The sequence below is a fragment of the Mustela nivalis genome (genome assembly GCF_964662115.1).
Source record: "Mustela nivalis genome assembly, chromosome: X".
Lineage (NCBI taxonomy): Eukaryota > Metazoa > Chordata > Mammalia > Carnivora > Mustelidae > Mustela > Mustela nivalis.
In genome coordinates, this window is record NC_139040.1 from 88,807,600 (window position 1) to 88,951,778 (window position 144,179).

A 144,179-nucleotide genomic window follows, 5' to 3' on the forward strand; every position below is an offset into this window, starting at 1 on the left:
CTCTGGGATCATGACCTTAGCAGTAAGGCAGAGGCTTAACCACTGAGCCACTCAGGCCCTTCTGTATGTAAATTTAAAGTACATTTTCTCACACTCAGTCTTGTGGCTTGAAGATTTGTACGGACTACACACATAACAGCGAATATTAGAGATAGCACTAACAATACTAACATGATCTCTACTGAGGCAGAAAGCCCAAAATGGCCACCCCACTGAGATGAGGAACCACTCAGGACTACTTGGCAATTCCCCCACCAATTTACTTCTGCATAGCTTTCAGAACTGCCTCATGACCCTGCTTCTCCCTCTCCCTCTGCCCCTCCCACTGCTTGAACGTGCGCTCTCTCACTCTCACTCTGACAAATAAATAAAATCTTAAAAAAAAAAAACCCACGAAAACGTCATGCTTAGTGAAATAAGCCACTCACAAAAGGATAAATGTAGTATGGTCCTACTCCCACAAGATACCTAGAGTAGTCCAGCTGATAGAGACAGAAAGTAGAACTGTGGGTGTGAGGACCTGGGGGGAGGGCGGAATGGGGTTTCCCCTTTGCAAGATAAAAAGAGTTCTGGGGGTTCCTGGCTGGCATAGATAAACATGGAAACAAACCAAGTGTCCATGGGTGGATGAATGGACACAAACAAAAGACCAAATAAAAAAAATTATATAGAAAACTGTTCCTGAAAGCCAAGGCTAGGAAAATACTGATTTTATATACATAAAGAAAAATAAATATTCTGTAGTTTCACAGTACTGAGCACACATGAAGTGGAAGGAGCAATTATCAAATATGTACTACAAAATTTAAAAAAGAGATTGAAATCGTGATGGAGAAATGAAGCTTACTATATCTAAAATGCACCTTTTTAATGAAAAACCCTCAGGGATTTTTCATAAATATTATTAATCGTCAGAGTGGCGTAATGGAAATGAAGAACGTATAATTTGTTTTTTGTTAGTTTTTTAAAAATATTTTATTTATTTATTTGACAGAGAGACACACAGAAAGAGAGGGCATAAGTAGGGGGAGCGGGAAAGGGAGAAGCAGGCTTCCCGCCAAGCAGCGAGCCCTATGCGGGGCTCCATGTCACGACTCTGGGCTCATGACCTGGGCTGCGGACACACGCTAAACGACTGAGCCACCCAGGTGCCCACGAATATATTATTTTCTTATATTTTATCTCTAATCCAACATTTCTCAAAGTGATGCACTGACTAGCATGATTGAAGAATATATTAATAAATGCTCATAAAAATCCTGTAGCATGTGCAGACTACCAGGAAAAAGACAAACTCAGGAAACAGAGAACAGTTGCTAGGCAACCCAAAAAGGCCAGCAGAAAAGGAGGCATCTAAAATAGCAAAACGATTCCTCCCCGGAAGGGGTGTCTTCAAAGGCTTCACTAAAAAGAACGCACCCAGCCTTAGACACCTACCCCGCACTCTCTAAGCAACCCAGATATTTCATTGCAACAACTACAAAAAATAAAGGACGGATTTTTTTCAAAGCAAAAGGGAGGGGGGGAGGAGAGTTAAAAGCAAGATGGAGCAACACTGACACCTAGCGTACAGAGAAACATAACACGACAAAACCCTCCAAAAATATAAAATTTCAGACACATATTTCGCAAAAAACCATAAAAATAAAGTATATTTACAAGAAAAGCATCTGAAAGAAATACCTGTTCAATTATTCAACAAATATATATTGAGAAAGCACTGCTAAGCATCGTTTTGTTGGTGTGCTGAAAATACAGTGGTTAGCAAAACAAAGCAAAATGAGCATAGCTCCTAACTTAGGAAGGTTCCATTATGATAATGGCCTTTGAGATAGGAATCACAAGTTATTTCTGCTTTCTATCTCAGATACTAAAAATTGTATATTGTTTTTTTCACTCTTTTAAAAATTGTGTATTGTTTTAGGAAGACAAATGAGTAAGAAATTAGAGTGTCTTTTTCAAATGACTTTTACAATGAGGGTAACTGGGTAAAAAATCTTTAAAAAGTGGGATGTTCAGGTCATGATGCAATACAAAAATGGATAAATGCACGAATGAATGAAAAACCTCTAGGGAAATTTATCACGTAGTATTATTAATGGTCATCGTTTGAGTGGTGGGACTGTGGATACGATTAGCTTCGTTACATTTTATCAGTCCTCCAAATAATCTCTACTGACTCTGGGTGACTTGAGAGAATGTAGTCGGTCGTATATAAAACCCGAGTCCAAAACTTCAGGCTACGGTGGGGTAACACCACGAAAAGAAACCTAGAAACCAAACTCCAAGTTGCCAGAAACCTTACAGGTCCTTAAAAAAAAGTCAGCATTAGGGGCGCCCAGGTGACTCAAGGGTTGGATCCTCTGCCTTAGGTCAGGTCAGGATCCCGGGCTTCTGGGCTGCAGCCCGGCTTCCGGCTCTCTGCTCCGCGGGGAGCCTGCCCCCGCCGCCTCTCTCTTCTTGCCTCTCAGCCTACTTGTGATCTCTGTCCGTCAAATAAATAAACAAATCTAAAAAAAAAAAAAAAAAAAGTCAACATTAATGGGGAAAATGTTTTTTTCTTCACCTTTTGCTTCATGAAAGTTCTCCCTGAAGGAAGCGGATCCAGTTCGACCCAGCATTTCCCGCCCTTGGAAAACAAAAGACCATCTTTTTACTTGCTAAAAATAACGGTAGATTTTTTTGAAGCACGAAGGGCGGAGAAGAGTGAGTTAGAAAGAATACACGGAACACCTCTGCCACCTAGTGGCCAGAGAAACGTATCGCCATTCATTGCGAATGAAAATCCATCTATTTCGCTATTAGACTATGAAGAGCCGTAGAGATCGTGAGAAACGGACGAAAGGCGAATGCCTCTCTGCGGAAAAGGATGCGGAAGAACGGCCGAAAAGGCCTGCACACAACTCTTCAACAAAAGCCTTCAGCCGTCACGCCCCGAAACTATACTAACAGAAAATACAGCAGCGGAGGACGCCGGAAAGAGGAGGGAGAAGTGTAGGAGCTGTACTGCGATTGGCGGATTTTGAGCCTGCGCACAAGGGTTAAGTGAGGTCGGTGCCAAATTCTTCGAACTGGGCTCTTGCTGGTTTCAGATCCCGTCGTGTGTTGAGAATACAGATTTACTGGTATGTTTTCCCAAGCTCCTGTATCCGTAAGGCCGTAAGGGCGGCAATTATACGCAAAACTGGTTCAAGTCCTCCTGTCCACCCCAGCCAGAGAACATGCCAGTCGAAGCACATTCGCTCTCCTCATCAGTTCTTACTCCTCTGATGCCTTCAGTCCCCCTCAAGGCTCACGAAGATCACCGGCCTCTCCGGGGCCTCCTGGTCCTCAGGGATGTTCCCCCTCTCCCCAAGCTGATCGTCGCCTGCCCACGGACTTGCCCTGAGCATTGGGAACCCCTCACCGGTGTCCTTTGTAGCTTTCACTCTTCACTCCCAACACCAAGCCCCGGTTCTCCAGCTCCACCCCCCTAGTGCCTCTGCATCCACAGCATTCAGCTTCTTGGGGGTCTCCAGTGCAGGGACCCCAGGGACACATCAGGGTCCACCATGCCGCTCCTTCCTCCAGCTTACCCAAGGCTATGAATTTTCGCTCAAACACAGGCCGTTTGCTCCTTACTCCCACCTACCTACTTTCCGGGCACACCCCCAGTAAAGGACAAAGGGCGTCTTCCACACGTGTATCTTCTCTCTCTCCTCTGCCTGCAGGAGCCTTGCAGAGCTCCACCCCATGCTCATCAAGATGTTCCACGGTAATACATCCAGAGAGAGACAGAGAGAGACAGAAAACAAAACAGAACAGAACAGAAGAGAGAAGCTATCAGACAGACCCGCTCACCACTTGCCAGCAATGCTGGATCTGCACCCATATTCTCGACCTGATCCCACTTGAGGCCAGACCCTTTACCTGGATCCCATACCTGTCTCCTTCGGGGTAGAAGGCCTTTGCAGTGCTCCTGAATGGTCACCCGTCCATCTATTTCTCCGTCATTCTGTTCACTCGGACATGCTCGGAACATGCTCGTACTTCCCTCCCCTCACGCGAGATGAAGGAAAACATAAAGCCATCCCTTACCCCCTCTATTTCTGAGATACTACCACATTTCCCTGATGCTCCCAACAGCAAGTCTCCCCTTGTTCTGTCGCCCTTTTCCTTGCTACCCACTTCAATCGTGCTTCTATCAGCCTGCCCCCACCCCCAAAAGAAGACCGATTTTGTCAAGAGCAGCAGGGGCCTTCACGTTATCACCAGCCCGTGGGATGATGTCCTCTCCTCGACTCACCGTTACCTCTCAGATGCCTTTGGTACACTTCCCAATTGCCTTTTTTGGTTTTGACACTGTCCCTCCCCCACCCTTTCTTGGAATTTTTATTCTTGGATATTTAACAACTAACTGACTCTCCGGGTGTTGTTCCTCCAGCCCCGGTGGCCACTCTGCTTCTTGTATTTGGTGCTTCCTCCTTCCTTTCCACTGGGTTTTAGTTTTTAACAGGGCCCTTCTCATGCTACACTCTCTCCGTGGGCTGTTTCATCCTTTTGGCCATTAGAAAATAGAGCATGTACAGGATAGGACCTCCCACAGGCCTACCTCACGCATCAACCTGTGTCCTGAGATCCAGATGTGTCTGTATGTTTGTTGGACGACCGGGAGGAAGCATACACCTCGCATGCCCCAAGCACGCCTCTTCATGTCTTGCATCTAGTCGGTCTCCCCCACAGTCCAGCAACAAGTCCTCTAGATCCGATCGCTGGACTGTATCGCCTCTCCATCCCCTTCTGTGCTTACCTACTGCCACTGTTTCAATAGCCACACAATCCCACCAGCTCTTGCCTCCACGACAGCCACTCTGGCGGACTTCTGTTCCTGGAACATGCCAAGCTTATTCCCTCGTCAGGACATGGGTCATCATGGCGCTCTTTGCCTGGGTGAGTCCAGCCCCAGATCATTAAGTGGTTGGTTCCTTCTCAACGGTAAGGTTTCTGCTCCATCACTGCCTTCTCAGACAAGCTCCGCCTGACCGCTCTGTGTAAGCTGATTGGTCCTGACCTGGGACCTGAGCTATTTTCTTCTTAACACTTCCCACACTAACTTCTTCATGCACTGGTTGGCTGGTGGGTATTGTCTCGCTCCCCAGGTGAGTGCTAAATGAGCAGCTTTTATAAGAGTACAAAACACCTTTTGAGAGAGGCTCTCCTTCAATGTTGTTGGATACTGAATAGAAGGCTACCTGCGACCTGTTTTTTGTTTTTTTTCTTTTTTTTTTTGTCGGGTATGTAAGGGGTGGTGGGGAGTGGAGGAAGGTTACTGGAGACTCTCCCTTTACATCCACAGGAACACCTGTGTACCGCCCAATAGGTCCCGCAAGTTTTGATGGGTCTGCGTTAAAGGCACAAGGAATACCTTGCCCTGCCTCGATTTCTCCTAAGGGATTAAATCAGTTCACTGCTACCTAAAATGACCTACCCACAGTGAGTGAGAGGAGAAAGGAGATGTTAGCATGTGACCCTAAGGTCACCCAGGGTGGGCAGCAGCGCTGTTAGGACTTCATGTGGTAAGCTCTCTGGCCGCATGGCGGCAGCAGGCAAGACCCTTGGTCTCCCTGGGCCCTGGTTTCTCCATCTGCACACGGGGCAGGCAGGCAGGACGTGAGCCCATAGGGTGGCTGAGACTGTCCATTCTCACAACAGGGCAGGCACCGGGAGGTCTCAAAATGAGTTTGAGAGATCCTGCTCTCCCCCTAAGTCCCTGCCCCCTGGAGAGGTCAGGAGCTTGAGAAAAGCTGCTGAGGGCCAGAGCGCCCCGCGTGTCTGGGTCTCCGTGGGACCCGCGCCCATAAGCACCCAGGGAAAGCATGCTTTGTTGGGGCCTGAGCCAGGAACCCGTATTTAAACTTCAGGCAGAAGGCCACTGAAGATCCTTTTCTGAAAATGGGAAGTTGTCCAGCAAAGGTTTTCATTTAAGGGATTTTTAGAACGAGGACAGTTGTGGTTTCATTGTATTCTCCAGTAATGTCCACAAGGGCTCCTCCTGGTAATCGGAGTATTTCTTTTTTCTTTTTTTTTTTTTTTAAGATTTTACTTATTTATTTGACAGAGAGGACAAGTAGGCAGAGAGGCAGGCAGAGAGAGAGGGGAAGCAGGCTCCCCGCTGAGCAGAGAGCCAGATCCCAGGACCCTGAGATCATGACCTGAGCCTAACACAGAGGCTCAACCCACTGAGCCACCCAGGCGCCCCAAAGTATTTCTTTTTAAAGGTGAAACTAGTGAGCCGGTGTCAGATGCTGCTCTTGTATTTATTACACGGTAACCAGGAGACCGGAAAAAAGTTTGGCGACTCTCCAGGACATTTCTGGACTAGAGAGAGAACACGCTCCCCAGCTTGCCCTGTAACTCCTGGCAGACCATCACAAGCTCTGGGTAAGTTCATCTCTGCTGCCCAGCTCTCCTGCATGGTTACCAGGCGCTGGTGGGAACAGAGGACTGAGGAGCAAGGCTCTCTGGGCACCGCCATGAAAAATGCTGACACAGCATCTCCTAGGACCCTGTTAAAACATGGTGTCTGTCTTTGAACTCTTAGTTTACTTTTATACATCTTGTCCCGCTGATGAGGGCACAGGCATTCATGTTTGGTAATCCCTTCTATTTCGTGTTTCTTTATCTGTTAGCCAATCCCCTTTCTCAGGGGAAAAAAAAAAAAAAAAAGGGCAGCAAATCCTAAAGTTTCCCTTTGGGATCTGGACATACTCTGGGGAGGCTTGTGAACATGAAGGTCAGGCAAGCTCTAGCTTTATACCCTTTCATTCAACACTTCCCAGTACAGGTTCCCCTGGGCGTCTTTTAACAGCTGGGGCTTAGGGAGAGCCACTGGGCAGGCAACTGGGACAGGAAGAAAAAGCAGCTGCTGAGGCACCCAGGCAGCAAGCAAAGAGAGGCCAAGTGGTGCCGCAGAACGGTTTTGTCAGGGACAGCGTGTCTTCACGAGAGCCCTCAGGGGGGAACTGGAGAAATCCAGTTCCAGGCGGCCAGGCAATTCCCAGAGTTCCTCTTTGGGGTCTGGATATACTATGGGGGAGCCCTGTGAGCATGAAGGTCAAGCAAAAGAAGAATGTTCTGTCTAGCCTCAGAGAAGTACAAGACACACGGAGGAAGTGACAAATGGAGGGAAGGCTCTCGAGGCTCAGTCTCCCCTCTATGGGAGGGGACAAGAGAGCTACAGCAGAGAAGTGGGGGACAGGATTTTGCCCCCACTCACGTTTGGGACTCAGAGGAATTCACTTTGCAGGATGACCCTCCTTGGGCAGAGGGATGGCTGACCTTGAGGGACTCAGCTTTCTGGAGCTGATCTTGGGTCCTGCTGTGCTACAGGCCAGCCCCCAGAGGCTGTATTCCCTGAGGGGGGAATGTGGAAAGTGACAAAATCCACAGCCAGGGGCTGGGGAAGTAAACTTAAGTAGAGAAGGGACTAGGGGACCCCGCTGCTGAGATGTGGGCTGACAGCCCTGCCCAGAGTGGGGATGGAGGCTGAGACCAAGATTCAGAGGGGTCTAGAGATGTCAGCAAAGGTGAGATGAGGCTGGGTCGGCCAGGAAGCACCTGGTCCCGACCCAGAGGAGAGAGAGGAAAATGCAAGTTTCACCAGCCACATGCATGGCTGATGCAGGTGTCTCACCAGCTGGACCCGGGAGACAAGAGTCCTCCCCTCAGAGGCCAGGAGTGTTCGGTGAGCACGGTAAGAATGTCCTAGGTGCCGCCCCTTCCAGCATCACTCAGGAGATCAGTAAACCACCACACTCGCTCCTTCCTCAGCTTGGGAAGAAGTAGGGAGGTGGGGAGGAAATCTGAGAGACTGAGCATTTCTTGAACTAGACCATTCGATTATGAGATTGACACGCTGCCTACTGCGCTAAGGAGGCACCTGAACTAGACCATTCGCATGATTGCATCAACCCCCCCCCCCACCCTGGCCCGGGGCCGGACCCGGACCAGATAAGAAATGATTTCACTGGGTGTTTGTTTTCCTCCTTCTCTAGCCGGTTCAGACAGTGAACAATCCCGAAGATCTCACCAGCCAGAGGAGAAGAAATTAAGCAATATGTCCTTGTGGTCTGAGGAGCCCTAGTGGATGTGTGAGGTCACCTCAGCACCCCTGGCAGCTCCCCCGTCTGTCCACCCTCCAATCAGTCCATCTTAGAGGAGACCGGGGCATCTCTGCCTTGTCCTCTCCTTGAACTAGGACCATGGTTCCCATCCCGTAAGTGGACCCCAACACGGAGCACAGAAGGAAGAGCAGACCAGACACACAAGTGCCGTTGTCACTCAGGAGAACTGTCACCCAGGCGACCCGGTCCTTCTCCAGTCTGTCATTGCCCCCGCAAGCCATGCCAGGCTCCATCCTCCTTTCACAACACAGGCCCTGATTTCCAGAGTCTGGGCCTCGGAGCCTGGCTTCAGAAACCGGTGCAGCACTGTGGACTGCTGGAGAAAATCCCAGAACCACATTTAGAGCCACTATGGGTTCATAGTCTCCATGCTCTCCTGGGGCCTCAGTGTTGTACAGAACGCGTTCTCTGGGACTCTGGTCCCTTCAGGAGACAGCCCAGGATTACCCCTCTCCCCTGCACCCTGGACCACACAGGGAACCCCTCGGTGCTGGCCAAAGCACACTCCCATTCTCAGTGGAGAGCCCAGCAGGCAGGCAGAGGGAGGGAGAGGGGCCCTTGTCCTGGAAGGAAGTGTGGGAGTCTGTTGTCATGGCAACGTCCTTCCGTTCCCCCTCCCTGGGTCGCTCAGCTCAGGCATCAGCCCAGCTGAAGGTCCAGGACTGAGAAGGCCCTTGTCTCCACCTGGCTCTCTTTTGGGAATAGATGTTAAGAGAAGGGGGGGTGGGCGCGGGGGAATAACCCGGTTACTAGGCAACTAAAGCTTCATCCATCAGACTGGAGAGGAAAAAACCCGCCAAGAAGACAAAAGGGTTTAAACTAAAACACAGGATGAATGGTGTGGGCGTCCACCCACAGCCAGGGCGGGGCGCTGTGACTGTCAACACATGTGCCTGTCACAAGGGTCCTGGGCACGCACACACAGGTGCACACGTGTGTACCCAGAGGTGCTCCTTCCAGCGTGGGACAGTACAGCACCTGGGGCCTGAGCGACCCCGGGAGGTGGGGGGTGGGGGGTGGGGGGTGGGGGGCGGGGCCTTGGTCTGGGACCCAGAGGAGGGGATGGAGGCAGAAACCAGATCAAGGGGCAGAGGGACCACATACCTTTTTACATGGGTTACCTACCTGCTCTTTCTGACACCTGAAAGGGCAGGCTTATCTGACACCTGCCTTTCTTTTCGCCCCATTTGTGCGACTACTTCTTTCCAACGACTTCTAGGCTATGTCACCTTCAACAGAGAGAGGTTTTCTCTCACTCTTCGGGGTGCTAACGTATCTAGAACACAAAATTTACCATTTTAATTTAAAATTAAACCATTTAAGTGAACAGACAGGAGCGTCAGCAAGTTGACACCGTTGTGCCACCATCCCTGGCATCCCCCATCTCCAGAACTTTCCCTGACCCCGAACTCTAGCTTTACACCTTTTCATTAAACACTTCCCAGTACAGGTTCCCCTCGGCGTCTGGTATCGGTCTGGGGCTTAGGGAGAGCCACTGAGCAGGGGACTCGCACACGGAGAAAGAAAGGCTGCTGAACTACCCCAGGAACAATCAAAGAGACGCCCAGCCAGGGCCGCACGTATTCACAAAGGCCCTAGGACCGGGAACCGGAGAGATCCAGTTTTAGGCGGCGTGCTCGCGCAAGCGCAGAGAGCAGTAACTGCCCCCCCCCCCTTTTTTTAAGAAAACAACCGGCGGCCGCTTTTTTCAAGCACAGCGGGCGGGGGAAGAGGCTGTGAGGAAAGCCGCGCGGCGCAACAGTGCCACCAAGCGGCCAGAGAAACTGAGCACCTAACTGTGCAAAAGAAAAAGTTGCCTTTGACTACCATTCCCTGGGAGGCGAGGTGCAGAGCGATTCTGTGGGAGCCCCGTGTATTGCAGCCGAGGGGCAGAGGAAGGCAGAGACCGACTCCAGTGGCTAGACGGCAGCGTCCTCCGCACAAAAACCTTTCCATCGCCCCGTCCCGGAAGTTTTCCAACAGCCGCGGGAAGTGCGCAGCCGGAAGTCCCGGCACCAGGGAGGGAGACTCGTCGGCGTTGCGCCCCGATTGGTGCGTTCTGGGGATGCGCGACGGTGTGGAATGACGTTGACGCCGGGTTCTGCCCCTAGTTCCTTCGGGGAGCCCCGGGACGGTGATATTCGGGTATCGGTCGCCAGAGTCTCTAGAGCTCCGGTGCCCTCGTGCGGCAGTTGTACGGGTCCCCTGTTTATTGTCCTCCTCCCAACCCCTGCCTGTGAACACGCCAGTCCCGTGACACATTCACTGTCCCCCCCCCACCCCCCAACCCTCACTCCTTTGATGCCTCCAGAGCGCCCTGAAGGCTCAGGTAGAGGACGCGGCCGTCCCGGGCCTCTCCGCCCCAGGGATGTTCTCCTTCTCCACTGGGGGCGTATCGCCCCGCCCACGGACGCGTCCTGGGGCTCAGGAAACGCCGCGCCCCTCGCTGGTGTTCCCTGCAGCTTTCCTCTCATCACCCGGAACCGAAAGCCCTGGTTCTCCAGCTCCCTCCGTCGAATGCTTCTACAGCCCCAGCATTCAGCCTTAGGTGGGTGGGGTCGGCGGAGGCGGGGTACAGCCCTGATCACAGGGCCACCTCAAGGTTCACCCTGGGTAACAAACACTCCCTGTTTGTATGTGAGCAGCAGAGCATTGATGAAGCGATTTAAAACTCTTACTGAATTCCTTTATGTTAATCCCATGGCCAGAAGAGAACTGCCTTTCATTTCCACTCATCCTTCCCACTCTACTACCTCATTCCTTCGCAGCTCTGTTCCAGTCTGTTGCAACTGCCTACGAATTCATGGAGGACAGTAGCAATCAGAGGGTATTTCCCAAGCTTTCCCAAACCCCGTCCTGGCATTCTCTGCTGCCCCTTTAGCATGCATACATACGTGCTCTGCACTGCAACCAGCCCCTCACCTCTGCTCAGGATCCCTTGCCTTACACCTTCTCAGCGAATTTGCTCTTGCGATGATGTCTCTTCTCTCCGGCTCTCTCTACATTGGAGCATTCCACAATAAAGGGGGGGTAAACCCTCACTGCCTTCCCTCAAGTCATCCTGCAGCTACTGGCACCGGATCTGTACCTTTCGAAGCAAAACTGCTTCAACTTCTCCTGCACAACCCCCCCCCCTTCAGTAGAGCTTTTGTCCCTATCTCTCCACTGCGACCATGCTCCTCAAGGCCTCCATTAATATCCACATTGCCTCACACCACTCACACCCTGTGCACACCCTAGGGAACCTGAGGCGCCTTTGGCGGTGTGACCATTCATTTCGCCACCTGCTTTTTAAAATAGATAGATAGATAGATAGATAGATAGATAGATATAGATAGATAGATTTGAGTTGGGAGGTGTATAGAAACTCAGTTTCTATTGTATCTGACAACATGCCAATTTCACGTTATGCTCCTTTTGACCTGGATCTATGGGAATTCAGGTCAATGGGAAAGAGGAACCAAAGAATGAGTATCCTTTTCAGTCACAGAGGAGGTAAAGGCCCCCAGGCAAAGTGGGGGCAGAGGCAAAACAGCTCGGACAAGGGATAGGGTGGTCAAGAAGGGAGGAGGAGCTCCAGGTACAGGAGAGTTTCACCTCATTCACCCGTGGGACTCACAGAATACACTCTGCACCTCAAGACCGAAGCGCTCTCCTCTCTGTGAGTAGAGGGATAGCTGGAGCTGAGATATGTAGCTTTCTGGAGCTGCTCTTAGCTCCTGCTGTGCTGTAGATGAGACGGGGTGGGGGCTTGGAATCCCCCATGGGGGATGTAGAATGTGGCTGGGTCCGTAAGCAGAGGTTCATGAAGGATGCTTTAACCTGGTGGAGGCTTCGAGGACTCTGCACTTGCACCCGTGGAGTGGACAGTCCTGGAGCGTGGCCTGGAGGATGAGACCCAGAGGCAGAGGTATTTGCAGATGCCAGCTGAGTAAGGTAAGGCTGAGGCAGCCAGGGAGCACCAGGTCCAGTCCTCGAGGAGGGAGACAGAAGTACAAATTACACCCGCCTCCGTGACCGGCATTGGCAGCTGGACCTGGGGGACAAGAGTCACCCCTCCCTCAGAGACCACCAAAGGCACTGTGAGCCACATAGGTGAGTCACAGGACCCCCTTTCCACATCATCAAACAGACCTGTAAGCCACAAAGACCCCTTCCTCATACTGGGGAGGAGGGAGGGGTCAGGGGTGGTGGAAACGTGGGACTGAGCATTTGTAGACGTGGCCCCTCAGGGACTGTATAGGACCACACTTACTTACCATATTCGATGTAAATGGATGGCTTCCTTTCCCCCCTTGCCTTCCAGTCGGGGGGGGGGGGGTGGGGTGGGGTGGGGGCGGGGGGCACTCAGGCAGTCAGGTCAGGAGACTAATGGAACCAAAGCGACCGGGTGGTCTGAGGAGCACCAGGGAGTCTGGGATCTGAGCTCACCACCCCCACTGGCTTTTCTTCTGCCCACAGTCTGTCCAGGCAGTCATGTTAAAGGAGATTGGGGTCCCTGTCTCTTCCTCTCCTTGAACTCAGGAAGCTTTTCCCTCCACAGACGGATCCCCAGAACAGATGACAGAGAGAAGGGAGGCCCACGCAGACACACACACAGTGGAGTAGTTGACACAGGTTGTCAGAGAGGTGAGCTGGGCCTCCTTGTGGCCACCCTGCCTCCACAGGCCATCTCTCCTTGAACAACACAGACACTCACTTCAGGGCCTGAGTTCTGGAGCTGAGCTTCAGAAAATGTGTCCAGAGCCAGAGCAGGATGCCTGGAGGAGCGTGCCTAAAGCCGGTGGTTTTCATTAGAAGAAGGAGAGGTTTTCCCTTCTTAATTCTTTTGAAGGTAAATCATGTGAGTGTCCTCCAGAGAGTTGAGAGGCCTTGGTGAGGATCTCAGTAGTTGGCTGGCAGAGCCAGAACTAACCCCAAAGATCTCTTCCCCCACCCCGCCACCTCTGCTGGGTGCTCTGAATATCCATTCTTTTTTTTTTTTATGATTTGATTTATTTATTTGTCAGAGAGAGAACACAAGGACAGGGAATGGCAGAGGGAGAGGGAGAAGCAGGTTCCCCGCTGAGTAGGGAGCCCGGTGTGGGGCTGGATCCTAGGGCCCTGGGATCATGCCCTGAGCCAAAGGCAGTTGTTTAACCAACTGAGCCACTCAAACATCCCCAGGATATCCATTCTTTTTTTTTTTTTTGCTTTGGGATGTGTATATTATTGTCATGCATGTCTCATTTACATCATTGGAAGTTCAGGTTTATTGAGGATAAGTGTGCCATTATAGTCATCTTCTTATCTTTCACTACCCTATGGCCTCTGCTTACCCATTGGTGCAGCATTACCTTGTAGAGTTCTCACTCAATGAATCCATTCTTTGAAGGAGATCCACCCCAGGTTGCCTCAACGTGGCATGGCCGGAAGCAGGGATGTGGGCTTTTGTCTGCGGAGACCAGCAATCAGGCTCCCAGTCAAGGCCACATTTCAGGTCTTCAGCTGCTGTCATTGGTCCCTTAGTGTGTTCTCCGTGGTGAGAGCCCATCAGGTTCTGGCCGCAACACGGTCAGGCAGCAGGAACAGTGTTGGGCAGGCTTTCTTTATAGGAAGCTAGAGGACTTAGAGGGGACTAGCTTATGAACTTTGCCCCCCATGGTTCCTGTAGCTCGAAGGTCATGCTTTCTAACCCCCTCCATCTTTTTTTTTTTTAAATATTTTATTTATTTGACACAGAGAGACAGACAGCAAGAGAGGGACTACAAACAGAGGGAGTAGGAGAGGGAGAAGCAGGTCTCCCGCAGAACAGGGGGCCCGATGCAGGGCTCGACCCCAGGACCCTGAGATCATGACCTGCGCCAAAGGCAGAGGCCTAACAACTGAGCCCCCCAGGTGCCCCTACCCCCCCCCCCCATCTTAATGAGACAGTGGTGCCCTGAGGCCCTGGAGCCTCTCAGATGGAAACCAGGGTCTAGTCCTGAAGAAGCCACCGTGCTCTTGTGTCACTCTGGGGAAGGAAGGGGTCAGCCAGGAGCAAGGGTTTGGGGTCTTTAGAGTCGGGTTTTGCCGGGCCTCCCTTCCTCATCTGGCCTCCTCTCAGATCATGACCGATCCCTCACTCCTCCCTCATCCAGCACGGAGAAGGAGCTTTAGAAAGATGGGGTTTCCTTCACAAAACCCTGAACTCCATGGCCACAAAGCAATGGCCCAAGTGGCTTTCGGTTTGGAGCTTGTCCTTTGCCTGAGAGCATTCGCCTGAGTTCCTGCACGGTGGCCTGGCCAAGGGCCCTCATTTAAGATCTTGGAACACCCCGGACCTGGGCCACCCCCTGTACTTGCAACAACCTGTGGGAAACCTGGGCCCTGCATCCCCTTCAAGGTGATCTGAGGGCTGCACTCTTGGGCCCAGCTTTGCAGGGGACAATCACATGGCGCTTCTGTTCTGGGGCTTGACGGACCTGCCTCTCTGTTCCTCACTGGGAGGACCCGAAAGCCCAGCCTCCTCACCACCAGACAGGACACGCCGAGGCCAACCTCGTGATCAGGCCTTAGTTTTACAGAGCATTCTGGTCTAGCCAGGCCCCGGCCACCGCCGAGGTTGCCCCGAGCCGAGAAACATCTTTGGCACACACCCTCGGTCCGAGTGTCCTGGCCAAATGCCTATGCCCTAGACCTCCCATTGCCTCAACCCCAAGCCCCTGCCATCCAGTGCCTCAATGGCAGCACTGCTCTGAGCGTCCCTCCTGTCCTCGGATGTCACCTGTGCCACAACTCCCCAGTCCGTCCCCCTCCGTTTCCCTCTAGTCTGACAGCTCAGTGTGGGACTCTCCCCAGACACCATCCATTGTGGCATTTACCTGGACAACGATGAATCTTGAAGCTGCTTCTCCGTGGGTCACAGAGGCAGGAATGGGGCAGGAGAGATGTGACAGAGGAGGGCTCAACCCCACTGCTGCGATGATCCCACCGCTCTGCCCTCAACTTAAAGAAACACTCAAGAGGGGCGCCTGGGTGGCTCAGTGGGTTAAAGCCTCTGCCTTCGGCTTGGGTCATGACCTCAGGTTCCTGGGATCGAGCCCCGCATTGGGCTCTCTGCTCGGTGGGGAGCCTGCTTCCTCCTCTCTCTCTGCCTGCCTCTCTGCTTACTTGTGATCTCTCTCTGTCAAATAAACAAATAAAATCTTAAAAAAAAAAAAAAAAAGAAGAAGAAGAAACACTCACGAGGCTCGTCCCAGCTCTCTGCTCCTGTCATCGAGTCAAGAGTCCCCACCATCCACAGGGGCTTCTCGAACCTGCATCCAGCTGTGTTTCTGACTTGCTTTGGGACAGAAAATAACAGCCTCTGAAAGCACACAGCCACCCGCTTCTACTACCCTGTGTCTTTGATTCCTGTCAAGACAGGTTTCTTGATAGCATAGACCAAAGACTAGACTTACTTGGCTCCTTCTGGATTCTTCCACAATGTCCCCCACCTGTGGGTCATCCCTTTGCTAAATTCTCCAAAGAGCTCCATGTTGCCAAACCACGGTACCCAATGCCGTCTTGGCCGCAGCAACATTCCTTGTTCGCAAAGTGCTGTGGTTCCTCGGCTGCCAGGACAGCAGCCCATCCTGCCTTTCCTCCTGCCTCGCAGATCATTACTTCCAAGTCTCTGTTGGCCCATTCCACTTGATCCCCTCCAAAATCTCATTTTGTTTTTTCTTCCAGGGTTCCGACCTCTGCCCTGTGCTCATCTCATTCCTTACATGATCCGTGGGTGACGACACCGCCACCTGACTTGTTCCCATCTGGATCCCCTTGTATGGCCTATGGCTTTTCCCGTCAACAAGTCTACCTGAGAAATGTCTGCTGGATCCCAGAATCCCCGTGGGTTGAACCTATAGGGCATCTCCACTCAGAGGTCCCACAAACCTTACCAATCTGCAGACGACACCAGAACCCTAGTCCCGTCTCATGGGTGGGCATTGCCATCCACCCACTACCTTAAGGGAAAATCCTGGGAAGGCTGCTAGGTGTGCTCTCCATTGCCTCATGACTCTCTGGGACCTGCTCAGGAAAAAGGCTACACCATGATCCTCATGCTGCCACAGGGGTCCCCAAAGTCTCTTGTGAGGACTGCTTCTCCACAGATACACTCTTAAGCATGTCCTCAGAATGCTCCTGGTTTGGGTGGGTTCCCCACAGGAATTCCCAAGGAGAAGACCCGGGCCCTGTAACACACCCGGGAGATAGAAATCCTCATCTTCTGTAAGAACCCACCGTGTCAACTCGATGAAGGAGGCATAGCAGGAAGCCCGGGATTTGCAATGTGGAGTTGAGTATCCGGAAGCAATCTCTCAAAGAGAATGTCTGGGGAGACTCGTGTCCTTGGGTGAGCAAGAAACAAGGGATTGCTCAAATTTACTTTTCATCCTAAATACCTCAACCTGTTAGGGCTCTTATCTGAGCATGGGAATGAGTTTGAGAACATAAAGTGTAAAAGGAAGTTAAAAATGCAACTCAGGAAACTTGGCAGCTAAGCCTGACAGCTGAGCCATCTCCATCAACAGATACAAATCTCAGCCAACGCTTTTTCAAAGAATTACTGAGATCTGTCTGATGGAGTTATCTATACAATGTCTTCTCCCATTTTAAAGTAGCTAAGCACAAGGGATTCTGACAAGAAGTGAAAAGTCTTGTATGTTTCATGAGCAAATCCAGGGTTTTAACTTCAAACTTTGGTTTTCCGGAACTTGGAGAGCAGCAAATACAAGACAGTTTTAAAGACCACCTTTACTTTGACGTGTTTTGCCTCTCCTCACAGCCTGTGAGATCTGCCAACCCCAGCCGGTGAAGACGAAAACCTGCTTGCCTTGTAAGGGGAGTCTCCAATTTCTGACTTGAGGTTTTCACCTTAAGGATGGTTCTGTTCCCACAGCTGCAAACTAGGTTTTCATAGGACTTTCCAAATCATGCTCTCGCTGAGGCCACATTCCAGACTCCCTATTTCAGACTCCCTGGGGATGGAGCGCCAGCGTCTGTCCCTCTTTTTTTGTGGTTTTTGGGTTTTTTAAATTTTCAGTAATTTTTACAATTTTACTTCCAGCATCGCTAACATAGTGCTGTATCAGTTTCAGGTGCAGAGTACAGTGATTCAGCAATTCCGCACGTCACCCGGTCCCCATCAGGGCAAGTGTACTCCTTAATCCCTGTCAGTTAGTTCACTGCTCCCCTCACCCACCTCCTCTGCAGTTACCATCAGTTTGTTCTCTATAGCTATGAGTTTGTCTCTCTCTTTTTTGCTTGTTTTTTTGTTGTTGTTGTTGTTAAATTCCACGAGTGAAATCATATGGAACTTGTCTTTCTTCTGACATACTTGTCTTAGCATCATACTCTCTAGCTCTGTGTTTTTGTGAGTGGGAAGATTTCATCTGTTCTATGGCTGAATAATACTCCATTGTATATATGCACACATCTTCTTTATCCATTCCCCTATCCATGGACGCTTGGGCTGCTTCCATGCTTTGGTCATCGTAAACAATGTTGCTATAAACACAGGTGGTACACATGTACCCCTCGGACTTGTGTTTTTCTATTTTTGGTCAAATGCCTGTAGTACGACTGCTGGATTGGAGGGCAGTTCTATTTTTAACTTTGGGAGGAAACCCCATACTGTTCTCCAGATTTCGCTGCACCTGCTAAATAAAGGCTAAGATTTACATACCACAAAGTTCCCCCAGTTAAAGGTTCCCATGCAGGGACTGGTAGTAGATTTGCGGAGTTGTGCAGCCTTCACCACGATTCAGTTGTACAACATCTCTGTCCCTCCAGAAGGACCCTGTGTCCCCTCAGGGGACAGCACTCAGGTCCCACTCCTGCCTCCAGGCCGAGGCAACATCTAAGGTAATTTCTATCTCTTGTAGGTTTGCCCTTTCTGGGCACTTCTTGTAAACGGACTCAAGCTTCAAGAGTGGGCTTGTGTGTCCGTGTTCTTTCACTTGGACAGACACTACGGAGGCTCATCCGCGTTGCTGCAAACATCGGGTCATCTGTCCCCACAGACCAGTGGCATCTACTGCCAGGGTAGGCCACAGTCTGATTATCCTTTTACCATCGACAGACTTTTAGACTGTCTCCCCTTGGTTGCCGGGAATGTCTGAGTACAAGCCCGTGCTTGGACATACGTTCCGTTTCCAGTTTCTCCACGTCCTCATTCTTTGTCTCGCATGACTGCGCCGGCCGGAAACTTCAGTCAGTGTTGGAAGGAAACGACGGGACCCAGCCTCCTCGTCCTGGTCCGGATCTCAGAAGGAATGCATTCGTTCTTTCACTCCTCAGGATGGTATGTGACAGGAGACTCATTTTTCTTCTACATACCCTTTACCAGAGGGAGGACGCGCCTTTCTAGCCCTAGTCGGCTGAGCGTTTTTATCACGAATGGATCTTGAATTTTGTCAGATGTCTCTTCTTTGTCTATCGAGATGATCAACTACATGGCTTCTATCTTCATTATACCATGATGGTGTTGACCTCAATCGTATTTTGAATGCTAAAGCAATGTTGCTACCCTGGGATAAGTCTCACTTGGGTAGCTGCACGCTCCCTTGTAAATGCTGGTGGATCTGGTGTGCCCTTTTGGTGAGGAATGACATGTGGATAGTCATGACAGATACCGGTCTATACATTTCTTGTGTTGTCCTGCGCGGCTTCAGTAGGAGGGTAGTATTGTCCTCATAGGCTGAGTTAGGAAGACTTCCGTCCTCCTGTCTGTTCTGGGAGAGTCTATGAAGGATGGCTATGATCTCTTCCTACAGTGGAACAGAATTCACCAAGGAGGCGATTGACAAACAGCTGGTCCAGGGCTTTTGTCTGTAGGAAGGCTTTTTTTTCTTTTTCTTTCTTTAAAGATTTTATTTATTTATTTGACAGAGAGACAGAGAGAGAGATTGAGATCTCAAGTAGGCAGAGAGGCAGGCAGAGACAGAGGGGGAAGCAGGCTCCCCGCCGAGCACAGAATCCGATGCGGGGTCCGATCCCAGGACCCTGAGACCACGACCCGGACCGAAGGCAGAGGCTCGACCCACTGAGCTACCCAGGCGGCCTGGGAAGGCTTTTAATTCCCAAATTCCATTTCTTTACTTGCAGTAGGTCCATTCAGATTTTGTCTTTGAGCCTTCTGTTTCACCCCCATTCTCTCCCTGTATTTTCTTGCCTCCCCATGGCTCTGCCTCTGTCTCTGGTCTGGAACCTGGCACGTTGAACATTTCTAGACGTTGCTGGATCCTGGCTCCCAGTCAGGATCTTGGGGACCGTATGCCATGTCAGATGGGACCCTCAGATGATGCTCGTACACGCAGGCAAGGGGACCATGGCTTTGAGGTGGAGATGGGGTGGCACCAGTGAGTCCCTCAGGTACACCCACCGACCCATTCTCCAGGTGCCCCCAGGTCTGTGGTTAGGAGCACCCTCAGCAAGCCCCAGGTCCACAGGGCCCCAGCCCGATCCTCCCCGCTCCTCTCGTCTTGCGGCAAGACAGCGGCACAGGGGATCCAGGACGGCTCGCGCCACACGTCTGGGTGTCACAGCTCTCCCTGATTAAAGGCTCAAGTTCCCGAGGGCTGGGACCATCTCGCTATGACTCCCGACTCCCCCGCCCAGCAGGCAGCCTAGCACAGAGTCGGGGAGGCAAGGGAGGTAAGGAAACCTTCACGGGTGGCTCTGCATCTGATGGTGGCTGGCACAGCTGCTGAGGTGAGGCCACCCCGTTCCTGTCTCTGAGAACTCTGCCGGGTGGGGGAAGACCGGCCCTGCCCCCAAGCATCCTGCAGAGGACTCAAAGATGCACCTTGTAAGACTTGGTGCTTGCAGCTGGGAAACGTCCAGCCAAGTCACCGGTTCTCCGCACTTCACCCGCAGCCTTTATGGAGGTTACAAGTGGTGAGCGGGTGGAGAGTGCCCACTCTGAATGCAGTTCGCCTTGGTTTGTGTGCACTACCCCTCTCGGTGCCTGCATGACACTGAGCGAGTCACCTCACCTGTCTGTGCTCTGCTTCCCCGCCCACCCACCGAGACTGAGGTCTTGCTCCACCAAGGGTCTTTGGCAGCGGATTACATAAGCTGAGGTACGGAAATATGTAGCATATTGTCTGATAGCGAGGACACCATCAGTAAAGGGAAATGCCACTTTACTCCTGCTCACCACACCCCAAATGACCAGTCTGCACTGAGGCCTCAGAGATTCAGGAAAGAAAAGTCCTGCTTGAGGGCACCTGGGTGGCTCAGTCGGGTAAGCGTCTGCCTTTGCCTCAGGTCACGATCTCAGGGCCCTGTGGTAGGTTCCCTGTTCAGCAGGGAGTGGACTTCTCTCTCTCCTCAGCCCCTACTCCCTCCCCACTCATGTTCTTTCTCTCTCAAATAAATAAATCAATAATCATCCAAGAAAAAAAAAAAAAGAAAAAAGAAAAGTCTTGCTTTATTTACCTTCTCCCTGCAAGTGGGAGACAACCCTGGTGGGGTCAGATGAGCTCCCAAGCTCTGGGACAAGATCCCCAGGTTCAGAACAAAAGAAACGTACCTGTGCTCAAGTCACCTGCCTCTGCAGGAGACTCACAGCAACAGCCCAGCTCCGGGCACTACCTAAACACAGAGCCTGAAAGAAAGCAATTTACCATCCATTCAGAGGAACTGCACGGGCACTTCTTGGGTACACAGCACTGGAGAGAGAGAGAGAGAGAGAGAGAGAGAGAGAGAGAGTGTGTGTGTGTGTGTGTGTGTGTGTGTGTGTGTGTTGGGGAATGAAGGTAGATGGATTCCTTCATACCTCCTGAACTGCAAAGGCACATTGTCTAAATCCCAAAATGACTCTTCAGTAACTGAGCGATGCTCTGGTTGTCCTGCAGCAGGCCTGGAACTGGTATTCCCACGCACCAACCCAGCGACACCAGGCAGCGGAGGAGGAGTGGCACCTGAAGATCCTAAGGCCAGGGGAACCGGCACCATCCTGTGGGACCTCCTACCGTGGGCAGCGGACGCTGCCTCCTGCTCTCTGTGGGCAGGAAGGCTCTCTTCCCCTTGCTCCTGGTTGATGTGAAGGCTGGTCCCACCGCAGGGCCGCAAACGGTGACGTGATGCTGTCCCCGGGTGCCCTCCCCAGCCCCTGCTGGGAAGCCACACAGTTCAGAGTTCTCCTCCTGAGAAAGCGTGATCTGCTGCCCTAGGATTTAGATGTCGTGATCTCAGATCCTACAAAGCAGAAAGCAACAGGGATCGAGAAACCAGAACTCCAGAGCTATTTTCCTTTCATACGTGTATTTATTTGGTGTGCGTGATGAGGGAACCCGTCAGAAATTCCGCCCAGGGGAATACTATCAATGTCACGAAGCAAGGAAATGTGGACCTGCAGTTAGCTCAGCACATTCACAACGGCTTACACAGAGAACACAATGGTGAACCACCACGTTCCAGTTCTACGACCCTTTCCGCGCCTGGCTTAGCATCAGATTCTTGGAAGTGGAGCCCAGCTGAGCGCCCGGGCATCCCAGCAGACCTAGTGCTGCTTCTGGGAGGCAGTCAGTGACACGGCACAAAAGCACACGGCCGTCACCAGGGCATTCATGCTACAGAGAAAGCCTACATCTTACTGACAACGAGGCAGGGAGGAGAGACAGAGATCTGGGGTGGGAAAGGGACAACATGCATCATGGGAGCTGTGATACAGAAGTTAAGGACCCCTGGTATGCAGCATCCCCTAGAAAGCCCCACGGTGATCCAGAAATTCCAGGCAGGAAAGAGCAGGACCTTCCCAGGATCGGATCCATGCTCACACGGACAGAGTGTCCAGTCCTCACGCTGCTCTTGTTCCTTCTCTGACTTCTCTGAGTGCTTCTTACTCTTTGGTCCCCAAAAGGATTCCACGCTCAGGATCTGGCCACGCCAGCCTCCACCTCTGAATCCGTTGCGATCTCTGTCACGCGAGGACGAGAGCCTCAGTTTTCTTTCAACCACTGCTTTAGGAGCCTCTGGAACATTCTTTTGCTTTCCTGCTGCATCTCCCGTTGGAGTTTCTCCTCTCTTTCCTGTTGTTGGAGCACCCCATCGGGCAGAAGGCCGGGCCGGCTGGTCCCCAGGCTGAGGGTCAAGCCACTGAGGCCCTGCACCAGTGTGTCCCAGGAGGAAGGATGCGGGGCCCCTTTCCTCTCTGCAGGCATCCCAGAGACACTGGGCCTGTGGCTCTGGCAGTATCGACATTCACATCTGAATCTGTTCTGATCTCTGTCCCCCAAGGAAGAGATCCTGGCCTTCCTCTCGACCCGGTAAGGTGCCACGTGATCGAGGTGTCGCCGTCTCATGTGCCCCAGAAGGGTTCTCTTCCTCTGAGGGGACGCTGACCTTTCCCACCGCCTCTCTTGGAGGGTTTTCTCATCCCTGTACCGCTGCTGGAGCAGCCCCTCTGGCAGAGGGGCAGGGTGTTTTGTGCCCACACCGGTTTTGAGGTCACCGAGGCCCATCATCAGCAGTTCTGAGAAGGAAGGAGGGGAGGCTGCTGTGACTTCTCGGGAAGTCTCTTCAGAGATCATTGGGGAAGATTCAGGGGTCAACGTGGAGTTACATTTCTGGACTGGATCCATGGAGAGGTGTAGTCGGTGATCACACAGCGCCACCTGGTCCTTGGGTCTAGACAGGAAGGAAGGAAGGAAGAAGATGAAGGTAGCGAGGGATGTGCACGGCCAGAAGAACCCAGACTGCAGCACATGGTGATAAAAGAAGAGAGAAAACCCGTTATAATTCCCCTGACTTCACCTTTGTGTGCCTCTGTCTCCTATCTGTGAAATGGGGACAGTAATGAGCCCTGGTCGCGAGGACTGTTCTGCGCTTTCAGTGTGATAATGCGGTTCCGAGAGCTCAGAATACTGACGGCACAGGATCAGAGTCTCAGAAGTGAGATCCGCTATCGCGTCCACGTGACCTGTCATGGCAAATGATGTCCTGCAGTCAACCATGCTAATTCCCTGCTGACGTTTTATGACCGTTCTCAAGCATCATTTTAACAACAATCCATGGGTGACTGGCATGTGCTCTCCTTCTAGGTGTTCGTGTACCTTCGAAAAGCAGACTTTTACTAAAATCAAAGCGTTTCCACCACAGGGAAGGACACATTCTTTTCCATTTTCACTGGCATTCATCTACCTAAAAAGGACACTCAAGCCTGTGGAAACCATTTCAAAATCCCCTGTAAGAATAAATAAGAATTTACCAAAGCCTAAGAACAGAAATCAATGAAATTTCTGACAAGGCACATTAGAGGGACTCCCATCAAAAGTTGCCTCTTTGAAATAATCAATAAAACTGATACACTTCTCACAGGACTGATGAAGGAAAAGAAGAAAAGCAGAGAGGAGAACAAAGCAAGATACATCCCACTTCCTGCTTTCTAGCCATATGGCAAAGCCAGAGAAATCAGAACAGTGTGGTCCTGGCATAAAAAGTGACACACAGACCAACAGAACAGAACTGAGAGCCCAGAAATGACCCCAGGCGTATATGGTCAACCAACATTTGACACAGGAGTCCAGAATACTCAATGGAGAAAAGACAGTCTCTTCAATAAATGGTGCTGTGAGAATGGGATATTCACATGTCAAAGAAGAAAGCGGGATTCCTGACTTAGACACACAACAATTTACCTGAAGTAGATTAAAGACTTCAACGGAAGACCGGAAACTACAAAAATCCTAGGAGGATACAGAACAAAAAAACTCCTTGACACGGGTCTTGGCCATGAATTCTTGGCTCTGACCCCCAAAGCACAGAAAATAAAATAAAAAAGAAAGCAGCAGGGTTCCATGTAACTAAAAAGCTGCACACCAAAGAAACCACCAACGAGGTGAAAAGACAACTTATGGAACAGGAAAAGGTATTTGCAAACCATGTATCTGTCAAAGGGGTCAGATGCAAAATATACAAAGAACGCATACAACTCCATGGCAAAAAGGCTAGTAATCCGATTTAAAAATGTGTAAAGGATGTGAACGGACATTTTTCTAAAGCAGACGTACGGATGGCCAATAGGGACATGAAGAGCTGCTCCAAACCACTAATCGTCAGGGAAATGCGATTCAAAACCACAATGAGCTGTCACCTCACACCTGTTAGAATGGCTAGCATCAAAAAGACAAGAGATGAAAATGCTGGCTCGGATGTGGAGAATAAAGAAATCATGGGGCGCCTGGATGGTGCAGCTGGTTGAGCATCTGACTCTTGGTTTTGGCTCAGGCTGCGATCTCGGGGTTGTGCAATCAAGCCCCGCATCGGGCTCCACGCTCAGCGGGGAGTCTGCTTAAGTCTCCCTCCCCCTCTGTGCCCCCACCCCAGTGCACTCTCCTCAAATAAGTAAGTCTTAAAAGAAATCTTTTGCATTGTTGGTAGGACTGTAAACTGGCACAGTCGGTATGGAAAACAGTATAGAGATTCCTCTAAAAATTAAAAACAGAACTACCATATGATGCAGACATTCCATTCCTGAGAATGTACCTGAAAGAAATGAAACTACTATGTCAAAGACATATGGGCATCCCATGTTCACAGCAGCATTATTTACAATAAGCAAGACTTGGGACACAATCTAGGTGTTCTTGACGGATAAACGGATCAAGAAAACACACACACACACACAAACACACACACAATTCAGCCATAAAAGAGGAGGAAATCCTGTCATTTGTGACAACAGAGATGGACCTTGAGGGCATTATGCTAAGTGAGTACGTCAGAGAAAGACAAATACGGTATGACCTCACTCATACAGAGGACTGGAAAAACCCTCCCACATTTATAGGAACAGGTATCAGATTTGTGGTTATCACAGGTGGCGATCTAGGGAGGGAGGAAAAATTGGAGGATGGCGGCCAAAACGAACAAACTTCCAGTTGTAAGATAAATAAGTACTGGGGACATAATGTACAACATGATGACTCTAGTTAACACCACCATGTGGTATAGATGAAAGTTGTTAGACAGTAAATCCCAAGAGTTCTCTGCACAAGGAAAACCCTGTTTTCTTTTTCTTCTTCTATCTATAGAAGATGGTGGATGTCAACTAGGCTTACTGAGGTAATCCTTTCATGGTATGTGTAAGTCACAGTATTATGTTGTATCCCTTCTGCGTTGCTGTGTCAATTCTGTCTCAAGGAAACTGGAGAAAAAGAGAGAAAAGAGGGAGAGAAGAAATAGGTTACCAATAGCAGGAATGAAAGAGGACATTTCGCTAGAGACCCAGCAAATATGAAAGAAGTAAGAAGGCAGTATTACATTCAAATCTATGTATGTAAATGCAACAACTAGCAAACCGATAAACTATTAAACTTATCTAAGGCAAAATAACACGCACGATTCCGTATCGTTCACAGAAATTGAATCGGTTGTTTAAAACCTCTGACGACAATCCCAGACGGTATCGGCAGTGAACTCTACCAAGTATCGACAGGAAAAACAGACACACGCAGAAATTCTACACAATTTCCTCCAGAAAACTAAGCGAAGGAGGCATGTGCAAGTGATTTCTGTGGCCACAATTTCACTGATGCCAAGAAAAGAAAAACTACCGACCAATATTTTTTCTGAGCACAAGCACAAAATTCCTCAACGAAATGCCAGCAGTGGTATCCAGCAATCTGTTCAGAGAAAATACACCATGCTCAAGTGGGTTAGCTCGGGAAAGCAAGGGTGGTTCAGTAAGTGAAAACCAACTAAGGCAATCCTCAGATCTGGCATATAACTCATTAATCCATGTCATCTACAGTTTAAGATGAAAGATTAGAAAGAAAAATGACAGACTCCATGCTATGCCTGTCAAAACCCCAGTGGCATTTCTCAGTAATAGAAAAACAATCCCAAACTGCATCTGGAACAACACAAGACCCAGGACGGCCAAGGCCACCTTGAGGAAGAACACAGCTGGAGGTACCAAAGTTCTTCATTTCCAAACACAGTCCCAGGTAACAGCAAGTAAATCAGTACGGTACTGGCGGAAAGACAGACACAGACCAATGGAACAGAACAGAACCCAGAAATAAACCCGAGGCACGGTCAGTCAACGGACCTGGTCGAGGACGCCGGTAACACGCAACAGGGGAAAGGACACTCTGACAAATGGCGCTGGGAAAACTGGAGGCCCACATGCAAAAGGATGACAGTGGATCCTCTGTTACGCCACACATGAAAATCAACCCAAAGGGGACTGAAGATTAAATATAAGACCCCACACTGTAAATTCCTGAAAGAAAACACAGAGGAAAAAGCTGCAGGACACGGGTCTTGGTGATGATCTTGTGGAATCAACACCCACGGCACAGGCAAGAAAAGCAAAAACAGACAAGTGGGACTACATGCAACTTCAAAGCTTCAGCACAGCGAAGGAAACCACCAACAAGGCGAAAAGGCAATCTGCGAAATGGGCACAACATTTCCAACAAGGAGCTGATTTTCCCCACGTATAACGAACTTTTCTAACTCAATAGCAAGAAAACAAGCAAACCAATGTAAAAACAGGCGAAATATCTGAATAGACACTTCCCCAAAGAAGACACACAAGTGGCCAAAAGGCATGTGGAACGTGGCTCCACATCCCCAACCATCAGCGAAAGGCACATGAACACCACAATGAGACGTCGGGCTGCACACGTGACGACAGGTCTCGTCAAACCAACTACCAAACACAGCAGATCACAAGTGTCACTAGGCAAGCAAGAACACAGGAACCCTTGTGCCCCGTCGGTGGGATGCAAACTGGCACAGCCACAACAGAATAGTGGTATGGAGGTTCCTCAAAAAGTTAAAAGTGAAACCGTCACAGGTTCTTGTTCACAGCAGGGTGCCCCCCTCCAAAGCACCAAGAACTACAAAACCAAAAAACCTACCATGTGATGCAGCAATCCCACCCCTGGGTATACATCCAGAAGAACGGAGATCGGCATCTCCAAGAGATGCCCGCACTCCCCTGTGCACTGCGGCTTTCTCCCCAGGAGCCAGCAGACTGGAAAGCACCCAGCTGTCAGTCAGCAGAGCAGCGGATACAGGAGGGGTGGCACACATACACGATGGGACGGGAGCAGCCGCCCCAGAGAGGAGGAGATCGGACCATGTGCAGGCTAGCTGCTAGGGATTACAGAAGCGGGACAGGTGATGCCGCCACTTACTGAGTGCCTTCCACGAGCCAGGTAATGTCAGCTACGTGGTTCCCATCTATTGTCTCCCGCGGGTCTCCCAACAAACCTCAAGGAGGCAGAGTGACGCCCTTCTACCCGGAGCAATTTGAGGCTGAAGGAGAGAGACTGATGTGGCGGGGTCTGCCCCGGAATCGGGTGAGAGGGTCAACCGAATGCTGGGGTGCAGGGAGGGGAGTTTGGAGATCAAGGCAGGCACCGGGACACAAAGCACTGCCGATACCACTTGGCACTCCCAGAGCGTCCCGTGCTCTGTTACCTGCCCTGCCCTCCCCTGCCCCTTACCCACCCCCCACGGCACCAGAAGCAGCCCCTAGCTATCTGAGGACCGGACGGGAGTGACCTGAATTCATGTGCACGATGGAACACGATGTATATTTGTGTTCCCCCAAATGGGAGACCCACAGTGGGAAAGCCAGCTTTCTGGTGAGGGGTCATCTGTGCGTGACGCCAAGCATGAGAAGACAGCGGCACAGAAAGAGAGTCTCTGGGGCTGAAGAGACACGTCTGATGCCGTCTCCATGTTCTTGGCCGTGGCTCATTCAGTGTGAAGCGTGACCTGCAACCTATCCCGTGGCAGCCTCAGAGGTTGTGATGACAGGGAACGTGCCAAGCCCAATTCTGTGAACCACCTCTGCATGACCTCATTACGTACTCAGAAATGCACCCTTCTCTGTCTGGTGTTGTTATTACAAAGAATAACAAACCCATTTCACAGGTGAGGAGAGTAAGGCACAGAGGGCCAAGTAAATTTCTCCAGAGGACGTGACTGCAAGTGGCAGAACTGGGTTGGAAGGAAGGGTGTCTAGGGTCAGAGCTTGTGTCCTTACCCATTATATGGTGTGGGTTCCACAAAACAACAGAGCACCAGACCCCATGATGCTCACCATATCAGGAAGTCAGCTTCGTGCTGTGAGTAAGGAGGAGACCCCTCTGCAAACAGGCCTGAGCACAAAGGCAAGTCACAGTCACACTAACGAAATCAGAAGGAAGGGTGGGTGCGGGTGGGCACACTCCGGGTTCCAGTGATGCCATCAAGGACGTAGGTTCTTTCCAGCTCTGATGTGGCCGTTTCTGGAACAGATGTTCCAAGACCAACATCCAGATACAACAAGGTCCAGTGCCAAAAAGAGACTTTCCAGTCCTGTATCTTTTGTATGAACAAGGGAGTTTCCCAGCAAAAAGTCTCTTCCTTTCCCACTGGCCAGCACCGGCTCACACCCTCCCTCATTCCTCTCATTCGGCCAGGAGGACTGGAGGGTGATGCCACACCTGTCCTGAACGAAACGTTTGGGAAGGTAATGGCAGTGAGGAAGCCCTTCGCCTCTTACCCCGTCTGGGGATTCAGGCAGCGTTTCTATCAGCAAGCCTTCTTCTCCTTCCCCTGAACTTCCCCCGCCACCCCACCCCACCCCCGCGAACGTCCACAACACCCTGCGTTTCCCCTTTCCCGGCCCCTAACCCCACCCAGCCATCAGAGGCAAATTGTTTGGCTCGCTCACTAGCCCAGGCCCTGGCAGAGTCCAGGGACTTTGTCCTGTTCACCCATCAGAGCCTCAACCTCAGGGGGCATTCACGAATACCTACCAAATGGAATAAAGGAGAATGTGAGGCCCTTTCTGAACATCTCATTTGATTTATCAACCCCGCAGAATCCGTGTATCTTCCATGGTCCCAAAGGAGAAAAGGCCTGTGTGGGGAGGGTAAGTGACATCTCAGGAGCTCACCTGCAGCCAAGAGACGGAACTGCAGCCCAGGGGCATCCTGACTCCAGATGTAAGCACCCCTGGTGGCACTGCCTCTCTGGGTGATCTGTAAGCTCCAACGCCTAACCTAGAAAGTAACCCCAGGGGAGTGAGACCAGTCAGGCTTCTCGAGGAGGCGACCTTCCGCCAACAGTGTGAACAGGGAGAGGAGTCCGAGAGGCAGGTATCTGGGTCAGGACTTTCCAGACAAGAGGGAACACTGAGGAAGAAGTGTCTGGAGCAGAGGCTGCCGGGCCACAGCACAGATACTGTCGGGGGGCTGGACAGGGAATGAGAGCCTCACAGAAAGCGGGGACAGCAGAGGGTGACAGGCTCCAGATCCTGCTGGGTGAGGAAGCTTCAACTCAGTCGGCTGGACCACAAAGAACACCGAGAGATCACAGATGCTGAGTGACAGCCTGTATCAGGCTGGAAGGTAGGCAGAGGAGGAGAAGACCATTCAGAGAAGAGGCATGTTTGGCAAAGAGCTAGAAGGATAGTGAGGAAGAGCACGTCCCCGAGAGGCTGACAGCACTCCCCCAGACCGACACACCCTTCACCTGGGAGCCCGTGTCCCTGTCCCCAAGGGCATTTGTGCTCTAGCCATAGCATCACACCCTTAATTAGCAGCCTGAATTCACTCAACAGTCCACCTGTTGGACACATCACTGTGAGCACCTGCTGTCTGCACCGGTCCCTTGGAAGACACTCCCTGAGCTCACTGGTGTTCCGAGGATCACGATCTAAGTTCCACTGTGAGATCAGAACTGTGGCTGATGGGGCGACAGAGTGTCCCACACAATTAAAAGATCTTTATAGCCTTGCAGTTTTTCTTTTAAGCATCTGCAGTTAGAGGTGGTACAAAAGATGCAACCTTCCTCCTCCTCCCAAAGAGAATCTGAGTACAGAGATGTCCTGTTTCCTCCATTTGTAATCCAGAAACAGCTGGTATGATAGCTACCCTTTATGGTGAAGTCATAAGGTCACCTTGGGTCAGGGTCTCTCATTCGCTGACAAAACGTGCTCTAAGCGCCAGCTGAATACCACGCGTGGGCTTCCTGGACACGGTTTGGGGATGAAGGGACGAGGTAGGCTGAATCTGCCAGCAGATGACCACCACTCGTTCTGTGGGAACACTGATGGTGGAATTTAAGTCGCAGTACCTTAGGAACACAAAGGAGGGCGTCTTCCCCCTCTCTAAGTGTATGTGTGTGTTTGGTCAGGACCCACTTCTCACGGGTGGAGGCTGATGAGGCAAGCACTCGGATCACCCACATTTTCCAGACCTGCCAGCTGAAAAACCCAGAGATCCCCACACGCAGAGCCAGATTTTCGGCCTCAGTCTACCGAGCTCCAACCACCACTGCCCTTTGGCCAGCTCCGCGACGGTGACGCAGCCGCCAAAAGCAGTTCCTCTGGCTCTGCTTGCCTCTCCATTCATAGTCTCTGGGGAACAGAGTGGGACTGGTGGAGACCGAGTTTGGGGAGTAGGGTGGATCACAGAAGTCGCTCTAACGTGGCAAAAGGCCTCTCCACAGGGGAAGGCTGGAAGCTGAAGCCCTGCTCAGCTGCGGGCTCTGAGGCAAGCCTCCCACGCCAAGGGACTCCAGGGCTGTTGCTTCGGGGCCGCTCCTCAGAGGGCAGACAGAGTCTTAGAACCTTTCGGGGTTGCTCTACGCTGCCAGGGACCCGCGTTTCAAGGTGGACATGGTGTTGGGACCACGATGACTATGCAATCGTGGAACAGTATCTGCATTTCAGCAACTGAAACACAATCCAGGTGTGTCGTCGCGTGAGCGCCAAGACTGGCTTTCGAGTCAGGCAAAACGGAGGTGGGATTTCCAGATCCACCCTCTCCTGCATCAGCTACTGGCTCCTTTCGGCTTGCTTCCCCGTCTAAGGACGCTGGGCTTTCAGACTTACCCGAGTCCCTGGGTAATCACACTGTATCTACCACGCACACCTTGGCTCCTCAAGACCTAGGCTGCGGGAAGAGGCAATCACACCATCCCTGTGTTAGAGACACGTCAGCAATGGAGGAAAGTAGGCCAGGCCCCTGGGAGTCTAGTCCCAACCTCTGGCCGGGGCTGAGAGTTGGGGCAGTACTGGTTGCACTGGTGGTTCCACCTTTTGTCTTGTCCAAGGCACACACTTCTTTTCATGCTCAGGTGTGCTGTGCTTACAGGGGTTGTAGTGAATGCGGCTAATCCTTGTAGCTGAGTTGAGCCTATGGCAGGGAGAAACCAGTGGTGGGTTCACACTCTCCACTGGATGCTCGAGGGACCGACATAGTTTCCTCTAGGGCTTGCGGGCACCTGGTGGGGGCCCCTAGGGACTCATACAAAGGCACTGTCAGACTCCCTTGGAGAGTTCCCATAGGAGCAGGCAGCTAATCCTTGCTTCCTCCACCGCCACAGGAACAAATTAATCAAACCCCTTGTAAAGGAAAGACCAGTTCATATACTTTCTCTTGTTCCAACAGAAAACTCAGACTGCAACTTCCACTGAAAAACTAGCACATCAAAACAAAGTCCACGGGAGGTGGCTGCAGGCCTGCTTAATGTCCTGGGTCACAGGTGCCCTAATGACATATTCTTCCCATGTTTCTGCTTATCCCTCCTCACCGGAAGGAAGGACCCCTTCACACTGGAAAATGTGGGCCACATTCCAAAGTCCGAGTCACGTGGATCCAAGGCTCCATGTAACATGAGGTGAGATCTTTGCCGAGTGTAATCCTCCTCTAAGCAAGGAGGCCTTTTCCAGAAAGGCCAAATTGCCGTCAGACTGCATTTCCAAATAGCTCACTGTGGTCCAGAGTAAAACCTCTGTCCATTTGGGGTTATTTATAATGGAATCTCCATCACTTCTTTTCAGCACAAAGTTCTGTGAACAGTGCCTTTTCATCCAGGTACTCCTCGCGTTAAGTGGAGATTGCCCTCTACTGAACCTGCCAGCTGAACATAGGTAGGAACCAGGCAAGTGAAGTGAATCCTCGATCCACAGGGGATGGCATGCGTGGGGCTGGGGAAATGAGAGGTAGAGAGAAGAGAGAGCGTCTGGGTTCACTGGCCACCTGCTAAACAGAAAGAAGTGGAAGGGGGCTGGAAATGTGGCACGGGGTGGAGCAGGAGGTGGTGTGCTGAAGATGAGGCATTTGAGGGTAGGCAAGGCCTGCTGTGCCGAGTCCAAGAGGCAGATGTGATCTTAAAAACAGCAGGATGCCCCTGCAGAGTTTTGAGCAGGGTAGACAAGACCAGATTAAGATTTAAGAAGGGTCCCTCAGGCAGTGGGATGAAAACACTTGTGGCCAAGGGTCAAGATTGGTGGTGATTATCAAGCACAGAAGAGGGTCATCTGGACTAGGGATCGAACCGTAGTGATGGAAGAAGTGTCAAGATCTTATTTAGAAGGATGGAGAAAGTTGGATTGACAGGCCTTAGTAACTGAGGGGTGGTGAGAGACGCAGCAAGGAAGGAGGGATTTTTAAAAAAGAAAAAAAAAAAAGACTTTATTTGAGAGAGACAGCGTGAGAGAGAGAACGTGAGTGAGGGGAAGGGTAGAAGGAGAAGCAGACACCCCGCTGAGCAAGGAGCCCGATGCGGGACAGGACTCCCAGGACCCGGAGATCATGACCTGAGCCGAAGGCAGTGCTTAACTGACTGAGCCACCCAGCTGCCCGAGGAAGGATGGGTTTAAGGATCGCTGGCCCAAGCAGCTGGGTAGAAGGCTGCTTTTCACTGAGTTTGGCAACACCGGAGGAGATGCAGATGTATGGGGAATGGGGGTGGACGCAGTCAGTTCTGGACATGTTGTGTATTCTCTGCCTCTGCACTCAACCACTTAGTACCTCAAATACTTGGGGGAGCTGACCCAGCTTCTCTGTGCCTGAGTTGTTTCATCTGGAAGGGAAGGATACTAAAAATTAGGAAAAAGAGCTAATTTGTTTCATTCAGTCTAAGAAAATGCTCTTCCTTTGCACAGCACAGAGCTGTTTGACAGTCAGGTAGGTACTCCTTGGGTCAAACGGGATTCTCTCTACCTATCCATATATTGGTTGGTTTTACTTAACTGCCTTGTGTGTTTTCAACACGCAGCACGGATTGTCAGTGCTAAAAGAAAAAAAATACAATTCAAAGCAACGTCCTGAATACACGAGCCATAGGTTAGCCCATCAGCCCATCTCAGAAACACAAGCCCCTTTCAGGCCCTTCGGTCTTCCTCTGGTAGGCTCTCCCTCAGGGATCGTGGTGAGCCTTTGGGACCTACTTCCTCCAACACTTCTCTTCCCCGTCAGGTCATCCCCAGTGTCCCAGAGATTGGCTAGCACTTTTTGAGTGCAATCTGTCTGTAGGCCTGTCAGTTGTCTCAGGAGGTGTGTAGTTTCAGAGAGGACAGAACCAAATGTGTGGATCTGGAAACCAACACTATGTTCCTGCATGGCCGACAGGTGATGAAGCCATCCATACCAAGATTTGAAATCAGGGCCCCGCCACTTACTCCCTGTGTGACTTTGGGCAGATAACTGAACCTCTCTGTGGTCAGTTTCCTCACTTGTAAGATGAGGACAATGATCTTATTCTGGGATAATGACTCATTCTGCTTCCTTCACTTAGATCAGGAAAAACAGTACTTTTCACAAACCATGAAGTGCTCGTCAGGTATCGATTACTTCCAGAGTTAAAAAGAGAATCTCTGCTTATCTGGATATCTGCTTGGACAGGCACAAAAGAGGGCAAGCGCATTTTTACCCCACAGACAACGCTGAACTTCACCTGAGCCATGACAAAAGCCACAGGAAAGAAATCTCCACAGGCTTTCGCCGTGCAGAAATGGCTGACCCGGAAGGACCACTCTTGCCCCTTCTATCTTTGAGAAGGCTTGCTGTTCACTCTTTGTCATACCCACCATCAGTCTCTTGGGCGACTCGGGTTTAGATGTGAGAAGGCCAAACACGGACCTTCCTCTTCTGGCTGAAGGGCCAGACAGTCTCCCCCAGCTTCCTGCTGTCTCAGGAACAGCCACTGAGACTTAGAAAGGTCAATCCTCCCGAAACTAGCTAGATACGGAGAGAAACATTTCCTGGTCCACAGACGGAGACTAGTCCTGAATGCAGAAACACCCCTACCTTAAATCTCTCCACTGTAACGTGTCTACTTATCCCTATGAAGAAAAGACAAAACCACCCTGCCGACACACACTGATCTTCAGATGGGGTGCTCTCCAGATTGCAAGAGCTTGAATAGACAAGCTCTCTCCTAGTTTTGCTTTTGCCTTTGCCCGCGTGCATGCCCAGCCTACGCAAAACCCCTAGTAAGAAAACAAAAGTTTGTAACACAGATGTCGCGCGTGACCCCTGCAAGGGACCCAAACAGGCTGTCATAGAGAAGCCCCTCCCTGGTCAGCCCACCCAGCTGAGAACGACCTGCGACGTCTGCGACGTGACCTGCAGCCCCCGGAAACGCTCCCGGGGATCTCAGGAAGTACTCGTCCTGTGCAGTCACTCTGATGCGCCGCCATGGGGGCGGGCTCAACCCTCCCACCACCCCGGCGCTCTCATCAGGGTTTCCATGCACCCAAGCCGCGGTCCACGGAGATGCGCCCACTGTGCCCCCAGACCGCCCGGCCCCGCCCAGCCCGAGAAAGGATAAAAAGCACCGGGCCTCGGGCCCCTGGGCCCATTCCTATGACGTCACGCAGCCCCTCCTCTCCTGGGGTGTGCGCGCGCGCACGCGCGTGGCTGGTCGGCCTAGGAAGCCGGGAGGACTTTTCCTCTCGGTGGTCTTAGTCTTAGCCCTTCCATTTTTGGAAGGTGCGCTTCACGGCCTGGGCTGAGGAACTGAGGGGGTGTGCTAGCCGCGGGGCGGTGGGAACCTGATCCTGGGAAGGAACGAGCAAAAGCGAGGGCCTGAGAGCGAGAGAGGGAGAATCTCCCTCAACAGGCCGTGTGCACATTAGTGTCTCAGGACTAGCGTTTTCCGAGCCAAGCGCGACCGGTTGCTGTCTGAAAGAATAGCTGTTTTTCTCTTTGCTCTAATTAGGTTGCCATTTTTAGCGGAGATGAGACTGAGACTTCTAATGGGCATTGCTAGAGCCCGGGACATCACTGGGCTCCAGTCTGTGTTCCAAGGGTCAGAGTCTGTTTCCTTGGTAGTGCCTCCTGTATTTCCTGAGAAAGTCTGTCTAGGAGGAGGGGCGTGGGGGGACGGGGGAGACACACACACACACACACACACACAGGCAGAGGTGTCATGATGTTGACACAGGAAAAGACGTGCTTTTAATAGGCTCTGTGATTCCTACACTGGTTACAATTACATAGACCGCAGTAATCAGATTATAAGCTGCAGCCTATGAGATCTGGAGAAAGAAGGCATCTTTGGTTGTCCTGTCAGCTGGAATACAGCCAATCCTGACAGACATCTAATGTGATCAGAAATTTAGTTTTATAATTAATCACAGGAGTCCATTTACATTTCCAATACAATTTCCTTATATTTACTACTGGGTGGTGTGTGTGTGTGTGTGTGTGTGTTTTAGGGTTGTTTTGCTTGTTTGGTCAAAAACGTAAAATTGAATGCCTTTCTTGCCTGAGCCTCTCAAGGTACCAGCAAGAGAAAGGATTAAAAAAAAGTATCCCGTATTTTAAGGAAATTTCCCACAACTCCCTATCAAAAGGGCAGCAGGGTCCCTACCTGGAAACTCTTGGGATTCAGTAAAATGTCTTGTGAAGAGTATCTTTAGGGAAGCACTGGTTCTGGTGTTTTTAGTTGGATACTGACTACCATTTCAAACTGTACTTGAGATTTGCATGAAATAGGTAAGTTACAGCTCTGGATTGGGAGAACCCAACCCTAGGGAAGGGTCTGAGGGAAGCACACCACAGGGAGTCAATGGTCGAGAAGCCAGGTTACTGGGAGCTGAATGGATGAGTCCCGGTGGTTCATTCAGATCGAGCTCCGTCTTTCTGGACAGCTGTCAGACTGAAACATAGGGCAGAGGTCACAAACACCTAATGTCTGAACTCGGTACGTGACAAAGTCTCTGTTAGAACAGCCACGTGGTCAGAAGTTTCAATGCCTACAACACAGCACCACAGACATAGGAGACCTCACCCTGGGACCGGAATATCCCCCCCCGCCAGCTCGGAAGCATCACAACCTGGACACAGACTCCCAAATACCTCATGGACCTCACACTACAGCTAGCAAAACCCAAACGATCCCAGTAACACATCGAGGGAAGCCAGCCACACAGACTCACTGGCCTAGATAAGAAAGCCAGGTTGTTGGGAGCTGGAGAGAATGAGCTCCAGACCCAGGAAACGGCAGCGAGGAGACTGCAATGCAGTGGACACACAAGATTTTAAACAAGGCACAGAACTCAAATTCCTGGAAACTCAAGAAATGAGGAGAGAGACAAGAAACAGCTCAAAGACAAATCAATTCTAAAATACAGACCCACATACATTTTAGGAACCTAACAACCTGCGACATAGAACGTTAAATAGCTCACAGACCACACACCCTGCATGTCACACAACCACAGAGCTCACAACCCTGCATGCAGACGCACAAACAGCACAGAGCACCTGTACTGTGAACACAGAGCTTACTCGGACACCCCCTGTCCTGTGACAAATAACCTTTTTGATCTCACAAGCTAGAGTACTGGACCCCCAGGCGCTCAAATATGCCAACCTCAACACAAACTGTCAGGAGAGCTCAAACCCTAATTCCTAAAGTACTGCATGGCAACAGCCCCAAACACCTTCCATGCTGCACCCTGCACCCCAAACAGGTCAAATACCTCACACGCTGGGAGGAAGCCCTAAATAGCCCAGAGAACTCTCACTTGGGACACACAGCACTCCACAGCTCAGTGATCTCACATGCCGGCACACCCTCACACAGCTCAAGACATCTCAAATCCTGGACAGATCCCAAACCAGCTCAGAGAAATGACATCCTGCTCCTCAATACAAAAATTCACCCCATACAAGACAGATGTCAACGAGAGCCACAATGAGGTCTCACCCAGCCCCACCAGTGAGACACGGAGACCAAAAGGCAGAATTACAGAGAGCCTTTCAGGAACACAGCTGTCTCCAGGGTATTAGCCCCTATCCTAGTGGGCCCGTCCAGGCACCCGAGGAACCTCCTTTTCCAGAGGATGGGTGACTCACAGGTTTTGCCATTGTTGGCTGTTTCTGGACAAAGACAAAGCTGCACTAGGCCCAGGCCACGCCCAGGAGGGCAGCAGCCCCCCCGCCCCCCCAGGCTTGACACACAGTGGAGCCCTCCGCCCATCAAAACAGGGATATCGTCTAGGTTGGCAGTGTTCATACCATACTCAGGAGACTCACACTGTCCTTAAGGTCCCAGAGCCCACCTGCTGAGGAGCGAAAGCTGTGGAAGGTGGAGCAGGAGAGTCCCATGCTGCTCAGGGTAGGTCCGGTCCCTGCCACCCTGCCTTCAGGAAGGTCTGGCCGGCAGCTCATTCACCCTGAACACAGTGCTCCCTTCAGCCTTCTCAGCTCCTAACCCTTGCAGGCATTGCAGCCACCTGGTTTTCCCAGTGTCCACCGGAGCCCCGAACAGAAGGGACACCTTCAGCCAGCAGATCCTTTGCAAGCCAGTGAACATGAGTGGGGGAAGGAGATGGTGAAGGGGTTCACACTGCCCTGCCAGGTACACGTGCCACAGACCACGCACGCACCTGACCACTGAGGGGTGCCCCTGCTCCACCCACCCCTCCACCTTATCATCTCCCCAAAGAGGAAAGCTGTCCCCTCCTCTCAATCCCTAATTCTGCTTTAAAGGGAAAGGTGGCATGAGGGTGTGCAAACTGTGAGGCGCATGCATTTCCCCCTCCTCTCGCCCCATGAGGCCAACAACAGAGCAGGGCTATTTCCTCATGGGCATGTATCTACTGTGAGGCTGTGGGATTTGGGGACAGAGCCTAATGTGGGCCCAACTGGTGCACCCTGTCCTCCTCAGGGGACACACACACTGGCCCAGCTCTGAGGCCACTTCCCCTGGGAACCGGGGAACACAGGAACCCAGTCTTACATATGCAGCCTTTCAGACTCAGGTGTGAATACAGTCAGGACTGGTGAGAAGTTCACTGACTTGAGAACCCGCCTATGTCTTCCTTACCTACTCTCACCCAGACATCTCCTGCTTAAAATCCCATCATTTAAGTGTTCACCTCTTTGGGCTGAGTGGGTCACTGTCGGATTCCCTGGAGAAACCTGGTCTGGAGAATGTCATGAATATGTCTCTGAAAGATCTCTGCCTATCCAGGACCTGCATGTAGTCTGCTGGGCACATAACGGGACACCGGAGAAAGATTTCATGACTGCTTATTGGGCACTGGTATCCATATTGTGGGATCCAGTATCCACTGTTTAAAAACCTAACTGGAAGACAGACTAGAGGACAGAATAAAAGCCAGTGATCTCACCGACCTGGCCAGCATCTTCAGCCTTTTTTGGTGAATGAGCAGCCTGAGGTTCCACAGCAGGTTTCCAAACGCTCCACTTCCACCTCCACTCTTCGAAGCCCCACCTATGCACCGTTAACCTCTCTAGGACACCCCGACCTGCAGCCATTGGGAGTTCTCTCCCCTGGAAGATCCTGGTAGACAATTCCATCTAGACCAATCAGATCCACTGGTGTCCTTCATCTCTGCCCTGCTCACCCATCAGGGAAGCGTTCACGTGCCCCACTGTCACCTTCTCTGGTCCCCACACGATTAGAATCTGTAGAGCTGACAGGTTGGGGTCAGAAGGGGGGTGATGGCAACCTTGGGGGAGGCACAGGTCCTTGCATAGTAGTGAGCTCCCCTGCACCCTGCACACAATGGTTTGTTTGGGAACACAAGGCTCCCTCACTCCCACTTGTCCCTCCCAAAGCCGACTGCTTCTTCTGGCTCTCTCAGTGGTACATCCCAGTACAGGCAGGTACTGCCCACTACTCCTCTACCAACCTCTCACCCTCCCCTGTCCCCACACACTCTGGTAATTTGCCCAGAGAGGGTCACATCACCCCCAGCTCCCCTCCTACCTGGTAATACACCTAAATGGGTAGTGGATTGTTGTCTCTCGGTCTCGCTATTCATTCATTCATTCATTTATAAATTTGACAGACACAGAGAGAGCACAAGTAGGCAGAGTGGCAGGCAGAAGGAGGCTCTCTGCTGAGCAGGGAGCCTGATGCAGGGCTTGATTCCAGGACCCTGGGATCATGACCTGAGCCGAAGACAGGCTCTTAACGGACTGAGCCATCCATGTGCCCCAATCAGTCTCACTACTCTTAAAATCCCCAAGGCGGTGGTGGGGCGGGGGGGGGGGGGGAGTGGCGGCTAGGTGGCTCAGTGGGTTAAAGCCTCTGCCTTCGGCTCAGGTCATGATCTCAGGGTCCTGGGATCAAGCCTCACATAGGGCCCTCTGCTCGGCAGGGAGCCTGCTTCCCCCTCTCTCTCTGCCTGCCTCTCTGCTTACTTGTGATCTCAGTCTGTCAAATAAATAAATAAATAAATAATCTAAAAAAAAAAAAATCCCCACAGGCATCATTCGAGCTGCAGACTCCATGATCTTGTAGGCAGCCTGGGAGAAAGCGCTCAGCCTCCTGGCAACAGCCCCTGCTCCATGAATGGGGTGCTGAGGTGGCCAGCAAAGGGGCATCTGTTACCCCAGCCACCCCGAGGGAAGCATGAATTGGTAAAAGAACTTCGCAGGGCTCTGTGGCAACATCTATCAAAATCTGATTCCACCCTGTCCCCACCCTCAGTACAATTTCAGTTCATGAAACGAAGCGCACGTGTGCGTCTTCTGGGATGTCTCCCCAGCATTTAGAACAGTATCAGGTCCACAAGTAAGTACTTCAGAGACATTTCTGTACTGAAGGAACCTCTGATCCAGCAATCTCCACTGCTACCAACTGGTCTTAAATATTCACACAGGCACAGAGCTGTGTGTATAATGACAAGAAGAAATTTCTGGGGGAAAGAAACTCTAAATGGCCCTTAGTAGTCAACACCCTTTGGAAGGGGAAATGAGAGATGACGTGTTCGTATCATACCGTGGAGCACCCACTGGCCTTGAAACGGAATGAGAGGAGCAAATCTGTACTGGCCAGAGAGCTTTATTTTGCTTTTATTTTACTTTTATATATATTTTTAAATGGGGAGTAGCATGTAAGAAGTACTCCCACGTCAACCAGGGTCGGTACGTGTATATGTGTGCGCACGTGCAGTCTGTAAATACGGGTAACAGGGACGAGAAGGACACACCTCATCCGGCTACAAGATTTGAACAGCTTACTATGTCTTTTGGGTGTAGCCAACTGCATTTCTAAAAATGGCCAAACACCTATTCAAAGGTACGTACTGCTTTCATTTAATTTTTTTTTCATTTTATTGAACTGCAAGTCGTGTACCGTCAAATTCACCCTTTTTAGTTGTACAGGCACAAGGTTGTGTAAACTGTCACCAGTATCTAATTCCAAAACAAACCCTTTACCATTAGCAGTCCCTCCCCAATCCCCTCTCCCAGGAACTCTGGATATTCACTACTGGGCTTCAGGTCTCCACAGATTTGTCCATTCTGGGTATTTCCACTAATTAGGATCACACATCAAACAGCCTTTGAGCATGGCTTCTTTCGCGCAGCTTAATGTGTTCAGGATTCATCCATGTTGTGGCAAGTATCACGGCTCCATTCTTTTTTGCCTGAACGTTATTCTACGATATGGTATCACCACACGTGATAGACTCATGACATGGCTGGCATTTGGGTTGTTTGCACTCTTCGACGGTTGTGATTAAGGTTGCCAGGAACATTCGTATACAAGTTTTTGCGAGAGCTTATGTCCTCACTTGTCTTCAATATACACCTAGGAGTGGGATAACTGGGTCAGACAGCAATTCTGCTTAACTTTTTGAGGAGCTGCCAAACTATTTTCCACAGCAGATGTTCCATTTTGCATTCCCACCAGCAATGTATGAGGATTTCAGTTTCTGCACATCCTCCCCAACACTTCTTATTTTCATTTTTGAAACTCTATCCATACTAGTGGGTGGTAAGTTGTAATTCATTGTGCTTTCAGGTTTTGTTTCCCTAACGACTAATATTTTTGAACACCTTTCCATGCCCTTCTTGGATATTTGTATATCTTTTTTACAGAAATGTCTATTCAAATGCTTAGCCCATTTTTAATTGGGCTGTCCTTTTACTGTTAATTTGTAAGAATTCTTTCTACATTCGGAACACTGGACCCTTATTGATACACAAATATTTCCTCCCATTCTTTGTATTTGTTTTTCCACATTCTTGTGGTGTCCTTTAAAGCAAAAATGTTTTTCCTAATTTTGATGAAGTTCATTTATATCCATTTGGCATTTACTATCTGTGCTCTGGCGTCATAGCTAAGAATCCGTCACCCAACCCAACGTCACAAAGATATACTCCTATGCTCTCTTACGGAAGCCTGATCGTTTTAGCTCTCACATTTTTTGATCCCTTTTGACTTAATTTTTGCCTGTGGTGTGACGTTTAGATTCAAATTCATTTCTTTAAATGTGAGCACCTAGTTGTCCCAGCACCATTTGCGAACAAGGCTGTTCTTTTCCCACCTAACTGTCTTGGCACTGCTGCCAACAAGTAACTCACCATAGTAGTATGGGTTATTTCCGGACCCTCAATTCTATTCCGTTGATCTCTATGTCCATCCTCACATCAGTACGACACCATGTTGATTACTGGAGCTTTGAAATAATGTTTGAAATCGGAATGCGTGAGTCCTCCAACTTTGGTTGTCTCCTGTGAGATGGTTTAAGCTATTCTAGGTCCCCGCAACTTCCACATGAATTTCAGGATCAGCCTCTCAATTTCTAAAACACCGCAGTTAGACTATCAATAGGGATTACGCTGAATGCTTCTTGGATCAATCTGCAGAATGTCGCGAACTTAACAACATCAAGTGCCCAATCCATGAACACAGGAGGTCTTTCCATTTATTTCAGTATGCTTTCCTCTCTTTCAACTGCGTTTTGTGATTTTCAGTGTGTACCTCTCACACCTGTTTGGTTAAATTAGCTCCTAAATATGTCATTCTTTTGCCTCGATTGTAAATGAAATTGTTTTCTTACTTATTTGGATTATTCACTGCTCATGTATAGAAATAGAACTGATTTTTGTGTATCAATCTAGTTTACGGTAGGGTTAAACCAACTATTGCAACAACAGAACTGAAGTCCAACTTGACTAGCGGAAAGACTGACTCAGACACCAACACTGACACCCTCTGATGGGAAAAGCAAAGAAGAGAGTCACGTTACATACACGGGAACAAACAGGATGGCGGCTACTTACTCATCAGAATCGCCGTGACCCAGAATTTTCAGATTCATGCAAATGCTTTTGAGAAATGAAGGTGAAACAGAAATTTCAAAGCAAACAAAAAAGCTGAGGAGAGGCACAGCCAACAGATCTGCCCTATAAAACATGTGAAAGGAAGTTCTCCGGGAAGAAGGTAAATGATAACCAAAGAAAATCAGGATCTATACAGACAACTGAACATGGTAAAGTCATGGGTGAATACGAATTTTTTTTCTAGTAATTCATCTCTTTAGAAGAGAATATCGAAAGTAACAATAGGAACAATATATTGCGGGGTTTAAGACACTGAAGGCAACCACAGCACCAAGGATGGGAGAAAGAAGGAGAGGTATACAGTCGTATGATTCTTACAGTGTACATGAAGTGGCAGAATATCATTTGAAGGCATGGTGCGAGAAGCACCAATATACACTGTATACCCTAGAGCAACCATCTGAAAAGACTGTTTAAAGGTGTTTAACTAGTAAGCCAACAGTGGAGCCAGTGGAGATAAAATGGAATAACAGCAAATGCTCAACTGATCCAAAATTATGGCGGGAATAGGAAAATCTAAATAAAAAACACATATGATAGAAATATACAGCCAGCCAGATGGCAGATGTACACGTAAACTGTTAACACACTCAATGTACACTGCCTGCATGTCAATTAAAAGTCCTAATTTGTCCCTTCAGGTAAAAATAGCAAGACCCAACTACATACTATCAAAAGAATCGCACTTAAGCATAAATACATACATAAGTTAAAAGTAAGTGAATGGAAAATGTTACTGCTATGGTCGGAAGGTGTCTCCTCCAATACTCTTACGTTAAAGCCTGACCCCCAAAGATGATAGTGTTAGGAGGCTGGCCTTCGGGAGGGGTAGGTCCTAGGGCAGAGCCCACATGAAGGGGATCAGGGCCTTAAATAAAAGAAGCTCTGGAGAGATCCACTCACATTGTCACATTGTCTTTCCACTATGTGAGGGCACGACCACAAATCTGTGACCAGGAAGAGGGCCTTCACTAGACCCCAACCAGGTGGGCCCCTGATCCCGGATGTCCAACCTCCGTAACAGTGAGAAATAAGTTTGTGTATAAGACACCCAGTCTGTGGTATTTTGTGCCTGCACCCCAAACACACAGAGACACATATACCCAGCAAACGTGAATCAAATGAGTAGCTAGAGGGGCTAAATTACTATCACACCAGGTAAACTTCAGAATGAGGATCATCACAAGGGAAGAGACAGAGTGACGTAATAAAATAGAGGTCTCGTCATCGAGAAGATGAAAAAATCATGAACGTGCATGCGTTTTTAAAGCACAAGAGGTAAAAACTGATAAAACCAAGAACAAAGACAAATTGGTTATAATGAGAGCCTTCAGCATTCTCCTGCCCACAACTGAAAGTACAAGTGGACAATACAATCTGACACTCTATGGAAACACCTGAGCATGACTCCCCACAGAAATGACCTAACTGATACTTACAGAAAGACAGTGGAATTGACATTCTTCTAAAGTCACAGGCAGTGCTCACCAAGACAGGCCATACGCTGTGCCATAACGTAAATCTCGGCGTCTAAAGGACTGAAACACACACTAGGTTCTCGGACCACAAAGAATTAAAATAGAAATGGGTTGCAGCGAGCTATCCAGAAAACCACAAAATGTTTTGAAATTAAATGAGATTTCTAAGTCACGTGGGGATCAAGGAAGAAACTGCAAGAAGCTGAAAAGGAAAACACGGTGTATCAAAATTTGTGAGGTGAATCTAAAACAATGCACTGAGGGAAATTTCTATCATTAAATACTTATATTAGAAAAGAAGAATCGTCTCCGATCAATGATCTAAGCTGTCACCTTAAGAAATTACAAAAGCAAAATCAATTTAAACCCAAGGCAAGGAGAAAAAGAATTAATGGAGGTCTGAAAAGAAATCACCTTAGTAGAAATCATAGAATCGCTACAATACAAAGGAATCAATGAGACTAAGAACTGGTTCCTTCACAAGATCAGTAAATCTAATAGGTTTAGCCAGACTGGTAAAAATGAATGGGTGGCTCAGCAGGTTAAGTGTCTGCCTTCAGCTCAGGTCATGATCCCGGGGTCTGGATGGAGCCCTGGGTCGGGCTCCCAGCTCAGCAGGGAGTCTGCTTCTCCCTCTCCCCCTGCTTGTGGCTCACGCTCGCTCTCTCGGGCACTGGCTCGCGCTCTTGTCTCAAAGGAATAAAATCTTAAAAAGAAAAAAAGTCGTTAACCCAGATGGCCCTACATCTGTCAAAGAGAATGAATTCAATAAATCAAACACAAAATAAAAACCGTTCCCTCACAAAAAAATTAAGGCTTAAGCGGCTTCGTTGTTTACATTCTAGCTTCCAGGTAACTGAAGAAGAGTTTAGTTAAACTTCCTAAAGCATGTTACAGAGCCAGCCACATCCTGACACCAAAGCAGGACACCATCTCTTAAGAATACAAATTAAAGAGTGTGAAAAAAAAAAAAAAAGGGAAATATCAGTATAAAGTAGAGTCCAGAGCCTAGAAGGGAGAGCCATACTGCTCAACATCAATTACAGGAAGGGCTGTCCATTATAGAGCCAACAGAAGAATAATCAACATGAAAGAACCTCAGTTATTGGCCCCAACAGGCCAAGATGTACATGGCATCACCTATGAGATAGGGACTACTCCTGCAACTCAGCCAGCCAGCAACTGTCATCACTCTGAACTCTTGCTGTTTCTCCAATGGACTTTTGTTCCAAACAACCCCTCCCAACTTCCTCCTTCTCCACAAAATAACGTTCTTCTCCTTTGTTTGTTGGACTTGCCTAGGATTTTGCCTTAGGTTGCTTGCTCCAATTTTCTAATTCTCTGCTATTCCTGAATAAACCCATTTTTGCTGGTAACATAACTGGCTGTTTTACTTTTCAGGCTAACAAGAGCAATGTAATTCATGAACACAGATGCAGCAATCCAAAACAAAATATTAGCTGTTTGAAACCAGCAATACGTACAAAAGATAAAATACCATGGTGAAATGGCATTTGCTCTACAGCTTCAAGATGGGTTGAGTGCTTGATAATCAATCCCTCTAACTGACCATAAAAACAGACTAAAAATACATGAGCATCTCAACAGATGCATAAAAAGCACTTGATTAAAACGTACTTGATAAAAACGCCTAGCAAAGCAGCTAGCTATAGAGAGGGATTTCTACCTTAGTCTCTTAGGGCGGATGTAACAAAACTACCACAGACTGGATGACTTACAAAAAGCAAGAGAAATGTATTTCTTAGACTTACGGATGCCGGGAAGCCCAAGATCAAGGTGCCAGCCAGATTCAGGATCAGGTGAGGCCCTGCTTCCTGCCACACAGACTGCTGACTTCTTGTCCTCGCATGGCAGGAGGGCTGAGGGAGCGCTCAGGGGTCCCTTTTATTAGGGTGCACATACCACACATGTGGGCTCCACACTCATGACCTGATCGCCTCCCAAAGGCCCCACCTCCAATTACCATCATACTGGAGAAAGGCTTCACCATGAATGTTGGGGAGATGGCAGTATTCATTCAGTCTATGGCAACATCCTTAAACGGATAATTGGTAGCTACAGAAAGAGCTAAAGCTAATATAACCACGAATCCTGAAGGTGTGAATGCTTCCCTTCTGAGACAGGGAACACGGCAAGTGTGTGTACTTTTGCCACTTCTAGTCAATAGTTTACTGCCTGTTCCAGCCGATAAAAAAGTCCAGAGGAAAGAAAGATGTAACAGTCATTAGTCACAGGCAAACCTGAATCCCTAAAAAGAATCCACAGAAAAGTTACCTGAAATAAGAGGCCAGTTCAGCAAAGTAACAAAATACAACATCAGTACAGTTTCAGTACCATAGAGTCCATTGTTTCTATATACCAGCCATAAACAATCAAAAACAGACATTGTAAAAAGCCACACTACAAAGTAGCACACTAAAAAACAGGAAGGAGAAGCATGCCACCATGTGCCACCATCGTCCCCACTTCCCAACTACAGAGTTGTGGCTCAGAGGTTTGGAAGCAGATAGTTCCTCCCAGAGGAATGAATTTTTCATTTTCAAATCAGTGTTTTGAAGGTTAGGCCCAGGGGCACTCTCAAAACAGTGGAGCCCGTGGAAAAGGCAACCCATAGCATATTGGTGGAATTCTTGAACGTAGAGGATCAACTGTAGGCTGGCTGGATTACCTGAGACAATCAGGGAGAAGAGACAGCTGGAAGGAGCCTGCTTGGGGTCAGAAAAAAAGATCTTTAACACTAACGTGGACAGCTAGCCCTTCAAAGGAGCAGGGATTTCACAGGTTTCTATTACGAAGCAACATAGCCAGGTACTGCTGAAAACAGCAGAAGCGGCCCCCACTTAGTAGACCTGAACAGCTGGGTTTGGTCCGAGGAAGAGACAATCCAAGAGAGCCCTGCCCGAACCAGTCTCCGCAGGGTGACAGTGGGCATCCCCGAGTCGTCTCTCCCTGAGGAGTAAAATCTGAAGCATAACACAGCTAGGATGGGGGCGAGGCTAGGGGGAGAGTAAGGAGTGAAAACAGACTCTAAATGAACCAGCCAGACACTAAACACCTAAACAAGCAAATAGCAGTAACAAACCCGGGAAGGGGTGGGATGGTCCAGAACCCAGAACTGCTACAGTATTTTAGACAGTGTAGCACCTGGACTAGTTTAGATTGTCAGGTTTCCAGACAAGGATAAAAAACCTGGGATACATGCAAAGAAACAGGAAAGTATGAAGAAGTGAGCCACAGAAACTGCCTATGGTTGTGACCAGATGACAGATTTGACAAGGTATTCCAAGTTGCTGTTATACACAGGTCCGAAGAACAAAAGGAGACCACAATCAAAGTAGTGGAAGGTATGATGAAAATGTCACATCAAACAGAGAATAACAATAAAGAGAGAACAATTACCAAAAAGAACCGAATCAAAGTTCTGGAGTTGACAAGCGCAATAACTGAAGTAAAAAAATTCACTCAAGGAGATCGACGGTAGTTGAACTGCCAAAGATTCAGCCATCTTGAAGAAAGACAGATAGAGGCTGCAGAATCTGAAGAAAGAGAGGAAAACAAGTGCGGAAAATAAACGGAGCTGCAGAGAAATATGGGACACTCTTTTTTTTTTTTTTTTAAAGATTTTATTTATTTATCAGAGAGAGAGAGGGGGAGAGAGCGAGCACAGGCAGACAGAATGGCAGGCAGAGACAGAGGGAGAAGCAGGCTCCCTGCTGAGCAAGGAGCCCGATGTGGGACTCGATCCCAGGACGCTGGGATCATGACCTGAGCCGAAGGCAGCTGCTTAACCAACTGAGCCACCCAGGCGTCCCAATATGGGACACTCTTAAGAACACCCACCGAGATGCGGGAGAGTGCCAGAACACGGAGCAGGATAAGTGAGAAGCGATTGAGACACATCACAGTAAAAGATGCTGAAAGCCTCAGGCAAGGAGAAACTCTTGAAAACAAGAGAAAAGGACCCTTCACGTATGGGGGAAAGCCAATCAGATAAAGAGCAGATTTCTCAGCAGAAAAAACGGAGGACAGAAGGAGGGGGATAATCATTCAAAATGCTCAGCAACCAACAATCTCACATCCAGTAAACTCTTTTTAAAAATGAAAGCAACATTACCGAATCTGCTCGTTAGTTCTAACCATTGTTTTGGTCTGGTGTGGTCTTTGTCAGAGTCTTCAGGGTTTTCTATGGATAAGAGCATGCCGTGCAAACCTGGGGTGCATGATGGCTAAGTACAATAAAGCAGACACAGAAAGACAAACACTGCATTGTCTCACTTGTATATGCAATCTAAAACAGACTCTTAGAAGCAGAGCACAGAACAATGGTTGCCAGGGATCGGGGCAGGGGTGAACCGTGAGGTGACAGTCAAAGGTCCAAACTTGTAATTATGCAAGATAAATACATTCTGGCGTTCTACTGCACACACCATGCCATTTGCTGATGATAACCGTGTTGTATACTTAAAATCACTACCAGATGATCTTATGTTAAGTGTTCTTACCACTAATGATAAGAATATAATCACCACACCCACAAGACAAAGGGGGCAGGAGGAAACCCTGGAAGGTGATGGTTCCATCTATGTCCTAGATGGCAGAGATGGCGTATAAGTTGTACACATGAAATACATACAGCTCTACCTATCAGTCATACCTCCATAAAGTGCACCTCTTTGTACCACTAATCACAGGTGTAATTTTTATGTTTCTTTGTATGATGGTTAGATTAACTACTCTCTGATGATTTGGCATAAACTGCACAAAAGCAGGGAAGTGTCTTTACTAACTACATCTCCCAGGCACCCAACACAGTGTCCAGATAGTGGCCGGGAACTCGGTGAATCACAGTTAAATGAACAGTCTCTCTCCTTATGCCTGTTACGCACTTGTGCACAAACACACACGGTCACCATTACGCTCCTGCAGATCAGTGACAGATCAGCTGGGCGGACACCCCGAGCTGGATTAGGATGTGGAGAAGCACCAGCAGCTTTGCTAGATGGTGGCTCTGAGCTTCTGTAAGGTGAAGCAGCATGACTCTCAGCAGGGCTAAAGAGCTTTGAGTCTATAGTAAAGGCAGAGGCCTCTGCGCCTTCACACACTCAGTGTCCCCTTGTTACCGCTGATGGTGGGTCCTCAGAATACTCATCACCACTTGCAGTGATTCCTTCCCAGACCTCGGGCCAGGATGCCCTCTCCCCACAGTAACGGAGCACACGATTTTCTTAGCAGAAAAGCAAGGCCAGAAAACAGGATGGCTGCGGTTTGTCCCCTCTTGAGGTGTTCTCGCACCTTTTATTCACTTCCATGTTTCTTCTTCGAGCCTCCCAACCCAACCTGCTAATTCCCAACCAATGACTACAACACCTGTGCCTGCGGCTCACTTGCGATGTAGGGATCTGTTGGAGGAGAACTGGATCTAACTGATGCGCTGTGTATTTTCTGTTTTCTCTTCTGAATCCGTCGGCTTCCAGACATCAAGGAAAGTACTCCAACTGGCCCACAAAAGGAGAATGCTTCAGGTGAGGCTGCTGCTCTCACCCACAGCCCAGCGCAGAGAAGTACTGCCTCCTAAGAACCACACGTCGCCCGGCTGCACCACAGGGGCCAACAGAGAATAAAAGTCTAAGAAATCTTCGTGCAGATACTCCTCTCAATGGCGCAACTGTCTCCTCCTCGGGATATGCAAGCTGCTATCTGGTTTGATTTGGTTTTGGCTGGTATCCTCTGGGGTGATATCACAGCAACTGCAGACTTAGCTAACCTTCCGCCCAAAGCTCTCTGCTTCCCCCACGGCTCCTCTCTACTGAACCACAGATCTCCTCTCTCCACTAAATGCCCTGACTGGTGTTTCTCCTGGCAAGGATATCAAAGCTGGAGTCTTCATCAAAATGACTTAAAACGTGTAACAGAGGGCGCCTGGGTGGCTCAGAGGGTTAAGCCTCTGCCTTCGGTTCAGGTCATGATCTCAGGGTCCTGGGATCGAGCCACACATCGGGCTCTCTGCTCAGCAGGGAGCCTGCTTCCTCCTCTCTCTCTCTCTGCCTGCCTCTCTACCTGCTTGTGATCTCTGTCTGTCAAATAAATAAATAAAATCTTAAAAAAAAAAAAACGTGTAACAGAAACACTGGTTGTGCAATAACAGAGAAGGTACAGCACATCCAACAGCGAACAAAACGTTATCTGCCAATTATCTAAGAGTTTTCACACTTAGGGAAAATGACTTCATGTGGTGTACTGTCATCCAGGCTTCATTCTATACATTTTTTAAAATGATGATTTAAAATGAGATTGGAGCGGGGAGGTCATCTACACTCTTTTCTCTGTTGTTTTACTTCCCAACATTATACCATAAACTACTGTCCATCATCATAATGATGGTGACGTCCACATGTACAGGCCTTGATATGAACCAGGTACCCACTTACTGATGTGCCTAGAGTGACTTGCCACCCCCCAGTGTTTCACGCACTGAGGAGACATCAGGATCAATCCATACCCAGATGCAATGTAATCAGATTAAGCTGCTGCACACGTTCACCTGCCTTTTGAGCCAGAGGACACTGGACACTGAGGTGCACTGCAGTTTAGGGGCAAATCCCAAGTCTCTTTATGCTTCTCTCTGACCTGGGTACAACCCTGACTCTGCCCTTGCTGGCTAGGTGGCTTCAGGGAAGTTATTTCCCCTCCTCTTAACCTCTACGTGTCTCGGTTTTCTGGTTTGTAAAAAGGGGATGTTAACATTAAAAGTATTTACCTCCCAGTGTTGAAGAGACTTTTAAATGACTTTTAAACTTCTATCTGTAGAGAAAGAGCTAAAAACAATGCCAAGCCTATAGGAAGCCTCCTGACGTGTGAGCCTCTACTCCTATGTCTCTTTACATCTTTCTGCTTGTGCCCCTCATCCTTCCCCTTCTCTTTGCCGTGACGTCTCTCCTTCTGCCCCCGCCCCCTCCCCCCGCACACCTTCACCTCACCCTCCGCCTTTCCCTCCCCACTGCCCCTTTCCTCAGACTCTCCAAAAACACTGTTTACCATCTCCTCAGGACAGAGCTCCGAAAATATTAGTACATCAGCCTTTGTTAAAGGAATAATGAGTATTAGTGGAAGAGAAAAATCCATACAATAAAACTGGACAGGTGAAAACTCCATGAGAAATAAAGTCTTGCCGATGACAATTTGACTAGTAACGGTTTCCTATCTTTCCCAGGTTCACTTGTGACCATCTGATGCAGAAGTGGATTCAATAGAACTAACAGCAAGAAAAGAAGCCACATAGTGAGGGTCCCTGGCCTTGAAATTTCACTCTTTGACATGATTATGCAAATTCAGAGACGTGTGCTCTGTCCTTATCCCGTGACCACTTACTTTTCCAACCATCCTGTAAGACGTATGAACAGGTCATTTGTCCTAACTTCCTAGAGAAGTTTCCATTCACGCTTCATAATAACCCATAAGGTTGGCCGAACACTCACTATGGTAAGGAAAAACACGCCCTCCCCTGGGCACCCACCCCACCCCCACCCCCGACTTGACTCTGGAGTCTCTGAGTTGCTGACGTGAGAGTGCCAAGTCCCTCCAGTGAGTCAGAGGTAATCTTGACACCACGCGTCTGGAAAACGCTTCAGGGAAATGTGAGAATGACATCAGGAACAGCAGCTAGAACTCACTGACAGCTCTCCACATGCCAGGTACTGTCCTGACAACTTTCCTTGTCTTAACACAGTCAGTGCTCTAAACTGCCCCAAGAAGCAGCTCCGCTTAGCATTAACTAGTATTTCCATGTTGCTACATGAAACGAGGCTCTCAGATGTTAAGCAGCTTGCTCAGTGTCGCCCAGCTGTGAGGGCTGGAGGCACGGGTCTGAAGGCATTGTGGAAAACTCACCCTGCTGTGTGTTTGTTCAGTCAGTGGTAAGCTCCAATGGCCATTGCAAAGTATATAGAATAACGGCTAACACAGACCACTAACTGGTTGCAGGGCATGGAAGCACACAGTAAACAGAAATGTGAGTGCAATCGCAATCACGCAGACAGAAGCTCGAATGGATTGGATTCTGGAGACTTTCTGGAAACAGTTCTCTCAGAGCCTCCTTAGAGAAGGCACCAAAAACCGGTGTCACTTCTGCACCCTCACAAAGGAGAGAGAAGCCTGGTGGCAAGAAAAATAGCACCATTCCCCTGCTCCAGTAGTTCCCAGACAAGCTGTCCACATGAGTCAGAACCCAGGAACTCTTAAAAAAATGCACATGCTGTGATCCGCACCCAGTGAATCTCACTTAGTGTGGCCACAACGGTGCCCTAGAATCTGCGATGCTTTTTCTAACTCTGCCTAGGAAACACTCAAGAACTGAATGAAGCCCCTTTGGGAGCAAGCCTGTCTCCAACGTACTGACTTTCTGGACAGATACACACATGAGAAGACCAGCCTGAAAGCAGGCAAGATGACAGGGCATAAAGAACACACGGAGTGAGAGTCAAAACAGGGGTAGGGCAGTGGATTTTCTGAGAAGACACCATGACCCCACTGGCCTTTCTCCCTGAAGGGTTCTGTCTATCTCAAAACCATTCTCTTCCAGGCCAGTGGGTGGCGGGGGTGACAGGAGATGACATTTGGCTCCCACGACAGCATGGGCTTTTCTCAGGGACCACGTAATCCATAGGATGTGAGGTTATGCGTCTATTATCCCCACCTCCTCTCAGCCTTCGGTTCATTCTTGCACCCACACTCCATTCCACGTCAGCCTGGAGCAACCAGAACTTGGGGCCAATGTCTTCCCTTCACCTGCCAGAAACCTGCCCCTGACCTTAGAAGATCGTATCCCTCTTCTCCTTGCAGCTGTCCTTCTGTGATCTCATCTGCTGTCCCAAACAGGACAGTAGTTTTCAAGCCCTAGCCCAGCCCCTCACCCTGTGTCCGCACCTGGAAAGGCTTCTCATCAATGAGGAGAACCCCAGGTCCAGAGCTAAGGGCCGTGACTACCACAAAACCATCCTGGACACTGACATCCCGTGACAGTGGTGACCTCTGAAACAAAGCTTTACCTCACACCCCCGCTGTCCCTGAAACGTTTTCTCATCACAGGAAGCACACAGAAGAGGAAGGTGCCCAGAATCCTTCCTGGAAGGTACTGTGCCCTACTCCACGCTGCCACACTATTTCCTCTGACCAAATGCAGACAAGGACCAAAACCTTCCTATCTTTCGTCTGTGAATACCAGGCTTTGGGTGGGATGGGGGTACCTGCATAAGACCGTCGTCTTGTGGTTTCAAATCACATCATACTTAGTATTTAAACCAAAATACTGGCACATTTTGGAAAGTTCAGAGGGCCATTTTGATTGCTGAAATGATGAAAGGGTGGTACTGGCATTTAGGAAGGCAAAGTTGCAGGGATGCAAATCTGTTTTGCAGAGACTTCAATACACTGGATTTTCCATAAATGTAACTTCCCCGTAAACTGAGGGAAACTGGCACGAGGTTTTACCTGGAAAGGTACCAATAACCCTTGACCGTTTGGGAAAAACACATCAGCGAAAGCCTTTCCCTTCTTGGCTTGGAGTCTGCGACCACACTCCAGTATCACTCGAGAGCTGCAGCGGGACATGGAGGAAACAGGATGAGGGGAACCCAAGTGTACGGACCAGACGGATCTTCTGTAGGATATGCTGGGAAAGGACAGGAAGAATTCAGTGGGAGATGCTCATCCTGTGATCTGCCAGGAGTGGATGAACAAAACCAGCTTAACGGCTGCCACTTTGTTTCCATGTCTGTCTCCCTCACCAGAGTTTTACCTCCTTCTCGGAAGGCCGGAAACAACACCCCGCTCATCCTGGTGCCCTCGAGCCAGAGGACCTGACACTCAGCAGAAGGCCAGTCCACACCTGTGGAACTGAGGGACTGGGAATGGCTAGATCCCACGTCGTAATGACGAGCCCGCGACAGAACCATGTCCAGACTGAAGCACGTCAGGCTGTGGAGGGTGGGATGCAAGTGCCACAGGTCTCCGTCTTAAGACCCCTGCAGCAGGGGTCACAGGAGCCTGCGGTACTCACCTCCATTACATCCCTCAGGGGTCCCCGATTTGACCGGTTAAAACAATTCTCAACCAACCATAAAAGTCTAACATAGAAAAAGAGATAACTTACTGCCGAAGTGTCTGTATGAACCTGGTTCTTAGCCAGCCTGAGGCACAAATTCGGGCACAGCACACTCTGGTCGGGAAGCAGAGGCTGACCCGAAAGTCTTCCAGGCTGAGGCAGTGTCGGGCTAGTCAGAGAGCACACACAGGATGTGTCATCGCAGAGGGCACACGGGACACTCCTGAAACAGAGTTTACAGCTGTTAGGGAGCCCAGAGCTAGACACACACGAATCAGGCGATGCACCTCGCCAGGGCCCCGATGTGGCTTCCCACCATGGGACCTTCCCCTCCGAGACTCCCTGTCCATTTCCTATATTCATCTGAGCCCTTGGTTTCAGAGGGCTGCCTGGAGGCAGTCAGTTCCAAAAGTATGGTCTGTCCACAACACCAGTTCAGCCTCCTTCTGAGGGAGGAGGTCACGGGGAAGTGCTGTGCGTGCAAAGCCTGAGAACTGGGGGAATGCCTGCTGTCCCACACTCAGAGCTCTGGCAGGTGTGGTGGGGAGCTGTGGGGGGATCAGCAGCCAGTTTGCATCAGAGTGCTCACAGACACTTGGAAAGATGGCACTGCGAGTATTATCTTTCTTTCTTTCCTTTTTTTTTTTTTAAAGATTTTATTAATTTGACAGACAGAGATCAGTAGGCAGAGAGGCAGGGAGAGAGAGAGGGGGAAGCAGGATCCCTGTTGAGCAGACAGCCCCATGCGGGGCTTGATCCTCTGGGATCCCAGGCCCCTGGGATCCTGACCTGAGGGAAAGGCAGAGGCTTTAACCCACTGAGCCACCGAGGTGCCCCACTGTGAGTTTTTCTTTAAAAAGGTTTCCAGGAACAGTTTGGGCAAACAGAGGTCATTAATGTCTTTGCTTCCTCCCTCTGCCTCTCCCCAGGTGCTAGTGATGAGGGAGCAGGAGGCTGGCTGAGGACAAAGCAAAAGCTGGCGCCTTGCACCCCCCCCCCCTTCATCCGCTCCCCTCCATATGTGTGGCATCCCTCAGGCAGCCCGGACTGCCATGAACAATAAGCAAATAGTTAACTTGCAGAGCTCACAATCCTGCTAGACCGGAGTCTCCCTTGGCTTACAAATGTTCTAAATCTCACTAACAAAGACGATTGATAGCAGGATTGTGACACCCCACCAAAAAGTCTCCCAAAGATCTTAATGTTAATGGCTGGTCTAAAGACAACATTGATCCAGCAGCAAGAGCAAGGCCTCCGGCAGGCCTGGAACATCCTGGCACCTTGTAGGCCCTCTTTAGCATATGAAAACTCCACTGAAACCTCCCTTCCCCTCCCCTTCCCCCAACAGCAGGGTACATAACCTGCCATCCCTCACAACCCGGGGCAGCAGCTCTTCCTGCCCACGGGTCCTGTCCCCGTGCTTTAATAAACCACCATTTTGCACCAAAGATGTCTCAAGAATTCTTTCTTGGTCATCGGCTCCGGACCTCAGCCCACCAAACCTCACCTAGGTTCTAGAACTTCATCATATGGCGCCCAACGTGGGGCTGTGAGTCTTTACATTTGGACTCTGAGCTTCGGTGCAAAATTGGTGAGTACTTTCTTTCCATTTACTCTGATTTCAGGGGCTTTTCAAGGAGTATGGTCTTATTGGAACACTTGCATGTCAATTGCTCAGGCTGTAATCCTCTAGCCCGTGGCTACTCTATGGGGAGGAGAGCGTCTGCCTTTTGGCTGTAAGCTAGTACCCTGGCCGGAATGGCAATAAGACCCAGAAACTTGATGGCCTCACTCTATTCCTGTTCTTATAGAAAGTTGTCTCTCTTGGGCATGGGACAGCCACCTAAGTCACCAGGACGGCTGCCAATCTTAAGACTCCCGTGTGAGGTTTCCTCCTGATTGATCTAATGTAATCCCCTCCACATGCCCGGTCTAGCCACTTCTGGCCGCGGGACCTCCACTGGGAGCCGGCCGAAACCAGTACCCGATTGAATTAAAACGCAACCGGGGAACGTTTCCTAGGGAAGTTGGCTGTAAGGACCACATGTGTTGGAATGTCGCATAGACCATGATGGATTTCAATCTTTACTGTTTCTCGTCAGTGTCTTCTGCGAACCGCCTAAAGCTATGAAATTGGGTAATTTCCCCTTGCCAAACTTTTCTAGTACTTCCATGGGTTAATATGGCAAAACAGTATGCAGTCTTCAGGACATACGATAGCATGGCACAAGCGTTTTAGTCCATTCACCAGGCACCCATCAGCAGCCTAGGATGCGATGGGGAAGCGGAGGGACGCCGGCACCCCTTCCAGGGCCTTTAACGGCAGGAATGCCTTCCCAGGGAAGGCAAAACGGTGATCAATAGCGATTTTTGTTGAGGGACGCCTCCGGTCGCTTTTGACACAGGAACCTCTGACATATCCTGCGTGGGACGCTACCCAGGAGTCAGGGGGGATTTGGTAATGGACCTTCATTACTTTTCTGGAAGCATGGCCTCAGTAGGCTTCTTCAGTTCCCAAGGACTCTACCTTGGGGTGCCTTTTAACCCACTGGAAATAATTTGGATTGCAAAACTTAGGAAAGGACTGAGCTCCTGTAACACTGCATGGCCTCAGTGGGATCTATCAGTTAGATCTCCTCTGCAGGAAACAGGGCAAATGGACCTAGGATACCTTCACTGCTCATACCTAGGCCTTCATTGCTCTATACCAGAACCCCAGACTAAGGGGCTTTTGTGGAATGTGTTTGCCCAAATGAGTCAGCTAGTAAACGTTATCCTGACATATTCGGTGATAATTACGTAAATAAGCCTTCTTCTAGTAAACCCAGGTTGCTGGGCCATCCCTAGCAAAGGGGACTCTGGCTTTATTCTTCTGTTTCTCTTAATAGATGCGGGGGATTCTCCCTCACTCACATCCCGTGTTAATGGCTATAACTGGAGCCAACTGGGGTTGGTCTAACTCGAGACAGAGACCATAAGGAATATTCCCAAGCAGCTGCCGAAACTCTCTTTGTTTCGGGGAAGTTTCCCTGTGTTCTCTGGCCTGACTTGGACTGCCTAACCCCTCCCCCCTTGCTGGTGGGAAAGCATGGCGTCTGCTCCTCTGTTGGGGCTTATGAGCTCCGAAACCGGGAATCTTTTCTCTGCCTCCTGGCAGCACTTTGTTTCTTCTGTTTCCCCCTTACGTGTTTCTGTACCAAGGTGCGTGCAGCCTGCATGACTAGCCTCTAGATCATGCACCACAGCTCCTTCTCTCTTCACTGTCAAGGAGCAAGAAGAACACCCCCACTCCAGATCTTCCCACGCATGTCTCAGGTAAACATTCAAAGTGGAGTGGGCCCAGGTGGAACGTAAATCAGTATTGGAACTAAGTTAAGTTTGTTGGTTTAATTAAGATAGATGCATCTTTGAAGTTAACAGCAGTAAATGTGAAGCTTTATTCTATCGAAGTTTACTGAAGGTCAAATAAGCTTATGTTACTTGTTAAAATTTGTTAGCAAAGAAATGACTAAACTGATGGTTAATTGTCTGTCTCAAAGTTCTAATGGGTAATTGCTGAAGTAGCTTTCAAAGTCTTTGGTAACCTGAAAGTTTTAAAGTTTTGCTTGGATGACAAATGGAATTAAATTGTGGACATCTGTATCTTAACCAAACAGGATAAAATGCTAAGTTGTTAATTTCTGGATGTAGGCTTGTGCTTTTTGACTTCTTACTGCAAAGAAACTAAGAGTATTTAAATCTGCTGGTAAGCTTGTTTTCCACTTAACTGATTCATAAATTTGCCACCTGAAGAATTCTGTTGTAACAGTTCACAATTGGTTAATAACTAAAGGTGTTTCTAAGAATACAAAGTTCTGCTTAGTGTAACTAAGATTCATGGAAATAAAAGGAAACTCTGTATGTAGGAAAATAGGAGATATGTAGGAAAGATTTAAGGAATGGGAATACATTTTGTTGAAGGTAAAGAAAGATAATTTTGTCCTAAATGAAATGGTTGTTTAGAAGGAAGTGGCTTGGGACAAAACCTGAATGCAAAGGAAAGTTGTGGAAGGTTTGTGAAGGGAAATCTTCAGAAAAGGAATTTTAGCGATGGTCAAGAATGGATTAAGATTGAAATGAATGGGTTTTAAGGTACATTGGTACAAGACTGAAATTGTTCGAAAGGACAATGTTTTCTTAGATCAATTGATCTGCTGTTAAGAAAATGTAAATGGTTTTCTCTTTGCCTGCCCAGAAAAACGAGTTTCTATGTTCAGTTTTATCAGGTGTTTAACATCCCTAATTATATTTAGGCATGTGCTTTAAAACTTTCTAAGATTTTAGCAAATGTTGACAGGATTTAAATTGTAAATCTCTTTAACTCAGGCTTTTCCTTGGTATGTGAAGTTGCTCATGAAGTACTACTGAACCAATGATAAACCTTGGGTTACATTTGGGAAAATGCTATAACTATTCTAGAGATTCTATGCACTTCCTAAAGTTTTAACGTTTTGAGAGATCACCGCTTGATACTGTAATTATGGAAATGTTATGTATCACAGAAATAACCTGATTTCCTTGCAGCTAAATTGTAAACTCCCGTGTCTCTTTAGCTCTAACCATATCCATTCTGAGTTTTTGTCATTTATAATTGTTTTAATTCTCTGGTAAAATGAGTTTTATCTTCAAGGAGATTCCTATAAAGGACTTTCAGGACAAATACAGATATTTGATATGCTTGAAAATCCTAAAACTGAAATGGGTAAGAATTTCCAGAACTGACTAAAGCCGCATTCACCAGAATTAGTAACATGGGACTAAATGAACTAAAAGATTATAGTGTTGTGTCTCTTAATGTTTTGTCTTACTTTAAACATTGCTGGTTCTCTCTACTGTTTGCTCTTACAGACTAGGGATACTCCCTCCTAGTTATCTGTAACTTATAGAGATGTAAAAGTGCTCATTTGTAAAAGTGCTCAAGGCATTCAAATTTTCTCTCTATCTGAACCTTCTGAAACCAAAAGGTCTCAGTAAGTATTCTTTCTTCATGGCAATCAGTCATTTGCATAAGTTCAATAAGAATCTGTTCTCCTTGTAACAGGAAAGAATTGGAAACTGGTTATTTTACCAAGGCTTTGACTGGGATGTCATATTTGAAAAGACTCAGATATGACCAGACAGCTTTAAGGAACTAAGGTTGACTTTATGAAACCTGGAGCCATAAAGCCCCTTGGGACTGTTGGCCTGATACCTTGCTTACAGAGTTCCCAGCAGCCCCACCAGGTGAGTAAAGAATGTCACTCCTTGGTAGGTGCAGTCTCGGGAAGAGGAATTCGCCCAAAGGTATTGCAGGCATGCCTCATGGCAAGTACAGGGCTTGGCTTCTGGCCCGGAGAGGCTACTAAAAGTTCAACCTAGAGATTCCTTATACAAAGTTCCAGCAAAGCAGATTCTAAAAGATCTATTGATCACAGTCACTGTTCTTACTGAGCTTATGTAAATAATTAGGCCAAGTTTGTTAACACTGGACTTGTTTCACAAGTGAATTAGTCCTGATTTGGCTATCTCTGGAAATGAGGGTTATTTTAGAGAGAAAAATTATGTTTTAATAACACACCTTTATGGATGTTAAATTCTAGATTTGATTGTCTTTAAATGTTTGTTTACCTATGCTAAACAATTTGAGGTAAACTTCAGAGAAGTTGCACAATAGCTTCTTTAGTCGATCTTATTATTTTGTGGGGATATTAGCAGACCCCACTGCACATGATTAAACAACTGGAAAATGGGATTGATTCCCTGCAATTGTATAACTTAACTAACACCTTATGTGTGGCTGGGATAATGAAATTGCCTAAAAGCCAACCTATCACACTCCATAGGATTAACTATGGACTTGTGGAAATAATGGATGATCCCACTTTCTTTATGAGTGGATTGAATGATGCATGGGGAACTCCCCTTACCTCTTGACAAGTTTTCTCACTTGCCAGTGATCCTCTGTAATCAGGATATTATTAAGGCTGGACCACTCAAAGGTCTTCTTATTGGTTTCACCCCTTTGTCATATTTATCCTAGAGGCCACCTCTGTTGAGGTGCAATTGCAAATAGATGCTTTAGCTAAGCATAGAACAGCCCTCATAAAAGGAGCCTCAAAGCTCACTATGGGACAGTCGTTGACTATAATGATGTCACATCAGGTCCAGATTTGTCTTAGAAGCCAAAGGCCACCAATGGATGATGGAGGCCGACTTATTAAATACTGGGCTACATTAACAGATATGCCAGAAATAAAACTTGTCAAACTTTAAACCTAGTTACCTGTATGCCTGAACCTGACCACTGTACTTCTTTCTCTATAGAGCAAAAATGTTCAAAAGTTATTGATCTTGCTTACTCCATTTGGCCAGATTTAAGATGCCCCTGTTAAAAATATGAATGACAGTTGGTTTTCTGATGACAGTAGTTTTCATAGAAAAAATAAGAAAAGCTAGGTGTGCCATAGTGCTCACTAGCACTTTGCAATTGCCAAAGCCTAAGAATTAACATTTATACTGACTCCAAATATGCTTTCCTGGTACTACACGCCCATGGAGCTATTTGGAAGGAAAGGGGATTGCTATCAAGCCATAACTCCCCAATCCAATATGGGCCTAAGTTACAAAACCCTCCTTATCGCTATACTGAAGATGGCATATATCAGATCTGGGATGTGCATCTGTGGCTCACGCCCACGATTGGACGGCTCAGTCAAAAGGCAGTTTTATGCTGGGAACAAAAGAATTATACGTAGGATACTTGGACAAATAACACACAGTATCGAGGATGGCTATCATTAGAAATGTGTTCCCAAATAATAGTACTCCAGGCTACTGACTGGTTTGCTACTGATTGGGCAAGGTGACCTGGCATCAGATGGCCAGTTCCAAACGGAACCCACTGGATATGTGGAACTAACCTGTGGCCCTGGCTTCCTCCAGGGTGGATAGGTCGCTGTACTTGAGGATTTGCCTGGATTCATGGGCGCATTACTAAAACCATTACAACTCCAGCTAATCTCCCCAACTTGAAACAAAGATGGACATGATCTGTTTTTAAATGGTATGATCACTTAGCATCCATCTTTGTTCCATCTGCGGGACTAGAGGATGTCATGTGGCATGTAGAAGCCCTTAATAAATATACTACAAAGGCACTCAATGATTCACTAAATGGCATCTCCCGGCTTAATACCGAAGTGTCACAGATATGCAAGACAGTCCTACAAAATAGGATGGCCTTAGATGTCCTGACAGCAGCCCAGGGTGGCACATGTGCAATTATCAAGACAGAATGTTGTGTGTACATCCCAGACTATCACAAAAGTATCACAGGACTAATAAAGAATATGAATGCCCAGATTAAGGCTCTACAAGGTCCCTCTCTCTTTTAGTGATTAGTTAAGTTCCTGGTTTGAAGGAGGACTATGGCCAAATCTCCTTTTCGGGCTTCTCATTCTTATCGCCTTATTAACCTTAATATGTTGCTTTGTTCCATGTTTCTCTACTTGGTGCCGAGACTCCATTGCTACAATGACTACACCACGACAGACGATCCTTGTCGCGCGCGAGGACGCCTCCTCACTGTCAGCGCTGGATTCAGCTGCCTCCACCTTTCGTAACTCCCCTATACGTTCCTACCCTGATCAATATTGACCCGAGCAGGTAGGGACAGCTCTACGCCCCTATTCAGCAGGAAGAAGTTACAGAAGATGAGACCTTCCACCTTCAACCACCTTAAAGATTTAAGGGTCAAAATTGTTCAGGGGGGAATGATGAGGGAGCAGGAGGCTGGCTGAGGACAAAGCAAAAGCTGGCGCCTTGCACCCCCCCCCCCTTCATCCGCTCCCCTCCATATGTGTGGCATCCCTCAGGCAGCCCGGACTGCCATGAACAATAAGCAAATAGTTAACTTGCAGAGCTCACAATCCTGCTAGACCGGAGTCTCCCTTGGCTTACAAATGTTCTAAATCTCACTAACAAAGACGATTGATAGCAGGATTGTGACACCCCACCAAAAAGTCTCCCAAAGATCTTAATGTTAATGGCTGGTCTAAAGACAACATTGATCCAGCAGCAAGAGCAAGGCCTCCGGCAGGCCTGGAACATCCTGGCACCTTGTAGGCCCTCTTTAGCATATGAAAACTCCACTGAAACCTCCCTTCCCCTCCCCTTCCCCCAACAGCAGGGTACATAACCTGCCATCCCTCACAACCCGGGGCAGCAGCTCTTCCTGCCCACGGGTCCTGTCCCCGTGCTTTAATAAACCACCATTTTGCACCAAAGATGTCTCAAGAATTCTTTCTTGGTCATCGGCTCCGGACCTCAGCCCACCAAACCTCACCTAGGTTCTAGAACTTCATCACTAGGTTTGGGTTTCCTCCACTGCTACAAATCAGTGTACCTTTCTGAAATCGAACCTTTACGTTTCTTTACTTATCCCCTACTCTCCTCCAAACCCTTTGTATGGAGGGGCTGCTCTCAAAAGGGACAAGAGCATTTTCATAGAAAAACCTATTGCATAACCACAAAGACATGATCATTAGGAACCGTCAGGATGAGATCCTGAATTTTCAACATTTTCAGAATGGGTTTACATCACCTCCTGCCCCTTTTGTCTCTCTCATTCACACAGTGACCAGGCTAGACTAGGTTGTTCCCTTCTGTGCTGAGCACAGCTGCATTGAATAGCGGCCCCGCCTCACATCTTGAATCAATTTTCTCAATACATCCAGAGCTACAACGATCGGAGCCATTCTGAAATCCTCCCTTTCCCCCTCTCATTGAAAGCTTATGCAAAGGGCTAGCAGTAAACTGACACTTACCGGGTGGCCACACAGGGGCCAGGGGCCTTTCTAGTTGGAATGCTGGGAGAGGCAGCCACAGCAGCAGGAAGCAAGGTGAAGAAAAGGCTGGAGTGCCTTCCCGTGTCTCTGCCTCTAGTTTATGGAAAGCTTTTTCTGGCTCAGGGAACTAATTCGTTTCCTCCCGCTTGGGAGGAGAGAGCAAGTTAAACCTGAAACATTTTTGGCTGACCCAAAGCTCACCTCTGGGAAGGCTTGTATCCTTTCCCCTGGCCCTGAGAAAATAAAGCACTAAGTCACAAGGTGGCTACAGGAGTTCAGCCGCGGTTCCGTACCATGGGTACATCCACAGTCACCGGGGCACAAAAGGTTCATCTTCTCTACCACATCACCCTTCCCTTACTCAAAGAAGTCTTTCACCATATTTTAGTTGAGTCAGGGTCTTCTCGCTAGTGAGTCCCACGGCTACCACCGCTCTTCCAGATGTCCCAAGACCACCCTTCCTTTTGCGGAATCCCCAAGAGGACCCAAAGGTCTCAGCACACACAGTCATTCATCCTCAGGGCTAAGATTTATTACAGCAGAGGGATACGAAGCAAAATTACCCAAGTAACATCTGGAGGAAACCAGTCCAAGCTTCCAAGTGTCCTTTCCCAGTAGAGTCATGCTGTTTGTGCTTCCAGCCACAAATCATGATGTCGCACACGAAATCTTGTCTACAGGGAAGCTCATGCATGACTAACACCGTGTCGGGAGGTCTGGTTTGGGGGCCGGTCGCGTAAGTACTCTCCACATAAGCACGTACCAAGATTTCAGATTTCCAAAGGGAAAGCAGGTGTTCAGCATGAAACGTATTGCTTGGACAGTTTAGGAAGAGTAAAGCATCCTGCTTGGGTAGGGAATGGTGGGAAGCCTTCTGACATTCAAGTTCCCAGATGCAAGGTAGGGGCCAACATGCTGATCTCTGCAAGGATAGTGGTCTCGGGCCTGCTTCTGTTAATTCTTCTCTGCATAACACCCAACAACAAAGCTTCAAGATACATAGCCAGGTCAGAGAGAACGGGAGGATAAATGAACCTACCAATGATAGCTGTAGAGTTCAACACTCACTCAGTAGTGTCAGAAGGAACAGAAGAAAATCAGCACTATGTAGATGAACCGAACAACACTGTGAACTACCTGGATGTAAGTGACAAGTACAGAACCTTTCCCATAGCAGCGGCAGAACACACATTTTTTTCAAGGGCATAGGGAGTTTCACCAAGGTACTCTGCATCCTGGGTCGTAAAAGAAATATTACAAATTATAAAACAGTTGAAATTATATAGAGAATGTAGTCTGAGCAGAAGAGAGAAACTTCCAATATGTAAGAAAGAGTAAAGAGGAAAATCTCCCAATACAAGGAAATTACACCATATGCTTCGAAATAATCCATGGTCCAAAGGGCAAGTCTCCAGGGAAATCAGGAAATATTCTGGATACTGACCCTTCATTAGATGAACTGAATGGAAAGGAGGAAAATACAACATACCCAAATTTGCAGGATGCAACCACCCCAGAGCTTAGCAGTAAAGGTACAGCATCAAATGTTTGTATTAGAAAGAATCAAGGATCCAAATCAATAATGAAAGCTTCCCCCTTAAGAACTAGAGAAAGAAAATAAAAATAAACTCAAAGCAAGTAAATAAGGGAAACAGACATTACAGCAGATATCAGGAAAAGAACAGTGGGTGAAACCAAAAGCTAGTTCTTTGAAAAGGTCAATGAAATTCCTAAGTTTCTATCCACACCGAGGCAGAAAGAAAGGTAAGGAAAGATACAACTTAAGACTATGAGGAAAGAAATGGGTTACAGACTCCACAGAAACTGAAAGGATTCTAAGAAATAACTCTGTGCACCGACATCTGGTAACTTAGACCAAACAAATAATTGCTTGAAAGGCACAAACTATTAAAACTCAACCAAAAACAAGCAAACCAACCAACCAACAAACAACGACAACAACAACAAAAACCCAACCCACCCAGATAATCTGAAAAACAAACATAAATTTAAAATTTTTATCTTTTAAAAGCTGTCAGGAAAGAGGGCGCCTGGGTGGCTCAGTGGTTAAGCCGCTGCCTTCGGCTCAGGTCATGATCTCAGGGTCCTGGGATCGAGTCCCGCATCGGGCTCTCTGCTCAGCAGGGAGCCTGCTTCCTCCTCTCTCTCTCTCTCTCTCTGCCTGCCTCTGTGCCTACTTGTGATTTCTCTCTGTCAAATAAATAAATAAAATATTAAAAAAAAAAACTGCCAGGAAAGAAATCTCCAGGCCCTGCCGGTTTCTCTGGAAAATCCCACCACACATTTAAGAAGAAATAACAGTAATTCTACACAACCCCTTCAAACAGAGGAGAGGGAACATTTCTTGAATCATTTGATCAGATCAGCATTACCCCGATGCCAAAATCAGACAAAGACAGTACTAGCAAAACAAATTCAATAATATACAAAAACAGTAATACAACATGATCCAGTTGGGTTTATCCTGGAAATGCAAAGGCAGTGCAGTATTCAAAAACTCAACGAATAGGGGCACCTGGGTGGTTCGGTTAGTTAAGCATCCCAAGGCTTTAGCTTTAACTCCTGGTTTTGGCTCAGGTCAGGATCTCAGGGTACTGAGATGGATGGAGCCTTGCCTTGGCTCTATGCTCAGCAGGAGTCTGCTTGTCCCTATCCCTCTGCTCCTCCCCCCCACTCCCTCTCACTCTCACTCTTTATAAATAAGTAAATAAATCTTCTCAAAAGTCAAATAATAAATTCATTAGTGTATCAAAAAGAAAAGAAAGGAAAAGAAAAAGAACCACAGGATCCTATCAATTCATTCAGAGAAAGCATTTGACAAAACTCAATAGCCATTCATGATAAAAGCATTCAGCAAACCAGGAACAGAAGTGAGTTTTCTTAACCTGGATATAAAGTATCTTGGAAAAATACCTACACAGTCCATTCTACTTAATGGAGAAAATCTACATACTTTCTCCCAAAGACCAGGAGTGAGGCTAGGGTAGCCACCCTCCCCTCTGTTATTCAATATTTGCTGGAAGTCCTAGCCATTCCACAAAGGAAAGAAAAAAGAAAGATCAGAAAGGAGGAAATAAAACTATTTCAATTCACAGATGACATGATTATGTACATAGATAATCCCATGAAATAAAACAACAACAACCTCCTAGAACTAACAAGTGCAGTCAACGTTGCTGCAGCATACAAGCTCAACACAAGAAGTCAAGCAAATTTCTACATGCTAGCAACGAAAAATTACCTAACAAAACAAAAAGCAGACATCCCTCGCACACACCATTTACAATAGCTTCCCTCCTCAAACCTAGCGAAACGTACACAAGATCCGTGTGCCCTAAACCACAAAAAGCTGAGGAAAGAAGCATAGGAAGACCTGAATAAAGGGAGACACATACTGTGTTCAGGGCCTGATAAAGTCAGTATAATTTAGATGTCTATAGGTCCCAAAGGGATCCCTCATTTATTTACTTTTTTAAAGATTATTTATTTATTTATTTGACAGAGAGAGAGAGAGAGAGAGAGAGATCACAAGTAGGCAGAGAGGCAGGCAGAGGGTGAGGGGGAAGCAGGCTCCCTGCCGAGCAGAGAGCCTGATGTAGGGCTCGATCCCAGAACCCTGAGACCATGACCTGAGTTGAAGGCAGAGGCTTAACCCGCTGAGCCACCCAGATGCCCCGGGATCCCTCATTTAAATACAATTCCAACTGAAACTCCCAGTAGGACTTTTAGGAAATATAGACTGATCTTGCAGTTTAGGTGGAAAGGCAAAGGAGCTAGAATAGTCAAATAATTTTGAAGAAGAAAAAGAAAACTGGAGGAGTAACACCAATTTTATGATTTTCTATGCAGCAACAGCCAAGATGTGGAAACATCTGTGTCCACGGAGGGATCCATGGATCCTGAAAATGTGCTACAGATACACGACAGAATATTATTTGGATATACAAAAGAAGAAAATCCTGCCTTTTGCAACTACATGGATGGACCCTGAAGACTTTATACTGAGGTAAGTCAGACAGAGAAAGACAAACACTGCATGTTCTCACGTATGTGGACATTTAAAAAGCAAACTCATACAAATAGAGATGAGAATGGTGTGTGCCAGAGGCTGGGGGGAAACGGTGGTTCTGGGTACCAAATTCCAGCCATAAGATGAATAAGTTATGGGGATCTAATGTAATATAGATAGCATGGTGACCATCATTCACAATACTGTATTAGATATGGCAAGTTAAGAGACTAGACCTTACATGTTACCACCACACAAAAATGGTCATTACGTGAAAGAACAAGAGTGTCAACTAACTTTTCATAGTAAATATTTTACAGCATATACATGTATCACATCATCACCCTGTATACCTTCAGTTTACTTATGTTATATATCAACAGTACCTCGATAAAGCTGAAAAAACAAAACTATCCCCAATATGTTCCAGTGGGAGCCCCTTCAAGAGATTTCCTGTGTCCTTCTGACATCAGCCAATCCTTCCTTGACCTGGCCCTTATTACTGGTACCACAAGTTGAGCCAGGCTCGTTTCTTCTTTCCCTCTGCCATCCCAACACACACGCATATCTATCTATCACACAACTGTATCTATCAATCTATGCGTATACGCACACGTACATACTGAAAAGCACGAGTTCACATGCTTAAGAACTCCACTCCCAACGCAACACCTCAGAAATTGTTTTCTTCAGTGAGAGTCATGTCTCCCAATATCCTTCCTCATTTACTGAGCTGACGAATCCCACTGGATATAAGCCATAACACCTGCACAACAGAGCCCCCCCCCCACTCCCATGCTCTGCTGAACCACTCCCCGACCTTGACCACCGTACTCCACTCCAGTTGGAATCCTTGAGCCAGTAAGCCTTCTTCCCATCCAACTCCCAGGGACATCGTCCTCACCACCGTGGGCTCTGTCCCCCATAGAGCCTGCTCCTATGTATGGATGCCCTTCTCCCCGTGCCTGGGCTCTGACTCCTCAAGCGTCGGATGCCCCTACACACATACACTTGCCATGCTCTGTAGCAGCAAAGGGCTTTAGGGCTGAACTGCTCAGGTACAGAGGAGAAGAGAAGAGAAGGGAAAGAAAGGGGAGGGGAAGAGGTGAATACATCTCAATACAATCAGTTAATTAAGGTGAACTGGGCCAAATCTGGGCAGTATCACGAAGCCAGTGCTTTTTGCTTCTTTTCTTCCTCACTGCTCTCCACCTTTCTCTTTCTGCCTCTCTTCTCTCCCCCTGTGCTTTCTCAGTCCTGTCCTCTATCAAGTGTAGAAAGGTAATGAGGGTAGTGATTCCCGTATGATCATTTCTGTGAGCTGGCTGACTGACATCCAGTGTGAATGGCATCTACCCTGTGGCTTCGACACTCAAGCCCTCTCTCTGTCTCTCGTGACCGAGCACAAGGTTTCCCCCTCCTTTAGCAATTTCGGGTGTAAGCAGGAGAGCAGATTCTGTGTACTTCTTGGAGCCTTGCGTCCTTTGTCTGTGAAAAGGGGATGAAGACCACCTCTCTCTCACAGGTTGTGGGAGAAACAGAGACAACACCACCAGACACCTTTCGATGAACTGTGTGTCAAACCCGGTGATGAAGACTTTGAGCATCATCACAGGAATCCCTGAAATCCAGGAACACACCCAGTGGATGTCCCCTCGGCACTACTGCACCTGCTGTACCTTCTTCCTGTGATGTTCTAACAAGGCAGGTGGTTCCATGGCCTGCTCCTTCGTTTCCTCAGTCCTCTGCTCAGTCATTACGCTGTGAGGGAGTCCTTCCCTCATCACCCTGAATAAACAACAACATGCTCCCCACAAACTCTTTCCTCTAACTGGCCTTATCTTTCTATGTAGCACTTGCCCCTCTCTGATAGTCAATATATATTTACTGGCTAACTATGAAAGGCGGGACTTCATCAGTTTTGTTCTGTATTCTATGTGCTCCCAGAAAAGTACCCAGGCTCACAGCAGGTGATCAGAAAATTCTAGGGGAAGGATGGCTGGGAGTCAGGACATCTACACTTCTAAGTTGCACAGGTACCCTCCAGGGCAGGCACTGGCCCCACTTTTTTTTTTTTTTATGACTGCGGACCGTATTTAGGCTTCAGGAGACAGGTGACTTGCCCAACGACACAAACAGGACTTGGGGCTCTGGACTTTGGAATCACCTCTGCCAGGTTCCAAGACCCTCAGTTCCTGGACAGAGACCTCAAAATTACAAAGGTAAAAGATTTCACTTCTAAGACAAAGACCCCCAAACAGCTCAGATAGAAACAACAAAAACAGATCACTGAACACGACCTAAAAAGTCTTCCAAAAATCTCTGCACAAAGAGCTCACAACTGGAGTCACAGATTCCCCAAAGCAACAGAGATCACACACACTGAGACAACTCCCACACCTCAACAGGCCAACGTCTGCACTCTAGGACACAAATTAAATCTGCTCAGATATGTCACATCTTAGAGAGACTCCCAAACCATGCAGACACCTCCCAGGCTAATACAAAGACCTCCACAAAAAGAGAAAGACAGAAGTTCAAATAACTCGGAAACATCACAGAACCTTCCGATAAAGCCCCCATACAAATCAGAGAGCCTACACCTTGGACACAGACTCCCAACAGCTCAGATCCTTAAGACAGTGCCCCCCCCACCCCAGGTAGCTCACGGACATCACAACTTAAAACCCAGAATCACAAACAGCTTAGAGACCTCACACACTAGGGTGCAGATGCCAACATAGAGACCTCAAACCCAAGGACACCAAAGCACAAAGCGCTCAGAAAGCGCACCCCCCGATATACAGGCACACACAGCCTACGACACTTCATCCCATGACGAACACAATCCACTCCGATATCCAAAAGGCTCAGAAAGATCAAATGTACCCAAACTGCATCTGTACTGACCTACCTAGAGCGATGCACATCCCCTAACTGCCTGACACACTTCACTTCCTAGGTAGGGACGCCAACCAAGCGCACAGACCTCGCCCTGACCATTGATTGATTGCATCTGTACGACTGAGGCGCCGTGCCAGACGGGCCCCTTTAGGCTTGTGACCGAGTTTAGGTCTGAACAAGACTGAAAGAGCTCACGTGAAGACGGTACAGTCACCGCGCGCGTCCAGCGCCAGACACTGGCTACCAGCCAGCTGTTGCGCCGAACTTCGCCACCGACTAAGGCAGCATCTTCATTCCCTCGCAGCAGCCGGTCCCGGAAGAGTTGAACTCGGAGAAAAATTCTACACTCCGAAAGGCATGCGCACGCGCTCGCACGCACGCACGCACGCACGCACGCACGCACGCACGCACGCACGCACGATCGCACACCCAAACACCACACACACCCCTCCCCGTGTGCTCCAGCTCAGCTGTCGTACTGCCTGTCCCAGCCCGATGACCAATGGGAACTGGGTACTCGAAGACAGAGGCGGGGACTAGGGGGTTCATCCGGAGGCACTGCGCGCCCGGGAAGGGTTTACTCAGATGAACTCTCCGGAGCCAATCACCACCTAGGGAGTCGCAGTCCCCGCCCCTACAATGGAGAGCCAATCTCTCGCCCCGTTGTTGCCCAGCTGGACGTGACCATGTAGAGACGGCGAAGTGAAATGACGGCTGCCGGCTCAGTCCGGCTGTCCACTCTGGCTCAAATGCGCCGGGAGAACGGAGTGGAGCGGGTGGGGAAGGGCTCGGAGGCGTATTAGCGCCTCCGCTGGAGGCCGTGGCTGATGCAGACCTTTGGTGTAGTGTCCTACACCGTGGGTTATTGCAAAATCGGACCCCGCGTCTCTAGTGGTACCTTCCTGCTCAGATGGTCCTACCTCTGTGCCCCTGGGAGGTACGTCCGGAGAGTCTTCGTGGTCCACCTGGAGCGCCCCTTAGTGGTGCGAACCTGGAATGGCTGGTCGATGCGGAGGCCCATGGGCTCTTCCAGGCTGGCCCCAAAGGGAGGGAGGGCAAAGCCAGGATGCAAACCCCACAGCTCACTGCAGTCTTGGACTCGGGGGGAAAAGTCTTGCTAAGCTGAAGTTTACGTCCCCGCAGTGGCCACCATTGTACCAGGGAGTGTTACAAGCGTTTTCAATGTCCTGGGCGTTACGCTGGCTTGTGTCTCCCTGAGCAATGCAGAATGGGTCTAGTGGGGGTGTTAGAGGCCTGGTGTGGGGCAGGCCACAGTGGTTGGCTGTCAGGATAGATCAGAGAGATAGCAGGATCTTTGGTTTTGTTAGGGAAGGAGCCATCTTCCAGGAGCCCCGAGGACACCGAGAAAGTGAGATAAAGACCGCCGACTCCGTCACCATCCTGTCACCCCTGAACATGTTCCCTAGGAGAATCCATTACCCTTTGTGGCTTTAGTTCTCATCGCCCGCCACGCATTTATTTATTCATTTTCTCATTCATTCATTCCCTCCAAATTAGGTGTCAGACCATATAATGGATGTTAGGAATCCAATTGTATGGATACGGGGGGCGGGGAAGAAAACCTTGCTTTCATGGAGCTTACATCCTACTGGGATCATACAGCACAAAAATGTTAGGAAGTTGTCTAGGTTTTGGCAATTGCGATGGAAATTAAATCAGCAAAATGAAATAGAGGGGTGAATTTCTAGAAGCATGTCAAGGAAATTCTTTCAAAGCATGTGATCCTTGAGCAGACCCCTAAAGGAGATAAATATCTGCAAGAAAAGTATCCCAGACATTGGTGGGAGCCAGTGGAAAAGGGCAGGAGTGGAAATTGGCCCAGGGTATATGAGGCACTGTGAGGTCTGTGGCTGCCTCAGCGTGGCTGAGGGAGAGAGGTAGGAGATGAGGTGGGAGGGGCCAGATCTTATCGTGCCTTCAGAGCCAAGGGGAGGACTTTGATTTACTCTCTGAGCCCTGGAGGTTTGGTTTTGGGGGTTTTTGTTGGTTGGTTTAGGTTGGGTTTGTTGTTGTTGTTGTTGTTGTTGTTGTTGTTGTGTTTTGTTTGTAGTAGAAAAGCCCCTAGGGTTCTTTCAGAGGCCAGAAGCCCAGGGCACCCAGTTCATGGGAAACAGCTCCTTGCTTGCCCCCAAAGGAGAACCTTCTCTCTACCCTCCCTGCAGCTGAACATGCCTTCCTTGGACAGTTCCATAGACTCACGAGCAAACACCCCCCCAGCCCCCCGCACGGTTCCCCATGAACAGCCATATGAAAGGATGATAGCCTCAGGAGAGGCCAAGCAAGGGCCTCTGGCATGACTGAGGTCCCACACAGGTGGGTGGGCAACAGAGACAAAGTTACAGACACAGAGAAGCCAGAGAAAGAAGAGCATTAGAGACATCAGGACAGAGACTCTGGCCGCACACCCTCCCCACTGAATTAGTACCCACCTAGGGGCCCCCAGCTCTGCTACTGGAGGATGTGTCTGTCTCTCCAGAGCAAAAGATGCCCCTGACGTAATAATACAGCTGTCTGTGATCTGGGCCTCAGTCACACTGCCTTGACCCACATTGGGACGCTCTGCTCCTCAGGACAAGGACACACTTCAGTTACGGGGAGGCTTATGCTGTACACATGGTTCCTCATACTCCCTCATGCCCTTGATGACCCTCCTGCTGATCTCAGTGCCCAAAAATGCTGCAAGGAGGGAAGCGAAGGCAGGAATTTCTAGGTTTGCTTGAGGCTTTGTGCAACGTGATGCACCGAGGTACTTCCCTCACCTCTGTACCTTCCATCCCCACCTCCACATTTCATACATCAAGCTCTGAGCCGGGGAACAGGGTGTGTGCATGAGAGATGGGGAGACAGACATCCTGAAAGTGAGTCGGTTACATGGTCTTTGTGGCCTTGGGCAACCCTCGCCCTGCCCCCATCCTGGTCACCCCCTACCAGGCGTTGCTGTGCAGAGCTGTGCCTGCCTCCTTCAAAGAGCTTAAGTCACATCCAGTTTCTCCCTCCTCAGGAGCGGAGATTGCCCTTCCTCCCTCGTCTTCAGCCCCCTCATGTGCAAATGATGACCTTCTCCTTAGGTGTTGGGCAAATTAACTGAGCTGGTACATGTACATCGGTTTGTGACAGGGGTTGGCCCCTGGCAGGGACGGGGATAATGTTAGCTGATATGTGTCTTATCTGTATTGTTACCGTGGGTTCCCAGGAGCTGCATGTGACTGAGGAAAGGCCCTCCCTGAGGATAGGGAGCCGAAGCTTTCGTCCCTGTGGTAGCAGGCCAGGCATGGGGACAGCACAGCAAATGTGAAGTCCCAAGTCTAACGCAAAGCCCTCTGTGACTGAGGTCCATCCTGCCTTCCTCTCTGCCACATTCTCAGATGCAGATACATGAAGAGCTCAGAGACCCAACTCTCTGGACAAAGACCACCCCCCTTCCCCACCCCAAATAGTTAGGAGACCTCGTACCCTGGGATAGAGACGCACAAGTCGTTCGGAGAGCTCTCATCCTAGACATGAACCATAAAACAGCTTGAAGCTTGTCACACCTGACAACATAGTGCCAACTCGCTGAGAGGTTTCCTAGTCCTAGGAACAGCCGCCCTTCTGCTCAGAGGCCTCCCGCACCCACTCCCAGAGCCTACAGGCTGCACCCGGTGACACAGAGCCGCAAATCTGCAGCTCAGGGCTGCTGTATGGGCAGTGACAGTGACTCTCTGTTCTGTCCACCCTGTGGGGGACAGGCCTGGTGTCTCGCCATGCTCACTGTCTGCTGTCACCACGGTGTCACCCGGAAGTTGGGTTCATCTCAGGGCTGGGGGGTTCTCTGGGACTGAAGGGTTCTGAGAGTGACCTCTCAGATCTGGATCCTGGAGATGACCGTGATCTGACCCACTCTGGTCACGTCTGGTCACAGTGACTTCTGCGTCTTGCCCCTCGGGGTGTTAGGGTGAGAGTCCTGGGTGCAAAAGGAGACCCATGGATCCTGTCATCTCTGCCACCTCAGCACCCACTGTAGGATACTGTATCGTGGAGAGTGGAGAGGCCTTTCCTTCTCACTGCCTCTGCCCTCTCCCCTTAAATCCCTCTGAACAGTCCTTTCCTTTCCCCAAACCTCCTCTTCTGGTGGCAGCTGCTACACCCCTTCTCTCTGCAGACAGCTCTCTTTTCCCCTTGCCAGCCACCAGGCCTCCCCTTCCACCCCGGGAGCCTCTTTAACCCCATTCCCAAACCCTAGTCACGGGGCCTCAGGTACACCCCACATCTGCCATTTTCATCCTGTCAACCAGCACCGCAGCTGTGCCTCAGAGCACCCACTCAGGACCTGTCCTGCTCCCTGCTAGTGCACAGCATTGTCCAGGACAGAGCTCTTTTCTTCATCACACAGGGCTCTGTCATAACATCCCTGTTTGGGAGGAACTGAAATTCTCCAGTATTCAGGTGAAATTCCAGCCCTAGACTGAGAGTCCTGGGCAATGAATTCCCCAGGGCTGAGGGGAAAGGGAAGGTTTTCTGAGAGGAGGAGCTGCAGTGAGTGTCCCATCAGGAGGCAGGATGACACTGTGCAGGGCTGGGGCAGTGAGCACAGAGAAGGGTCCCTGGGAGGGACTGGGGCCTCATGATCACATTAGTGTTCCTGTGGCTGTCCTTAGGGGCTTTTTAGCCTCTGGCCAGCCGTGCCTCAGGGCAGCTGGACAACCCAAGTCTGTTACCTGCTTTGTCTGGGCCCGAGTGGCCTCATCGGTGACTGGGTTTTCTTGTAAGGGGGCTTAGTGAGGATTAAGTGAGCTGGGAGCTAGGAAGTTCTTAGGACACTGCAAAACAGATCAGTGATCACCTAACACTCAGCGCCAGGTGCACAGGGTGCTATCTGACTCCTGGAGTGATCTCACTTAACCCTGCCCTGATGGGCAAGTGTCTTCAGGCCTATTGACTGGACAGAGGACCACTCCTGGAGTTGGGCTTAGATGGGTCCTTCAGAGCTGCACTTCGAATGCCCACCCATGGACCACAACCCCTGACCACGTGAGCACAGGCACCGGGCTTAGGGCTCCTTCCCTCTGTCCTGCAAGAGCCAGAGCTGGCAGTCTTCTGGTGGACCACCCAGAGCCGCCCTGGATTCCTGCCTGCTTCATCCCACCACCCGTCCCCTTCCCCTTGGCCGCCTCCTGTGTCATTCAAATGTGTAAGTGGTGGCGTGGCCAAAGTCTGACTGGAGTGGCCCCGTGGGGATATCCTAGAATTGGTGTATGCCCTGTGCTGGGCTTGGCGTCTGGGGTGCGAGACAGCATCATCGTCACTTCTGTCAGAGGCTGGGACTGATCACCGTAGGGTGGGATGGACTTTATGGCCCTGCCATACACAGCATTTGCAGTGGTTGTGGTCCCTCCCTGGATCTACAGTGCTGAGTCTCACAGGGGACAGTTTCATCCTCACACCTCATCCGCGGTATACCACCAGGAGGCGAGACCTCAGAGGGGCGGTTTCTCACTCAAGTCCTGTGGATCATTCTGGTGGTTCTAATGCTAAGGTGAAACTTTAAGAGCACCTGTTGGTCTTGTTCAAACATGACTGCTGGGCCCTACCCCCAGAATTTCTGATTCAGTATGTCAGGGGTGGAGTCCAGGAATTTTCATTTCTAACCAGGCTGAGCTTCCCTCTCACACAACTGAGTGAAGTCTGATTCCCATCTCCTTCCACCTCATCAGTAGTGGACCAGTCCTTTCCTGTGTCTCTCCCTCTTCACCCCATAACACACCCAGATGACAAGTCTTATCCCTAGACCCTGAAGATCTTGATGAGGTTAAATTTGTAAGTGTCTCGTACCCTGCATCAGGGCTCCTGCCCCATGAATGATGTGATGGTGTAAGTGAATATGCTTTCCCCGACCCTGACCAGTGATGAACAGCATTGTGGCCTCATCTACCAACCTGAAAAAAAAAAAAAAAAAACCTTGCAACTCTAGGCTCCTGAGGATAAGGACCTTTTTTGTTCAATATCCTTAGTCTCTGTAGTGTCCAGCACAAAATGAACGCTGACTGGATGCTCACCGAATGACTGATCTTTGACCCAGTAATTCCCCTTAAAAGGATGTATGATCAACACCCACATGAACAGAGCTGTGTGTATAAGAGGGTAGTAGATTTCAATCGGGAACAACCTCTAAATGTCCATTAATAGTGATCATTGGATGGTAACTAAAAGATGAGGGGTTCACTTTTACCACGGAGGGCCCACTGACTATGGAACTGAATGAAGAAACTTGTCTATACAGAGTAGAGGGATATTTTCAGGATATGCCAACAATGGGTGGAGCAGAGAACAAATGGGAGATGCTCATAGTGGGACCTGGATTTGTGTGTGTGTGTGTGTGTGTGTGTGTGTGTGTGTGTGTGCGCGCGCGCGCGCGCGCGCGCGCGCACGGGCAGTTTAAATACAGAGAAATATATTTGAAAGAAACACCCAGAACTAACCCTAAGAGTAGGACCAGGAAGGCAATGATGTACTAATGGAATCTTTCACATTTGACCCACATTCATATATTCTTTGAGTAACTTTATAATGCAAAGTTATGTGATGAAAACAATACCTGTTCCACAGAGTATTTGTTTGTGAGGGTATCTGGAGGGTGTCCAGGAACAGGGTTCTCAAACTTAATATGCCCCAGGGCCAGGCAGTTAACGTGCATAAGAGAACCCAGCTCATCTGAAGGTGTGGAAAAACAGCCCTTGGGTAGGTTTTATGTTCCCTGCCAATCAGCTTCTGGGATAGGTAGCGCCCCCATCTGAGGATACATCCACAGTGCAGCTACCGCTTACTATCCTTGGGCAGAAATGAGATCCCTGCATGGCCAAGGGCTGTGATTTTCCCAGTGAAGCTGGTAGTTGGGGTTCTTGTCATTTCCTGTTGTTGTAAATTGTAGAAACAAATTAAATTGACAGAAACTGTGGATCAGTCTAGCTCTGGATATGTCATATAGAACAATGTGTCTGGGAGTGAGAACGGGTCTAAGAGCTCTCTTCCAAGACAGATCTTTCTGAAACCCTTCTGTATCCCTTTCAGAACACAGCAAGAAGTGAGGAAATGCTTTTGAAATGACAAATGTGTGAATGAATACACCCTGCGTCTTTTTCTCCTCTGTTCTTTGGTCCTGGATCACTACTCTGATTCCCACTATCTGGAGGGCATCATCATTTGCCTTCTGACCCCTTCATCCTCTTGGTGTATCTTCCCAGTAATCACTCCGCACATAGCCCACTCTGATTCCTTCTCTGAGTTTTCAGCCCCAGTAGAGCCCCTTCTGGAATGGACCACTCCATGCCATACCCCTATCCCTGGCAGTGGTCTGGAACTTGCATTCTGATGTTTTCCTGAGTGCCAGTCTCAGCTTGTTCTCTTCATATCAGCTATGTGACTGGAGATCTGCCCTCACTCTCTCTGTGCCTTAGTCTTCTGCACCGTGAAACCGTGTCAATCCTCACAGGTTATAGTGAAAAGCAAATGAGATGATCCCAGCAAGAGTTTTCACAGGACCTGACACAGAATAAATATGAGGAAAACACTAGCCAGTATTATTATTGTTTTTGTCATTATTACTGTTTACAGGGATGCCCTATTTTGACCATCAGTTAACTCTGGTAGTAGTCGTAACATCCTTCGGAGGTGGTTATTATTAATCACCATTTTACAGGTAAGTAACTGATGTACTATGTATTAGCCAACTATCTTACTCAAGTTCACCAGAGGCAGGAGAGGAGATGTCAACACTCACTCCCAGAAATGTCTGACCCCAGAGTTCCTGCCTGTAACCCCTGGCTGTGCCTCTTCCCACAGCAGTGTCAGTGACAGCAGTAGCTGTTGACATTATAGAGGTAGCCAAAGCCGAGCAAAGACCCTGAAACAAATATGGTCCCCATAACCTGAAGTGGAAAAACTAGATAAGCAGAGTACTCTCAGTCTCAGGCCATCACTCCTCCCTGTACATGTCCCATGGGCTGGAGAATTCATCTTGTGGGTCTTGTTTTCCAGGGGACTCTTAGCCACTTGCAGGATTATGTCCAAGGCTGATCCAAGGAACACCCGCCACTCCCTCCTATGCTGGGTGGGACATGCTGATGTCCCATGTTCTAGAGAACCTCTGCTCCTGGACCCAGAAGAACCTTCACAATCTACTTCCTGGCACTCCTCCCTCTAAGTGGGTGCAACAGCCACATTCACCTCTGATTCTGTTAATAGACCAGTGGATGAAGAGACTGATGTACCAAGGCATTAGACATGTTGACCAGGGTCCCCCTGCTATTCCACAGCAAAGCCTGGATTCACACACTGCACATTGTGACGCTAGGTTTACTGACCTAAAACGTATTCCCTTCTGTCCTTAGTAATAGCAGATGCTCTTTAATGATGCCCACATGCCATATTCTTTACACACAATTTTATGACATCCTCATTATCATAAATAGTGGTCATTGTTAGGAAAGCAACAACTGTTATGCCCTTATACTGACAAAAGTTCAGGAGTTTCCTTGAACTTCTTCATCACAGGTCATGCATGTGTCATGTGAAAAAGATAGCCAATCATCTTAATACGGCATCCAAGGATTAAGTCAAGACTGACAGGATTTGGATCTGGCCATGATGGAAAAACAGGTCTGGTTTTATCCTCCCACTTTAAATAATTTTAAAAATTGGAACAGATAGTTCCTAGAGAAGGTACAACAGGCAGTTTAGGACCCTGATGCCTGAGAGAAAGGGAGAAATGAGGTAAGTAGTATAATTTCCCACATCTTACTGCCCGGAGAAGGTTTTCAGGCATCAGTGCAGGGAGAGGAAACCCAGAGGTCCCTGGTCTCCAAGAGTTGAGGAAACAGTTGAAATTTCAGGGAGGCCAAGACAAGCAAAAGTCCTAGAGTGGGGGCACCTGGGTGGCTCAGTGGGTTAAGCCTCTGCCTTCACTCCAGTCATGCTCTCAGGGTCCTCAGATGGAGCCTCGCATCAGGCTCTCTGCTCGGCAGGGAGCCTGCTTCCCCCTCTTTCTGCTTGCCTCTCTGCCTACTTGTGATCTCTCTCTGTGTGTGTCAAATAAATAAATAAAAATCTTTAAAATAAAAGCAAAGTCCTGGAGTAGAAGACAAGAGAAAAGAGAGATGCTGCTTAGAGGGCAGAGAAATGCAAAGAGAGAGCGAGCACACGTGCTCTGGAGATCTGCATAGGGTTCCCCTGAAGTCTCCAGCTGAATTCTGATTAGTGCACCTGTGTGAAGGAATTACCCAAGTCAGGGAGAAGTACCACCAAAAAAGAATGGGTGGAACAACTCGAGAGTTCAGAGAGGGATGGAATTCATTCATCTTCTCACCTACTAGAGGTGAGAAAACCTCAAAATACGCAGGGTACTGGGTAGAGCTAATTACCTCAGTCATCAAGAAATTTTACCCTGGACTATAGACTGTTCTGGTTATATCTAACAATCCTAGAAAGCAAGCCTCAAAAGGATAAAACTGTTTCCAAGTAACTTAGCTGCATCCCAGCACATGGTTCAAAATTGCTTAAATAAATGATTACTATTCTAAAAACCAGAACCCAACAGGTAAAATTCAAAATGTCTGGCATCTAATAAAAAACTATTAGGCAGGGGTGCCTGAGTGACTCAGTCACTTAAATATCCAAGTCTTGATTTCTGCTCAAGTCATGATCTCATGACGAGCCCCACGTCGGGCTCCATACTCAGCAAGGTGTCTGCGTGAGATTCTCTCTCTCCCTCTGTCCCTCCCCCTCCTAAAATAAACAAATAAATCTTAAAAAAAATTAGTCATTCACAGAAGCAGAAAATGCAACCAACAATGAGTTTAAAAAAACAATCAATAGAAACGCATCCAGAAATAACACAGGTGATCCAGTGAACAGATTAAATCAGCTATTACAGGGCGCCTGGGTGGCTCAGTGGTTAAGCCGCTGCCTTCGGCTCAGGTCATGATCTCAGGGTCCTGGGATCGAGTCCCGCATCGGGCTCTCTGCTCAGCAGGGAGCCTGCTTCCTCCTCTCTCTCTGCCTGCCTCTCTGCCTACTTGTGATCTCTCTCTGTCAAATAAATAAATAAAATCTTAAAAAAAAATAAATCAGCTATTACAAATGTATTCTGTATGTTGAAAAAAATAGAGGAAAGAGTGAGTATGTTAATAGGATACATAAAGTTATTTTTTAAGACTGTATTTGAGAGAGAGAGAGCTAGGGAGAGCAGGAGTGGGGAGGAGAGGGAGAAGCAGACTCCCCATCTAGCAGGGAGCCTGACGCAGGACTCAGTCCCAGGACCTTGGGATCATGACCTGAACTGAAGACCACCCAGGTGCCCCTAAAGTTATCTTTTATAAGACTTTATTTATTTATTGGACACAGAGAGAGATCACAAATAGGCAGAGAAAGAGGAGGAAGCAGGCTCCCCGCAGAGCAGAGAGCCCGATGCAGGGCTCGATCCCAGGACCCTGGGATCATGACATGAGCCGAAGGCAAAGGTCTTAACCCACTGAGTCACCCAGCACCCCCTAAAGTTATTTTTTTAAAAGACTCCTTTTGAACTGCTAGAAATTAAAAATACATGGACTGAGGTGAAAATTACATTGTATGAGATTAACAGACTAGATATTTCTGATTAGCATTTCAGAAGAAAAAATTGGTGAACTTGAAGACATAATAAGATAAAACAAAACTTCCTGTGAAGCTTTGTTAAAAACGAATGGAGCAATAATGAGCTGTAGAACAACTTCTAGCTGCTTTATATACATAGTATTGTAGCTGCCAAAGGGAAGTGGACAGAAAAAATATTTTTAGAAGTAATAGCTGAAAAATTTCCAAATTTAATGCAAACCAACCATAAACCCACACCCAAGATGCTCAATGAATCCCAAGCACAAGAAACATAAAGAAAACTACACTGAGTTACATTATAATCAAAATGTTTAAAAGCTGTAAAAAAGAGAAAATCTTAAAAGATGACAAAGGGGAAAAAAGAGACTCATTATGTAACATGGAACAAAGATGAAATGTAACAGCACATTTCTCTTCAGAAACAATGGGAACCAGAAAAAAGTGGAGCAACACCATTAATGTAGTGAAAGAAAAGAATTGTCAAACTAAAATTGAAAACAGACAAAATGACTTTCAATAATGAAGACGAAATAATGCCCTTTTTTAGAGATAAAAATTCTCAAAGAATTCATCAGCAAATATGCAAGATTACAAAAAAAGATTTTAGGGGCACCTGGATGGCTTAGATAGTTAAACATTTGACTCTTGATTTTGGCTCAGGTCATGATCTCAGGGTTGTGAGATCAAACCCGACATCAGGCTCTACCCCAGGCATAGGGTCTGCTTAAGATTATCTCTCTCCCTCTCCCTCTTCCCTCCTCCCCACTCACCCTCTCTCTCTGGGAAAATAAAAAGGGGGGGGGGTTAAAAATCCTTCAGAAATAGCATCAGAAATGAAATATGTGTATAAATATAAGCCACCCATTTTTTAAATTTTTTTAAAGATTTTATTTATTTATTTGACAGAGGGAGAGAGATCACAAGTAGGCAGAGAGGCAGGCAGAGAGAGAGGAGGAAGCAGGCTCCCTGCCGAGCAGAGAGCCCGACGTGGGGCTCGATCCCAGGACCCTGGGATCATGACCTGAGCTGAAGGCAGAGGCTTAACCCACTGAGCCACCGAGGCGCCCCCATTTTTTAAATTTTAAAAATAACTTTAAAAATGGACAGTTTATGGCAAGAATAATATTATTTTGGGGGGTTATAACATAAATAAAACCAAAATATATGCCAACAAATGCAAAAAAAAAAAAAAAGCCTGGAAGAAATAAAACAGGATTATACTGCTATAAAATTCCTATACTCTATTCAAAGTGGGATTATTATTACTTGAATACATTGTAGATATATACTATAAACCCTGAATTGACTACCAAAATAAAAGTCTGGCAAATAAGCCAAGAAATTAACAAAGGAGACAAAATGGAATTTAAAATGGAATTTAAAAAAAGCTACTGTGTTTGTCTAAAACAAAGCATAAGAAGGGAATACTGGGAATGAAGAACAGATTGGACAAATAGTAACCAAACAATAATATGCACTATGTAAACCCAAACCAATAATCATTTTAAATGTAAAGAATCTAAATGACTCCATTAAAAGACAATGATTATGGGGTTCAATAAAAGCAGGACTCAGTTATATACTGCTTGAAAGAAACCCAATTTGAATGTAAAGGTACAAATAGGTTAAAAGTGAAAGGACAGGCCATTCAAAGGATTCCACTTCCAGAATGGCAATACAAGGAGTTCTGTGGACTAATAAAACATTTATTAGTCAAAACATTTAAAGTCTCCAGAAATTGTCCTAAGGGAATACAACAAATAAGGAAACATTTATTCAAGAAAAGCTATTAAATCTTACAATGATAGTCTGTGGCCCTTGAGCCATTCCATCCTCCACCCCCCAACTCAGCTAGATGGAAGGTCCACTTTGGGAGGATGTGGCCACAAAAATGGAGCTCCCTCTCCATTCAGCTCCCAATCAAGGGACACAGTATCACCAGAAGGAGCAGGATACCAACATTTCTCATTCACTCCCACTCCACTGCAGAGGCCAAATTCCTAGTGAAAGTGTCTAAAAGGTCTGGTATTCCCTTCCTCTATCCAGCCCCCACTCACAGGGTGGAAACCTTGCCCCAGGCACAACAGGCCCAAAATACTAGAGTCTCTGTAGCCTTTGCCCCAGCTCACTCATGAGAAGACGTTTCAGTTGGGAAAGGCAGAAGCTACCACCCTCACCCAGTGCCTGGAGCAGTGGATCAGAGATTTTGCCCAAGGAGAGAGGCAGTTCATAAGGGAGAACTCCATGTTGTCCTCAAAGGAACTGATTTTAATTGAAACAGAATTTGTAGAAGTTCAAACTTAAGTATTCTCTCAAAAACAATGGAATCCTGCTGGTGAGCAATTAAGAGAAGGCTGGTAGTTCTCTGAGAGCAACAAGCTAAACTGTCTAGAGGCTCTAGCCAGGGCAGTTAGGGTGGGCCCTAAATTCAATGACAGGTGTTCTTATAAAAGTAAGGTGGAGAGAGATTTGAGACAAGGAGGGGAAGGCAATGTGAAGACAGAGGCAGAGATTGGAGTAATGGATCTATAAGCCAAGGAATACCAAGGATTGCTGGCAGCCACCAGAAGCCAATGAAGAGAGGCTTGGAATAGATTATTCCTCAGAGTCTCTACAAGGAAACAACCCTGCCTATACCTTGATTTCAGAATTCTGTCCTCCGGAATGTGAGAGAATAAATTTCTATTGTTTTAAGCTATTAAGTTTGTGGTAATTTTATTAGGGCAGCCTTAGGAATCTAATACAACCATATTGTGGACCATAAAACAAATCTCCATAAACTTAAAAGATTGAAATCATACAAAGTATTTTCTCTCAGCACAATGGAATTTAATTGGGGGCACCTGGTGGTTCAGTGGGTTAAGCCTCTGCCTTTGGCTCGGGTCATGGTCTCAGGGTTCTGGGATCGAGCCCCGCATTGGGCTCTCTGCTTAGCGGGGAGCCTGCTTCCCCATCTTTCTCTCTGCCTGCCTCTCTGCCTACCTGTGATATCTCTTTCTCTCAAATAAATAAATAAAATCTTTAAACAAAACAATGGAATTTAATTAGAGATACCTTTTTAAAAGGTGTTTGGGAAATATGCAAATATTTTGAAGCAAAATAACACTTCTAAATATTGTGTCAAGGAAGAAATAAAAAGGGGCAACAGAAAAAAATTCTTCAGCTTTATTGAGGTATGATTGACAAATGGAATTGGGGGAAGATGGGTGGGAAGAGGGGTGAAATAGGTGAAAGGAATTAAGCACAGACTTACTGTGATGAGCACTGAGTAACGTATAGAACTGTTGAATCATTACATTATACACCTGAAACTATGTATGTTAATTATACTTGAATTTAAAAATACGTAAAATTTAAAAAATAAAAATGATAGTTTGATATAAGTTTGCATTGTGGAGGTATTCCCACCATCATGTCCACTGCCTCACATAATAACTTGTGTTTTTGTGTGTGTGTGTGTGTGTGTTTTTGTAAGAACATTTAAGTTTCACTCTCTTAGCAGATTTCAATTATATAAAATAGTATTATCAAGTAGAGTAATCACCATGTTATATATTATATCCTCAGACATTATTTATCTTATAAGTGAACGTTTGTACCCTTTTACCTGCCTCTCCCTATTTTCCCCTGTCACCATTCTACTTTCTATTTCTGTAACTTCAACTTTTTTTAAATAGATTCCACATTTAAGTGATATCCTGCACAATGCCCTTCAAGGTCATCCATGCTGTTGCAAATGGCAAGATTTCCATCTTTTTATAAAGTAGTTTTCTAGAGCATCTAGGGATGAACCTTGGAAGAGGAGGATGGCAGAGCCAGAGCCAGGGGCTGAGGCTGTGACCATTTTGGTGGGAGACAGAAGGCTCCAGGCCCAACATGGAACCCAATGTGGAACTTGAACTCATGATTGTGAAATCAAGACCTGAGCTGAGATCAAGGCTCAGACACGTGACTGACTGAGCCACTCATGCACCCAAAGGGACCACGTTTCAAACTCCTTTACCAATTTGGGACAACCGAAGATTAAGTCTATAAGATCATTCCCCGACTGGTTAAGCCCTGTCACTAGAAGTAACAGTTGTTCCCATGTGCTACGAAATCCAGACAGGTGAAGTCCTGTTTGTAGTTTTGATTGCTGAAGGACAACAACAAGAGCAACAAAAGTGAGGTGAGGGCGCTTGGGTGGCTCAGTGGGTTAGGCCGCTGCCTTCGGCTCAGGTCATGATCTCAGGGTCCTGGGATCGAGTCCCACATCGGGCTCTCTGCTCAGCAGGGAGCCTGCTTCCTCCTCTCTCTCTGCCTGCCTCTCTGCCTGCTTGTGATCTCTCTCTGTCAAATAAATAAATAAAATCTTTAAAAAAAAAAAGTGAGGTGAATAGTACTTGCTGGTATATGCTAAATGTGCCTACTGGAGAGACGAAACTACTTTAAATCAAGTTGGTTTCTGTGTCTGGCTGTGACTACATTCTAACCATAAAAGCTTCTTACTTTGGAAGCTGAAGTTTCATCAGGCTGCCCTGCTACCATCCTAGTGGCTTGAACTTCTACCCTTTCATAAAGTCCACTTCTTGTTTATCCCTTAACTGAAAGAACTTCAGTTTAAAGAATGTATATGCATCTTCACAGCTACTGAACCTCCCTTTCACCTGAACACCTTGTTGAGAACTATTTAGGAGCCTGGCTTCATACTTCCTTTACAATAAAGAACAAAATGCTCCCGGCATAGTTTTCTTTCTTTCTTTCTTTCTTTCTTTCTTTCTTTCTTTCTTTCTTTCTTTCTTTCTTTCTTTCTTCCTCCCTTCCTTCCTTCCTTCCTTTCTTTCTTTCTTTCTTTCTTTCTTTCTTTCTTTTTTTTTAAAGATTACTTCACCCATTTTTTAGAGAGAGGAGGAGGGGCAGAGGGAGAGGGAGAGAAAATCTCAAGCAGACTCTGTGCTGAGCATGGAGCCCAGTGTGGGGCTTGATCCACAGCCCGAGATCACGACCTGATCTGGAACCAAGGGTGAGACACTCAACCGCCTGCACCACCCAAGCGCCCCAAGATTTCCTTCTTCTTTAAGGCTGAATAATGTTCTTTTTTGTGTGTATGTATATATGTTATATATGCATATATATGCCCCATATATAAATATAGATAACCTTTGTGTATATGTATGTGTATATATGTATATGTATGATATATGTACATATAACATGCACACACACACACACACAAACCACATTTCCTTTACTCATTCATCTGTTGATGGACACAGGTTGTTCCTGTGCATTGTCTATTGTGAATAATGCTGTAGTGAACATGGAAGTACAGATCTTTTTGAGATAGTGGTTTCATTTCCTTTTGATATATACCCAGAAGTGGATTGCTGGATCATATGGTATTTCTATTTTTCATTTCTTGAGAAACCTCCATACTGTTTTCCATAATGGTTGCACCAGTTTACATTCCCACCAACAGTGCACAAGTGTTCCTCTTTCTACACATCCTCACCAGCACGTTATCCCTTGTCTTTTTAAATAACAGACATTGAAACAGGTGTGCGATGATACCTTATTGTGATTTTGATTTGCATTTCCCTGATGATAAATGATGTTGAGCAGCTTTAAAAATCCTCCAGCTAATATCATACTCTATGGAGGAAAGACTGAATGCTTTCTCTTTAAGATCAGCAATAAGGCAAGAATGTCCCTGCTTCTATTCAACATTGTACTGGAGGTTCAAGCCCTTGCAGTATGGTAAGAAAAAGAAGTAAAAAGTATCCAAATGTAAAGAAAGAAGTAAAACAGTCCTTTTCTCATATAACAACACTGTCTATAGAAAAATCCTAAAAAGCTACAAACAAAAACTAAAAACCTCTACCAAATGAGTTTAGCAAGATTGTAGGATAAAAGCTCAATATTCAAAATAAACTACATGTCTATATACTAGCAATTAACAATTGGAATTTGAAATAAAAATACCATTTATGATAGCATTATAATATACAAAATACTTAGAGATAAATTTGACAAAAATGTGCAAGGCCTATAAGCCAAAAATTTCAAAACATTACTAGGAGCAATTAAAGAAAATCTAAATAAATAGAAAGGTATCTTGTGTTCACAGACTGGAAGACCCAATATTACAAAGATGCATAAGTTGACAACCCAATTATAAAATTCATATGAAAATGCAAAGGATCTAGAATAGCCAAAAAAATTTTTTTTAAGGAACAAAGTTAGAGCACTTACACTACCTGATTTCAAGCTGTAGTGATTAAGACAATGTGGTACTGGTGTAAAGATCAGTGAAAAGGAAGAGAGTCAAGAAGTAAACCCATTTCTTATAAATATATATACATATATAAAAAATATACTATATATATGTGTGTATGTATGTATGTGTGTGTATATATATATATATATATATATATATATATATATATATGGTTAATTAATTTTCCACTAGAGTATGTGATTCAATGAGGATAAGAATATTTTCAGTAAGTGGTGCTGGAACGATTGGACAGCCATATGCAAAAAAAAAAAAAGAATTTTGACAGTTATCTCACAACATATACAAAAATTAATGCAACATAGATCATATAACTTAATGCCAAACCAAAAACTACAAGAATTTATTAAAGAAAACATAGAAGGAAATCTTAGTCACCTTTGGTTTGGCAAATATTTCCTAACTAGGACTCAAAAAGCATAGGTGTAAAATAAACATTGATAACTTGGAGTTCATCAAAACTAGAAATTTTTCTTCAAAAAGAGATTGTTAAGAAATTCAAAAGCAAAAAATAAAAAAAAAAGAGAAAGAGAGAAGAAAAGAATTCAAAAGCAAGCCACAGCTGGGAAAAATTTTTTTGCAAAGTATGTATGTAATAAAGAACTTGTATCCAGGATATGTAAAGAACTCTGAAAACTCAGTAATAAGAAATCGAACAACCCAATTTTTTAAGTGGACAAAAGATCTGAATAGATACTTATCTAAAGAAAATATACAGATGACAAACATGCATGTGAAAAAATGCTCCTCATCATCAGTCACGAGTCAAATGCAAGTCAAAACCATGATTAAGTAAAACTACCCCCTTATTAAGATGACTAAAATTTGAAAGACTGATGATAGCAAGTTTTGGCAAAGAACGAAGGAACTGGAAGTCTCATACACTGATGATGGGAATGAAATGGTATAGCTGCTTTGGAAAATGGTTTAACTGTTTCTTACAAAATTAAACATACATGTACTATACAATCCAGTCTACTCATTCTTATGTATTTACCCAGGAGAAATGAAAGCATATGTCCATACAAAGGTGTGTGCACTAATCTTCATAGCAGCTTTATTTGTAGTAGACAGAAACTAGAAACAACCCAGATGTCCATCAACAGGTGAATGGATAAAGAAATTGTGGTATATACATATAATGATATACTACTCAGCACGAAAAGGAATGAACTATTGACACATGCAACCTCAAGTTTGAATGGCAAACTAATTATGCTGAGTGAAAGAAGGAAGGCAGAAAAGAAGAAAATAGATTGTATGATTTCATTTATATGGAATCTAGGAAATGCAAATGAATATGTTAGTAGACTTCAGGATGGACTGGGTGTGAGGCGTGAAGGAGAGAGGAGTGAAAAAGAACTCTAAGAATGTGGCCTGAGCACTGGAAGGGCTGGAATTGCCAACACAGTAAGAAAGGCTGTGAGAAGAACCGGTTTTTAGGGTAAGGTCAGGAGTTCATTGTTGGTTGTGTTGAGTTTGAGAATGCCTATTAAATATTCAAGTGGAGATGTTGAGTGGAAAGTTGGATATGAGAGTCTAGAGATCAAGAGAGAACTGGGCTGAACAAACTCTGGAAGCCTGACTCCAGGACTTTCACTCTTAACAACCAATATGTCTCCTAGCCTCCTGCTCTTGCCCCTCCGATCCATCATTCCTGCCACGGCCAGAGGGACCCTTCGAAACTGCAAAATAGTCCATATGATGACGCTGCATTAAAAATAATGGGAAAAACATGGGGGCACCTGGCTGGCTCGGTTGGTTAAGCATCTATCTTCGGCCTGGGTATGATTTCAGGGTCTTGGGATCAAGCCCCATGTGGGGCTCCCTGCTCAGCTCAGAGTCTGCTTTTCCCTCTTCTTCTGTCCCTCCGCCCTCTCGTGCTCTCTTTCTCAAATAAGTGAATAGAATCTTTCTAAAAATAAAAACAAATAAATAAATATAAGGAAAAAAATCAATGAGGAGGAGAGAAAACAATCTTTCGGTAGCGTTCAAATCCCCTAAGAGATAAAGTCTCATCTTTATCCTAACACCCTAGAACTTTCATGACACATCCTTTGCCTTACCAACCTTCCCTGCAACTTCAATTCTCCCCTCCACCTCTAAAAGCAGCTCCCTCTGACTCAGACTTCCCCAAAACGCTACCAGGTCCCAGATCTTCACCAGGCTCTCCTTCTGCCTCGAAGCACCCTGTCTATTTCTGTCTCTTTCTTCCTGTATCTTCTTAGAGAGATCCTATCTTCTCATCCTTTGAATCTTACCTCTGACATCTCAAAGTCCATTTATCCATAACTCCACATGTATAACCCTCATGGAGAGCTTGTTCTGCAACTCTGCCTCACTTGCCTGTCTTACCTATGGGGCTATGATCTGCAGGTTATTTTTTTTTTTTCTTTTACAAGCCATGTGCACACAACTCAAGTTCCCAACAATGCCAGTGAAGCAGATATTTTAAATTGTGATGTATTTATACAATGGGATGCTATTCAGCAATAAGAATGAACTATCTTCAGACAACAGAGTGGATAAATCTCACAAACATAATTAAGTAAAAGAAGCACATGCTCTTTTAGCTTTCCACTTAAATAGAGAGAAAAGTAAACCATGGTCTTAGAAATCAGACTAGTGGCTGGGAGGGGACAAGGTTGGGGCTTCTGAGGTGCTGGTCATGATCTGTTTCTTGACTTGGGTATATTGGCTTTGTGAAAACTCAACAAGTTGTCAATAATTTTTGTGCACTTTTATGTGTGTGTTATCCTTGAGTAAAGGCAAATCTAAACTATGGTGGCTAACCATAAAGAAAAGCCAAGAAATTACATGTCAGTTGTAGTTAAAGAAAAAAAAAAAGATAGAAAAAAGAAAAGCAAAGAAGTACATGCCATAACACTCAGGATGAGAGAGAGGGAGCTGTGATTGACAAAAGTCGCCCAGAGGACTTTTAGGGTGCTGACAATGTCTATTTCTTAACCTATGTGGTGGTTATATAATTATTACTTTAAAAGAATGTATGTTCACTCATATGTGAAGTATAAGAAATAGTGCAAGTAAGGGAGGGAAAACTGACTGGAAGTCATCGGAGAGAGAAAAACCATGACAGTCTTAACTATGGGAAACAAACTGAAGCTTACTGGAGGGGAGGTAGGTGGGGGTATGGGGTAATTGGGTCTTATGTAGCCATCAAAAAATAAAATCTTGTTATTTGCAATCACATGGTTGGAACCAGAGGGTATTATGCTAAGTGAAATAAGTCAATCAGAGAAAGACAATTATGATCTTGCTGATAGGTGGCATTTGAGAAACAAAGCAGAGGATTATTATGGAGGAAGAGAGGAAAAAATGAAACAGGACAAAACCAGAGAGGGAGACCCACCATATGAGACTCAATCTCAGGAAACAAACTAAGCGTGCTGGAGGGGAGGCGGTGGGAGGGATGGGGTGGCTGGGTCATGGACATTGTGGGGGGGTATGTCCTAAGGTGAAGGCTGTCAATTGTTAAGACTGATGAATCACAGACCTGTACCCCTGAGACAAGTAATTCATTATATGTTAATAAAATTAAAAATAAATTAATAAAAAAGGAAAATAATAAAAGGACAAATCAGAAAAAAAAAAGAAAGAAAAGAAATGCTCAGCAAAGTAGGTATATATGGAAAACCCCTCAGCATCACAAAAGCCATACACAAAAGCCCTACAGCTAATATCATCCTCAATGGGGAAAAACTGAGAGCCTTTCCTCTAGTGTTAGGAATAAGACAGGGATGTCCATTCTCACCATTATTAATTAATACATTACTAGAAGTCTTAGCCTTAGCAATGAGACAACAAAAAGCAATAAAAGGTATCCAAATTGGCAAGGAAGAAGTTGAACTTACACCATTTGTAGATGACATGATATTCTGCAGAAAACCTGAGGGGTACCTGAGTGGCTTAGTTGGTTAAGCATCTGCCTTTGGCTCAGGTCATGATCCCAGGCTTCTTGCTCAGGAGGGAGCCTGTTTCTCCCTCTGCCTCTGCCTGCCAGTCCCTCTCCTTGTACTCTGTCAAATGAATAAATAAAATAAAAAAATAAAACCTGAAAGACTCTAACAAAAAATTTCTAGAACTAATAAATGAATTCAGCAAATTGCAGGATATAAAGTTGAAAATAGAGCTACCCTACAACCCAGAAATTACACTACTAGGTCTTTACCCCAAAGACAGAAATGTAGTGATCTGAAGGGCACCTGTGCCGCAGTTTATAGCAGCAGTGTCTACAATAGCCAAAGTATGGGAAAAGCTCAGATATCCATAGACAGATGAATGGGTAAAGAAGAGTGGTATATATGTACAATGGAATCAAAAAGTGAAATCTTGCATTCACAACAACATGGATGGAACTAGATGGTATTATACTAAGCAAAATAAGTCAATCAGAGAAAGACAATTATCATATGGTCTCACTCATATGTGGAATTTAAGAAACAAAACAGGATCATAGGGAAAGAGGGGAACAATAAAATGACAAAAATCAAAGGAGACAAACCATAAGAGACTCTTATATGTAGGAAATAAGTGAGGGTTGCTGGAGGGGAAAAGGGTGAGGAGATGGGGTAACTGGGTGATGAACATTAAGGAGGGCATATGATGTGATGAGTCCTGGGTATTATATGAGACTGATGGATCACTGAACTCTACCTCTGAAACTAATACAATATATGTTAATTAATTAAACCTTAAAAAAAGAAAAAAGAAACATGTTGCATTTTTTTATACTAATAATGAAGTAGCAGAAATCAAGGAATCAACCCATTTACAATTGTACAAAAAAAAAAAAAAAAGATACCTAGGAATAAACCTAACCAAAGAGGTAAAATATCTGTACTCTGAAAACTACAGAGCACTTATAAATGAAATTGAAGGGGACACAAAGAAATGGAAAAACTTCCATGTGCATGGATTCGAAGAACACACATCGTTAAAATGTACTACCAAAGGCAATCCCTATCAAAATAACACCAGCAACAACTTGCATTCCCACCAACAGTGTAACAGGGTTCCCCTTTCTCCACATCCTCTCCAACACATGTTGTTTCCTGTTTTGTTAATTTTGGCCATTCTAACTGGTGTAAGGTGATATCTCAATGTGGTTTTAATTTGAATCTCCCTGAGGGCTAGTGATGATGAACATTTTTTCATGGGTCTGATAGACATTTGTATGTCTTCACTGGAGAAGTGTCTGTTCAAATCTTCTGCCCATTTTTTGATATCATTGTCTGTTTTGTGTGTGTTGAGTTTAAGGAGTTCATTATAGATCCTGGATATCAACCTTTTGTCTTTACTGTCATTTGAAAATATCTTCTCCCTTTCCGTGGGTTGCGTCTTTGTTTTTTTGACTGTTTCCTTTGCTGTGCAGAAGATTTTGATTTTGATGAAGTCCCCAAAGTTTATTTTTGCTTTTGTTTCCTTTGCCTTTGGAGACATATCTTGAGCATTTTTCAGAGAGCTAGTACAAATAATCCTAGAATTTGTATGGAACCACAAAAGACCCCGAAGAGCCAAAGTAATCCTGAAAAAGAGCAAAGCTGGAGGCATCATGATTCTGGACTTCAAGCTATACTTCAAAGCTGTAGTTATCAAGACAGTATAGTAGTGGCACAGAAACAGACCCATAGATGAATGGAATAGGATAGAAAACCCAGAAATGGATCCACAGCTATACAGTCAACTAATCTTCAACAAAGCAGGGAAGAATATCCAATATAAAAAAAAGACAGTCTCTTCAAAAAATGGTGTTGGGAAAACACCACAATAACACAAAAATAAACTCAAAATGGATGAAAGAACTAAATGTGAGACAGGAATCCATCAAAATCCTCAAGGAGAACACACGCAGCAACCTCTTTGGCCTTGGCTGTAGTAACTTCTTACTAGACGCCTCTCTGGAGGCAAGGGAAACAAAAGCAAAAATGAACTATTGGGCATTCATTAAGATAAAAATCTTCTGCACAGCAAAGGAAACAATGAACAAAGTGAAAAGCCAGTCTACAGAAGGTGGCTGATTCTTGCAGAAGGGAGAAGATTCTTGCAAATGACCTATGTGAGAAAGGGTTAGTGTTCAGAATTTATGAAGGACTAATGAAACTCAACACCCCAAAGATAAATAATCCAGTTAAGAAATGGGTAGAAGACATGAATAGCATTTCTTTTTCCAACCAAGATATCCAGGTGGTTAACAGACACGTGAAAAGATGCTTAACATCATTCATCACCAGGGAAATACAAATCAAAACCACGATGAGATACCACCTCACACCTTTCAGAATGGATGAAATTAACAACACAAGAAACATCAGTCGTTGGTGAGGATGTGGAGAAAGGGGAATCCTTTTGCACTGTTGGTGAGAATGCAAACTGGTATAGCCACTCTGGAGAACAGTATGGAAGTTCCACAAAAATTTAAAAAGTTGGGATGCAGCAATTGCACTACTAGGTATTTACTGAAAGGATACAAAAATATAGATTTGAAGAGGTATTTGCACTCCGATGTTTATATCAGCATTATCAATAGCCAAACTATGGAAAGAGCCAAAATGTCCATCAAGAGATATATGGATAAAGATGATGTGGTATATGTAATTATAATGGAATATGACTCAGCCATCAGAATGAATGAAATCTTGCCATTTGCAACGATGTGGATGGAGCTAAAGCATTTGATGTTAAGCGAAATAAGTAATTTGGAAAAAGACAAATACTGTATGATTTCACTCATATGTGGAATTTAAGAAACAAAACAGATGAACATATGGGAAGGGTGAAAAAAGAGGGAAACCATAAAAGACTCTTTACTACTGAGAACAAATAGGGTTGACAGAAGGAAGTCGGTGGGGGATAGCCCAAATGCGTGATAGGTGTTAAGGATTCACAGACCTGTACCCCTGGGGATAAAAATATATGTTTATAAAAAATAAAAAATTAAAAAAAAGGAGTGTCGTTGTTAGGATGAGTATTATATGTAATTGATGGTTCACTAAACTCTACTCCTAAAACCAATATTATACTAAATGCTAACTAAAAAAGATTTAAATAAAAATTTGAAAAAGAAAAGCATACTACATCAACCTTTCACAGCAAAAATAAAAAAAAAATTAACCAAAGTGGCAAAAGACTTTACATTGCAAATCATATCACTGATTAAGGAAATTATAAAGACTAATGTGTTGACCTTGAATAAGATACTTTCTTTTATTCTGGTATTTCCTTAATAAAATGGAAATAACAGAATGGATAGATTTTTTTTTTTAATGAAAAGGGGCTATTCTGATTACAGCTGACCTGAGAACATGGGTTTGAACTATGTGGGTTCACTTATATAGCAGATTTTTAAAAAGCATTTATTTATTTGAGAGAGAAAGAGAGAGAGAGAGAGAGAGAAAGAGAGCATGAGCAGGGGGCAGAGAGCAGAGGGAGAATCAGACTCCCTGCAGAGCAGGGAGCCCAATGAAGGGTGCAATCCAAGGAAATCTGGGATCATGACCTGAGCCAAATGAAGGAAGATGCTTAACCAACCGAGCCACCCAGGGACCCAGATTTTTTTGATAATACAGTAATGTGAATATATTTTCTCTTCTTTATGATTTCCTTAATAACATTTTCCCTCTAGATTACTTTATTCTAAGAATACAGTATATAATACATAAGAATAAAAAATATGTGTTGACTGTTTTACTAGTTAGGATTCCAGCCAGAGGTAGTCTATTAATAGCTTAAATTTTTAAAATTTCTTTTCAGTGTAACAGTATTCATTGAATAGCTTAATTTTTGAAATAAAAAACAATCTAGAGAAAACTTGTAGAATTAAGTCATATTTAGCAATATTGCTGGAAAGAAGATTAATATACAGATATATTTGTGTTTACTAGTTCAACAGAATATAGAATTTCAAAAAGTAATATTAATTTTAATAGCATCAAGTATTTATAAGTTTAATACAAGATTTACACAATTTTTTTGATGACAGTTTAAAACTTTATTAAGAGAATTTAATTGTCATATATCTAACAAAGAACAGTTTGCAGGGTTTCAGCTTGTCTTTGCTTAAATCTTTGGTTGCCCTTCACATGTAAGACAAAATAACAGTTGGGAACATTACTTAGTAGAATTTTACTCATATGACATTAATATTATGCAAAAGACATGACAGTTTTTGTTTTATAAAGTAGACTTCCAAACATATTTTACTGATGTATTTTAAACACACCACTCTTTCTATTGGTATAAGGAAAAAAAAAAGGTTGCTCATGTTCAGAACATATTAAATGAAATGAATCTACCAAAAGGTAGTTATAAATTAGGAGAAGGGAGTTGGGGGAAATTGGAAGGAGAGGAGACTATGGACTCCGAAAAACATTCTGAGGGATTTGAAGTGGTGGGGGGAGTGGGGGGTTGGGGGAACCAGCTTGTGGGTATTGGAGAGGGCACGGATTGCATGGAGCACTGGGTGTGGTACAAAAACAATGAATACTGTTATGCTGAAAATAAATTAAAAAATGATTTTAAAAAAATGAAGGCAAAAACTCTGTGCACTTTTACTTATAAATCCAAATAACACACAAATCAACTTTGAAATAAAAGAAATTTATAAATCAGTATTATTTAAATAGAACAACTTGAAAAATATTCTGAATATAAGATATTAACACCGTAATGTCACATTTGTTACTGCTGAGTAAATAGAAATTCCAGTACTACGATTGTTTTTTCTTTATTATGCAGAAGTGTAAAAATATTTCTTTGGTTTACTTTAGTGCTAATGTGAATGGTTAATAGAGACCACATTTTCTCTATGCATTTGTCTGTTGAAGGACATCTCAGCTCCTTCCACAATTTGGCTCTTGTGGACACTGCTGCTATGAACATTTGTATACAATAGAATATCACTCAGCCATCAGAAAGGATGAATACCCATGTTTTGCATCAACATGGGTGGGACTGGAGGAGATATTGCTGAGTGAAGTAAGTCAAGCAGAGAAAGTAAATTATCATGTGGTTTCACTTACTTGTGGAACATAAGAAATAACTTGGAGGACAACAGGAGAAGAAAAGGAAAAGTGAATTGAGGCAAATTGGAGGGGGAGATGAACCATGAAAGACTGCAGACCCTGAGAAACAATCTGAGGGTTTTAGAGGTGGGGGGGTAGGGGGATGGGCGAGCCTGGTGGTGGGTATTAAGGAGGGCATGTATTGCATGGAGCACTGGGTGTTGTACATAAACAATGGATCTTGGAACACTGCATCAAAAACTAATGATGCATTTTATGGTGACTAACAACACAATAAAAAAAAAAGAAAAAAAATAATGTGAGTGGTTAAATAGGATAACCATTTGTCCCCATTTCCACCTATAGCCCTAGTGTGATTATGAATGTCTTTTCTCACACTTGACAGTGTGGTTTGTATAATAAATTATATAATCACACTAGTTTTGAGTCATTGCCTTCATTTCTGATAGGAAAATGTGACACTCATATATACTGTGTCTTAGAACATGGTAAAAAAAAAAAAGGAAGAAATGAATGGAGACAGGGAGGGAGAAGAAAAGGAGAATAAGGGGGATAAAAATATACCCAGAAAAGTCAGACATTTTTTTCTAAAAGTCCTTTTTCAAACCTTTATTAAGGAATAATTCAGAAATATGATTGTATATATTTAAAGTGTACAACATGATGATTTTTCCCACATTTACATTATAGTGTGACTAACAGATAAACATAAGTAGTTAACACATCTATCACTTCATGTAGTTAATTTTTTTTTTGTGGTAAGAATTCTTAAGATGTCTTCTGATCACCTTTCAAGTACACAATAAAAGTAAATAATTTTGAGGAACAACTCAGACAAATTTCACAAGTTTTCCTATGGTCTTTGTGATGTTTACATAATTAGGTGCCACTGGGAATTATTAAATATGTTTTCCTAGTATATAAACCATTTCATCCATATTTTGAAAACATTAGAGTTCAAAAATGTGTTCACTTTCAATTACATAAAATACTCAATATCAATGCCTTGTTCATTTTTAATATTATGTACACTTCAGTGTATATGTTTGGGCTTTTTCCATTTTCCTCAAGATTATGTACACTAGTGGATACTCTTCATAAGTATTTTTAAAAAGAGCAATCTTTTCAATTTATTAGTTGTATTTTCTTTTTACTAATGATTCACACCTTTTATTAAGTACCTCTTTCTTTTTCCATTAGGATTATTGTGTTGCTCTTTCTTCCCTTACCTTTTACATTGGATGGTTATGCAATGTATTGTCTATTTAAAAACATGCATTTAGAGAGACGGATTTTTAAACCTTGGAGTGAGGTTCTAACTACCTAAGGCTGCTGCTGTGCAGAGACCCTGGGTGAAGCCACCGTCACCATGTCTGACCAGGAAGCAATACCTAAAACTGAGCACTTGGGGCATAAGAAGGAAGGAGAATACATTAAACTCAAAGTCACTGGACAGGATAGCAGTGAGATTCACTTCAAGGTGAAAATGACAACACATCTCAAGAAACTCAAAGAATCATACTGTTAAAGACGGGAGTGCCAATGAATATAATATGATAATCACACTCTAAAAGAACTGGGAATGGAGGAAGAAGATGTGATTGAAGTTTATCAGGAACAAACCGGGGGTCATTCAAAGATTGAGTTATTACTTTTTTTTTCTTTACCTTCAATCCTTTTTTATTTTTAAAAACAGTTCTTTTGTAATGTGGTGTTCAAAACAGAATTGAAAACTGGCACCCCATCTCTTTAAAACATCTGCTTATTATTCATTTCACTTGTTTTCATTGTGCTGATTTCTGGTGATCAAAATCTCAGCCCCCTTCATATTGTCCTTCCCTTTTTATTTTTATTTATTTATTTATTTATTTTTAAAGATTTTATTTATTTATCAGAGAGAGAGGGCGAGAGAGCAAGCTCAAACACACAAAACACTCAAACTCAACACACACAAAACAGACAATCATATCAAAAAATGGGCAGAAGATATGAACAGACACTTTTTTAAAAAATGTATTCCCAACAGTTTATCTTTGCTTTTGTTTCCTTTGCCTCAGGAGATTTATCTAGAAAAATATTACTAGGGCGAGTATCAGAGAAATTACTCCCTCGGCTCTCTCCTAGGATTTTTATGGTTTCAGTTCTCACATTTAGGTCTTTATTTAGGAGGTTTTTTTTGTGTATGGTGTAAGAAAGTGATTCAGTTTCACTCTTTTGTGTATGGTTGTCCAGTTTTCCCAACACCAGAGACTTTTTCCCATTGCATGTTCTTTTCTACTTTGTTGAAGATTAATTGACCATATAATTGTGGGTTTATTATAGCTTTTCTATTCTGTTCCATTTATGTATGTGTGTATTTTTCTGTCACTACAATACTGTTTTGATTATTACAACTTTGTAGTATAACTCCAAGTTTGGAATGTGATGCCTCCAGCTTTGCCTGCCCCCCAAACCAAGATTGCTTTGGCTTTTCAGGGTCTTTGGTGGTTCCATACAAATTTTAAGATTTTTTTGTTCTAGTTCTGCGAAAAATGCTGTTGGCATTTTGATAGGGTTTGCATTAGATCTGTAGATTGTTTTGAGTCATGTAGACATCTTAAGAACATTTGGTCTTCCAATCCATGAGCATGGAATGCCTTTCCATTTTTTGTTGTCTTGTTCAATTTCTTTCATTACTGTTTTATTGTTTTCAGAGTACAGGTCTCTCATCTCTTTGGTTAAGTTTATTCTAGGTATTTTATCATTTTTGATACAATTATAAATGGGGTTGTTTTCTTTTTTTTTTTTTTAAAAGATTTTATTCATCCATTTGAGAGGGAGAGAGACAGAGATAACAAGAGAGAGCACAAGCAGGGAGGAAAGGGAGAAGCAGGCTCCCCACTGAGCAGGAAGCCTAATGCAGGGCTTGATCCCAGGATCATAACCTGAGCCAAAGGCAGATGCTTAGCCAACTGAGCCACCCAGGCATCCATGGAATTGTTCTCTTAATTGCTGTTTCCATCACTTTATTATTAACATACAGAAGTACAACAGATCTGCACACTGATTTTGTATTCTGTAACTTTACTGAATTCATTTAACATTTGTAGTATGCATGCCTTAAACTTATACAATAATGTATGTCATTTAGTTATTAATAAAACTGGAAGAACATTAAATCATTACATACAGACATCTCTCTCTTTTTTTGTAGTTTCAAATTTTTATTTAAATTCCTGTGAGTTGGAGCACCTGGGTGGCTCAGTGGATTAAAGCCTCTGCCTTTGGCCCAGGTCATGATCCCAGGGTCCTGGGATCCAGCCCCAAATCGGGCTCTCTGCTCAGCAGGGAGCCTGCTTCCCCCCCAACCCTGCCTGCCTCTCTACTTGTGATCTCTGTCTGTCAAATACAAAAAAAATTCCTGTTAGTTAACATACAGTGTAATAATTAGTTTTAGGAGTAGAATTTAGTGATTCATCACTTACATTCAACACCCAGTGCTCATCACAAGCGCCCTCCTTAATATCTATCATTCATTTAACTCATCTCCCTGCCCAACTCCCCCTCAGCATCTCTCAGTTTTTTCTCTATAGTTAAGAATCTGTTTTATGGTTTGTCTCTCTTTTTTTCTCTTATGAAATACATAGATTAGAAAGCTAACAGCAAAAAAGGAGATAATTTTAAGGAAATGATTTTGCAACAATGATGTTTATACCATACGTATCTATTCATATACAAAAGCATTAGATTTCATTTTCTTAGACTATGATAAAATAAACAGAAAGGAAACAAGAGGTGATTCTTTGCTTAACGATTTCTGTAACTGAAGAGGTATTAGTTCCTCAAAAATTCATTTGTTATGGAAAAAGAATATCCAAACAATACAGATTTGGATCTACAATTATTTTTATCTTAATTACATTCAATTAATTAACATGTAGTATATTATTACTTTCAGAAGTAGAGTTCAGTGATTCATCAGTTGTATATTAAACCCAGTGTTCATTACATCATGTGTCCTCCTTAATGCCCATTAATGCCCATTACCCACTTACCCCATCCTCCCACTCCCCTCCCCTCCAGCAACCCTCAGTTTGTTTCCTATGGTTAAGAGTCTCTTTTGGTTTGTCTTTCTCTGATTTCATTTTGTCTTATTTTTCCCTCCCTTCCTCTATGCTCCTGTGTTTTGTTTCTTAAATTCCACATAGGAGTGAAATCATATGATAATTGTATTTCTGTGGTTGACTTATTTTGCTTAGTATAATACCCTCTAGTTCCATTCATATTGTTGCAAATGGCAAGATTTCATTTTTTCATGGCTGAGTAATATTCCATGGATCTACAATTATTTTTAATAGCATGTTTAAATTTTGGCAGAGACATAAATTCCCTGATCTGGAAGATCAGATTTCAGGAGGATGACTCTGTTGTTCTTTGCTATACTCTCTTCCATCTCTCAATTTTGTTTTACATACATGTTTTCATTGAAGTGTTATGGGAAAGTTTAGAAGTCCTAAGTGTACTGTTCTATGAAATTTAACAAAGTTAACATACTTACATAATCCCCACTCTGAGCCAAATGTTAGTATATTACATAGCTCCTTAAAAGGCCCTCTTGTGCCACTTCCCCAGTCATCCTTACTGCTCTCTTGCAAAAGTAACCATAATCCTCACCTTCAGCACCATGGTCTAGTTTTGTCTGATTTTAAATTTATGTAAATGGAATCATATGGCACAGAGTCCTTTTTCATTAGTTTTTTTTTTTACTCAACACTGCTTTCCTGTGTTTTATCCATACTCCTGGGTCTGGTAGTTACTTATCACTGTTCTGCTACATTGTATTCCATCATATGAATAGAGCATATTTACTAATTAATTGTACCTATTATGAACATTCGGGTACTTTTTCATCTGGCATATTATATATTGTGCTATGTAAACAATCTTGTACATGTTTTTGGTGATAATTATACTCATTTATATGTATTTCTCTAAGTATTTGCTTAGTGAGAAACTGCTAGGTCATAGGACATTGCATACATTCAGCTTTATTATATGTTACCAAGGAGATTCCCAAAAGGTCATATCAACACGCAGTCTCATCAGTTGTGTATTAAAGTTCATTTTTCCTCACATTCTCATCAAGATTTGGTATTCATTTTTTCATTTAAGCCACCCAAGTTGACACAGAGGATGTTTCATAGGTATATCAATATAGGCTTAATTTCTAGATGCCTAATGATATGAAGAACTTTCTCATGTAATTTTTAGTTATTTGGAATCTTGTTTTGTAAAGTACTTATTACAGATTCTTGTCTTTTTTGCTATTGATTTGTCAGTCTTGTTTTTGTTATTTTTAGTATTCTTTATACATCCTAAGTGAAATAATGTTTTTGCAGACATGTATTGCAAACATTCATCTCATTCTGTGGCTTACCTGTTAATTCTCTGAATAGTATCTTTTGATAAATAGAAATTTGTGTTAATGGTAAAAATTAAAATTATTATCAATTTTTATCTTGTATAACTTGCATATACACTTACATAAACTTTTGAAAAAGTACCTGTAGCTCTCTGGACTTTGCTTAAAATTTTTTGCTTAAAAATTTTTCATTAGGTTACAAATGAAATCTTGTCTCATTCTTTAAAGTGTAAGTGTTACAAACAAATACTACCTGACCACAATGTAATTAAACTGCAAATTATAAACAAAATAAGAAAGCACAAAGGGCCTTCCACCTGGAATTTTTAAAGTCTATTAAGGAAATTACTGACTATGTTTTCTTCTAGGAGTTTTATAGTTTCTGGTCTCTTATTTAGGTCCTTAATCTACTTGGAGATTATTTTTGTGTATGATATAATAAAGTGATCCAGTCTCATTTTTCTTTTGCATATAGCTGTCCAGTTTCCCCAACATTAGTTGTTGAAGAGACCGTCTTCCTCCGTTGTATATTTTCACTGTTTTTGTTATCCTTAATTGACCAAATAACATGGGTTTATTCCTGGGTTTTCTATTAGGTTGCATTGATCTATGTGTCTATTTTTGCACCTGTACCATACTGTTTTGATTACTAAAGATTTGTGGTATATTTAGAAATCTGAGATTTGTGATACCTCCAGCTTTGTCCCTCTTTCTCAAGATTTCTTTGTCACTGGGTGTAGAAACATTTTTCTGTCTCCTCAGGCAAGGAAAACAAAAAAAATTAAACTATTGGGACTACACCATAACCAAAAGCCTTTATGCACTCAAGGAAACCATCAACAAAACAAAAAGACAACCCACCCAATGAGACAAGATATTTGTAAATGATATATCTGATAAAGTGTTAGGGAGAACTGAATGAGAAGAAATCAGAGAGGAAGACAAAAAATGAGAGACTCTGGACTCTGGAAAACAATCTGAGGGTTACAGAAAGGAGGGGGTTAGGGGATGAGGTAACTGGGTGTTAGGTATTAAGGAAGGCATGTTTTGTGATGAGCACTGGGTATTATATGCAACTAACTAATCATTGAACACTACATCAAATCAAATGATGTACTATATGTTGGTTAACGGAGGATAATAACTAAAAAAAGAGCTACTATCCAAAATCTATGAAGAACTTACCAAACAACACCCCCAAAACAAATAATCCAGTTAAGAAATGGGCAGAAGACAGCAATAGTTATTTTTCCAAAGCAGATCTCCAGGTGCCTAACAGACATACGGAATGATACTGATCATCAGGGAAATGCAAATCAAAACCACAATGAAATATCACCTCACAATTGTCAGAATGGCTAAAATAAAAAAGACAAAAAATGGCAAATATTGACAAGGATGTGGATAAAAGAGAAACTTTGTACATTGTTGGCAGGAATGCAATCCAGTGCAGTCACTGTGGAAAACAGTATGGAGTTTCCACAAAAAGATAAAAATAAGGTATATGATCCAGTAATTGCACTACTGAGTATTTACTTAAAGAATATAAAGACACTAATTCATGCCTATGTTTATTGTGGAATTATTGACAATAGCCAAAATACGGTAGATGAATGGGTAAAGCAGATGAAATGGACCATTACAGAGCCATAAAAGGATTAAATGGTGCCATTTGAGACAACATGAATGGATCTAAAGGGTATTATGCGAAATGAAACAAGTCAGACCGAGGAAGCCAAATACCATGATTTGATCCATAAGTGGAATGTAAAAATATTAATAAAGAAACAAAAAGTAGAATCTGACCTGTAAATACAGAGGACAAAATGATGGTTGCCAGAGAGGAGGGGGGTGGGGGTTGGGCAAATGGGTGAAGAAGAATGAGAGATACAGTAGTGGAATGAATAAGGCATGGGAATAAAAGGCACAGCCCAAGGAATATAGGCAATGATATTGTAATAGCAATGTATGGGGACAGGTGGTAGCTACACTTGTGGTGAACATAGCATACTATATCAACTTGTCAATCATATTATTATACACCTGAAAGTAATGGAACATTATGTGTCAACTCCACAAAAGAATGAATGAATGAATGCATGCAAGCATGAAGTAGAATGTATTAAAAAATTCAGTCCTCTACGTTATAGACATTTTCTTCTATGTTTTCCTCTAAAATCTTTATCATTTTACTTTTCACATTTAGATCAGAAATACTTCTCAGATTGATTTTTTTGTATATTATGCAGAAGGAGTAAAGATTTTCCTTTTCCCCTAGCTATATGGAATAGACAAAGCACAATGAAATCTTTTACCACTGCAATCTTTTACCCACTGCAATGTAATACTAGCTTGTCATAAATGAAGTGATTGTGTATATGTACATGTGTTTCTGGATTCTCTAGCCTGTTTATTTGGTCTAGTTTTTATTCTTGTACTAGTTCACAGTCTCTTAATTACTATGGTTCTCTTTCTTTAAAAAAAGATTTTATTTATTTGACAGACAGAGATAACAAGTAGGCAGAGAGGCAGTGAGAGAGAGAGGAGGAAGCAGGCTCCCTGCTGAGCAGAGACCCCCCCAACGTGGGGCTCGATCCCAGGACCCTGGAATCATGACCTGATCCGAAGTCAGAGGCTTTAACCCACTGAGGCACCCAGGCACCCCAATTACTATGATTTTCTAATAAGTGTTATTATCTGATAATGTGAGTCCTCCAGTTTGTTATTCTTCTTTAAGATTGTCTTAGCGCTTCTTCCTTTGTGTTTCTATGTCCATTTTAGGATCATCTTGCTAATCTCCATCAAAATAAACATATTATAATGTCTACTGGCATTCCATAAGATTTGTAGAGAATTTGGAGAAATTTTTACATATTTACAAAACTGATTCTTCCAATACAGGAACATGGTATTTATTTGGAATTAAAGAAAATTATTTAAATTCCAGTCAGTTAACAAAGAGTGTAATATTAGTTTCAAGTGTACAATACAATGATTCAGCACTTCCATACCAACCCGGTGATCATCATGACAAGTGCACTGCTTTGTGCCATCACCTATTTCACCCATAGCCTCATCCATTTCCCATCTAGTAACCAGCAGTTTGTTCTCTGTAGTTAAGAATCTGTTTCATGGTTTGCCTCTCTCTCTCTCTTTCTTTTTCCCATTGCACATTTGTTTTGTTTCTTAAATTCCATATACGAGTGAAATCATATGGTATTTGAATTTTTAAATTTCTTCGAATAGTATTTTGTGGTTTGCATTGCAGAGACCTTGTAGTTCTTTCATTTGGCTGGTTCCTTTGTATTTTGTCTTTTAAATACTGTTGTGTGTAGTGTGGTTCTAAATTTATCTATCATCTATCTATCTATCTATCTATCTATCTATCTATTCATGTATTTATTTGACAGACAGAGAGCACAAGTAGGCAGAGAGGCAGGTGGGGGGTTAGGGGGGAAGAAAGCTCCCTGAAAGCAAAGAGCCAGTTGCGGGGCTCGATTTTTTTTTTTTTTTAAGCATTTGTTGATTGCTAATCTATACAAAATGATTTGTGTTTAAATGTTGGCCTTATACACTGTGACCTTGCTAAACTCATTTATATATTCTAAGAGCTCATAGGTCCTTTTGAATTGTATATGCATATAACTATATCATCTGTGAGTAAAGACATTTTAATTCTTTTTTTCTCAGTATGATTGATTGATTGATTTTGCTCTACTTCACTAGCCAGGATTCTTCGTATATTTTTGAACACAAGTGGGGATAATGGCCATTTTGCGTCATTCCCAACATTCCAAGTCTCAGGAAGAACACTTTTTCATTTACCATTAATTAAGATTTTTGGTGTGGATTCCAGAACAAACAATTTTCTTCTATCCCTTTGCTTTACAGGAGTTTTTCAAATTAAATCATGTATGGCTGTTGAATTTGTGAAATTGTTTTTCTGCACTTAATTTCATTATCATATGATTTTTCTCCTCTTTTGAATGTAGGAATCACATTGATAGGTTTTCCAATGTTAAGCCACACTTACCTTTTGGAAAGTGACACTTTAGTCATGATGTGTTATCCTTTTCATGTATTGCTGGATTCTATTTTCGTTTTCATTTTATTTTATTTATTTGTCAGGGAGAGAGAGAGAGAGAGCAAGAGAGAGAGAGCATGCACACAGAAGCAGAGGAAGTGGCAGGTAGAGAGAGGAGGAGAAGGAGGCTCCCTGCTAAGCACGGAACCCGATGTTGGGCTTGATCCCAAGACCCAGGGATCATGACCTGAGGCCAAGGCAGACGCTTAACTGAGACTCCCAGGCACAATGGACATTTTCTTCCTTGTAATGTTCTCATGACTTAAGCCTTGTTTGGAGAAAATAAATCATGAAGAAGCTGTTTGACATTGGTCATAAAAAGAAGAACCTGCAGCTGAATTTTGCAATATGTCATGGGATGTAACCTGACAGCATAATTTCCGGAAATAAGTCCCAAGGGAAAAAAGTCAGAAATTAATTAAAATTTTGTGTATAGCGTGTGTATTACAACAGTGTTGGGGTAACAAAATATTATAAATAGTGTGTCCAATTACTTGGGTGGCTCAGTTGGTTAAGTGGCTGCCTTTGGCTCAGGTTATGATCCCAGGGTCCTGGGATGGAGTTCCACATTGGGCTCCTTGCTCAGTGGGGACCCTGCTTCTCCCTCTTTCTGCTGCTACCTCTGCTTGTGCACTCTCTCTGTCAAGCTCTCTGACAAATAAATAAATAAAATCTTTAAAAACAACCAAATACACACCGGAGGAGATTTTGATGAGTGAAATAAACCAAGCAGATAAAGTCAATTATCCTATGGTTTCATTACTTGTGGAACATAGGGGATAGCATGGTGGACATTAGGAGAAAGAAGGGAAAATGAAGGGGGGAACGATTGGTGGGGGAGACGAACCATGAGATACTGTGGACTCCAAGAAACAAACTGAGGGTTTTAGAGGGGAGGGGAGTGGGGTGATGTGTTGGCCCAGTGATGGGTATTGAGGAGGGCATGTACTGCATGGAGCACAGGGTGTTATACGCAAACATTGAATCATCAAACACAGACTCAAAAACTAATGATTTACTGTATGGTGACTAGCATAACAGAAAAAAAAACACCAAATAGTGTGTCCAAGATTTCCTAAATATTTTCATTCAATAAATTCTGAGCAAGTTGACTATCCTGGGCAGCAACAACAGGCAAGAAGAACAGACTGATATAATAACTAATAATTCCCATCAAATCAACTGTGTCATCAAAAGAGGCATGCCATCTTCTCCCAGTCTATGTTCTCTTATAATAATAACATAAGTGTACAATTTGGGCACAATTTGGGCATACAAAGACTTAGTTATTTTGCCTTGATCCTGTTTAGTTATTTTACCTCAATCCATTCCAGGTTTACATGAAACTCCCACCCCTCACTTTGGCTGAGATTCTAACTGTATTCTCATCTCAGTTAAATTTCCTGGTCCTGGGACTTGAGAATATCTCTAATATTTTATTCCTATCTCATCTGTATCTCCTTATATTTTACTGGTCAAGATTTTCCCCCTGAATACACTAATTTAGTCCTTTCAAATTCTTCTAATGTAAAATGTTAATGTTAAGCACAGTTATCTTTAAGCATATGTCTTAATCTTTGAAAACTAACCAATTATATCTCATGTATTTACTTAAACCTATAGGTTTTCTACTTATCACCAGGAGAAAATCCAAATGACCATAAGTAGGAGGTTGTTTAAGTGAATTATGGTACATCCTTACCGTATTGTAGTATACGAGCATTAATAAATATACGGTTAAAGATTGTTTTAAAAATCCAAGTATGTCCATGATATATTAAGAATGTGAAATTTACAAAAGGTTTTGTGGGAGAGTACCTCAATTTTATTTTAGAAAAATAAACTATAGGGCTTCTAGTTAGAAAGGACTTAGGCAGGTATCGTCAATTCACTTTCTCAAGTATCCCACTTAAATAATTACTAATTAGGTGTGCCACTTCCCTTTCAGAGGGAGAATTTCACAATGGGCCATTGTGACCATTACACTAATTAAGACAAAACCTGATCAGGTTAAAAAACACAAAAGCACACATTTTTTAAAGATACAAAAGAGCTAAATATATAAAGAAGATTAAAGCAACTAAGTTTCACAGCAGGAAATGTCTTTGGTGAGCAGAGACCAGTAGCCACTAGAGTTACATGCTGATTCTGTCTGGACAAAGGATCAGACAGAAGGAAGCTGCTGAAATAAGAAAAAGCTGGTAAAGAAGTTTTTGATTTTGATGAAGTCCCAAAAGTTTATTTTCGCTTTTGTTTCCTTTTCCTTTGGAGACATATCTTGAAAGAAGTTGCTGTGGCTGATATCGAAGAGATTACTGCCTATGCTCTCCTCTAGGATTCTGATGGATTCCTGTCTCACGTTGAGGTCTTTTATCCATTTTGAGTTTATCTTTGTGTACGGCATAAGAGAATAGTTGAGTTTCATTCTTCTACATATAGCTGCCCAGTTTTCCCAGCACCATTTATTGAAGAGACTGTCTTTTTTCCACTGTATATTTTTTCCCGTTTTGTTGAAGATTCTTTGACCTTAGAGTTGAGGGTCCATATCTGGGCTCTCTACTCTGTTCCACTGATCTATGTGTGTGTTTTTATGCCAGTACCATGCTGTCTTGGTGATCAAAGCTTTGTAGTAAAGCTTGAAATCAGGTAACGTGATGCCCCCAGCTTTATTTTTGTTTTTCAACATTTCCTTAGTGATACAAATTTTTGGATTATTTGCTCCAGCTCTTTGAAGAATACTGGTGGAATTTTGATTGGAATGGCATTAAAAGTATAGATTGGTCTAGGCAGTATAGACATTTTAACAATGTTTATTCTTTCAATCCAAGAGCATGGAATGGTCTTCCATCTTTTGGTGTCTTCTTAAATTTCTTTCATGAGTGTTCTGTAGTTCCTCGAATACAGATCCTTTACCTCTTTGGTTAGGTTTATTCCCAGGTATCTTATGGTTCTTGGTGCTATAGTAAATGGAATCAATTCTCTAGTTTCCCTTTCTGTATCAAAATCAAAAGCTTCCGCACAGCAAAGGAAACCGTCAAGAAAAAAAAGAGGCAACCCACAGAATGGGAGAAGATTTTTGTAAATGACAGTAAAGACAAAAGGTTGATATCCTGGATCTATAAAGAACTCCTCAAACTCAACACACAAAAAACAGATAATCATATCAACAAATGGGCAGAAGATATGAACAGACACTTCTCCAATGAAGACATACAAATGGCTATCAGACACATGAAAAAATGTTCATCATCACCAGTCATCAGGGAGATTCAAATTAAAACCACCTTGAGATACCACCTTACACCAGTTCGAATGGCCAAAATCAGCAAGACAGGAAAAACATGTGTTGGAGGGGATGTGGAGAAAGGGGAACCCTCTTCCACTGTTGGTGGCAATGCAAGTTGGTGCAGCCTCTTTGGAGAACAGTGTGGAGATTCCTCAAGAAATTAAAAATAGAACTTCCCTATGACCCTGCCATTGCACTCCTGGGTATTTACCCCAAAGATACAGATGTAGTGAAAAGAAGGGCCATCTGTAACCCCAATGTTTATAGCAGCAATGGCCACGGTCGCCAAACTGTGGGAAGAACCAAGATGCCCTTCAACGGACGAATGGATAAGGAAGATGTGGTCCATATACACTATAGAGTATTATGCCTCCATCAGAAAGGATGAATACCCAACTTTTGTAGCAACATGGACGGGACTGAAAGAGATTATGCTGAGTGAAATAAGTCAAGCAGAGAGAGTCAATTATCATATGGTTTCACTTATTTGTGGAGCATAACAAATATCATGGAGGACAAAGGCTGTTAGAGGGGAGAAGGGATTTGGGGTAAATTGGAAGGGGAGGTGAACCATGAGAGAATATGGACTCTGAAAATCAATCTGAGGGGATTGAAGTGGTGGGGGTGTGGGAGGTTGGGGTACCAGGTGGTGGGTATTATAGTGGGCACAGATTGCATGGTGCACTGGGTGTGGTGAAAAAATAATGAATACTGTTTTTCTGAAAATAAATAAATTGAAAAAAAAATTTGAAAAATCCAGAACACAGCAGCTGTCTCTACACCTTAAAGAACTGGAGAATCAACAACAAATCAAACCAGCTGCACATATAAGAGGGGAAATCATCAAGATTAGAGCTGAGATCGATGAGGTAGAAACCAGAGATACAGTAGAACGTATCAATGAAACTAGAAGCTTGTTTTTGGAAAGAATCAATAAGATCGATAAATCACTGCCCACACTAATCCAAAAGAAAAGAGAGAAAGCCCAAATTCATAAAATTATGAATGAAAAGGGAGAGATCACAACTAACATCAAGGAAGTAGAAACAATCATCAAAAGTTATGATCAACAGTTATATGCCAATAAGTTTAGCAACCTAGATGAAATGGATGCATTCCTGGAAAACTATAAACTCCCAAAATTGAAGCAGGAAGAAATCGACAAACTAAATAGACAGTTATCTAGTAACGAGATTGAAGCAGTGATCAAAAACCTCCCAAAAAACAAGACCCCAGGACCTGACGGATTCCTTGGGGAATTCTACCAAACTTTCAAAGAAAAAATAGCACCTAGACTCCTGAAGCTGTTTCAAAAAATTGAAGCAGAAGGAAAACTTCCAGACTCTTTCTATGAAGCCAGCATTAGCCTGATCCCCAAACCAGGCAAAGACCCTACCAAAAAGGAGAATTTCAGACCAATATCACTGATGAATATGAATGCTAAGATTCTCAACAACATCCAAGCAAACAGGATCCAATAGCACCTTAAAAAGATTATCCACCGTGACCAGGTGGGATTCATCCCTGGGCTACAAGGATGGTTCAACATTCGCAAATCAATCAATGTGATACAACAAATTAATAGGAGAAGAGAGAAGAACCACATGGTCCTCTCAATTGATGCAGAAAAAGCATTTGACAAAATCCAGCATCTGTTCCTGATTAAAACGCTTCAAAGTATAGGGATAGAGGGAACATTTCTGAACTTCATAAAATCTATCTATGAAAGACCCACAGTAAATATCATCCTCAATGGGAAAAAGCTTGCAGCCTTCCCGTTGAGATCAGGAACACGACAAGGATGTCCACTCTCACCACTCTTGTTCAACATAGTATTAGAAGTCCTAGCAACAGCAATCGGACAACAAAGAGAAATAAAAGGTATCCAAATTGGTAATGAAGAAGTCAAACTCTCTCTCTTCGCAGATGACATGATTCTTTATATGGAAAACCCAAAAGACTCCACCCCCAAACTACTAGAACTCATACAGCAATTCAGTAATGTGGCAGGATACAGTCAATGTACAGAGATGAGTGGCTTTTTTATACACTAACAATGAAAATACAGAAAGGGAAATTAGAGAATCGATTCCATTTACTATAGCGCCAAGAACCATAAGATGCCTGGGAATAAACCTAACCAAAGAGGTAAAGGATCTGTACTCGAGGAACTACAGAACACTCACGAAAGAAATTGAAGAAGACACAAAGAGGTGGAAGACCATTCCATGCGCTTGGATCGGAAGAATAAACATTGTTAAAATGTCTATACTGCCTAGAGCAATTTATACTTTTTTCAGTTTCTTAAGGCAGAAGATGATTAATTTAAGGTGCCCCACAAATATAACTTTGATTCTGTTCAAAATATTTTTAATTTCCATTGTGAATAAAAATGACATTGTACCATTTGCTGCAAACATGAATGGAACTAGAGAATATTATGCTAAATGCTATAAGGCCTTCAGGACCTTAGGTTTTCAGGGAAAGACAATTATCATATGATTTCACTCACATGTGGAAATTGAGAAACAAACAGAGCATCATAGGGAAAGCAAGGGACAAATGAAATAAGATGAAATCAGAGAGGGGGACAAACCATAAAAGATTCTTACCTATAGGAAACAAAGTATGAGTTGTAGGAGGGGATGTGGTATCTGGGTGAGGGGCATTAAGGAGGACACTTGATATAAAGACACTGGGTGTTTTATGCAACTGGTGAATCACTATTTTCTACCTCTGAACGTCATAATACACTCTATGTTAATTGACTGAATTTAAATAAAATAAATAATGGAAGTCCTAGCTACAGTAATCAGATAAGAAAAAGAAACAAGGGCATCCACATAGGCAAGGAAGGAGTCCAATATTCACTATTCGTAGATGGCAAGATACTCTATATAGAAAACCAAAAGGACTCCACCAAAATATTGCTGGAAATGTTGTGTGCATTTAATAAAGTCACGGGATACACAGTCAAGGTACAGAAACATGTTTCATTTCCATACACCAATAATGAAGCAACAGACAGAAGTTATGGAATCAATCCCTTTTACACTTGCATCAAAAACCACATGATACCTAGTTAGAGACCTTACCAGAGAGGTGAAAGACCTGTACCCTGAAAAGTATAAAACCCTGGTAAAAGAAATTGAAGATGACAGAAAGAAATGGAGAACTATGCCATGGTCATGGATTAGAAGAGCAAATATTAAAATGTCTACCATGCTCACAGCAATCTATGCATTTAGGAAATCCCTATCAAAATATCACCAGCATTTTTCATAGCCCTAGAACAAACAATCCTAAAATTTGTATGGAACCACCAAAGACCCAGAATAGCCAAAGCAACCTTGAATAAGTAAAGCAAAGCTGGAGGCATCACAATTCTGGACTTCATGTTATATTACAAACATGTAGAGATCAGAACAAGATGGCATAGCTCCAAAAATGGCCACATCAATGAATGGAACACAACAGAAAACCGGGAAAGGAAGCCACACCTACATGGCCAACTAATGTCTGAGGAAGCAGGAAAGACCATCTAGTGGAAACAAGACAGTCTCTCTAAGAAGGGTGTTGGGAAAACTGGACAGCAATAGGCGAAAGAAGGAAATTGGACCACTTTCTTACACCATACGCAAAAATAAATGAAAATGGATCAAAGACCTCAACGTGAGACCCAAAGCTTCAAAATCCTAGAGGATAACACACCTCTTTTTTTTTGTTTGTTTGTTTGTTTTTTTTCTTCTTCTTTTTGTTTGTTTTTAAAGATTTTATTTATTTATTTGACAAAGGAAGATCACAAGTAGGCAGATAGAGAGGGAGAAGCAGGCTCCCCACTGAGCAAAGAGCCCAATGCAGGCCTTGATCCCAGGACCCTGAGATCATGACCTGAGCTGAAGGCAGCGGCTTAACCCACTGAGCCACCCAGGCGCCCCAATAACACAACCTCTTTGGCAGTAGTGCAGCACATTCCTTCTAGATATGTCTCCCGAGGCAAGGGAAACAAACGAAAAATAAATTATTGGGATTTCATCAAACAGGCTTCTACTCAGCAAAACAAACAAACAAACAAACAAACAAAAAAAAACAAACAAGCAATGAAACTAAAGGCAACCTGTGGAATGGAATGGAAGAAGATATTTGCAAGTGACATATTTGATAAGAGGTTAGTATCCAAATCATATAAAGTACTTTTAAAACTCTACACCCCAAAATGATGAGACCACTTAAAAAATAGGCAGAAGATAAGAATAGACATTGTTGAAATGCCTTTCAGAATGGCTAATGTCCCTGATTTTAAAAGCTTTTTTTTTCTTTTTTAAAGAATGTATTTACTTAGTTGTCAGAAAGAGAGTGAGCCCAAGCAGGAGTGGTGGCAGGCAGAGGGAGATGCAAGCTCCTCGCTGAACAAGGAGCCCGATGCTGAGTAAAGACCAGAGGCTGAGCTAGGAACATAATGCTTGACTCTCCCAGGTCCCTGGGATCATGACCTAAGCCAAAGGCTGATGCTTAGCCAACTGAGCCACCCAGGCATTCCACCTTTAAAAGCTTTTCAAGAAAGTTCAGAAGTTTTGCAGGAGATCTGTGGTTTTTTGCCCTGGGTCTTGTGACATGAGTTCTTTTCTTTCTCCTTATAAAATGTTGGAAACTGCTTTAGAGTTACATTTTTCTAAAACACTTTAAGATAAGTGTGCTATTATATTAAATGTTGAAGTGTTTGTATTATCCTGTAAAGAATTTAAATCTTTATTTCCTATGGACTCTGAAAAACAATCTGAGGGGTTTGAGGTGGCGGGGGTGTGGGAGGTTGGGGTACCAGGTGGTGGGTATTATAGAGGGCACGGATTGCATGGAGCACTGGGTGTGGTGAAAAAATAATGAATACTGTTTTTCTGAAAATAAATAAATTGGAAAAAATAAATCTTTATTTCGATATCAATGATTTTATCTGAAAAACCATGTGATCTCTGTGTGTCACAGTTTGGAAAACCTATCCTTCAGAAGGATCATAAAACCCCTCATGTCAAACAAAGAAACAAACAAAAAATGCATCACCATGAACAATAAGAAGAAATTACTATAAAGTTTTAGGCACACATCAGTTTTCAGTAAAGTCATCATGTATATGGTCTGGTTTCCTGGACAAGCTTTTCAGGAGTACTTACTTTGAGAAAGAGCAAGGGCTTCTACCTTGGAGCTAAATCTCAAAACCTATTGCTTAGTGGAGTCAGATATAAATATTGGGTACACTGGCACCCACCTTTCCATGAAGATTAAATGAGGTTCTAAATGTAAGGAACCCAAGAGAAAGAAGTGGCTGACATATAGTATGCACTCTCTGAATAGGAGGTTTTTTTTTCCATTTCATTTATTTATTTTCAGCATAACAGTATCATTATTTTTTCACCACACCCAGTGCTCCATGCAATCCGGGCCCTCTATAATACCCACCACCTGGTACCCCGACCTCCCACCCCCGACCCCGCCACTTCAAACCCCTCAGATTGTTTTTCAGAGTCCATAGTCTCTCATGGTTCACCTCCCCTTCCAATTTACCCCAACCCCCTTCTCTCTAACTCCCCATGTCCTCCATGCTTTTTGTTATGCTCCACAAATAACTGAAACCATATGATAATTGACTCTCTCTGCTTGACTTATTTCACTCAGCATAATTTCTTGCAGTCCCATCCATGTTGCTACAAAAGTTGGGTATTCGTCCTTTCTGATGGAGGCATAATACTCCATAGTGTATATGGACCACATCTTCCTTATCCATTTGTCTGTTGAAGGGCATCTTGGTTCTTTTCACAGTTTGGCGACCGTGGCCATTGCTGCTATACACATTGGGGTACAGATGGCCCTTCGTTTCACTACATCTGTATCTTTGGGGTAAATACCCAGAAGTGCAATGGCCGGGTCATAGGGAAGTTCTATTTTTAATTTCTTGAGGAATCTCCACACTGTTCTCCAAAGAGGCTGTATCAACTTGCATTCCCACCAACAGTGGAAGAAGGTTCCCCTTTCTCCACATCCTCTCCAAGACATGTTGTTTCCTGTCTTGCTAATTTTGGCCATTCTAACTGGTGTAAGGTGATATCTCAATGTAGTTTTAATTTGAATCTCCCTGATGGCTAGTGATGATGAAGAAGACACAAAAAGATGGAAGACCATTCCATGCTCTTGGATCGTAAGAATAAATATTGCTCAAATGTCTGTACTGCCTAGAGCAATCTATACTTTTAATGCCATTCTGATCAAAATTCCACCGGTATTCTTCAAAGAGCTGGAGCAAATCATCCAAAAATTTGTATGGAATTAGAAGAGACCCTGAATTGCTAAGGAAATGTTGAAAAACAAAAATAAAACTGGGGGCATCACGTTACCTGATTTCAAGCTTTACTACAAAGCTGTGATCACCAAGACAGCATGGTACTGGCATAAAAACAGACACATAGACCAGTGGAACAGAGTAGAGAGCCCAGATATGGACCCTCAACTCTATGGTCAAATAATCTTCTTAATCTCACAAAACAAACTGAGGGTTGCTGGGGGGAGGGGGTTTGGGAGAAGGGGGTGGGATTATGGACATTGGGGAGGGTATGTGCTTGGGTGAGTGCTGTGAAGTGTGTAAACCTGGTGATTCACAGACCTGTACCCCTGGGGATAAAAATATATGTTTATAAAAAATAAAAAATTAATAAAAAAATAATCTTCGACAAAGCAGGAAAAAATATACAGTGGAAAAAAGACAGTCTCTTCAATAAATGGTGCTGGGAAAACTGGGCAGCTATATGTAGAAGAATGAAACTCGACCATTCTCTTACACTGTACACAAAGATAAACTCAAAATGGATAAAAGACCTCAATGTGAGTCAGGAATCCATCAGAATCCTAGAGGATAACATAGGCAGTAATCTCTTCAATATCAGCCACAGCAACCTATTTCAAGCTATGTCTCCAAAGGCTAAGGAAACAAAAGCGAAGATGAACTTTTGGGACTTCATCAAAATCAAAAACTTCTGCACAGCCAAGGAAACAGTCAACAAAACAGAGAGGCAACCCACGGAATGGGAGAAGATATTTGCAAATGACAGTACAGACAAAAGGTTGATATCCAGGATCTATAATGAACTCCTCAAACTCAACACACACAAAACAGACAATCATATCAAAAAATGGGCAGAAGATATGGACAGACACTTCTCCAATAAAGACATACAAATGGCTGTCAGACACATGAAAAAATGTTCATCATCACTAGCCATCAGGGAGATTCAAATTAAAACTGAATAGGAGGTTTAATACTACCTCTTCTTATTAAAAAAGCTCAACAAATGGACCGATTGTCAGTACTGTAGACAAGTCATGGTTGGCCCGCAATTCACAATCATACAGCGCAGATCAAAACTGTGTAGTTAACAGAGCCATGACCTTTAGCTTTCTGGGTACAGAAGATTAGTAAGAGTTCAATAAAAGTGGAGCAGGTAGCTTTTATAGTGACAGCATCATTAGAGGCGTCTTGCAGGGAAGATGGGTGGGCACCGCACAGTATTTGAAAGGATGGGAACCTGGAGGGTCCGATTGCAACAGAGATGCAATCCCGACACAGCTGAACATGGCAAGTCTAATTCTATATTACTCACAGTCATTCAGAGCCTTTGGTTCCAGAGAATAGAAAAAGAGGTTTTACAAAATATTACGGGAAAATAATCAGACCTGCGAGAGATCAAGTGAACACTCAGAGAAGTAGGAGAACTCGGATTTATTTTGCACCGGCGGACCCAGATGAGCTCATGCTCAAAGTTCTGGGCCCTGGGTACTAGGCTTACAGGGTTTTTATAGGGGGGGTGCAGGGTGCCAGGTCCCAAGGGCTATGCTGGCTGATGGTAGGTGAATTTAAACTGGGGGAGCTGGGGGGTTGCTTTAGTCTGTTAGGGCAGGGCAGTGGGCTTGTGGTGGGAAGCCTGTTTACAGAAGCAGAAGCGGCTGGTCATCTCTTGCTCCCTAGCAGGCCTTCTGGTTATCTCTTGCTCTTCCTATCTACTGTGGTCTGCTGGTCCGGGCTTACTCTAGGTTAGCCTACTCTGGGTGATCTTCCTCTTCAATACCAACTCATTTTATGAAGCTAGTATTGCCCTGATACCAAAATCCAAGACAGTATATAAAAGTGTATGCTAATGACACTCATGAGGATAGCCATTAAAATTATAAGCAAATTATTAAGATGTAGATTATTCAGAAAGATAATATATCATGACCATTTCCTCCCCGTAATGTATGGTTGGTTTAAACATAGGGCAATGTGCAATATATCACATTAACCAATTAATGAAGGGAAAAATCCTATAATCATCAGAATAAAGGCACTCCAAGCGTTTGATGGAACTCAACTTATTTTCAATACAAATATTCGTAGTAAAGGAGAATAAAAATGGAAGTTCTGTTACTTCACAGAAATACATTAAAATGTTAAAAATTTTCTAATTTATTAGTAATAAGGCAAGGCTGTCCATTGGGACCAGGTCTTTGCAACATGGTACTGGGTAGGTATGTCCTATGTAAAATGGGGGGGGGAGGGAAAATGTTTAAAATGGAAGAAACATTTTCCCTTACCCCCGCCCCCATTTTACAAACGTTCCCCAAACTACTAGATCTCATACAGCAATTCAGCAATGTGGCAGGATACAAAGTCAATGTATAGAAATCAGTGGCTTTCTTATACACTAACAATGAAAATACAGAAAGGGAAATTAGAGAATCGATTCCATTTACTATAGCACCAAGAACCATAAGATGCCTGGGAATAAACCTAACCAAAGAGGTAAAGGATCTGTACTCGGGGAACTACAGAACACTCACGAAAGAAATTAAAGAGGACACAAAAAGATGGAAGACCATTCCATGCTCTTGGATTGGAAGAATAAACATTGTTAAAATGTTTATACTGCCTAGAGCAATCTATACTTTTAATGCCATTCCGATCAAAATTCCACCGGTATTCTTCAAAGAGCTGGAGCAAATAATCCAAAAATTTGTATGGAATCAGAAGAGACCCCGAATTCCTAAGGAAATGTCGAAAAACAAAAATAAAACTGGGGGCATCACGTTACCTGATTTCAAGCTTTATTACAAAGCTGTGATCACCAAGACAGCATGGTACTGGCATAAAAACAGACACATAAACCAGTGGAACAGAGTAGAGAGCCCAGATATGGACCCTCAACTCTATGGTCAAATAATCTTTGACAAAGCAGGAAAAAATATACAGTGGAAAAAAGACAGTCTCTTCAATAAATGGTGCTGGGAAAACTGGGCAGCTATATGTAGAAGAATGAAACTCGACCATTCTCTTACACCGTGCACAAAGATAAACTCAAAATGGATAAAAGACCTCAACGTGAGACAGGAATCCATCAGAATCCTAGAAGAGAGCATAGGCAGTAATCTCTTCGATATCAGCCACAGCAACTTCTTTCAAGATATGTCTCCAAAGGAACAGGAAACAAAAGCGAAGATGAACTTTTGGGACTTCATCAAAATCAAAAGCTTCTGCACATTAAAGGAAAAGGTCAAAAAAACAAAGAGGCAACCCACGGAATGGGAGAAGATATTCGCAAGTGACAGTACAGACAAAAAGTTGATATCCAGGATCTATAAAGAACTCCAAAAACTCTACACACACAAAACAGACAATCATATCAAAAAATGGGCAGAAGATGCGAAAAGACACTTCTCCAATGAAGACATACAAATGGCTATCAGACACATGAAAAAATGTTCATCATCACTAGCTCTCAGGGAGGTTCAAATTAAAACTACATTTAGAATGGCCAAAATTAGCAAGACAGGAAACAACATGTTGTGGAGGGGATGTGGAGAAAGAGGAACCCTCTTCCACTGTTGGTGGGAATGCAAGTTGGTGCAGCCTCTTTGGAGAACAGTGTGGAGATTCCTCAAGAAATTAAAAATAGAACTTCCCTATGACCCTGCCATTGCACTTCTGGGTATTTACCCCAAAGATACAGATGTCGTGAACAGAAGGGCCATCTGTACCCCAATGTTCATAGCAGCAATGGCCACGGTCGCCACACTGTGGAAAGAACCCAGATGCCCTTTAATGGACGAATGGATAAGGAAGATGTGGTCCATATACACTATGTAGTATTATGCCTCCATCAGAAAGGACGAATACCCAACTTTTGTAGCAACATGGACAGGACCGGAAGAGATTATGCTGAGTGAAATAAGTCAAGCAGAGAGAGTCAATTATCATATGGTTTCACTTATTTGTGGAGCATAACAAATAGCATGGAGGACATGGGGAGTTAGAGAGGAGAAGGGAGTTGGGAGAAATTGGAAGGGGAGGTGAATCATGAGAGACTATGGACTCTGAAAAACAATCTGAGGGGTTTGAAGTGGCGGGGGGGTGGGAGTTTGGGGTACCAGCTGGTGGGTATTAGAGAGGGCATGGGTTGCATGGAGCACTGGGTGTGGTGCAAAAATAATGAATACTGTTATGCTGAAAATAAATAAAAAATATATAAAATATGGAATCTAAAATAAAATAAAATAAAATGGCAGAAACATGGACTTCTGGAAGGCTTTGTTGGTTAAGTGTCTGCCTTTGGCTTAGATCATGATCCCAGGTTCCTGGGATCTATTCCCATATCAGGCTCTTTCCTCAGCAGGGAGCCTGCCTCTCCCTCTGTCCGCCACTTCCTTGTTCCTACTCTGTATTTCTTTGAAAAATGAATAAAATCTTTAAAACAAATAAAATAAAGTAAAGAGGAAGAAACAAACTGATAGCATTCCAAGATGATATAATTGTGCATGTTGAATCTCAAAATGGATGTTGTCATACGCTTATTAAATCATACGTAGCAAGAACGTTGGATAGAAATTCAAGTTACAAGTATATCTGTGTATATCATCTGCATCAGAATATAAATTTTCAAAAAATGACATAATTTTTGGCAGCACCTACTAGTTAGACTAAGTTTTTCTTTAAAGATTTATTTGTTCATTTGAGAGAGAGGGAGAGAGAGAGAGAGCGAGAGGCAGGGAGGGAACAGGGGCAGGGGCAGAATCTTTCAAGCTGACTCCCTGCGGAGCATAGGGCCCATCTCGGGGTCCATCCCATGACCAATGGATTATGACCTGAGCTGAAGCCAAGAATCAGTGGCTTAAGTGACTGAGCCACTCAGGCACCCACTATGTGGAATACGTTTAACAAAGATTTTAAAAGATTTGTTGGACAAAGTTCATAAAACTTTATTGAGAGAATTTCAACAATGAAGTACCCCCACATAAGAGTAGTTTGCATGTTCCAGCTTGTCCTTGTTTAAATCTGGGGCTGTCCTTCACCTGTAAGATAGAACAGTTGGAAACTTTATTCCGGAGACTTGTATTTCCAGTAAATTAATGGTACAGGAAGTACGCCATAGTTTCCCCCTTTTTAAAGATAGAAGTCCAAGCATATGTTTCACCAAACCTTTTTGAACTTACCACACTTTCTACTGGCACAACAAAACAAAAAGACAGTACACTTTCACAACACACAAAAGGAAATGAGCCTTTACAGATGTAGTGGAAAAAAAGGGCCATCTGTACGCCAATGTTCATAGCAGCAATGGCCACGGTCGCCAAACTGTGGAACAAACCAAGATGCCCTTCAATGGACGAATGGATAAGGAAGATGTGGTCCATATACACTATGGAGTAATATGCCTCCATCAGAAAGGATGAATACCCAACTTTTGTAGCAACATGGACGGGACTGGAAGAGATTATGCTGAGTGAAATAAGTCAAGCAGAGAGAGTCAATTATCATATGGTTTCACTTATTTGTGAAGCATAACAAATAGCATGGAGGACATGGGGAGTTAGAGAGGAGAAGGGATTTGGGGTAAATTGGAAGGGGAGGTGAACCATGAGAGACTATGGACTCTGAAAAACAATCTGAGGGGTTTGAAGTGGCGGGGGGTGGGAGGTTGGGGTGCCAGCTGGTGGGTATTAGAGAGGGCACGGATTGCATGGAGCACTGGGTGTGGTGTAAAAAACAATGAATACTGTTATGCTGAAAATAAATAAATAAATAAAATTTTTTTTTAAAAAAGGTCGTTTCAAATAGAAAGCAGAAACTGCATGCAGTTTCACAAAAACTCCTAACAGCATGCAAGGAATTCAAAAACACAAGAAATTTACATGTAAGTCTCATTTAAAGGCTTCAACTTGAAATAATATTCTAATATATGATGCTGAAGGAATAATGCCAATTTGGTTACTGCTTCAGTGATGTTAGTAGAGAAAGGAGTACCACATGGAGTTTATACTTGGTTATGGTTACGTGGAAAACTGTTTTTGACAGCTAGTTTATCCCTTATGTCATGTGTTAAGCAGGGTAACCATTTGCCTTAATGGTGTTTGCCTTAATGGTGTTCCAGTTGGTAAAATAGATTATATGGTCACACACTTCACACGTGTCAGAATGGGTGATGTTAACAACACAGGAAACAAGAGATATAGGTGAGGAGCTGGAGAAAAGGGAACCCTCTTATGCTGTTGATAGGAATGCAAACTGGTACAGACACTGTGGAAATGAGTATGGAGGTTCCTCAAGAAGTTAAAAATAGAAATACCGTGTGACTCAGGAGTTACACCAGGAGGTTTTTACCCAAGGGACCCAACAGATACAGGTCGAAAGGGTACAAGCACCCCAATGCTTATAGCAACATTATCAATAATGGCCAAACTATGGAAAAAGCCCAAATGTCCATCGACTGATGAATGGATAAAGAAGAGGTGGGGTGTGTGTGTGTGCCACACACACATACAGTGGAATATGACTCAGGCATCAAAATGAATGAAATCTTGTCATTTGCAATGATATGCATAAACCTAGAGTGTGTTATGCTAACAGAAGTTGTAAGCCTGTCAGAGAAAAAACAAGTAACATGATTTCACTCATACGTAGAATTTAAGAAACAAAACAGATGAACATATGGGACAGGAGAAAAAAAGAGAGAGACAGAAGTAGACCATGGGACTTAGCTGTAGGGAACAAACTGAGTGTCGATGGAGGAAGATGGGTCGACAGTGGGCTAAAAGGTTGATGGGCATTAAGGAGGGCACTTGTGGTGATGACCACTGAGTGTTGTATGTATGTGATGAATTTCTGAATTCTACTCCTGAAACCAATATTACACTATCTGTTAATTAACCAGAATTCAAATAAACATTGGGGAAAAAAAAAAAACGAGAATAGGGATCCAGGTCTCCACAGAGAAACACAAACAGCCACCATTGTGCATTTTTTGTTCAAAGTGGCAAAGGAATCTCAATTCACATGTTAAAATTAGACCAAAGATGTTACCAGATTAAAAAACTCATGCAACATCTCATGGAACATCTCTGTATTCTATGTATGGTACCAACAGACTCACACAATACAAATATCAGGATTAAAAATGATATCTGAAATATATATATATATATATATATATATATTTACACATACATACACACACTTCTGAATACCCACACACATATGTAAAGACAGGTTCAGAAGTTAAGGGATTCTCAGAGAGTCACACAAGTTACCTTAGAGCGGGTGGTAGAACCTCCCTCAGTGCCTCAGCATATTTCATACTAACTGATATTGAATCCATATATATTTTGTGTTTGATAAAAGCAGAACTTACAGCAGGATCTGAATATTATTAGCTATTCATTGAAGTATTTACATGCAAAACAAGAAAAAGTTTTCATATTTTATGGTATAATAAGGCTTTGACCCAATTTGTTTCTCTGTATACTAGGGTATAAGTCAGGCCGTCAGGATGTTTGGGTCTCAACTACTTGGGAAAGTATCTTCATATGTAAAGTCTGTTATTAATTTATCATTAAAGTTATTACAGATAAATACAAGATACTCAGGAAAAGACCCTCATACTTTGCACTGTCAATGGATAACATACGAGCTTCTGGCATTTTAATGGGCTCTAAAAATGGCAGATTTCTCCCCTTGACATCAGGGTGATATCCAGTTACACGCCCAGCCTCTGCCTGAGGCAGCTTCTGGAGATCAGCTTTCAGGTCCAGTCCTTGAAACACAAAGGTACTCAATTGAAGCAGTAAATATGAAATACAAATGAAGCTTATGGTCTAGTGTGATAAAAAAAATAATGTGATGGAAAAATGCATTTCACACCCTTGTTTTCCACAAGTGTGTTATGCTTTATTTCAAGAGATACTGTAAAGATTAAACCCACTGCACTTCGTTTCCTTTCTATTACCATAGTGTTCTAGGAATAGAGAGCACCAACTAGCTAAGAAATCAAGTCTATATCATGCGTAAGATTTTATTTAAAAGTACAATGGGGTTTTCTGAAGGATGAGCTGTGTGTATTTGTGGGCCTCTAACAAATCCCATCCTGGTGACATCCATTCCCTCCTAAAGCAACCTGCAAGGTATTTTGTCAAATTTCCCTAGTCAGATTTCAGGGCAAAGTCCCTCTGTATACCTTAGGATAAAGGAGTCACATATAGAACAAAGTTCCAAAAGTAACAGCAAAACATTAGTGATTAACAGTCCAAATTGTGTCTTACAGTAAGAATAAAAGGAGGAAGGTGGAAAGACTCAATGGACTTTGTTGTCAGTCGCATTGTGGAAACATCTTAACAGTGACTCTCTAAAATAATCCATGCCTGAATGGTGTCAATAATTTACGATGAGTACTTGATGAAAATGCTCTATTTGGAAGACATTCATTTCTTCTTTCACGATCATTGTAAGATACATTTCATTTTCCTAATCATAAAAGTATTTACACACCTATCAAAGCAGCTTAATAATCATACTAATATAGTGACCCCAATGCCAGTTTCTTGAATTATACAGCTCTTATGAAACGTACCATATCAAATGATGAACGACACCGTGGTTTTCATTCATTGAGCTCTTTTCTGGAGTTCCTGTCCTGCTCCACTGAACTGCATTAATTCCTGTGCCAGTAGTAAGCTATTTTACCTTACAGACACATTTGAGTAGTAAGCATTCTATAGAGAACCACACTCCCTTGTTTGTATAGCAACACAGATGGTAGGAAGAACACAAACCTCTTTTAAAATTCTTCTGTTAAGTAATCTCTACACTAGTATGGGCCTTGAACACTCCACCCCGACATCAAGACTCACACGTTCTACAGACTGAGCCAGCCAGGTTCCCCAAGAACACAAACCTTGTAATGAAATATGCACTGAGTCTCCATGTGTCAAGCAGTCTTTGGGAAACCACAAACCCTGAGCCTTAGTTTTCTCATTTCTAAAATGCAGCTCCCATCCCTAGGCAAATCGGCATTATTCCTCACGTTGTAGGGTATGCTGACTTGGCACTCTGCCTGTGCTGCTGAAAACTGCTTGTGCTTTTCATGAAATGAGTGAAAAGGCCCCACAAAAATGTGCTAAGAAGATCAAATTAAACTAGGGAAATGATGTATAGTTTGTAGTTAAACATTTTCCTCCCCTTTAGAAAAGACTGCATTTTCAGGCACACCAATTAATTCCTGAGGGAAAAAGGGAAAGTCATTATGGTGAAGGGCTACATGAAACTGCAAAATGTACACTCTTCACATTTTCAACCAATCTTCAGGAAATGACTGAGATTCCCTTCACATGTTTTCTTTCCTCCTGTCATGGTTTGTCATAATGCACGATGCACACATACACTCCCTTGCTCCAACGGACATCCTTCTTCCCTTTCCCTTCACCTTGAGCCCTAGGTGCTCCTTCCACGTCCTTCCCTGGTTCAGGTTTCATATCTCAGCTCTCAGGTGGTGCCTCCTTTTGTTTTGGTTTCTCTTCCCTGGGTTGTTGTGCCTAGGGGTATGTGTGTATAAGGGACAATAAAAAGTTGTGTGGTTAATACATGCTAACAGTGTAAATAGACATCAGACATTTGGATATCAAATAATGAACAAGCATAAAGACACTCCCACTTCATGATTCTATGTGCTTGTTCTGAAAAATGACTCTTACCACAGAGAGGCTACTGCAACAGGAGGTAGCCACCAGTACTTTGGAGTCTACTGTAAACTCTGCTGGGATGGATATGCACAATCTGTGCTTAATAAGCATGGCAAAGAAGACACAGACTGTATTTCCACAGGCACCAGAAATTTGGAATCCTCCTGGTTCATTGTTTCCCTCCCTTAATCAGCAGAGAAACTTTTATCACTGTATCTGTTTTCGGTTGGTAGCTCAACAAAACGTCCAGAGCAATAAAAGTATGGTAGCCTAAATCATCCAATATGGAAATACACCCGCACACTGCTTAGATCCTGGGTCATCTTTTCTGTTTAGATTTGGATCTTGATCTGACTCGGCCACTCATAGTTCACGCTGAAAGTAGAATACTGGTATTTGAAAAATGTAATCCAAAGGAGAGGTATACTACTTCCAAGGCCTCGGGTTTAATCTGTCTTATTTTGAGAATACGTCATATTATTGTTATGTCTGCACTAGAAAGGTTCAGGTGTCTGGTCACGAAACAGATTCAGTGGCCGGGTCCTCCTTGACACTGTACACCGTGCACTGCAAATCTTGGGGACCCAGTTACAAGCCCCTAGTGTTCCGTTGTTCCTTGTTTTCTCTATACCACCTGCTCTACCACCTCCCAGGGTCCGAAAGAGGACCTGGCCTCTGTGCTCTTCAGGCAGGTGCTCCCGGAGGCAGACACCTCAACTAACACCCCCGCTACCCAGTCCTCGCCCTGTCTTCACCTCCCCTCCTCGGCCCACCTTCCCTGCTTGCCCAGTCCCCACTACAAGGACGAGCCCAATGGCGGCAGAGACGCCTGTAAGGAGAAGGGCTCTAACTCCTTGGTACTTACACCTAGGACGCCACAGTTCTACTGTCCCCACCTACCCCAAGGCCACTAACGCCCTCCCTATCCTCGCTCACACTTAAACTCCTGGAAGGACTGACGTGGGGACTTAACAGTTGAATCAAGTAGCGAGAACGCTCATAGCACAGAGAACACGACCACCTCCATCGAACTCAGCTCTGCGCTCAAAAAGTGGGCAGCAATGCGCATGCCCAGCGATAGTTGCGCACAGCATTGAGCATGGGCACGCTTTGCTCACAGCAATGAGCATGCGCACAGAGTCGGGGGCGTGCAGGGTGGGCTGAGCTTTTCCTGCCTGTGCTGCTGCAGACACTCGCAATCACGGGGTCCACCGAGGAGAAGAAAAGAGGCTTGAGCAGTCTCTTTTTCAAACCACCCAGTCTCTCCTATGCATCCAGATACTTTGGGGACACACAGCCCCAGCTTACCCTGAGTGGACAAGGTGTCTCAGAAAAAGCGCTGAGCCGGAAATCAATAGGAAGCATTTTAATCCGAGATTGATGCAGGCTTCAGTAAGTCATTTCCTTCTTTGCTTTTGGGCGTTGTGTCACTTGAACGAACTGGCTCACCTCTGTATGATAAATCATTAACACCGGTTTTCCTTAGGCTTTGTTTGCACTACAGCACCTTGACATCTCTGCACTGGTAGCTCCTTTCTCCCCGTGAAACTGTATTCATTTGGTCCGTGTATGTTTCAGAAATACCCAGATATTGGTCCTGGGATTTAGCCTCAGTCCATGGTCACATGGTATACAGCAGTGTCTATGCTCCTCAAATTCTGTACTTCCCAAATCACAGCTTTGCTGAAGAAGGAAACATGTCCCTATAACTGCTGGGTTTTACTCAGATTATTGCCACCTTAAAGTGGGAAACAATATAAAAGGATGGCAATATACACCCTTTTATATTGGATATATAAATTTATATTGGATAAATAAATTGGTGTTAAAATGTGGGGTTTTAAAAGCAGTTGTGAGTTGCTCATGAACTCTTGTAAGATCAGATATCTCATGCATACAAAGTCACGATTTGTCAGCCAGGTGTGCATATTGTCGAGTGGGGGCGATTGGATTCCACAAGTGAGAAGATACGTGGGGCTCAGGATTGCCTTGCTTGTTTCTTGGACTTGAGGCAGGGCTGTGCATCTTGAAGACTTTTTTGCCCTGCTGCTGCTGCCAAAGAAAAACCTCTGGCTTCTTTGGAGCCCTATGTGCAGAGATCCTAATTCCCTGATGTGACTCTGTGCTGAAGCCTCATGTGCCTGCTGTGGGCCCTCTCAGTCTCAGAAGGAGCAGTGCTGCACTGAAAGCAGGCACAGGCTGAGTGAACAGGACTGAGGCTCTGGGTCGGTTGCGGATTGAAGACACCCATGCCTGACCCCAAGAACTGGGGGCACATCATGGAAGCTGCTTGGACTGTCCAAGTCACTGCACCAGGAAAAGGGCTGGTTCTCTGAGGGGACCACCTAAAACCGACCTTTACATTAGGCCTACATTTCTGAGGCAGAGGCTAGTTGCATTCCTAATTTTTGGTTCCTGCCACAACTACAAGATGAGGGGGGGCACATCACTGTGTGGATGACCCTCCATCCACTCATGACAGATCGGGATATCACACTGCTCTTTCCACTTTCTAGAGTAATAGAAGTATGCAACAATGGGCTGATTAGCCTGACACTACTTCCCTCACCTTTTTTTTTTTTTTTTTTTTTTTTTGGTGTACACACCTTATAAAGGAAGCTTGTTTATTCAAGGCACATGTTTCCAGCAATGGATTAATCTTTTACAGCCTAATCACTAAGTAAATGCAAGAGACAAGAGGGTCATGAAGTTATGTAACTCGTTCCAATGTGGATTTTTATCTTTATCCATCCCAGAACATGATAGGCCTTTCTAGTTGAATTATAGAAAAAGAATTTTAGGAAAACATTTTTGTCCTCTTTCTCACAACTCTTTCCTTCAAAATGTAGGAGATACTTGAAGAGATGTTGAATATTGATTTCAGGAGAAGGCACACCGATTTTCTAACAATAAAGCAAACATAAAGCATGGCAGCTGGGAAGAAGCAATGGCAGAAAACAAGGACATTATAACCTCTGGTTTCCCGAATGATTTTTGGAAACCTCTCTTCCTGAAGACATATTCGCAGTGTAGCCTTTCCAATGTGCTGTGAGTACTTGGAGTGCAAACAGAATGTTGAGTCTCTAGTCCCATCTGACAGAGTTCTGACTATGGGACAAGAGGCATGGTCCCAGCACCCAGACTTGCACACAAAGCACGTTCACATGCCTTCCCCCCTCACGAAGTAGAGGGACTGGTGTCATGGACAGATCAAACTGCTGGAAACTGACTGCTTCCCACAGCCCCTCTGAAACCAAGGGCTCCGAGGAATATTCCAACTTCGCGCGGAGTCCAGGAGGGGCAGGTCCCATGGCTGGAGGCCACACGAGGGCCCCAGTAACCTGTGTTGCCTGCTTCACGTATGCCCAGCTCTTGGCTCCCTATCAATTGTAAACACTGCTTCAGGAGTACCACCTGTGTCCTGTGTGTGTGCCCTGACCAGCCCAACACTGTCCTATCCTGAAACCTTTCCTGTCAGCATCCATGTCCTCACCAGAGTATGCTCTGCCCCCATGGGAGATAAGTCTGCTTAAAAAGGTTCATGCAGAAACTTACAGACAAATGTACCTACATTTCTAAGATAGTTTTTCATAATTAATGGGATTTGTTTAGCTGCCTGGGATGGTTACTTTTAGCTATTTGGCTAGGCTGCACTACACAGATAACTGTTCACACTGAATTCTGATGTTGACATGAAACTACTTTTCAGAGGAAATTCACTTGCTCAAGTCTAAAATTGAAATTTCCCTTTTATTTTTATTTTTTAATTTATTTTTTATTTATTTTAAGCATCACAGTATTCATTATTTTTGCACCACACCCAGTGCTCCATGCAATCTGTGCCCTCTCTAATACCCACCACCTGGTTCCCCCAAACTCCCACCCCCCCCGCCACTTCAAACCCCTCAGATTGTTTTTCAGAGTCCATAGTGTCTCATCGTTCACCTCCCCTTCCAATTTCCCCCAACTCCCTTCTCCTCTCTAACTCCCCATGTCCTCCATGCTATTTGTTATTCACAAATAAGTGAAACCATATAATTGACTCTCTCTGCTTGACTTATTTCGCTCAGAAATTTCTCTTTTAAATCCCAGTTTTATTTTTAAGAAGATTTTATTTATTTATTTGTCAGAGAGAGAGAGAGAGAGAGAGAGAGAGAGAAAGAGAACACAAGCAGGCAGAGGCAAAGGGAGAAGCAGGCTCCCCACTGAGCAAGGAGCCCAATGCGGGACTCCATCCCAGGACCATGGGATCATGACCTGAGCCAAAGGCAGCGGCTTAACCAACTGAGCTCTCCAGGCATCCCTAAACCCCAATTTTATTTTATTTTTTTAAGATCTTATTTATTTATTTGACAGAGGGAGAGATCACAAGTAGGGAGAGAGGCAGGCAGAGTGAAGGGGAAACAGGCTCCCTGCTGAGCAGAGAGCTCAATACAGGGCTTGAACCCAGGACCCTGAGACCATGACCTGAGCCGAAGGCAGAGGCTTAACCCACTGAGCCACCCAGGCGTCCCTAAACCCCAATTTTAAATATACATATATTAACACACATATACGGATGCAGAAGCACACACACACACACACACACACACATTCATAATGATATTCATCTCCTCTTGGTGACCCTTCTCTGGAGAATCCTGAGTAATATACCGGATCACTCCAAGACTCTTAAAGTGCATGCCTGAGATCGATAATACCACAGTGTGGGCTGGTCTCACCCCGTCGCATGGGTTCTAAGACACAGTGACGAGTGGCATTTCCTCTGCAGACTGTCAACCATTTGGCTCACTATTATGACACAGGGTTTGGTCATCTCACTTTTGAGAGTTTACTTTAAATCCACAAAGGTGGACTGGCCTCCTGCCATGCGTCAGGTCCTCTACTCTGTCCTGAGGACACCAGGAGGAGCTGTGTGTTTCCAACCCTCCAGGAAGGAGTTAAGAGTCTGGGGAGGGAAAGAAACATGGAAACAAAACTTCAGTGCACTAAGGCAATGAGCGTGGCTGGCTTTGCTAACTCACTGATGACAGAAGGTTACTAAGAATATCTCACACTTAATTTTCCCATTGGCTGACAGTACAGCCTCAAGAAAATCTATAGGGTAGGTATACTTTCATTTCCCTCATTGTGTTTCCACCAGGCCTGCACAATGACAAACGTCTTCCGATGTGTGTGTCATATCAGACACAAGGCCCAAAAAGAATTGATTTCACTGAGGTGTTTTGCAAAACAGTCATGTGTTCTCTCTACATTTCCATCCAGACAAAGGAATATGCCAGCTTCCCTCAATGTACAGGGGAGTTACATGCCTAGGAATCCAGATGATTTAAATCTCTGCAGGGAAAGGTTTGGATCCCTGCCCGTGCTCAGCTTCCAAAGACCAGTAACCCCTCCAACCCTTTCATCGACCGAAACTGTGCTCTGACTCCCGCATATAAACCACTTCCATTTGATGAGGGTGTGTTGCTGTGCACACCCGAGTTTATGGATCAGTCAGCCAGATGACACCCAGTTCATGATGGACAGCTCAGGTTGTATGGTAGCTGGGTGGCCTATGGTCAAGTTTTCAGTCTCTATAAAGGCCCAATGGCAGGCCTAGAGCAGCTTCTCCAAAGAAGAGTAGTTATCTGAGAATGCTGCAGGGCCTTGATCCAAAAGCTCAAGGGCCTGCACTGTGATCACCCTAGAGGAGCCTGCGTGCAAGGGCTTCAAACGGCATCCCTACCTGCCACTGCCACTTCAGATACCATTGGATCTGCAGGATCATGTGGCCTAAGTGGCAGAGCTGATCGCATGGAAGCCTGAATCAGCTACAGAACCTTCTCCTGTTCTGGCCCCAATGGAACCTAGCAGCCTTTTGGGTTACTCGGTAAATGGGAAGGAGTAACATACCCAAGCAAGGAATAGGATGTCTGCAAAAGTCCACGATGTCCTTCTGGCTCGCCTTAGGAGAACTCATTTTAGCAATTTCTTCTTCAGCTTGGAAGGGATGGCACGTTTCCTGCACACTACAAAGTTCCCAGAAGTAGAAAACCTCTAAAGTTTTGTCAGATTGAATTCACAGCCTCTGACACACAAATAGCTTATCCAAGATTCTGGAGTGACTGAGCACATCTCACTTACCAGGCCCAGTACCATCATATCATCGGCATAATGGACCAGTGTGCTATACTGGGGAAGAGAAAGGTAATCAAGTACCGGTGAACTAAATGATGACAGGAAGGCAGGCAATGATACAGCATGAGTTAAGCCTTTGAGGGTATATCGTGAGTCTTGGCAGCTGGAAGCCCACTGCCTCTGGTGGGACTTATGGACAGAAACGGAGACAAAGCCTTTTCCAGATCAATAGCTGCAAACCAGGGACTAGGCCATGTGTGAATCTGCTTGAGCAATGAAACCACATCTGGTACAACAGCTAAAATTGGATTCAGTACCCGCCTAAGTTTACAGCAACACACTGTCATTCTTCAAGATCCATCTGTCTTCTGTGGAGGCCAAGTAGAAGACCAGTGCCAGGATATGGGAAAAGTCACCAAACCTGCATTTTTCAGGTCCTCGATGGAGGCATTCATCTCTCTAATGCCCCCTGGGATGAAGCACTACTTTAGATTTACTCTATTCCTAGGGAGAACCAGATATAATGGCTTCCATTCAGCCTTTCCCACCATAATAGGTCTCACTCTACAGGTCAGGAAATCAATTACAAACCAAGAGCTGAGCATGCTTATTCCAATTGTGAATTCCAGACTGGGAAAATAAACACAAGATGCGTTCAGGAGCTCACTGGGCCTGCTGTTTAATGGAACCGAGCCAGAGCCCTCTAGGTCACCTGACCTCAGTGAGCCCCTGCTCAGCCTGGAGGGCCACAGAAGCACTTTACTTCTCCTGGAGTCAGTGGCACTTTAGAACCTGTGTCCAATAGTCCCTAAAAGTTGTGATTATTTCCTTTTTCCCAATGTATAGTCACCCTAGTAAAAGGTCCCTTTGGGAAGACTAGAAGAATGATTTAGAATCTCTATTTTAAGGAGTGTATGTAGACCTTAAGAAACAAAAGAAACAGCTTTATTTATTTATTTACTTATTTATTTATTTATTTATTTATTTATTTATTATTTATTTTTTTTTAACCGGCAAGGTGATCTCAGTAGGGAAAAAGCAGGGAACTTTCAGTTCTGGATAAGGAAGTTAGGGAACACCTAGGTAAGAGGTAGAGAACATAGGAGAGAGTCTCGCTTTTACAGGGAGAAGAGGAAGCTGGAGAAGAGCAAGTAGAAATGAGTCTTTGTCATTTCGTCTAGACCAAAATTCATATCTTTTTTGTATAGAGTTCTACTTCTTTTATAAATTTTGGCACCTCCCCAAAATAAAAACTCATGTGTAATTCTTATTTCTCAATGTCCTGAATAATGAAGTTTGGATTAGTGCTTTCAGTTGAGAGAACTTATCCATATCACTCAATTTAACACACGCCCATACTTCATCAATATGTAACCAACAGCTATTAAAGCCCTATTACTCTCTGAATTATGCAACAGACTCATGTTTGTATAGTATGAAATTTCTCAAGTGCCAGTTTTGTCCATGCTGTATTGCACATTCCCATTGATTTTTCATGTTTTTTAAAAAAGATATTTATTTATTTATTTGTGAGAGAAAGAGAGAGAGAGAGAGAGAGCAAGAGCACTGATGCATCAGCAGGCAGAGTGGCAGACAGAGGCAGAGAGAGAAGCAGGCTCCCTGCCGAGCAAGTAGCCCAATGCGGGACTCGATTCCAGGACCTTGAGATCATGACCTGAGTCGAAGGCAGCGGCCCAACCAACTGAGTCACACAGGAGTCCCTAATGTTATTTTTGCATAGGTGTAGTGTGTCTCAAAACTGCTAGTCTTAACAGACAGAAATCTTATTGTTCTACTTAGTATAAATATAACTAGAAATGTACCTGTCCATATGTTAGATGGATGGGTTTCAGTAAAAGAAAATTGTTGCCTATACTTTTACCAATTGTACTTCTTAGGAACCACTGCATATTATTCTCATTCTGAAAGATGAAAAATTTCATCAGAAAACTAAACTATCTTTAAGTGATTCAAATGGGCATTTTCCAATAGTGAGAAACCAACTTTAAAACTTTGAATCTACTATATCAGGTTAGCAGAAGACTTCATACAAGCAAGGTCAGGACCAAGGCAGACAATAGGATTAGGGAACTGAATATATCAATATGAAATTAGAGAGAAATAAAGATAAGGGTAGAGGTCTACCATAGGTGTAAGTGAAGACATGCAATGAGAGAACAAATAGAGTGCAGAAGCCGTGTTTGAACAAACAATAGCCCAGATTCTTTACAAATGAAGGAAGATATCCATACATTTCACAAACTCTGTAGACCCTCCAAAAATAATGACAAAGATAGTCACCGCACAGCATCAGATTGAAGAGTGATGATAACCAAATAGAAATTCAGTACCCCAATGTTTATAGCAGCAATGGCCACGGTCGCGAAACTGTGGAAAGAACCAAGATGCCCTTCAATGGATGAATGGATAAGGAAGATGTGGTCCATATACACTATGGAGTATTATGCCTCCCTCAGAAAGGATGAATACCCAACTTTTGTAGCAACATGGACGGGACTGGAAGAGATTATGCTGAGTGAAATAAGTCAAGCAGAGAGTCAATTATCATACGGTTTCACTTATTTGTGGAGCATAACAAATAACATGGAGGACATGGGGAGATGGAGAGGAGAAGGGAGTTGGGGGAAATTGGAAGGTGAGATGAACCATGGGAGACTATGGACTCTGAAAAACAATCTGAGGTTTTGAAGGGGCGGGGGGTGGGAGGTTGGGGTACCAGCTGGTGGGTATTAGAGAGGGCACGGATTGCATGGAGCACTGGGTGTGATGCATAAACTATGAATTCTGTTATGCTGAAGAGAAATAAAAAATTATAAAAAATAGAAATTCATAAAAGTAAGCAGGTAAAAATATACTTTACTTTAAAGTTGAGCGATATGATAGAAAAATGAAATCTAGGAGAAAATGAAATGGAATCTTTCACAGTCTACAAAAACAGGTGTCAATACAGGATTCTATAAGCAGTGGAGATATTCTTCAAAAAGATGAATTAAAAATGTTCTCTCTCTCTCTCACACACACACACAGAATGAAAAAATTCATCACCAGCAAATGTGCACAAAGAGAAATAATCCTAAATGTTCTTTAGGTAGAAAAAATAGAACTCCAAGGTAAAACCGTATTATAGGAAATGAGGAGTGAAGAAAGGTCATGATGGGAATAAATATAAAAGAATATTGAGTGCACAATGACTGTAGAAACAAAAATAATATTTTATGGATTTTCAAGTATATGTAAAAGTATCATAATGTAAATGTAGGCTGGAAGCCCAAGGGGAGAAATGTGTTTAATTATTTCACAAATCCAGCATTATAAGGGAAGTTATAGAATAAATCCTTTGCATTTGCTGTTAGTAATTCTTAAGACTGTAACAACCCAGGCACGCATATTGTAAGGTGTGTGATAGAGGAAGTACAGACTTAACAACCTCACAGAGAAAAGTGGAAACACAAAAAATATTGGAATGTTTCTATAAAGAGAAAAAGAGCCGTAAGAAGTATGAATCAAAAGATAAGATGGCAACAAGTATTGTACTCCATGTTACAATGCGGTTGATTCTAAGTACTATTTGTTTAAATTCAAGTAATTCACGCATAGTGTATTATTAGCTTCAGATAGAGTTCGGTAATTCATCAGTTGCATATAAACCTCAGTGCTCATTATATCAAGTGCCTCCTTGATGCCCATCTCCACATACCCCATGACACCTCCCACATCCCCTCCAGCAATTCTTCCTGTGTTTCCTATAGTTAAGTGTCTTTTATGGTTTGTCTCCCTCTCTGATATTGTCTTAGTTTACTTGTTCCTCACTTCCCCTATGTGGCTCTGTTGATTTTTATACCACATATAAAACCGGTTTTAAATGGGTCGGAGTTTAAATTATAAGTGTGTGAAAAAAACACATAAATGCATAAATATATGCATCCACCCAGTCCCGTTTAGCTTTGGTTTTTTGAAGTCAGCTCCACGCCCAATGTGGAGCCCGACATGGGTCTTGAACTCATGACACTGAGATCAAGACCTGAGCTGAGATCAAGAATCAGGTGCTTAACTGACTGAGCCATCCAGGCACCCGCTTCTAGGGCCCTGTTCTTGAAATGTGCATACTGCTGTCGTTTCCTGTTCTTAGAAGACACCCTAAGGATACAGCCTTGAGATAGAAATGTGGTGAAAAGACTATTTGGATGCTCTGAACCCACTGAAATCCTCTGTCTAAACATCTCAGATTTGATGGGCAGGTGTGGATATCTACTCGTCTTTTGGACACCCTACACAAGACTCAGAAATAAATTTCTTTGCTTCTTAAACTGCCACCCACCAATCTGAGGTGGTCCACCTCTTTCTTGCTTTTATCCCTGCCCTCCTCTTATGGGGAGGAGATGCGGTGTGAGGTTTAGATCACACACAGGAAGTTTCTGGAATAGGGAAGCAACACCATGGCCTGAAACACAATGACGACAGAATACACATTTTGTTTGATGTATACGTGTAATATCAACTGACATTTAAGAAAAAAATTACTCACTTAAATAAGGCTTAATGGGTTTCAAAGCATATAGGAATAGGTTATCTGACAAGAGGAAAGTTAATGTAGAATTCAGTATTAAAAAGAACGGCAAAACCTCTGACCAAGGAACACTCTGGTAACTCCCTTATGACTCAAGGGAATCACACACAAAATAGAAAATATTTTTAATCCAATGTTAATGAAGGTGGCCCACAACTTGTATGGGGTGGAGATGAAGACACGCTTGAGAAAAAACTATAGTCAAAACTGCATAAATAAGAGAAGAATGGGTGGATAGGAATGATTTCAACCTCGACCTCAAGAAGCTGTTAAGAAGAGTATCCAATGGTGGGTGCTTGGGTGGCTGAGTTGGTTAAGTGTCTGACTCATAGTTCTGGCTCAGGTTATGACCTCAGGGTCTTGAGATCAAGCAAAGTGACAGGCTCTGCACTCAGCATAGAGTCTGCTTCAGGTCTTCTGCCTCTCCTTCTGCCCATCACTCAACTTGGGCAAGCTCTCTGTCTCTCTAGAATAAAGAAATGAAATCTTTTTTAAAATTTTAAAATTCCATTTATTTATTTGTTTGTTTGTTTGAGAGAAAGAGAGAGAGACAGAGAGAGATCACAATAGGCAGAGTGGCAGGCAGAGGGAGAGGGGGAAGCACGCTCCCAGCTGAGCAGGTTGTACGATGCTGGTCTGGATCCCAGGACCCCGGGACCATGAACAAAGTTGAAGGAAGATGTTTAATGGACTGAGACACCCATTTTCCCCTAAGTAACATCTTTCTTGAAAAAAGAACATCTAATGGGAAAAACACAGTTTCTCAACAAATGGTATTGGAAAACCTGGACAACAGCATGCAAAGGAATGAAACTGGACCATTTTGTTTCACCATATACGAAAAGAAAACAGGATTATAGGGGAAGAGAAGGATAACTAAAATGAGATGAAATCAAAGAGGGAGACACCCCACAAAAGGCTCTTAACAATAGCAAAGAATCTGTGGGTTGTAGGAGGAGAAATGTTGGGGTAATGGTGTATCTGGGTGAGGGGCATTAAGGAGGACACTTGACATAAAGAGCACTGGGTGTTTTATGAAACTGATGAATCACTAAATTCTACCTCTGGTCGTCATATTACACTCTTTGTTCACTGACTGAGTTTAAATTAAAACAATACTGGAAGTCCTAGCCACCACAATAAGATAACAAAAAAGAACAAGGGCATCCACGTTCAGCAAGGAAGGACTAAAATTTTCACTATTCGCAGACAGCATGATACTCTATATAGAAAACCCAAATGACAACAACAAAATACTGCTAGAACTGTTACGTACATTCAGTAAAGTCACAGGATATAAGGTCAAGGTCAGAAACAAGTTTCATTTCTATACACCAATAATGAAGCAACAGACAGAGAAATTAAGGAATCAATTGCATGGACACTTGCATCAAAGACCACATGATACATAGTTAGAAACCTCATCAGAGAAGTAAGCAACTATACCCTGAATGTATAAAACCCTGGTGAAAGAAATTGAAGATTACAGAAAGGAATGGAAAACTATGCCATGGTCATGGATTAGAAGAACATACATTGTTAAGATGTCTACACTACCCAAAACAATCTATGCATTTAAGGCAATCCCTATCAAAACACCACCAGCATTTTACAGACCTAAAGCAAAAAATCCTAAAATTTTTATGGAACCACGAAAGACCCAGAATAGCCAAGGGAACCTTCAATAAGAAAAGCAAAGCTGGAGGCATCACAATTCTGGCCTTCATGTTATATACAAAGGTGTAGTGATCAGAACAAGATGGCACAGCCCCAAAATAGCTACATCAATGAATGGAATACAACAGAAAACCAAGAAAGGAAACCACATCTACCTGGCCAATTAATGTCTGAGGAAGCAGGAAAGACCATCTAGTGGAAAAAAGACAGTCTCTCTAAGGAATGGTGTTGAGAAAACTGGACAGCAACAGGCAAAAGAAGGAAACTGGGCCACTTTCTTACAGCACACACAAAAATAAATCAAAATGGATCACAAAGACCTGAACATGAGACCCAAAGCCATCAAAGTCCTAGAGAACACAACGTGTTTGATAGCAGCCATAGCAATTCCTTCGAGATATGTCTCCTAAAGCAAGGGAAACAAAAGCAAGAATAAACTATTGGGACTTCATCAAAATATCAAGCTTCTACTAGGGAAAGGAAACAACTAACAAAACTAAAGGTCATCTATGGAATGGGAGAAGGTATTTAAAAATGACATATTTGATAAGAGGTTAGTATCCAAAACATATACTTATAAAACTCAAAACCCCCAAAATGAGGAGTGCATTTAAAAAATAGGCAGAAGATTATGAATAGACATTGTTCCAAAGCAGAAAGATAAAGTATCATGACCATTCCCACCATTAATGTATGGTTGGTTTAAACATAGGACAATATGTATTAAATCACGTTAACCAATTAATGAAGGGGAAAATCCTACAATCATCGGAATAAAGGTACTCCAAGTGTTTGATGGAAGTCCACATATATTCAATTCAAATATTTGTAGTATAGAAGAACGGAACTTATTGATGTCACAGTAAATATAGTAAAATGTTAAAGATTTTCTAATTCATCAAGAATGAGACAAGGCTGTCCATTGGGACCAGTTCTTTGTAACATGGTACTGGGTGGGTCTGTCCTATGTAAAATGAAAAAAAAGAAGGGAAAATGTTTAAAATAGCCGAAACAGGGACTTTTGGATGGCTGTCGGTTAAGTGTCTGCCTTTGGCTCTGGTCATGATCCCAGGGTATTGGGATCGAGTCCCTCATAGGGCTCCTTGCTCTGCACTGAGCCTGCCTCTTCCCTGCTTCTACTCTGTCTTTCTAAGAAAAAGAAATAAAATCGTTAAAACAAAATAAAATAAAATAAAATGGAAGAAACAAACTGGTAGTGTTCCAAGATGATGGCATTGTGCATGTTGAAACTGAAAATGGGTATGGACATACAGTTTTTAAATCATAGCATGGTTGCTGGACAGAAATTCAATGTACAGATATATCTGTGTATATCAGCCCTATCAAAATATAACATTTCAAATGATGACATTTTTAAAAATTTTATTTAAGAGAAAGAGAGAGAGATATCACAAGTAGGCAGCAGGGGAGGGAGGGCAGCAGACTCCCCACTGAGCAAAGAGCCTGATGCCGGCCTTGATCCCAGAACTCTGAGACCATGACCTAAGCCAACCCACTAAGCCTCCCAGGCGACCCAGAATATGGTATTTTTTATAGCATCTACTACTTAGAGTAAATTTTTCTTTAAAGATTCATTTATTCATTTGAGAGAGGGAGAGAAGCAGGGAGGAAACAGGGGCTCAGAAACAGAACATTTCAAGCTGACCCCCCATGGAGCATAGAGTCTGACGCAGGGGCCATCCCATGACCAATGAATTTTGACCTGAGCTGAAGCCAGGAGTCAGCTGTTTAAGTGACTGAGCCACCCAGGCACCTCCTACTTGGAATAAGTTTAACACAGATTTCAAAAGATTTGTTGGAGAAAGTTCATAAAACTTTATTGAGAGAATTTCAACAGTGAAGTACCCCACATAAGAGTAGTTTGCATGTTCCAGCTTGTCCTTGTTTAAATCTGGGGCTGTCTTTCACCTGTAAGATAGAACAGTTGGAAACTTTACTCAGGAGAATTTTATTTCCAGTAAATTAATGGTACAGGAAGGATGCTATTGTTTTCATTTTTAAAAAAGATTTTATTTATTTATTTGACAGACAGAGATCACAAGCAGGCAGAGAGGCAGGCAGAGAGAGAGGAAGGAAAGCAGGCTTCCCGCTGAGCAGAGAGCCCGATGCGGGGCTTGATCCCAGGACCCCGGGACCATGACCTGAGACGAAGGCAGGGGCTTTAACCCACTGAGCCACCCAGGTGCCCCTGTTTTCATTTTTTTTTAAGAGAGAATTCCAAGCATGTATTTTACCAAAGCTTTTTGAACACACCACACTTTCTACTGGCACAGCAAAACAAAAAGACAGTTCAGTTTCACAAAAAATCCCAATAGCATGCAAGGAACTGAAAAACACAAGAAATTTACATGTAAATATCATTTAAAGATTTCAATTTGAAATAATATACTAATATATGATGCTGAAGGAATAATGCCAAGTTGGTTACTGCTTCAGTGATGTCAGTAGAGAAACGAGTACCACATATAATTTATTCTTGGTTATGGTTATGTGGAAAACTGTTTTTGTCAGCTAGTTTATCCCTTATGTCCTGGGTTAAGTAGGGTAACCATTTGCCTTAACGGTGTTTGCCTTAATGGTGTTCCGGTTGGTCAGATAGATTATATAGTCACACACTTCACACGAGTCAGAATGGGTAAAATTAACAACACAGGAAACAAGAGATGTAGGCGAGGAGGGGGAAAAAAGGGAACCCTCTTACACTGTTGATGGGAATGCAAACTGTACAGACACTGTGCAAACAAGTATGGAGGTTCTTCAAGAAGTTAAAAATAGAACTACCTTGTGACCCACGAGTTATACCAGGAGGTTTCTACCCACGGACACAAAGTTACAGGTCGAAAGGGTACAAGCACCCCAATGTTTACAGCAGCATTATCAACAAAAACAAAACTATGGAAGGAGTCCAAATGAACATCAACTGATTAATGGATAAAGAGGTATATGTATATGTACACATATACGTATATCTTTCTATACACACAGTGGAATATGACTCAGCCATCAAAATGAATGAAATCTTGCCACTTGGAAGGATATGAGTGTACCTAGAGTGTATTACACTAAGGGAAATAAGTCATCTAGAGAAAAACAAATAACATGATTTCACTGATATGTAGAATTTAAGAAACAAAACAGATAAAACATATGGGGCAGGAGAATAAGACAGAGAGGGAAGCAGACCATGAGACTTAACTATAGAGAACAAACTGAGTGTCGATGGAGGAAGATGGGTTGATAATGGGCTACAATGTTGATGGGTATTAAGGAGAGCCCTTGTGGTGATGAGCACTGAGTGTTATATATATGTGAAGAATCTCTGAATTCTACCCCTGAAACCAATATTACACTATCTGTTAATTAACTAGCATTTAAATAAACATTGGGGAAAAAAAAACCAAGAATAGGGATCCAAGTCTCCGCAGAGAAATACAAACAGCAACCATTGGGCTTCTTTTGTTCACAATGGCAGTGGCATCTCAATTCACATGTTAAAATTTGACCAAAGATGTTATCAGATAAAAAAACTCATGCAAAATGGAATATCTCTGTATTCCATGTATGGTACCAACAGAACCACAGAATACAAATATCAGCATTGAAAATGGTATATGTGGGGCACCTGGGTGGCTCAGTGGGTTAAAGCCTCTGCCTTTAGCTCAGGTCATGATCTCAGAGTCCTGGGATTGAGCCCCACATCAGGCTCTCGGCTCTGCAGAAATCCTGCTTCCTCCTTTCTCTCTGCCTGACTCTCTGCCTACTTGTGATCTCCGTCAAATAAATAAATAAAATCTTTAAAAAAAGAAAATGGCAGGGTCATAGGGAAGTTCTATTTTTAATTTCTTGAGGAATCTCCACACTGTTCTCCAAAGAGGCTGCACCAACTTGCATTCCCACCAACAGTGGAAGAGGGTTCCCCTTTCTCCACATCCTCTCCAACACATGTTGTTTCCTGTCTTGCTAATTTTGGCCATTCGAACTGGTGTAAGGTGATATCTCAATGTAGTTTTAATTTGAATCTTCCCTATGACCCTGCCATTGCACTCCTGGGTATTTACCCCAAAGATACAGATGTAGTGAAAAGAAGAGCCATCTGTACCCCAATGCTTACAGCAGCAATGGCCATGGTCGCCAAACTGTGGAAAGAACCAAGATGCCCTTCAATGGATGAATGGATAAGGAAGATGTGGTCCATATACACTATGGAGTATTATGCCTCCATCAGAAAGGACGAATGCCCAACTTTTGTAGCAACATGGATGGGACTGGAAGAGATTATGCTGAGTGAAATAAGTCAAGCAGAGAGAGTCAATTATCATATGGTTTCACTTATTTGTGGAACATAACAAAAAGCATGGAGGACAGGGGGAGTTAGAGAGAAGGGGGTTGGGGTAAATTGGAAGGGGAGGTGAATCATGAGAGACTATGGACTCTGAAAAACAATCTGAGGGGTTTGAAGTGGCGGGGGGTGGGAGGTCGGGGTACCAGGTGGTGGGTATTATAGAGGGCACGGATTGCATGGAGCACTGGGTGTGGTGAAAAAATAATGATATTGTTATGCTGAAAATAAAAAAAAAAGAAAGAAAATGGTATATGAGTTGAATTTTATATATATCTGTGTGTGCGTGTGTGTGTGTGAGTAAAGATGGGTTCAGAAGTTAAGGGATTCTCAGAGAGTCACACAAGTTACCTTAGAGCAGGTAGTAGAACCTCCCTAAGTGCCTCAGCATATATCATACTGATATTGAATCCAAATATATTTTGCGTTTGATAAAAGCAGAACTTACAGAAGGATCTGAGTATTATTAGCTGTATGTTGAAGTATCTATACTCAGAACAAGAAAATGTTTTCATATTTTATGATTTAAGAAGGCTTTGACCCAATTTCTTTCTCTGTCTACTAGTATATGAGTCAGGTCATCAAGATGTTCCAGTTTGAACTACTTGGGAAAGTATCTTCATATGTAAAGTCTGTTATTAATGTATCATTAAAGTTATATCTACACAGATAAAAATAAGATATTCAGGAAAAGACCCTTATAGTTTGCATTGTCAATGGATAACATACCTGCTCTTGGCATTTTAATGGGCTCTAAAAATGGCAGATTTCTCCCCTTGACACCAGGGTGATATCCAGTTACACGCCCAGCCTCTGCCTGAGGCAGCTTCTGGAGATCAGCTTTCAGGTCTGGTCCTTAAAATACAAAGGTACTCAATTGAAGCAGTAAATATGAAATATAAATGAAAGCCTATAGGCTAGTGTGATAAAAAAATAATGTGATGGAAAAATGCATTTCACACCCTTGTTTTCCACAAGTGTGTTATGCTTTATTTCAAGAGACATTCCAAAGATCAAGCCCACTGCACTTCGTTTCCTTTCTATTATCATAGTGTTCTAGGAATAGAGAGCATCAACTAGCTAAGAAATCAAGTCTATATCATGCATAAGATTTTATTTAAATGTACAATGGAGTTTTCTGAAGGATGAGCTGCGTGTATTTGAGGGCCTCTAACAAATCCCATCCTGGTGACATCCATTCCCTCCTAAAGCAACCTGCAAGGTATTTTGTCAAATTTCCCTAGTCAGATTTCAGGGCAAAGTCCCTCTGTATACCTTAGGATAAAGGAGTCACATATAGAACAAAGTTCCAAAAGTAACAGCAAAACATTAGTGATTAACAGTCCAAATTGTGTCTTACAGTAAGAATAAAAGGAGGAAGGTGGAAAGACTCAATGGACTTTGTTGTCAAACATCTTGTGGAAACATCTTAACAGTGAATCCCTAAAATAATCCATGCCTGAATGGTGTCAATAATTCATGACAAGTACTTGATGAAAATGCTCTATTTGGAAGACATTCATTTCTTCTTTCATGATCATTTTTTAGACACATTTGACTTACCTAATCATAAAAGTATTTAAACACCTTTCAAAGACGCTTAATAATTATACTATATAATGACCCTAATGCCAGTTTCCTGAATTACACAGCTCTTACGAAACATACCATATCAAATGATGAAAAAGACAGTGGCTATCATTCATTGAGCTCTTTTCTGGAGTTCCTGTCCTGCTCCACTGAACTGAATTGATTCCTGTGCCAGTAGTAAGCTATATTACCATATAGACACATTTGAGTAGTAAGCATTCTATAGAGAACCACACTCCCTTTTTTGTATAGCAACACAGATGGTAGGAAGAACACAAACCTCTTTTTAAACTCTCATGTTAAATAATCTCTACACTCAGTATGGGCCTTGAATATTCCACCCAGACATCAAGACTCACACGCTCTACTGACTGAGCACGCCAGGTTCCCCAAGAACATAAATCTTGTAATGAAATATGCATTGTGTCTCCATGTGTCAAGCAGTCGTTGGGAAGCCACAATCCCTGAGCCTTAGTTTTCTCATTTCTAAAATGTGGCTCCCATCCCTATGCAAAACGGCCTTATTCCACATCTTGGAGGGTATGCTGACTTGGCACTCAGCCTGTGCTGCTGAAAACTGCTTGCGCTTTCCATGAAATGAGTGAAAAGACCCCACAAAAATGTGCTAAGAACAAATTAAACTAGGGAAATGATGTATATGTTGTAGTTAAACACTGTCCTCCAATTCAGAGAGGGCTGCATTTTCAAGCACACCAATTAATTCCTAAGGAAAAGGGAGGAATTCTTTATGGTGAAGGACTACGTAAAGCTGCACACTGTACACTCTTCACATTTTCAACCCATTTCCAGGAAATGACTGAGATTCTCTTCTCATCTTTTCTTTCCTCCTGTCATGGGTTTGTCAGAATGCACAATGCACACATAGACCCTCTGCCCCCACAGACTTTCTTCTTCCCTTTTTCATCACCTTGAGCTGCAGGTGGTGCTTCCACTTCCTTCCCAGGTTCAGGTTTCATATCCCGGCTCTCAGGTGGTGCCTCCTTTTGTTTTGGTTTCTCAACCCTGGGTTTCTGTGTCTAGGGTGGGCCAATAAAAAGTTGTGTGGTTAATACATGTTATCAGTGTAAATACACATCAGACATTTGAATATCAAACAATGAATAAGCATAAAGACATTCCCACATCATGATTCTATGTGCTTACTC

The 144,179-nt window shown here is 44.3% G+C and overlaps 2 protein-coding genes, 3 long non-coding RNA genes and 1 pseudogene across 13 annotated transcripts in view; 2 read left to right on the forward strand and 4 right to left on the reverse strand.

Annotated features, from left to right (window-relative positions):
• Nucleotides 1–3,924: 3,924 nt before the first annotated feature.
• Nucleotides 3,925–10,198, reverse strand: LOC309856406. Its single transcript, XR_014307187.1, has 3 exons — nucleotides 9,288–10,198; nucleotides 4,592–6,545; nucleotides 3,925–4,038 (listed from the first exon to the last, which is right to left on the reverse strand). It is a non-coding gene; the product is annotated as an uncharacterized lncRNA (long non-coding RNA).
• Nucleotides 10,199–12,504: 2,306 nt separating this feature from the next.
• Nucleotides 12,505–18,794, forward strand: LOC309856404. Of its 2 annotated transcripts, XR_014307185.1 has the most exons (3): nucleotides 12,505–12,791; nucleotides 15,855–17,315; nucleotides 18,050–18,794. It is a non-coding gene; the product is annotated as an uncharacterized lncRNA (long non-coding RNA). The 2 variants fall into 2 exon arrangements; XR_014307184.1 differs by having other exon boundaries at nucleotides 15,855–18,794.
• Nucleotides 18,795–21,417: 2,623 nt separating this feature from the next.
• LOC309856401 (protein FAM156A/FAM156B-like) lies at nucleotides 21,418–70,316 on the reverse strand. Of its 7 annotated transcripts, none has more exons than XM_082717557.1 (5): nucleotides 70,115–70,316; nucleotides 64,025–64,220; nucleotides 63,549–63,907; nucleotides 54,170–54,344; nucleotides 21,418–22,867 (listed from the first exon to the last, which is right to left on the reverse strand). In XM_082717557.1, the coding sequence occupies exons 3-5, from the start codon at nucleotides 63,677–63,679 to the stop codon at nucleotides 22,112–22,114; spliced, it is 1,062 nt and encodes a 353-aa protein (XP_082573683.1). In that variant the 5' UTR covers nucleotides 63,680–63,907; nucleotides 64,025–64,220; nucleotides 70,115–70,316; the 3' UTR covers nucleotides 21,418–22,111. The 7 variants fall into 7 exon arrangements, 1 of the variants encoding a protein (XP_082573683.1); XR_014307178.1 differs by lacking the exons at nucleotides 21,418–22,867; nucleotides 63,549–63,907; nucleotides 64,025–64,220 and adding exons at nucleotides 40,484–40,985; nucleotides 41,762–41,856; nucleotides 53,509–53,689; XR_014307175.1 differs by lacking the exons at nucleotides 21,418–22,867; nucleotides 63,549–63,907; nucleotides 64,025–64,220 and adding exons at nucleotides 40,484–40,985; nucleotides 41,762–41,856.
• A 26,852-nt stretch (nucleotides 70,317–97,168) lies between these two features.
• Nucleotides 97,169–97,642, forward strand: LOC309855970 (small ubiquitin-related modifier 1 pseudogene; annotated as a pseudogene). The gene has a single exon. The product of its transcript is annotated as a small ubiquitin-related modifier 1 pseudogene (transcript).
• Nucleotides 97,643–119,901: 22,259 nt separating this feature from the next.
• Nucleotides 119,902–126,204, reverse strand: LOC309855673. The gene is made up of 3 exons (XR_014306932.1): nucleotides 125,987–126,204; nucleotides 124,423–124,531; nucleotides 119,902–120,019 (listed from the first exon to the last, which is right to left on the reverse strand). It is a non-coding gene; the product is annotated as an uncharacterized lncRNA (long non-coding RNA).
• A 12,661-nt stretch (nucleotides 126,205–138,865) lies between these two features.
• Nucleotides 138,866–144,179, reverse strand: part of LOC309856088 (X antigen family member 3-like) — a 6,944-nt gene continuing 1,630 nt past the window's right edge. Inside the window, exons 4-6 of the mRNA XM_082716807.1 lie at nucleotides 143,942–144,050; nucleotides 142,153–142,278; nucleotides 138,866–138,992 (exon numbers count right to left, since the gene is read on the reverse strand). Coding sequence (XP_082572933.1) covers nucleotides 138,970–138,992; nucleotides 142,153–142,278; nucleotides 143,942–144,050 — 258 coding nt within the window. The 3' untranslated portion in view covers nucleotides 138,866–138,969. The remainder of the gene's footprint in view (nucleotides 138,993–142,152; nucleotides 142,279–143,941; nucleotides 144,051–144,179) is intronic.

Coding starts and splice junctions, on each gene's coding strand:
- LOC309856401 (XM_082717557.1), bottom strand. CDS start 63,679: ATGCATGAGCTTCCCTGTAGACAAGATTTCGTGTGCGACATCATGATT. Junction 54,345..63,548: donor TTCCTCCAGATGTTACTTGG/GTAATTTTGCTT, acceptor ACTCTGTTTCAG/GAGTGTCCCGTGTGCCCTCT. Junction 22,868..54,169: donor TTCATACAGACACTTCGGCA/GTAAGTTATCTC, acceptor CATGTGCTGCAG/TCTGGGTTCTTCTGGCCGTG.